The sequence below is a fragment of the Leptinotarsa decemlineata genome, unplaced genomic scaffold (genome assembly GCF_025532065.1).
Source record: "Leptinotarsa decemlineata unplaced genomic scaffold, Ldec_3_MD MMD2_tig00004307_RagTag_RagTag, whole genome shotgun sequence".
Classification (NCBI taxonomy): Eukaryota; Metazoa; Arthropoda; class Insecta; order Coleoptera; family Chrysomelidae; genus Leptinotarsa; species Leptinotarsa decemlineata.
In genome coordinates, this window is record NW_027412606.1 from 16,139,467 (window position 1) to 16,260,424 (window position 120,958).

Sequence of the window (120,958 nt, forward strand, 5' to 3'; positions counted from 1 at the left end):
TTTTGAAAACGGAAAAAGATTGTTTTCCGCAAAGTCGACCACTAAAAAAACTGAGTTATATACCTAAAAAATAGTAATGAATAGAATAATCTATTTATTATTGAAGTTGTATTTCCCACATAGATAAATATTTTTATATTAATTGTTAATTTTTTGATCTTGACTTGTGAATCGAAACTTGAACTTTACAGATTTTGTGGATAGTGTATGTTTATGTGATGTAAAATAGAGAAATTAAGAAAAACATTCTTTCGAAAAATATTTCTATAATGCCAATTAGTAGCAAGACTTTCAAAAAAAAGGAAAAAAAAATACGCAAAAACATACACTGTCCCTAAAACATATGGAGTTATAAATTATTTATATACACTACGCTGAATGTTAATCGCAATATAAAACTAGGACACCTCATCTTTATATATAATACGGCATGTCATAATAATATCCATTATAGAACACATTTCGCTAATTAAATTATATACATTGAAATTTTATTCGATTCTTAAATCCTCACAAATGAGTATGAAGTAAACTCAAAATTTGTTGCTTTTTACGTTCACCCTTTTCATGAGCCGTGGAAGTTCTCCTTGCAGAAGAATAACTAGAATAACTAGTAGATATTCGCATTTGCATTTTATTGAACATGCAGTAAGAATTTCAATAAAAAAACTCATGAAGTCGAGAAGAAAAATGACCTTAACAGTATTGGGAGTTTTCAACATACTAAGTACTAGGGGATCATTATCTTATTTCCAGAATTAGATAAGGGTTGAATTGTGAAAAATATATGCAATTTAAAAGTGCTTTTCAAATTTTCTATTACAAAAAGTGTTTAAATCATCGGAACTTGTTTGTAATCTGTTTCAAAATGACACTTTATTTTATTCAAGACAAAATAATACATTTCTGATTATTTCGGTAAAGAATTGGTTATTTTTTAGATCTTTATATTTATAGGGCTGTTGGTTGAAAAAAAGAGTAAGTTTGATTAACTTCGTTTTCATTCTTTCGATGGCTGAGTTTTTCAAAACAATATGTCCATTCCATGGCGGATTTACAATAGTTTTGATAATGCTTACCTAACAGTCATTATAAATTATTTCCAGAAATGATTCTTAAATGCGTACCTATAAATATCTCTTCATGGGATGAACAACCCCAATTTTTGAATCATTCTGTATAATTCCACATAAATATAAGCTCAGTTTCAACTTAATAACCTAACATGTCAAAAATATTTGATTAATTTAAAACACAAAACCAGTATCGATATTCGTTCCAACGAAAACTTGACCCCCCTGTAAATTAGAAACGGACGTGTTATCGAAAATTTTAATGAACACGTCAATTTTTATTTCTAGGGGGACTAATTCTGATATGGAAATCATACTCGAAACTTCACCCCCTGCGGTGAGCATCTACCCCCTATTTTTTCAATGACATAGGGGGTCGAGTGATACATCATTTGAGAGGTCTTTTGTCCTTCTATTATCCCTGTAATTTTTTTCGAAATTGGTTCATTCGTTACTGAGAAATTAAATGTTGAACGTTTGATTTAAGAAAAAACTGGAAATTCGATGTCGTTCATTTCGATAAGGAAATCAACAACAAATAATATCAATGGATACAAAATCAACGGATAAATTGTTCAAAATGACCTAGTTCCATACAATAATACAGTCTACTCTCGAAAGCGTTCCGTACATTATTCATATAACATTCCCGCAGGATGGTGCCCCCCCACATTTTGATGTTTGGGTGAGACAGTTTTTGGACGAACGTTTTCCAATGCGTTGGATCGGCAGAAGGGGTCCAGTGAAGTGACCAGCTAGATCACCTGATCTCACACCGATGGACTTTTTTTTGTGGGAACATCTCAATGCGAAAGAACTGTGACAGAGAATTGTTTGGGAATGCCGATTTCTGACTCCGGACATCTTCAATAATGTAAGGAACGCTTTTGAAAATAGACTGTATTATGAATGGAGGTCATTTTAAACACTTTATCTGTTGATTGTGTTGCCATTGATATTACTTCTGTTGATTTCCTCAATAAAATGAGCGACAGCGAATTTTCTGTTTTTTTCTTGAATAAAACGTTCAACATTCAATTTATCAATAACGAATGAACCAATTTCGAAAAAAATTATAGAAGTAATACAAATAATGTATCACTCGACTCCTCATGCCATTGAAAAAAATAGCGGGGGTAGTTGCTGACCGCAGGGGAGTGAAGTTTAGCGTATGATTTCCATATCAGAATTAGTCACCCTAGATATAAAAATTGACGTGTTCTTTGAAATGTTCCACTACACGTCCATTTATGACTTATAGGGGGGGTCGAATTTTCGTTGGAACTCCTTGTATATTACCTAAAAGAGGGTAGGTTCTGCAAACAGTTGTGCATTTGACAAGTTGAATGTTTCATCAGTAGGTTTTGGTCCCAGAAATTTCACCTTATATGATATTTCATTTCTGAACGATTTGAACTTTCAATATTCAGGGTAATTCAGTACAGATACCGATTTCCATTTCAATCAATTTAGAAAAATTATCTACCAAATAAATTTAATAATGGGGAACTGCATGACTTCCATACACAACCAATAATCGAAACATAAAAAGTGAATACTGTGATAAATAATTTATGTGGACAAAAAAGTACTTCAAAAGTGCTACGGTAATAAATTGTGCAATACGATGAATTTTTAGAAAACGGCCTGTTTATTCCTTGAATAAATTATTTTTGTCGATACGTGAAGTGAAAAAATCAAAGCACTAATGCTGAGATACTCTTAGAAGATATGTGTATACAGAGTGGCCACTTTTTTTAATGGGATTGTATTGGTAACTTTTAGACCATACGAGTTAGAAGGTCGTTCAAATGGAGAGAAAATTGCATTCATAGGAGCATTGTCAAGTAATTCAAACAAATTGGTAATATCACGGCCGGTTATTGAGATATAAAAAAGTAAATTCTGTCATTTTGATTTTTCTTTTTTTCCCACGTCATTTCAAGAATTATCAAGAACATTTTCAGGTATTTTTTATTCTGTAGAAGATTATCCTCAATTTGACGTAATCAGATTTCGAATCCAACGTTTCGTACTCTCTGGGTTACCCTCAAACTATTTTTTTTCAATACGGACCTGCATATTTCAAAAACATTTTTCGAAATAACTTCTCACGCTGGATCTAACGATATATCATATAATGTCATTCAAAGTTGGTTTTCCGGTGATTTTGACCCCTACCCAAATTTCTGATTCGGATCTGTATTAAATTTACCTGTCGATAAGAAAATCAACTCATTCATTTTGAACTGAATGGATTTTATCAGAAACAAAGGAAGAAACATGTGATAATTATTTACATATTTGAAAAGTGGAGAAAAACTCAATTCATAATAATCAAACGACACTATCATTTATTTGAAAAAAAATTAAATGATTATTCGAAAATAACTGAAAAGCATTAAAGTAAGTGTTCGCATCATATGTTCAAAGAAAAACGGTATTGATGTCTAACTTCATGAATTATGTGGAGATTTTTTGTGGCATGAAAATGTTTGTTCTTTCGATTGAACATGCCAGAATTTGTGAATGTCATTTCGTCTCCCCAAATAATACTGTGCGTAAAATTCTTGTTATTGCGCACCTTCCATTGAAACCAATAACATAATTGCAACCTTCTTTCAGAATCGTTACGATATAGTTTTTGCACAACTTAAACAAATGATAAATCCGACAATAGTGGTCCCTAGCGAGAATATTGACAACGCATTCAAGGAGACGAAATGAGCAAATGTATAAGAAGTTTGAGTTCCAGAACCGCAAAGTGCATTTTACAAAATGGTGAGCATTTCGAACACTTACTTCATTAATTTTCATTTAATTTCGAATAATTGAATATAACTGGCAGATACTTGATGAAAATCCATATTGAAAAACTAATTAATACAGTTTATTGTATGATTTTGACTATAAAGGGTTTTACGAAAACTACGACACGTGTTTCGCTATATAATAGCTTCCTCAAGCATAAACTTCCTCAATCAGTTTATGCTTGAGGAATATATTGTATAGCGAAACACGTGTCGCGGTTTTTGTAAAACCCTTTATAGTGAAAATCATGCAATAAACTGTATTAATAATTTTTTTTTTTACTTTTGAATAATCATTCAAATTTTTTTTCAAATAAATGAGTTTCGTTTAATTATTATGAATTAGGTTTTTCTTCTCTTGAAATACGTAAATAATTATTATTTGTTTCTTGCTTTGATTCTGATACGTTCCATTCAGTTTGAGATGAGTGAGGTATTGGAATGTAATGCATGTTGGCAATTAAACTAAAGGCAAATTTAATATAGATCCGAATGAAATTAATTCGGATAAAGATGAAAATCTTTTGGAAATCAACTTTAAATGACATTGTACGATATAACGTTGAATTTACTGTTATTAGCGTTATTTTGAAAAATATCATAAAATATGCAGGTCCGTATTGAAAAAAATGTGGTTGAGATTGTCACACAAAGTACGGAACGTTGGATTTGAAATCTGATTACGTCAAATTAAGGAAAATTTACTATCAAATAAAAAATATCTGTAACATTTTTTCATTATCTTTGAAATAACGTGAAAAAAAAAGAAAAATCAAAATGAAAGAATTTACTTTTCTTATGATATTTCAATAACCGGCCCTGATATTTTCGATTTGTTTCAACCACTTGACAGTGCTTCTATGAATGCAACTTTTTCTCCATTTGACAGACCTTCTAACTCTCATGGTTTGAATATTGCCAATACAATCCCACTTAACAAGTGGCCACTCTGTATGCAGTAATGATTCTAATCCAGTAATAGTTTATATCCTATGTGTAAATATTGAAGGTACATAATCAAATGACACAGTTTTCAAGTGAACACCAATTTACAAATGTATGTTTTTCAAACAATTCAACTATTTATGGTATTCATGAAGTATTTTTTAAAATAAAACTAATATTTCGTCTGCGTAGCAAGTGTAAAAGAGATTACATAAAATCACATCTCTATTGAGTTCCGTAATATCAGTTATTGTCAATTTGTATAGTATCAGTAATAGTTATGGTCCGAAATTAATGTACAGAAAAAAAATCCACAAAAAAGTTTCATTGGTAGGATAATGCAAATGAGCTATAAGGTACTAGAAAGGAAATTTTTGAATAAAATCGTATCATTTGAGTTATTGCAAAAAAAAAGAAAACAAAAAGTAAGCTATTATTGGACGTTTAGTGAGAATTGCAAGATATTGACACGTATTGAATTTCACGGTAACCATTTTTAAAACTACACGGCATTTGATAAAAATCTTAAGAATGCATTTTGCCATTAATTTATTTTATGAGTAATAAGGAAGTAACACTGTTGTGAGAGATAGATTTTCCTTTAAACAAAAAGTTTAACTCTAACGAAGTTGTACTTTTAATATAATTTGGATGTAATGTTTGAATGTCTTTCAGCAATTTCAAATCGAAATCAACATTTATTCGACAAATATTTCCTGAAAAAAAATTATTTTATTAAATGTTTTTATTGATTTCTCTAGGGATTTTCACCTTCTACAATCTGAAGAAATGAAAATTGTAATGGAGATCTTTACATGGCAAGACTGGGCAAACTTTTTGAGTCACCCCGATAAATTATTGCTAATTTCAAAGTAATTCTCAAAAATAATATTAACAATTTATTAGTAATATGGTCATATTTAATAATTTTGCCTATCAAAAAAGAGACTTAAGTAACTGTACATATATTTATATTAACGTGTCGGATGCTAAAATCTGTCTCCATCTTCAGAATTGTGAAAAATCGAATATAACTTAGTTTTGCCCTTCGATTTGCTTTATTTTCAAACTTTTTCAATAGATGTCAAAGTCATTCTTTACAATGTTGAAGACATCGATAGGTTTTAGTCTACGGAACGTTAAGATAAGTATCTGTGAAATCGCTTAGCTTTCTTTTGATAAGCAAAATTAAAATATGTCAGGTTACTGATAAATCATAAATTTTCTTTGTGAGAATTACTTTGAATTTACGTAGTAACTTAACGGGGTGAAATGAAACTTTGCCTTTTTACTCCTGAATAGAGTTCTTCATTACAATTTTTATTTTCTCACATGGAAAGCGAAAACTAATTTCCTCCACAAAAAGACATCTGTTCAATATTTCGAGGAACTCTTTCATTTGTATCAAATTGTTGACTACAATATTTGAAGTCGTTTCAGAGTTTTTTGAATAAAATATCTTTTCACGATTTTTATCAACATATTTATTGTTTGAACTATTGAAGTAACTGAATACTGAATAAATATAGGAAGTTCTTTATTCGTTTCTTATACAAAAAAGTTTTTTTAACAATTTTGGTGTTGAGAAAAACATTTTTGGAAAACTGATTTTAAGTTTTTTACTTTTTTCAACAAATTATGAGGGTTTTTTTTCCTTCTGATTCAAAATCATGGATCGTTGGGTATTTCTTTTCCGTCGAGAAATATAATGTCGGAATCTTGATAGACAAACCATTCATGCAATGTATAAACCTTGCCCCTAGCATTGAATATCAGTTATGAATCGTATTTGTCATTTCAAACATAATATTGTATATGTTCCGAGAGAAACACGGCCTCGGCCCACCGAACCTGTAACACTCTTCACGACGCGCTTTTTACCAACGAAGGGTGCATCTTCCGAAGATGAAATGCGCACCGAGAACTGCGGTATGTAGAAGCAGTATTTGTGTTCGATTCACTCGTATTACAGAGATTCTGTTCTACCTTTCAGGGAAGTATCTGCTGTCTTTATAAGGGTGTTCTGCCACCTCAGATTTGTCTATAAGTTTTATTCTTAAACTTTTTCTGTGATTGTAATTTTGTTGGGTTCAGCTTACATTTAAAAAAATTGGTATAATAGACCTTTTCATTTTGAGTAAAAGTAAGGTTTTTAAAATAGTTTCAAAAACTAACAAAAATACTTAAATGATGGATTTTAAGTAATTGAATCGAGCAAGAACAAGAAGAGGTTCAAATTTCAAAGATTTCTGCATCGTTTATAATTTTACTTTAATTTTTTAACATCGTATAGCTACATTGAAAAATCACTAGATCTTAAAAGACACCATCAGATATCATCAATGGAAGTGTTTTTTACTGTCACTTTTTGGAACCGTGAAAGTGAATTCAAGGTGAACAGATGTAGATTTTCTTCGGGATGAAAAAGCCTAATGAGCTCTAGTTTTACGTTAACTTTGCATTGTTTTGTATATGAAGTCAATGACGATCAATTTTAAACATATTATAATCTTATGGAAGACTTAACGAACGATTTCTGGACTATCTACTGGCGTTGGTGCTCGGAAATTACTAGAAATGTGCCTTCATTTATTTTTAGTGTCATAACTCATATCTTAGACAATCATTGTACTGCTGTATATCACAAAGTCGTATCTACGTGATATAATATCCATTCCATAAAAAATTATTATATAGGAAGACATTTTATACATTTCAATCCTTTGTCTTTAGATTTATAATTCAAATTGCATGGGTATGGAATTATTAAAGTTTTAAATGTGATGATTGCCTAACAAATATTGTATATATCTAAGTAGACAGACTTTAATGGTAAATTTAAATTTCATCAATAAACATGACATTAAATCATGTATAAGAATGTAAGCTTTCACGCCTGATGTAATGTTTTCAATGGTTTCCAGGTTTTGCCGAGGTCTTCTATGGATACAATTTTCAAACGTTTCAACTGCAACTGGAGACTACCGCAGTTGTAGTTGTAACCAAAGAAGACCTCGGCAAAACCCGGAAACCAACCATAATAAAATATTGATAGAGTAATCAGTTCAAATATAAAAATATAATAAACATTTATGAATGTGCTTATCAAAGACAAAATATTTTTCTTGATAATAATCTACAATTGATTTAGAAATGTTCGTTAACGAAAATTGGAAAGTTCAATCAAATTGGGTACAACTCTATTCAATCTCATAATAAAGAGATAATTTCAACAGATTTCAGTCATTTAGATAAGGTTATTAATTAGGAGGTCTCTTTGTGTTCCAAATTCATATTTACTTCAACAAGTGCAGAAAATTACTATTGAAAACTTTTTTGTTTCAGATTTTAAAAAACTCAAAAACAGTTGGAATTCAAAATACTCTGCTATTTTGTTTCTTATATAGTCATTGTCAGCTTGAACGCTGCCTCTTTTCGAAACTGAAATATATATTCAGCTAAGAAATTCCAGAATGAGTTTTCTAACAAACAAACACATCTACTTGACTTGATATCTTTATCTGTAAATTGACAACACTTTTAGAACTTCAATTTTGAACTGGCATCAAATATATTTATGTTACGACAATAAGTTGGTTAAAAATTCTACCATTTTATAATATCCATAGAGTGATCGTTAACTGTCATTAAAGTATAAAAGGCTATCCATGAATAACTGAAATAAAAGCATCGATAACGAAAAGCAACATGAAAAATTATAATGAATTTTACTAGTTTGAACTTCAACTGTATAATATGATTGAAAATCTCTGGAAGAACAAATAACATTAGATCGAATATATTAAATATCATTTATATATAATAATAATAATAATAATAATATAACTTGATTTGCTCAGTATGCAGAATTCACAATGAAATAAATAATAAAATAATAACTTGAGTGGCCAATAAAGAGAGAGAATCCCATTGAAGGAAGAACCTGCTTGTACTTGGATTATACAGTTGAATATAAAAAAAATTATATATAAATTCTGATATCAGTGTATTCAACCAATAAATATTTGAATTTCATAAAAACTTCTAAAGTTGCGCACGGGTAAAAATATTTTAGGTATACTTTAAGCATTTGATTTCTTGTTAATTATGACAATTGATAATGAATTGAAGTTTTCAATAAAATTATAAACATTGAAGTAGGCTACTATTAAAAATCACATTTCTAATGATAGGTAAAGCAAAATAATATTCTATTTATACAGGGCTATTCAAATTCGTTTCTGTACATGGGGATCTCGTAAACGATAAGAGATAGAGTGTCGGTTAAATTATGGCAAAGTGGCCTATTTTAGAGACCTATTCAATGATGTAAAGAAATCGAATATAGATCTTTTGGTTCTCAAGATATACAGGAAAAACAAAAAAAAATCAAAATTTTTTTGTTTGCCTATATCTTCTTTATTCGCAGACATATTGAAAATCTGTCTACATTTTGCTATTGGCACTTGATGTGGGCTCTCAGAATATATCCATGAATCTTTTATACAGGGTGTCATCTGATTTGGGCCACCCCCATCTTTAAATTTTTAAATACGGACCTGTATTTTTCCATCAGTTCGGACTTCCATTGTCTAATATAGTATAAATTGATTTGAAATCCCTGAAAACATTTTTAAAAAATTAAAAAGATTAACCGAATATACCAATTTTATTAAAAAAAAAAAAATGAAAATTACAAAAAATAACATACAACCAACTACCAAAAAAATTTTGAAAAATGAAAATAAAAGCTGAAAAAAATTAAAAAAATATCATTAACAAAAAATGAAAATTAAATGATTCCATACCAAGTTACGTCACGACGTTTCGATTGTTAGAATCCACAATCGTCTTCGGGTGATAACTGTTATCACCCGATTACCACCCAGTTATCACCCGAAGACGATTGTGGATACTAACAATCGAAACGTCGTGACATAACTTGGTTTGGAATCTTTTAATTTTTAATTTTAATTTTTCATTTTTTGTAAATAATATTTTTTAATTTTTTTCAGCTTTTATTTTCATTTTTTAAAATATTTTTGGTAGTTGCTATTATGTTATTTTTTGTAATTTTCAGTTTTTGTTTAATAAAATTGGTATATTCGGTTAATCTTTTTAATTTTTAAATATTTTTTTCAGGGATTTCAATCAATTTATATTATATTAGACAATGGAAGTCCGAACTGATGAAATACACCACGAAAAAATGTCAACCACCTTAAAATAAACCTGTATTTTTTGTTGTAGTTTTTGGATCGTAGACGTTCACTTCATACTGAGCAATTGAATTCAATTTTATATTTCGGGATTTTTCGGTAATATTCAATTATAATTGTGTGAATTGTTCCCTTTTAAATTACGGCCCTGGAAATTGGTTGACTGAGTTGAATAAAAACACAATAACAACTTTCACGTCTCCTTATGTACCGTAGAGTTTTTCGAGAGTTTTTTTTCATTTTTAGGTACCTATTTATATTTTTTCTATTGCTCTGAGCGTTTTCTACAATGAACTTCGAATAAGAAAACCTTTTATGATTATCTGAAACATATCTACAACAAAAATATATTTTATGTGTTTTGATGAGAAGAAAAAAAATGGTAGCAATAATAACATCCGAAACGAACACTATAACTGAAATGAAGTAAGTAATTTATATACACAAAAAAATTAATTGTGCAATAAATGTTCGAATTGGAGTCCTTCCATTTCGAGACAAATAATGGGACAATAAGATGGTCTGCAAGATCACCAGATCTTACTATTTTGGACTATTTTCTATGGGGGACATTGAAAAATAGGATTTACGCTGGCAGAGAGATAGAAAATGTGGAAGACTCGAGATTGAGGATTTTGAATGATTTCGCAACAATGCAGCTAATAAGTGTATTGAGGGCAATAAATAATATGAAAAACCGAGTTTAAAATGTCTCAAAATGGAAGGACTCCAATTCGAACATTTATTGCGCCAATAATTTTTTTGGGTACCTATATAAATTATTCCATTTCGATTTTCATTACAATTATAGTGTTCGTTTCGGATGTTATTATTGCTATCATTTCTTTTTCTGCTTATTAAAACACATATAATATATTTTTGATGTAGAATTTTTCAGATAATCATAATAGGTTTTCTTATTCGAAGTTCATTGTAGAAAGCGCTCAGAGCAATGGAAAAAATATGAATAGGTACCTAAAAATGAAAAAATACTCTCGATAAACTCTAAAATACATAGAGAGACGTGAAAGTTGCTATTATGTTTTTATTCAACTCAGCCAACCAACTTCCAGGGCCGTAATTTAAAAGGGAATAATTCACACAATATAATCGAATATTACCGAAACATCCCGAAAAATAAAATTGAATTTATTTTCTTAGTATGAAGTGAACGTCTACGATCCAAAAACTACAGGTCCGTATTTAAAAATTCAAAGATGGCGGTGGCCCAAGTCAGATGACACCCTGTATAAAATATTCATGGATATATTCTGAGAGCCCACATTAAGTGCCAATAGCAAAATGTGGACAGATTTTCAATATGTCTGTGAATAAAGAAGATATAGGCAAAAAATAATTTGGGATTATTTGGTTTTTCCTGTATATCTCCAGAACCAAAAGAGTTATATTCGATTTCTTTACATCATTGAATAACTCTCTAAAATACACAACTTTGCCACAATTTAACTGACACTCTATCTCTCATCGTTTACGAGATCCCCATGTACAGAAACGAATTTGAATAGCCTTTTATAATAAGTTCATTGTATTTTCAACAAGACAATGTGCAGTCTCTCTTTCCATATTGTAAATGAAATTTTCAAAATATTTCTTGAATAGTTGTTCAGAGTTAAAAATTCTTATATATGTTTTATAATTATCAGGAAGCTAATTAATTAATTTTGCACTCAAATAAATATGACTTTTCAGATCAAGAGATCTGGAGCAGAAAGTTGTTTCAATTTTTTGTGTTAGATACTTCTTGTATTATATGGGTTTGTGATAAGTTGTAGCTTACTTCTGTTTTTATATGAATATTGGTAAACTGTCTTACACATCAAAAATTTTGGATTCTTCAAAGAGATCATTAGATGGATAAGTGCTTGTTTCACCATAAATAATTTTAAATTTTTTTTGAAGTACTTCAACTTTGTTTAAATGACAAGAAGCAATACCGCCCCATCCTAGAATTGCATATTGCAAACGCGATTGTACCAGAGCGTAATAATCTATTTTCAGCTGGGATATGTTTAGAATAGTTTTCAAATATTTGAAATTATACAATTACGTTTTTCAGAGCATTGTCATGGTAATCCAATTTTAAGTGTGAATCTATGATGACACCAAGATATTTGATATGATCAGTTTTCTTTATTACTTTTATTTCACTTTCGTTTATTCGAACTTTAATTTCGTCATAGCTTGGAAGTTTATTTTTATAGCAGCAAAAGGGTATGAAGACAGTTTAATCGAAATTAATTGTAAGCAGTTTATGACACAATATATTAAATAACTTCCCAAGTTCGGTTTCGGTTGTACTTTTGAAATCAGTTCAGTAGTAGCAGTGTAACTGAAAAGTGTTCCTTCAGTTTGAATATTTAGTATGTCATTTATATACACTGAAAACATTATAGGACCTAATATAGTGCCTTGTGGAACCCCACACTTAACATACGCCTGGTTACTTTTTACCCCTTTCACTTTAGTAAAATGCGTTCTACCTTCAAGATAATTTCGAAATAGAATTGAGGTCTTGCCACGTATTCCTAAGTCTTCCAGTGTATCCAACAAATGTTCATGACTAACAGTATCGAAGGCTTTTGCAGAATCTAAGAATACAAAGTGCTGTTTTTCCTCCATCTACTGCTCAGTGCTCAGAGCAGTGAGCTGCTCTATAGCATCAGTAGAACTTTTATTCTGCCTAAAACTAAATTGTTTATTTGATATCAGTTTATATTTATAAAAATATTTTGTTAGCCGTTGTTTTAAACTTTTTTCCACAATTTTACTAAGATTAGTTATTAATGATATTGGTCTGTAATTCACCATTTTCGTCTTGTCTCCCTATTTAAAAAGTGGCGTTATAACCTTTCCGATATATGCTATTTATTAAATAAGCCAATGGCTTTGATATTTCTGTGGCAATTTTTTCGAGAGTTTCAGCTGTAATTGACTCAACACCAGGGTTTTTTGGGTTTCAAGGACATTACAATATCTATTAATTCTTTCTCACTAACTCCTTCCAGAACAAACAAGTTCAAAACTGTATTAAGTTTAGAAAAAGGGGTTGAGGGAGTTCACATGTTTTCTGAAAGACTGACCTACATTTGCAAAATATTGATTAATTTCAGTATATATTACATTTCGATCATTTGTTCGAATGCCATTTTCCAGTGATCATTTCTTCAATTTGTTGTTTACTTTTTGGAGTTTTATTTATTTGCCTTATTATCTTCCACAAATTTTTTGAATGAATATTCTCTGATATCTGTTTCTGAAAGTAGTCTTTTTTAGTTTTTGTTATTAGTTTGTTGGTAATATTTTGGAATATAAGCAATAAAAGGTGAAATGAAAATACAATGAAATGAATAAAATAAAGTAAACAAGATGAAAATGACCACAGAGTGAAAATAAAAAGAATAAAAACAATAATGAACAAAAAATTAAAAAGATTTTGAACGTTACTTCACGACGTTTCGAGTGACTGGGATTCTAACAATTGTGGATACAAACAATAAAAACGTCTTGAAGTAACTTGGTTTGAAGTCTTTTTGATTTTATACTTATATATTCTTTCCCCAAAAAAAAAAATCGATATTTTAACTATTCATTCTAATTTTATTTGTTCTTCCATTGATTTCGAATCATATTGGATTCATATTAGACAATGGAAGCTCGAATTAGTAAAATTTACCACAAAACATTGTCAACCACTTTCAAAAGTTATGTTTTTGGTAACGTCAAATAGGCAAAGATTATTCGAATAATTTAAAAAAAGTATCATCATATAATTATTGACACTACGAAAAATAATTACTTTTTTAAACAAATGTCACGAGATATTGAAATAATAATACAATAATCTCAAATAACTCATAGTTCTGCCTTTAACAGTTGTAAAATATACTTTTCAAACCTGAGAGTGATTCCTATGAAATATTTGTTGCATATATTTTACTGGCAATAAATTGTTTCAAAATAGTTTTAGTAAGCTGGAGCACAACAGAACATTTTTGATTTTTTCTCTTTTAATAGTTATACAAATCGTGTGAATGAATACTGAACATTCACAAATGGTTTTATTATTATTTTTATTGTAGGATATTATAATGTATACATTAAATTTTATGAATACATTAATTGTCAGCTCTGATGAACCACACAAATAAATTATTATTGAAAAATAACATGACATTTACGGAATGAGAAGACCTGTCTGTTTTTGATATTCAATATCTGATTTAAGATTTTTGGGCAACACAAGAAAACTAAATGGAAAGCATTGAATAGACGCCAGCGATAATGTTCAACAGTATCGGTTTTTACAAATTCAAATATTTGAAATTTCTACCATGAAATAGTTGAATTACATTCAGTTCTTCCGTCATTATTTTTCTTTTGATTCTTAATATTATTCAAACTCGAAAAATAGAAAGAAAAAACATAACAGCCAGACCAAAATTGAACCTTGGATACAATTTTCACCTTAAACTCAAAAAATAACTTTTTTCGACCGATAGTTTTCGGGAACAAATCTTACAAAATTTGGAAAAAAAACGAGGATACTTAGCCTATACTAGCACGATTTTACAGTAAAACCGTACAAAACATCCAACATTTCTGACAAGACACGGTTACTTCTTGTCATTAATTTTTTTCAGAAAGGATTCAAAATGACTGAAATTGAAAAGGGTAGGTATACCTTTAAGGAGAGATTAGTTTTTGAAAAAAAGCTTTTTGGCTTTCTACAATCAAGTTCAAAATAAACAAACCGTTATGTTTGGAGTACAAACTGAATACGAAAAAGTATATTCGTTATAATTCAATATTCATATGAAAGTAGTTGTTTCAAAGGTAATTTTCCTTTCCTGTAATTATGGTTATGTAAAAGTAGTTTTTGTAAAAGGGTTTTTTCTTTCACTTCATATCTGAAAGTAACTTTCATGGAGAGTTTAATTTGTATGTAATTGTTTTCTTCTTTCTCTTGGAAATTTCCCACGTTTTATGAAAAGTAAAGACAAAAATCTTTTATATCTTGAAATACTGCCTTTGGTCAATTCTTGAATAATTATTCATAGATGTTTTTCGATACCAATAATTATTTCACTGAAAAACTATTGATATTGAAATAAAAAAAAAGTACAGAGCAAAGTGTTTATTCCTCAGGATTCATATATATTTTTAAAATTCAATGACACTGAAATGGAATACTTTCTTCCAATCAAACATTTCATTTTCACCATTGAATATGAATTCGAACTTTTTGAAAAAAAAAATACATGCAATGAACCTACTGTTGATTAATGAAATATTTTAGAATTCTCGTTTGTACTCAAAGTCGGATAATTGATATGAAAACTTGGTGTAAATGATATCAAAAATATTTCACTTTTCTCACAATGAGGCTACCAGTATTATTTTTAATTTTCATGAGTAATTAATTATGAACTATTCAAATAACAAGAATATTAGATAGAGACAGATTGATTGTTGTCACCGTTTCAAGAGCTAAAACCTATATAACCGTTATTTGAACAAATATTTTTGAATAATTACACTTTTTTCAAATATTTTTTGATATTACATTTATTTTTGTATTATCTTTTGTTTTGAAAAAAATATTTACGCCATTACTAATAAAGAAAATATTTATCTGAGATTGAGTTATAAACTTCTGGTTGGTTAATTGTTAGGCGTGGGTTTTCTAATCTTTCGATAATTAAATTTCTGGGTTGGAGCAAGTAGAAAAACTTCTGGGATTCTTTTGCTCTATTGAAATCAGTCCCCTCTGGAATGAATGGGCAAGAAGGCCTTCGTGAACCTGCCATATATGCTATTTCTTGTTGCTTGTCTCTCTTCCACATAGAATGAATTATTTGCCATATATCCTGTTTCATGTATCCATTCACCTCAGAAGTTTTCTCCAGATATACAGGTTCTAATTCAAGGAAATCCGAATTAGACTCGTTCATATTATTCAGTATGCCTTAGCATCTGGTAAAGTGTGTCGATATCAGATGTTCCCTGGCGACGAAGTTAGTTTTCTGTTGCTCTCCACCTCCACGGCGAACTGAGAATTGGAGAGTGAATAAGAACAAAGAATGATAGAAGGGATCCTTGATCTAGCCATACCCTGCATGAAAAGATACAGAGACATACAGGGCAGCCATTGAAGTCTATATACAAAAAAATCAACAGAGCAAAGAAAACCCAGCATTGCTACCTACTTCAACAATAAAAATGAAGATTTATTGAAAACTACCAATTATTATTAACCAACTGAAAGTAATTAAAGGTCAACCTTAGAGATATAGATATAAGATTTGAGGGAATTGAAACCATTTTATATACTCTTCAAGATGCCAACCAGTCATGTCAGCAAAATATTGAGAAATTCAGTCAAAATAATCAAAAATCCTGCAAAGCAACAAATATGATGTAACTCGACTGTGAAAGCCTTACTCAATTTATTTATTGAATAAACAATATATTACAAATATTTGTCGAATATCTTTCAGAAAAAAGAAAAACAAAAATAGCCAAGGGAAATATACGTTTTTCTTTCAATATTATTTTCATATACTGATGAAAAACAATAGTTACAAATTTATTTTTGGGTCGATTGTCTTTTTATATTTTCTACGGATTGAAAAAACATAAATAACCATAAAAATATACATTTTTCTTGGTATATTATTTTTATGCAGTTACAAATTCATTTTTTGGTTCCTTGGAATATTATTCTATACAGTTTACCGCATCTCTAGTAGTTTCGAAGTATGTATAACCGCTTTGATTTTTGACCGATTGTTTTTGTTACTTTTCCCCAATATGAACAAGACTATAAACTAATTAGAAAATAATTAATAAAAATGTTTATGTAAAACACAAAGTGGATGTATATTAAAGAAATATCATAAATCTTGAATATTCATTATTTTATAACAAGCCCATGATAAAAACTATGTAACTATTCTAATTCTACAAAAAAAATGTTTCAGCAAATGGAATCAAAAATTCAAACGAATACAATATTCTACCTTTTTTACTTTGGAAACTTGTTTTTAACAATTATCTGACTGAAAGAAAATGAGAACAATTAGTTGATCACCAATAGGTTCATTTCATGAACACTTTTCAGTTCGTATTTTTCAAAATCCAAGTTGACATTCAGTAGTATAAAATGAAATGTTTATGGGGAATGGCTGGTTTTGAAGTCAAGTTCAAATTATGAAATGTAGCTTTGGAGTTGACTTTTTTTTTCATAAATTTTATGAGAGCCTTTTCCAAATTTTACTGTCATCAATAGTTTTTAGGTGATTTGGAAAATTGGCGATTTATATTCCAGTAATAAAAATTATTACGCTTTTCAACTTGTGAACTAGCCTATACCGTCACTTTCAGAATACACAAAATGCCTTTTTTCAGTTGTTTAAGATTTTTCAATTTTATAGTGATATCTAAAATAATGAAATCTAACAAATTTCTATAAATTTTGTCACTGCTTTGCAGTTTATAATTCCTGATATATAAAAATAACCAATAGTCGATTTTTTTAATCATGACTACTGTATTTGAAAAATTGTACTGCTATTATGTTTACTTCACTATTGTTAAATATTTGAGCCTCAAAATGAAGCCATTGACTTACTTTGTACAGGTCAACATGATGTACCTATAATCATCCACTCAAAAATATGATTTAGAATGTTCCTGAGTGAGAATGGATCACAAAATTCATTCGAGCATAACAACATACGCCTTAGCTATAAGTATTAGTATTTAAAAATAAAAATATACATACATACTACCTGGCATCAAAAAGGGTAAGCTACAAAAATTCCGACACATTTAAAATTTTCACAAATGAAAAAAGTTAAAATGTGATTATGCATGTATATTCCAAATAATCAGTTCAAATATTTTTGAACCAGGCAACATTTCATCAAACCTCTTTAAAATGTGTCAGATTAATGTTGACCACCTTATATCGAAATGGATTTTAGCATTAAGTTGTGCGTTTCGTTAGTTACTTTGTGCTTTAGAATATTTCAATAATAAAATTCATTTCATCCAAACACACGCATCAAAAAACTTGCCGAATCGAAGTTTTTGGGTGAATTAGTTGTGTCGACTTCATTACATTAGAATATTGTGAGGTTGTTAACCACTATCTCATACCTTTTCTTCCAAATCTGTATCATGTTGGGGAATAGAACTGATTGCTCTGGTACTCTAATAAAATGAGTGCTTCTGTTACTCAGGGAGATGATCTGGAAAATGTGTATTCTTTTCTGTGGCATAATTGGCGATATACTCAACCTACACCAGAATCAAATTTCTATTAAATTTCTCTTTGAAATTAAATGCCGATTAAAAACTAAATAAAAAAACTAAAAAAAACTATTCAAATACTTTTATTTTAAAATCTGTAACTCACAATGAATTATATACAACTAAAATAATAAATAACAAATTAAATAATATAAAAATGTTCAAAAAATAAAGGACTTATTACAATGTTCCAATGCGGTCAAATAAAAAAAGTAAAATAATTTATTTGACTATTTTTTTTTTATTGAATGAATCATCACCGGTTTTTCGTTTGTGCAATGGCAATGTTGATTTTAGCAATTATAGTTATAACAGGATAGCAAAGTTGTAAAATTATAATATCTTGAACAATGTTCTCACTAGATAACAAAAATCACTCTATTACCGAAATCTCAGACCACTACGGATTTTATTTATAATAATTTTAGTTGAATCATATATCCACTATTTGAAAATGACGGGTTTCTTTCAATTCAGTTGAATTTTAATCATTTGCTGACTTTTCCGCTAACTGAATTTTTAAATCAAAATCATAGCCATTTATGAGAATCAGAAGGATTAAATAAATACATAATTTGATTATTTAATTTGAATACTGCCAATTATTCAGAAAGTTATTATTCATAATATAATCAATAAATTGAAAGTAAACAACATCCCATAATAAGTGAGAAATAAAATCTATATAAAAGCATACATTCCAAAATTCAACTGAAATTGTAGTAAATGTTTTTACAAATGATTTCCAATTCATTATGTTCATAAGTAATAATTGAATATTTCAGAATAGCACAAATTGCATTGTTATAATTTTTTTTGATATTATTCAATTTAATGCAATTGAATACAATAAAAAAGAAAATCAGTTCAAATAACCAAAAAATTTACAATTTAAAATTGATCCCTGGAATTTTTGAGAATTGCTTGCAATTATTGAATAGTATAAATCATGTTTCTAAGTAATTTTTAAGTGTATTTCAATTACATAAGAATTTACTAAACCAACAAATATATTTTCCATTTGAAAATAAGCTATGTGGAAATATTGAAACTTTCAAACTGATCTTTTAAATGACTCTACCTCTTTCATAGATAACTTTCTACAATATACAGATTTCTGGATAAATTCATCAGTTACACTTCAAATCATTTACATGAGTCTCGGAAATAAAAATTAAGGAACAGGTATATTTTCCATTTTTTTTTTAATAACAAAATTTCATTCTATACTATACCCGAAGTTATTGAGAGATTGTGCACCACAATTGTTAATCAGAAATATTAATGAAGTCATCAAAATGTGTTTCGTATGTTTTAAATCCAAATTGAGATCATTTGGTCAGACTTAAAAATGCTAGGACCAAATTCAGTAACGAATAACTGGAAATATTATTGCCTATTGAAACTAAATATACCTAATACATTCAAATTTAATCAGATGGCCCGAAAAAAAGATGCTAGGGCAAAATTCAATAACGGAGAATATCACATACAGAATTTATAGAATAACAGTTTTTCATTCGTTGATCTCACTCCAAATTTTGAAAAATATGTAAAAACTTTCACTGATTCGAATATAATGATCATTTTGGAAAGAAACAATTTTCCAATGTCTACTCGTACAACAGGAATGGAATTAACCAATAGCTCAAGTAATTCATAATGGTTTTAAACAAAGCAATTTGATCATTTATTTCACCTACTGATTTTTTTGGGAAACTGTCAACAAAATTATAAAAACCTGAAAAGTTATAGGGGTACTGCAGCCTGTACCAGACACACCTTCAGAGCTTTCGCCGCATGCGAAATATCCACAATAGAGTCCACCATCTCCTGGACTGCTGTGACAGAAGGAAACTGCATAGCTGCCTGCTTAGTTTTGTTTACGCTGCTCGCCAAAGCATCAGATAATGCGTTGGCACAATTTATAGCCCCCTCCTTGATCTCCCTACAAGAAATATTTTTGTGAACCGTATCTCCAATGAGTACCAACTTGTGTGCGCTCAGTACTACAAACTTTCCGTGAGCCAGAAATATTTTAGGAGGTTGGTTGTGCTCTACAGTCTTGATAAATGCATCTATAGCATTTGTGAGGTTGGTATGATGTGTAACAACCTGTGCAGCATAAAATGTCAACAATTGCTTATCATCAGAGTCTAAACCAGGAGATTTATGATCATTATCAAAAGCAATTGAATCAGCAATCTTAACACAGTTGTCATAACCTTTGCGAAGGCTCTGTGGAAGGTCCTTGAGAATTTCCGCGTGGTTCTTAGCCATGTTCTCTTTTGAGTCTAAGCTTACGTAGTCATATTCCTCAACCCACTCGCTGTTGCCTTGCTGCTCCTTTTTGAACAGCAAAAGACCATTACCTTGAATGAAAGATGCTATTTGCCGGATGTCCTCCGTTAGGGCTCTGGAACAGGCGACCAGTTGTTCCAGCTCATCAGGCTTTCTAATTTTTTCTTCCTCTGCAGGTCTTGAAAGCAGCTCAAGTGACCAATTGTGCTTGGCTAATTTTTCTGAAGCTTCCTGTACCAAAATATCAGAACGCTTCAAGGCAGAAACTAGTGGTGCTAGCTTTCCGGCCAAGTTCTTATCCGAAGCCCGGGCGGCGTTTCCCAGGGTCCCTTCTCCAAACTCTGCTAAGTCGTGTAGCGAGACACGCAGCCTCGTCACTGACAGCTTGATTTCCATCAAACTAGGCTCCAAGCGCTCCTTGGTTCTCCACTGATGTCCGACAAAACCTAATAGTTTAGATATTGCGCTGGTTGTGTCAGTCTGTAGTCTCTCCAAGTTTTCAAGAGCCGAGTTCAGTTCGAGTGGGAGCTCTTTAGTCAGTTGCGAAGGGACATCATAGTGTTGAGGCGTTTGTAGAACTATCTGAGGGCCTCTGGCGTATGGTTTAGGAACATCATAGTCTGGCATATTGGCCAAGCTGCTTCGATTAGATGAACTCAAAGAGTCTGCCGTAAGGGAACTTGCTGAACTTGAAGGGGTTAGTTGGTTGTTGGGATTACCTGAAAATAAAGTCCTTCATTTATTGAAAATAAATAGTGAACACATTCATGAAAAACTTCAGAAAATGGTTCGATAATACTTGTAGCGTGAAGAATATTTATTGAATATGATAAAAACTGAGTTAAAGGTTCAGGCTTTTACTGCCTGAAAAGATCCAAGATCTATAAGTATAAAAATACTTTAATCAATAAAGTATTGAACTGAACTGCACACTGATCTGAGCCTTTCATTGAATTGTGAACGAAATGTTTAAAAGAGTCAGAGCTGAAATGGTATGACTTATCTGGATATAATCTTATACCAAACTAATTTGCAGAAATCATGTTATGAATATATTACTATTATTAAAATTTGGGATTGATCGTAAAAAACAATATTTGAAAAAAATTATTCAAAATTTTTTTTCCAATTTTCTTATTGAATTTAGTAATTGTTACCAATATTCTCCACTTCACTTATTTTTATAATAGGAGATAGATTTGAAACAACTTCAGTGGGCCTTTTCACATGCTCTGTTACAAAATAACATTTTCGAAAAGTCATTTGTAGCTGAAGACTTTCTTCAGTATTGGTTCCAGTACAGACATATCTCCACTTCTATTTTTCAATTTTTTCTATTTTTCAAATATCTAACCATTTTTGTACTTGCGGATGTGTTTTTTTTCCAACATTCATATATTGCAACAGATGTAGGTATGAAACACGGTGATTGAACGACGTTTGAGGTGCTGCTCTTTAGAAAATAATTCGAGGTCAAAGTATTTTAATATTTGACTTTCATGAGAGCACTGTATAAATCCAAAATGCATGTTACACTATTTCTAAGCATATTTCGGGGATATTCATAAACATTCTTAAACACTTCAACAGAATCATGGTATTTTTTGCATTTCTCCATGTATTCAAATAACACTTTTTTGTGAGATTTTCACAGTTTACAAAACAACGACGTGTTTCACTATATAATGGCATCTTCAGGCGTGTTTAGTCGGAATTAATTGATACATAATTTGCATTACGACTTGCACTAGCACTCAATAACTAAGAATTTGAAACATTCTTGAAAATTTTACACTTACTTATGGTTTGAGATCGGTTAGACTTGGTTCGAAGCTTATCAAGGAATGTTCCTATATGCATTTGTTAAAATTTGTCCTAAACTACTGTGAAAGCAGATGTGAAATCCAGAGAGAGCTTGTATGAAAATGATATATGCTTTACATTTCAATAATGATTTCTCTAAGCTTTAAGAATTTTTGTACAACTTTTACACAAGATAGCTTCTGAAAATAGATTTATGGCCATTTGGTTAGTGTAATTGATAGAACCGATTTGTCAATAATTTCAGTAACTATCGCAACACTTGCCAACTGCAAATGGATTTAATAATCAATGTAAACACCACTTTTACTTGGTATATACAACAATTTAATTATTATATTTATTTTAGAGTACACCATGATACTTTTGGTTAATTTTATATCAATAATGGGGGTCTTCATTACATTATATAATACAATTACTTATATAGGCCATATTGAACATGGTTGCTTCTCCATAAGCTTTACGAAATTATTATTTGAGAGGAGAATGAGAAAATTCATCTAAGTTAAAAAAGCATCTATTCGTTGGATTTTTTTAAAACACAAATATGCTGAAATGTTAACAGATCAACTTTTTTTTTATACGAATAAGTAGTTGAATTATCTTTACAGAAAAAATAAGTTGTTCTAAAATTTGTACCTTCATTTTTGAAGGGTCTTCATTTCTTTCTCAAAAATTTAAAATAATTCTATAACCAACATAAGTTACTCCTCTTGCAATTGACAAGTGTATCTACAGGGTACAGCGCTATGACTGTCAGTTAGCCGTATTTTGTAATATGCTTTATTGAATGAAAATAATGGAGTTTTTCCAACACATCCGATTATACCGGAAGTTGGTATCTCCCAACTTCCTAAATTAAAATGTAACACCCTGTATATTTTCACATTTTTTAAAACCTCACATAATTCTATTATGAGTTTATGTAATACACCCTAAACCAAAAATAAACCGTAATCGAGATATTCATTTGTTTACTTAAAAAACTAGGTATTCGGCAAAGTATTCGGTGATTTCCCAATAAAATTCAAAAGTTTGATAGAAAACATAAATAAGCTATTAATAATTTATCAAAATATTTCATTCCATCGTATCGTGGAAGTATCAGTTCCAAAATGTTATACAAGATGCCGATGACTAATTCTGAAGATATAAAAATGGGACAAAACTAGTTTTAGGATAATTTTGAAATTTCCTGATGGTTTTGATTCATTATCATGAAACATTCCCTATATCACTTTCTCTATTTCCTATTCACGACTTATTTCAGTTTTTCTTGAATAAATAAAGCATGTGCATGTCCACCATAAAACTTCAGAATACGAAATATTCATTTCGAACAGTTACTGAAAGTTCATTAGAGCTATCAATTTACCATTATGGTTTTTATTAAATACAGGATTTCAATAAATGAATAATGAATGAAAAAATGTTTCATAAAAAAGCAAAAATTCAAAAATATTGCATTGTCTTTTCACACAAAATATGAAAACAATTTCAAAATATGTTTGAAAAAATTTTCGATAACTTTCAGGCACTTATTGACTTCAAATTGTTATTTACAGCACCATTGATTTCATCGGTATCTAGGACGCTGGGTGCTTTTAAAACTTTTCTAACAATACTCTCCTCAATAGTTGCAGGATCTGCATATACAATATTTTCAATATGTCCCCATACATAATATGAAAACTTGATTTCCATATATGCTGTACCCATTATTGACGTTCCACCTAACATAAAATAATTGATCGAGTAATAGGCCTATGGTCACTCAATTATGAGGCGGTGCTCCATCTTGTTGGAAACAAATATTTTCGGTATCTTTAATTGATGAATTATTCACTGCAACTATCAACATTTTGTAGCATGTTTATAGTATCCTTCACCATAAAAAAAACGTTAAAAAAAACGTTAAAACCCCAACATCTAAATTATGACGATTGATAATCCATTTTTAGTAAACTTAGTTTCAACAACACACCATATAATTTTTTTGAGAAAATGTGGATCTCAAAAAACTGAATTTGACGATGCAAATCCGTGTATTTCAGATGAAGTACCACATGATATTTGAACGATTTCCATTTATGCTTTTTCAAAATGCGGTGAGCGGTTCTGGGTTTGACTGGTAGGTTTTTCTCAAAATTTTTCAAAGACGCATTCGGATGAACAGCAAAATATCCAAGAATACCTATTTCCAGATCTTCATTATCCATCTGAGGCTTTCTTTTGGTTATTTTTGGAAGAAATAGTTCATAATGCAACCAATTTTTCAACAGCCTTTTTACCACAGTTATTCGGTTTGGGTTTTTCCGGATACCGTTTGTATAACCTAAACAGGACATTTTGCTAATGAATTAATAAAATTCAATTATACAAATGACTACATCAATAAATCAATAACTACCTTCATTTGTTTCCATACCATTTCAATTTTATTTAATGATACAGTACTCATAAACGATAAATGGAAAATTTCATCCAATACCCTACATTCTGATGAAATTTGCCTTGCTGTAAATAACAATTTGATGAAGAGAGTTAATAAATGCCTAGAATTTAAGGAAATATCTTCGAACATTTTTTGAATTAGTTTTTATAATTTGTGTGGAAAAACAATGCAATATTTTTGAATTTCTGCTCTTTTATGAAACATTACGGATTATCATTTTTAAATTGAAAAATATAGGGGAGAATGTTCCACGATCAGACATGTTTCACAATCAGACAAAGCATGTAATTTTGAAATTCCAACCGCGAGTTCGATGTTTTTCGTTCGGATAGTAGGGTTACACACGCAGTTTTGGTAAACAAAGTTGTAACGCTATTCTTTTGGATTTGAGCATTTTTTTCAACAAAAAACTTGTTTTCTTAGGTAAGTTTTTTCTATCCTTGATTTTATATTATAAGCCTTAATTTTTCTTTTGGAACTAGTAGTACAAAAACAATCTGTTGATCAGATTTTGGGCTATTTTATTGACATTTTATGAGCGAGTTTACTTTTGTATGTTATGTATGGAGTTCACAGTTGAATTTAATTTTGTATTACTGTTTGAGTTCCACCTTCAGACAGCATCTGATTGTGGAACATAATTCGTGCCATTAAAAAAGTGACTTATGGAGCACCGTATGGGATTGGTTTCCGACTTTGGATGGATGACTCGTGAATTGTTTCCAAGCGTTGTGAGGCACTTCATTGAACATACGTCCAGCACAAAACAAAACCTTTCCCTCCTGATTTTTGACAATCACGAGAGTCATCTGTTGATAGAAGGAATGAATCTAGCAAAGGAAAATGACCTTACCACCGCAAACTTCCAACAAGATGCAACCGTTAGATGTCTCTGTGTTTTTTCGTTCAAATCATTCTACAATACTGCCTTACAAACATGGCTTTTAGAACACCCTGGGATACCCGTTTGAATTTTTGATATAGCTGATTGTGTTAATTATGTATTAGAAAAATCGATTTATCCTTTCGATAAATTCATATTTACAGATGACGACTTTGCGATTAGTAGCGTAACTGATGTGGATCAATGTGGAAAGATTATCTATAGATGCAGAGGATAGATAACGAGTATTTCTTTAATGAATGATACAGAAAACAAACAAAAAACAAAATCCCAAAGAGGGAGTGTAGATTGTGAAGGTTTCTATCCAAGGTTGGTCCTCAGTAAACTGCTCGAAGGAATTAGAAAAAGAACATCACTGAAAGTTATGACATTCAAGGAATGATGAAAGGAAAAGAAGTTCCAAACATGGTTTTCATGTTTCTCGTTGATATTCCACGTTCTCATCTTCTTCCATTCTCTTTCATTTTGAACAATTCTGAAACGTTTTTGAAATTGAAGCTTCAAAAAAGTAATGAACAATGAACATTTACAGTTAGTATATTACTGGAGATTTATCTTAACACCAAACTGTTATTTTAACACCTCGACACGTGTTTCGATCACCAAGTGATCATCTTCAAGAGGAATATTAAACTAAAAATACGTGGAATGTTATCCTAATTCATACCAAAGATACCTTAGGTGACAGGATCCATTTTTTCTTGAAAAAAAGCAATTACATTCTTGCCAGCGTTTCGAATTTATTTAAAATTTTGTTCAGGGCTCTGTAACGAAGAATTTTCATAAATATACCCTCCACAAAACGTATACGATTATTATCGTTGTTTCAATTTCACAAGAAATAATGAGTTCTTAATTAAATTACTCCCCGAAAAGTAGTTTTTTCGTATTAATAATATTACTATGTGGATGTGGAAATGTGGATCAAAACAATGAAGAAGCCCGACCACATATCAACCATCAACATCAAGCTGTATTGAAGAAAATATTATGTCAGTCTACTCACTTTCAGCATCAGTTAATTCACACACAACTTCCACACAAAATCAAAACACAGAAACTTTCGTAAGTCCGTAAGAATTCAAAGGATACCCAAAAGCTGAAGAACGAACAAATCAGAGAAAAAAGAGAAAAAAAGCTAAAAGTAATATCGCCACCGACACTCCAGAAAAGAATGCCCTGGAAATTTAACAGATAGAGAGAGAAAGAAAAAGCTTGAAGAAGAAAAATATCATGAAAAGAAAAGTAGGATTCGATGAAGACTCAACAGCCGAAGAAATTGGGAACGCGGCGATGCTTGTAACTGAAGATTCTGATGATGATATTGATTTTGTAGGAGAAGTCGATCCACCACCTCTTCTAGACAAGCTTAATAAAGAGCCAGAAGTTGTCGATTTTATTTTGATAGAATTTATAGACGAAAAGAAAAAAATGTATTACATAGCTGAAGTATTATGTAAAAGAGATAAGGAATGTTAGGTTAAATTTCTGAGAAAGTCCGTTAAATATGATATCAGCTTCATTTACCCCGAAATAGAAGATGTCTCTTTGGTATGCTTGGAAAACATTAAGATGGTGTTACCAAAACCAGCACACGTGGGAACAACAAAACGGCAACAATCATATTTGAAGTTTTGAGTTAATTTTTCAGCCTTAGAAGTTCATTAAAACAGTACTAAAACTTTTGTCTTATTGTGGAACATACCCTGTTTGGATGTGAAACATGTATATTCCACAATCAGACAACTGTCCTTTCATTTTTAAACAAACATTTTTTGAATTGTTTTTTTGGTTTATGATGTATGTTCTACCATAGAATCTTATGCACAACCCTAATTTGTATTAGTGACAATCATATTTTCGATTGTTCAATAAATAAGGTTAATATTTAGCAACACCTATTTTGTGTCTGATTGTGGAACACTCTCCCCTATTAGTTAAACCATTGAGTGAATTAATTAATGATTCATTTACAAGAGGTATTTTTCCCGATGAATTGAAACATGCATATTCAAAAATAATGATGCTGAAGACCCAGAAAATTACAGGCCAATAACATTATTGAGTATTTTCTCTAGCTGTTTAGCTGTAGAAGCTTTATTTTTGAACATAAAGAAGGCTTTGGACTCTATCGATCATAAAATTATAAAAAAAAAAGAATCAATGGAAATTAGAGGCAGGGTAAATGATCTTTTCAACTTCATATTTCACTAAAAGAACTGTTTGCACTGAAATAAATGAAGTGACTTCTCGCAGACATTTAATGAAGGCTCCTTAAGGCGTTCCTTAAGGCTCAGTTTTGGGTCCAATTCTGTACCTATTTTACATACAAAATACTTGCCAAATTAAATTAACAAGCCTGATGTAGTCCTTCTCGACCACCAGAGCAAAACGATATTTGTCATGGAGTTTTCAGCTCCTGGCGAGACCAATATCGTCCGAAAAGGGGAGGAAAAAAGGATTATATATCGAGATTTTCTCTTCGAACTCTACAGACTCTATCCGGATCATTCTGTCAAGATTGTTGTTCTTATTATTGGAGTCCTTGGTGGAATGATGCCCTCTCTACTCTCGAATCTTAAAATCATACCGGCTTGCCGCACTAAGACAAAAATCTTAGCCGCACAGATGCAGAAGGCTGTCATTCTTGGCTCACTGCGCTTGCTCAGGGCACATGATTCTCGGACCCAATGATCACTTACCCCACGGTGTGGGGAGTGGTCACTGGTTGATAATGCTGGCGCGCCCTCCCGAATGTATCGGGGCTTCGGGGGATAGGGCCTGACTAGCGCACACTACGGTGATAATAATAATAATCGTCTTTATTATTTCCACATTCAAAAGAATACAATAAATATTAGAAATCAAGGTTCATATATGGAAATAAAGGGCGAAGTTTATTTTCTGTTATGTAAACAAGACAGAAAATATTCTTCCACTTAACCCCAACAAACCTGTGTAATGACACAAGAAAAAAAAAGAACATATTTCGCTAAAAAGTTACAAAAAAAACCATTCCTATAAAATTTGAGATTCAAGAAGATGTTCTTTGTAAAATTGTCTGAATTTGTGAGCATTTTATGTTCTTATAATATTCAGAACCAAATTGTACATAGAATGAATTTGATGAATTTGACGTCTAAAATATTCCGTTCTAAAGGGAGGTACAGTCAGTAGGCCTTCATTTTGAATATTCGGATTATGCACATCTGTACGGTAAGTTATTTTCTTATGTAAGTAAGAGGGAACTTGTTTTCTAATCATTTCATAGTAGAGAACAACAGCATGATGTTTTCTATTATCCATATTCAATCACCCGATTTCTTTCAATTTATGAGAAACTCTTAGTCGCCTTCTAATACTCTAGATTAATCTCGGACATGAGTTTTGCAGTTTCTGTATCTTTTTCTTATAGAGTTGTTAAATTGTTTTTAAATTAGGGCCGTAGAGAGAGTCAGCATAATTTAAGGCTGATAAAACTAGCCTTTCACATAATCATTTTTTATCTTTAATGGGTAACAAATGTTGATTATTATTTATCATTTTCAGATTACAGTACACCTGTTATAATTGTCTATTTATATGTTTTTCAAATCTCAAGTCAGGGTCCATAATTACTCCTAGGTTTTTTGCTTCCTTAACTATTTCCAGCTTCTTATTATTTTCCATAATATTGATAGAGTCCTACACTTTTTTACGCTGAAGTCTACTTCCAAACAACATAACTTTTGATTTTTCAGGATTAATAAGTAGGCAATTGTCTTTGGCAGCTTTTGCGAAGACCCCAAGATCATTATTAATAAGATTGGCTGCATCATCCACCATTTGTGGAAGGAAACTATAGTAAAGTTGGGTATCATCAGCGTATAAATTAATATTGCAGGCTTTAATCCCAGTAAATTTTTCTTATCACATTCTTGCACCACATATAATCTAATGTTACGATTTCTAGCTACCCGATCTTGTTGACTTATTAACAGTTTTATAGTTTCATCTTGTTTTTTGAGTTCACTCGCAATACGTTGATTTTCTTTTTCAAATCTTTGAAATTTTTCCTTGAATTTTTCAGTGATTGTTTTCGTTAGAATTTCAGTTAGTGAACCAATAAACTCTTCAGAGCTACATAGTTTACTTACAGCAGACTTAATCATCGTTTGCAGTTCGTCCTCGCATTTACATTTACGAGATGGCATTTAAAAAAATGAATGTTTTCAACAGATTTCAATGACAATTTTGAGGATGATAGAGAATATGTAAATATAGTTTATGATCACTTACAGAGAGTTTCACACATTTCAGAGTACGTTTTCCTACGTTTTTTGCCTATTATTAGCAGCACTATGACAATAACGTCTGCTCAGTACGATACATACACAGGTATGATACACTACTTTCATTTGCAAATAAAAACCCAACTAGTTCAGTTAACCCAAATAAAACTGAATTTATTTATTACGTTTCATCAAAAAAATAAGCAAGATATAACATTAAATTATTTCTATAAGAATACATAAATAAAACAAACTATGCAAATAAAGTACCTTGGTGTTCATGTTGACAATACATTGAAATGGGACATACATATTGACAAACTTATTAAAAAAAATTCTGCCATTGTTGGAGCAGTACGCAGATGTCGAAAATTGAAACCAGTAATAGCAAAAAAAAAATTGGACTCACATATTCTTAGCCGGGTGTGCTATATGGTGTATTATAAAAATTTACCTTAGAATTATGCCAAGTATTTAAAAATGTGTAAATATACAGGGTGTTAAATTTGAATTAAGGTACCAACTTTCGGTATAACCAGAAGTGTTGGAAAAACGGCATAATTTTCATTTGATACAGCATATTGGAAAATCATTCAGGATATGGATTCTATTATTTCCTAAGGCAAGGGACAAGGTTTGTTGAAATGTTGACAACTTTCTTATATTACTTCAATAAATTTTCAATATAAATGATTAATCGTCGCCTTGATTAGCAAAGCTCCTAACTCCCTATTATACCCGAAGCCCAAGTAACCGCCTGTCCTAAAACGGTTTTCTACAATCTTTCAATTCAGTCACAATTTCCATTTTAGAAAATTGTGTAACTCCACAGACATAAAATGAGGTAGGCATGTCTTGTAACTCCGTCCTAAGTGGCCATTTCAAGCGTGTTTGTTGTACCTAACGGATCTGGGTCGATTTAAATGTGTTGATAGTTCAAAAATAGGTGTGCAACTGGTTGAAAAGGGCGTTTAACGGTAAGTATGTAATATTGATATTAGTTCAAGTGTCTGAAAAGATTTAAAATCTTTAATAAACCCACAAATAAGCCGTGAAGAGAGAATTGGAGTTAGGAGATATTCTCGTATCACTGTGGATGTCCAGAAAACTCAATTAATTGTAGAAAATCTGTTAACTCCTTGTGAATACTTTCGTTAGATATCATTTTTCAAAAATAAGGAACTAATCGTAACATATTCTTTCAGATGTCGCGGTCCAAAAAAATTCTAGATATGGTTTTGAGTACAACAAAGGAAAAACAAATGCAAACAGATGAAAATCAAAATATATCTGGACGTAATGAAGAAGAAAATGAAATCAGCATGAGTGGCCCTAAAATATAGTCTGTTGAGCAGTTTATTGAAAATACACCTATTATATTCCTATCCAATAATGAAGCTATTGACGGAAGTGATTTTCAACCCAATGAAATCACATTAGATAATAACATAGTTTTAGAGGATCTGACCAATTTTGCCGCATATCTTTCAAGCAGATACCATCAAAGATGTCGGGGAAACGGCTTCGACGTTACAAAAAATTAACATTGAAATCCAAGAAAGTAACGAAACAGATATAAAAAGTATTAGTTAAGATGAATATTCACCCAAACGACTTGTGTCATACTCTGACTCCGATTTGTCAAGTAATGATGGTAGAGTGAAAAGAAAAAAGAGATGTCAAGTCAATGAAACGGAATGGAAGGTGGAAATCAACAGACAGAAGCGTGAAAGAGAAGAAATGTATTATGGCAAACAGAAAGTTAATGATAAGTGGATATATGATATAAGGAAAGCAAAAAGAAAACACGGTTGCCGATGTAAATGTGTTTCAAAAAAAAGAGGATTGCTAAAATGTGATTCTATAACAGATGAGGAACGTAAGACTATGTATGAAAGGTTCTGGGCTCTAACATGGAAAGAAAAACGAGCTTTAGTTAATGGCCTCGTAAAATTGGTTCCTATTACTCGAAAGAGAGGTAGAAAACGGGAAGATGCATCCCGTCGTTCTAATTTGCTGCAGTATCACCTGTCCAACAAAGGTAACTCTGTGAGAGTTTGTAAGACCATGTTCTGTAACACTTTGGCTCTAGGCAAGTTTAGTGCTCTGCATTGGAAGAAAACAACTCTAAATAGGACAGTAAATACTAAAGACGAGAATAAGGCTAAATCTGTTAGGAAAAGTGGAGAAATTACACAGCTTGGTGAATTCTTCATGGCTTTGCCAAAATTGGAATCACACTACTGTAGAAAAACCACTAAAAAGCAGTATCTTGAGTCGAACTGGAGATCTAAAACAGAGTTATATCGCTTTTACAAAAATGAGTGGTGCTCTAGTAAAAATGTTCAACCACTATCCGTTGCATTATTCAATAATATTATGGATTGTCAAAACATAGCATTATATAAACCAAAGAAAGACAAATGTGACGTCTGTGCGGCATACGAAACTGAAAATCAATTGAAAAAGGAAGAAGCTAGGCGAGAAAAAGAATCTGATAAAAATCAAAAGAGTGTCCCAGTTTACACTATGGATTTACAAGCTGTTTTACAGAGTCCAAAATCGAATGTATCTCTTCTTTATTACAAAACTAAATTATCAATTCACAATATGTCAATTTATGAGTTAAACTCTAAGGATGCCCACTGTTTTTTGTGGAACGAAACAGAGGGTGGACTGAATGCGGAAGAATTTGCTACAATTGTTAGCAAATTTTTTACAGAAATAACGATACCAAATCTGGGAGGTGAAAGAACTATAATAATGTACAGTGATGGGTGCACCTACCAAAATAGAAATTGCACCATGGGTAACGCACTATTGAACTGTGCAATGGAAAACAAAATTACAATCATTCAGAAATTTCTGGAAACAGGACATACCCAGATGGAGGCGGATTCTGTTCATTCATCGATCGAAAGAAAAAACAGGAACATAAATGTGCCAGCTGACTATATCAAAATTTATCAGGATGCAAGGAGGAATCCAACGCCGTATACTGTACACTAGCTAAGTCACGAAGACTTCAAATCGTTTGATACTGTTGCATTTTTGTCTTCAATTCGACCTGGAAAAAAGAAGGGCGATGCCAAAGTAACAGATCTTAGAGCAATAAAATATGTGATGACTGGTGAAGGTTTCTACAAACTAAGATTTTCCGATGAGTGGAGTCTATTGCCTCAAAGAAGAAACAACACGTCATCAAAAGTTCATGATTCGTTACCTCGTCTGCACTTAGAAAGATTGAAAATAACCGATCGGAAATATAACGATCTTCAGGAACTAAAAAAAATATTGCCTCGGGACCATCATAACTTTTATGACAGTTTACCACACTGATGATAATAAAAATTATAACTGATTTTATAATTCTTTATTGTAAACTTTCTGAATATTTTCGAAATAAAGCTGTTATAACTGCTCAAATAATTTACTTCATGTGGTTAACAAATCTGGTAACTCCATATACCCTAGCCTTCATATCAAACAGAAAATTGCCTAACTCCTTAATAATTGTTTTATATCTAAAATATTCACTAGGGAGTCCAAACATCAATACTGCTTTCACACTTGACCACTACCACATGTATAAATGATATTAATCTCATTGTACTTTCCTCACATTTTTATTGATCACATTTTTTCATTCCCCTGAAAAGTTTCTCAAAATGGAGTTAGGAGCTTTGCTAATTGAGGCGACGTAATGTTTTCATTAACAAATATAAATCATAGATGGTTTCACTAACATGACGTTTAAAAGGTAATCCATCAACACCCATTCGTTTCATCAATGTTTATATTCTGTTCTCTGGTCAGTAGGATTACCAAAGGTAGTATAATCCCAAGTTCTTACTTTGAAGTATACTACCTTGAGTTTCTGATACTCTGCTTCATAACCATAATATTAGTAAAAATTAATTGTGTCAGTATAAAACTAGCATTGTGAATCACCTAATTCATTTCTTTTTAATTTCTATTATATTTATTATTGATCTGTTTCTATTACACATTAGCATATTTTGGACCTGTATTTTGATATTTCAACCATTTTCCCGTCTCATAGATTTCGTCTGTTAACCTCTAACATTGATTAACTTAACAACAAACTAACAATGATTAATAAGTACCTATTAGGGACCTAGGAATGTCGTAAGCCTCTCCGGAGTCTCGATTGATTGGTGAAGCACATGAGGGGGCCGGGGAGCATCGGGGACAATTTCGGAAACTTTCGTTTGATACTGGAATCGCCGGAGGAGGGGTGTCGTAGCAGTCGTTTACTTGTTCTCGGGGGCTCATTCCAGGACTAAGTCCAGAAACTGGGAATGGGGAACATTTGGAGGACGGCATGTCATACAAATACACATCATTGAACTTCTTGGGTGTTACAACCTAAAACAAAACTATTATTACAAAATACGTCAGCCTACAAGATTATGTATAAACTTATTTTGGTTTGAAGAGTCGCTTCATGATATGACCAAAATTTTTAATTCAATATTCAATTAGCTTGCTTTATAAAATTGCCCTTTTTTTTGAACGTTTTCTCTATATAAAGTGATGATACAAACACAAATATTTTTTCTATTCGTGCAGATTGAATAACCACAATAACCGGCGTTTGCAAATAACGAACAAAATGTATCGTTAAAATTGACATCCTGGATATTTCCCAGAAGGTTTATATCAATGGATTTTTTTTTCGTCGGGACCCTTTTTATATCTTCTATTAATTATCTGCGAGCGCTTTTGACAGCTGGTCGTACTGTCATCTTCTAGGCACTCCTCAAACTGAACTTGTCATCCTGTCGTCTGCCTCTTAATACGGTCCGAATGTCTCAACTCAGGTATTTCAGTTATTTTAGGTAAATTTGCCTGTATTTGTACTGCATCAGATACTATTAGATCTTCTCTAGGAATGTATATGGTTTTGTTTAATATATTGAATGTGAGGTCTTGTTGTGTTTTGATTTGTACTTGTTCCTCGATAAGTGATTTATGACTGTTAAATTTATGGATGTTCAAGTTTTTCCAAATGTCCATGCGGTTTCCATTGTTGACTTGTTTTACGAGTTTCATGTTCTCTGGTGGGGGGAAATTATGTTTGTTTTTTATGGCGTGTGTTGCGAGGTTTGATTCATATACTATTGGATTTATGTATGCCTTTTTGTGCTCATTGTACCTTTGGATCAGTTTTTTCTTGGTTTGGCCGATATAGAATTTGTTGCAGTCCGAGCATTGTATACTGTATATCCCTATGAACTATGAAAACCACGAAAAAGAAGAAGACAAAAACCAAACTTTTTATGAAAATACTTTTTTCCCGGGGAAAAAAGTAATTTCATAAAAAGTGGCATTTTGTTACCTGTCATCAGATATAAAATGTCAAACTTTTTTCCCGTTACAGAAAAAACAATATTGTTTTAAGAACTTTTTCGATATATTCAATCATTAGTTTCAACCTGTTTTCCTACACCAAATATGTGTCATGTCGATTAAAATTGTTTTTGAAATATTTTCTGCAAATCTGCAAAATTTCAATGAAGTATTTTGTCCACTTCTTTAATAGAACCAAAATAGATTTTATGAACGGTTTCAATATATTTAGTTTTTCAAAGCCCATTAAGATTTTGGTTTCTGAAATAATTCCTGAACTATCGTCATTACGGAAAACTGCAATGAAGTATTTTGTTAACCTTCTCAATAGGAATATTACTGGAGTTTTTTCCCAATACCAAATCGTTATTTTTAACACCTCGATACGTGTTTCGATCACCAAGTGATCATCTTCAGTTTTAATCTTCCTCTTTGAAGATGATGATGAGTTTTTTCCCAATACCAAATCGTTATTTTTAACACCTCGATACGTGTTTCGATCACCAAGTGATCATCTTCAGTTTTAATCTTCCTCTTTGAAGATGATCACTTGGTGATCGAAACACGTGTCGAGGTGTTAAAAATAACGATTTGGTGTTGGGAAAAAACTCCAGTAATATTCATTACTACACCAAAGGTTCTAAACAGTGCATCATAACTTCTCAATAGGAACAAAAAAAGGTTGCATGAGTTCCCTTGATATATCTAATTTTTAGTTGCAACTTGTCTTCCGTTGGCGAATGATCAATTTGTGACAATGATTTGTAAACTATTCATTTTACGAGATTATATTTTCCAAAAATCGTTACCCTATCGAAGTTATAGAAAATCGATACGACAACTCGTTCTCGAGTCTGAACAACTTCTTCAAAGCAAACATGTGTCTATCTCCTCAAATAAAAAAGTTGGGATCAGCTACAAAGACCGTTGTATACTACAACTAAAGATCGTAGTACGAGGTATGTTCAGAAAATAACGGGAATTTTCATTTATTTGGAAAAATTATTCATTTATTCGTCTACAATAATGTTGTCGCCTTTAAAATAGTCCCATTAGGTGTTATGCACTTGTGCCACCGCTTCTTCCAAAGGATATAAAATGACAGCTCTTCGAGGTTTTTTATTTTTGGAAATAGGAAAAAGTCACACGGATCCATGTCTCGTGAATATGGAGGCTGGGGCATCGTTATAGTATTGTTTTTGAGTGAAAATGTACGAACATGCAATGAAGTGTGAGCAGTTGCAGTATCGTGGTGCAAAAGCCATGAATTGTCTTTTTACAAATCCGGACGTTTTTTTCGAATTCTTCAAGCGAATGGCGTTGAACTTGTAGGTAGTACTTCTTATTGTCCGTTCGACCTCGTTGCAAGAATTCATGATGCACTGTGCCATTAAACTGGAAGAATACATTGAGCATAACCTTTATGTTTGTCCGCACTTGGCGAGCCTTATTCGGTCTTGGCGAATCAGAATGCCTCCACTGGGACAATTGAGCCTTACTTCAGTATTTTACATGGTTGTTGACTTACTTCTATTAGTGACTTCTGAGAAACTTCCATTCGCCGCTGTTTTTGTTAAAAATTCAACAATGTTGGAACAAATTTTGCTGCCACGCGTTTCCTACCTAGAACGTTCGAAAACAAAATACATGGCATGTGTCAATCGTTATGCCAACATCATAAGTGAATTCTTTGATTGTGGTTAAGCGATCGTTCATAACTATTCCTTTCACTGTTTTCACGTTTTCATCGGTTGTTGATGTGCTGGGGTGTCCGAATCGTTTTTCATTTTCAACATCTCCACGGTCATCTTGGAGATACATATCACTCGAGAACTCTCGTTTTACTCATAGCAGACTCACCATAAGTCTTTGTTAATATTTCACATACTTTGTTATACTTTTTTCATTTTTTGATAGAAATTTTATGATCCATTTGTTATAATAAACGAAAGTCCCCGAGCTCTTAAAAACACAAAGTAAACAATGAATAGAGTTGAACATTTTATCAAACTTCATTTTTGGTTACATATCTCTGTATTTTACGTTTTTAAGGTTAATGGCATGGGTACGACTGATGCAGTCCATATTCCTAAAGTAATTCAAATGTTTTTTACCTTCATTCTTCAGATAGTAAATTGGTTTTTGGTGGTGTATTACGAATTTGAAATAGTAGGTGGCGGTAAATACCAACCGCTTTTTTCTGAAATGTCACTAGTACCTAACCTAAAATTAGAAGAATGTCACCAGGAAAAGCATTCGTTTATAAATCAATTTTTTTATAAGAAAAATGTTCATTATTGAAGTGAAAAGTGTCAAAGAAGGAGGAATAAGGTGTAAAGGTGACCTAGTAAATAGAAGCTTGTTTTTAAATAGGCCCTTCAAATAACTTTGAAGGGCCGTAACTTTGTAAATAAGGGAGAGCGCCGCTTTTTCTTTCGGATTCGTAATCTACGCATCAAAATACGTAAGTACACTCAAACATTTTTTCAAAATCGCCGGGTGCCCTCAAAACGAAAATTTACCGCGAACTACACTGGACCTACCAAGTAATAAAAATCTAATAAGTTATTAGTATATACTACTCCTGTGGATAATTGCTAACTGTAACGCAATCAGAAACGATCCTGGTGTTTTTGAAAGAGTTCGGGAGTTGATGAGGAAAAGATTGGATTCTTGCATACGAGCGGGGGTAGTCATTTTCAACAGTTCTTGTAGATTAAGAAACATTACAAGTAATTTTTAGTAATTAATTGTTAATGTCGAAATTTTTTGCGCTCCGTATCTTCGAAACAAACCGCCATAGAATAGTCCTAAGAATAGTCCCTTAAATTTTTGTCGCACGTTTAATTAACACCCTGTATATTGTATGATTTTATAATCGCTTAAACGGTCGATGAAGTGACTATAAAAATGTTTCTGATGGTAAAAGTGCATTTACTAAAACAGTCTCTCATGAACCTGCCTCTTGGAAGTAAGCAGGTTCCAAGTTCGGTAACCTGTTTAAATAAATGTCTTCGAAAAAAGTCAACACAAATGTGTAATCCATTACATTTATTGCATTTCTAACGACCAAACAAGGAATACCAGTATGGCATGAGTCACTTCAACTTCCTTGAATTCGGCAGTTTGACGAGAAATACGCTAAAGGAAGTGGTTGTGAAGCAGATCCTAGCTAAATATAAGAAAACGGGTAACGAGAATTTCTCATGAGGCAAGTTTATTTTTAAACCTGTTGCGACATACGACTGACTACCAACTAAGAGTGGACCTTTATCAAATCGTCAATCAACAAGTCATTATTCATGGTGTATAAAGATCTCATCTGGTTGAAATATAAAATTTGTATGAGGAAAATTAGTAATTTGCAAAATATTTCGTATTCCATAGAAACCTTTTTTTCTTAACAATGACAGAAACACTTTTTATATAGTGACTAATTTTTATCTATCAATAAGTACTCTGGTCACGAATGATCCCGAATTTAGTCAGTTAATAATTGTTGCAACTTATTTTAAAAGTTCAACATCCTCATGTGACACCACATATGTGTTATAGGTGGTGATCATTTGAAAGTAAATAAATAAGTGCGATACATTTTTCATTTGTATGTGCATGAGTATGTACATCAAATTTTACTCATTGGAATAACAATATTTCATTCGTTGTTGTAATTATATCAGCCGAAATTTAAAAAAAAATCATTGCTGACCCTGTGGATTAATTTCGTTGTGTTTATTGATCTCCAGATCAATTGTATTACTGTTACATATTTAACGTTAATGAACAATAAATAAAATTATAAATTTTTCTCTTAATTTAAAGATTGTTACAAGCTGATTTGATACTATTACTATTATTAGTAACATCCAAGAATTTATCAGACGTCTTGGATAACCTGAAAGAGCTCAGTTTCAGCTTTTGCTGTAAATCTATATTTTTTTCATTTTAACTATCTATATTTTCATTGAGAATGAATAATAGTAAATAAGTAACTTTCAATATCCTTTCAAATTAAAAAAAATATCGGTGGAAAAAAGTGGAAAACTAAAATACAAAATCAAGCTGTTTGGCATTAACTCTACAAATGATTAACTCGTAAGGTAACGAAGCTTTCCACACTTTATGAACGCACTGTATGTATCTAGCAGTACATCTTTTCTGATTTTACGAAGTCGTATCAACTCTTATTCGTAACGTATTATGCAGACAACGTATCCTGTGTAATAAATACAGTGCGGACGTAAAGAACCCCCATTCTTAGCTTTTGATTGGGACGAGATATCAAAGTCAGACAAAATTTTCGTAAAAAGGTACGATTATTTTTATTAGTTCATGATGTTTTACATCACTTGTCATCGGGAAGGCGTCTTGGGTTACCCCGTTTGATAGATATTTTCATCTTCTGAGGGTTGTTGTTCGTAGTTATATAATTACGTGGAAAAGGTATTTATATAGGTTATTGCAAATATTTCAAAAACTATAGAGAATTTTTAACTATTGAATATTAATTTAAAAATGAATGAATACTATAAAAAATTGATTATCGTTGAAAAAATCTTAAAGTGAATTATTTAAAAAGCTGGGTATTTATTAATTAACAATATTTTAATTGACTTGCGTCTTCATTGAATATCACAAATATCACATTGAATATCGCAAAAAATTTTGCGCTCCGTGAAGATCTTTTATCAATATTCCTACTTATTAAGATAAAAGAATAAAGAAAAAAATAATATTTTGTTTATTATAATTTTTTTATAGTAAAAAAAATTAATAATCGACTTATTGTTGTACATTTTCTTATATTCATTACAATATTTCCATTATCACCATTGTTCACCATTTTCAACTTTTGAACTAGACTACTACCTGTTTTCATCTTTATTTTCATTTTGTATTTCTTTATTTTTATTTTTTGTTCAATTGTTTTATTTTTACTTGTATTTCATTTCACTATTATTTCATTTCAGGTTTTTTTTGCTTTATATAATTCTTATTTACAGCTATTTATTTTTAATTCTTCTTTTTTAGTTGTTTCAGGGATTTCAAATCATTTTATATATTAGACAATGGTAGTCCGAACTCGTGAAATTTTTTCTTGACATTATGATATTGATATTCATCACACATTCTCAAAACGAATATGAAATTTAGAAATAACTCAGGAATAGCAGATCCGATTCTCAAAAAAAAAAAATTTGGATGGAGAATTTGAATACCCATCAAACATAACCATTGGAAAAAAACTGGTTGTGCCTTTCGAAAGTTAAGAGCGGGGGACTATTTGAGTCCGCACTGTATTCGAGTATATCTGTATATCTATCAACTTTCATTACAAAAATTATACACTAATGTAGTCATAATTGAAAACTTTGGGATATTTTATCAAAATAGATGCACCAACCCTGTTCCATTAGACATTTACATGTGTTGACTGCAGGAGAAACGCCCTTGTCCTTGAGGTCTGTCGAGACGCAATAACACGAAAATGGGACCGTCCCAAGCGCAATCGATAGCAGCTGCTGGAAAATTCCCGGAACTTTGTGCAAGCATGAGCCCCACACGACATTCATACCACGAGAAACAAATATTTTGAATCATTCATATAAAGATATTCCAGATTCCAGTTTATGAGTTTGAGGTGACTGCAAAACGCGCGTTTCACCAACCAACTTCAGGATATGAAGTAAACAAATTCCTAACTCTAAAAATGATATCTAACAGAGTACACTTTTACTTTCACTTTTCGACACACATCAATGTGTGCAAGCTCCCGCTAATTTCAACAGAATGATTAATAAAATCATACTAAACTAATGCCTAACTCTAAAAATGGCCTCTATTTATATTTAAGAAAGTACTACACTTTTTCTTTCACTTTCCGACACACGTCAATGGTTTTGTGTAGAACTTTGCGGGAAATTGTATCGTGAAAGTTCCCGTTAATTTTAGCAGAATGATTCGTAAAAAGGTAAACAATGGGCAGTTTGGAAGGGGAACATTGTCACTCAAAAATTGAGTGTCATGGACCGATCTCAACAACTTGAGGCAGTTTTCGTTTATTCTATGTAAAAAGGTAAGAACCTGAAAATTCATAGCTTGCACAAATCTCAACTCTTGAGGGTTGTCGTTTATGGGGGGACGACACGTGTTAACGGAAAAACAGATTTTAACAGATTTTGGTAAATTTTCGTTATCTGGACACCCGGCGATTTTGAAAAAAATTTTGGCTGTACTTACGTATTTTGATGCGTAGATTACGAATCCGAAAGAAAAAAGCGGCGCTCTCCCTTATTTAAAAAGTTACGGCCCTTCAAAGTTCAGAAAAGGGCAACTTTTCAGCCTTCTTTTTCACTAAATAAACTATTTAAAAACACAAGCATTTATTCACTGGGTCACCTTTACACCTTATTCCTCCTTCTTTAACACTTTTCACTTCAATAATCAACATTTTTCTTATAAAAAACTTAATTTAAAAACGAATGTTTCTCCTGGTGACACTCTTATATTTGTAGGTTAGATACTAGTGACATTTTAGAAAAAAGCGGTTGGTATTTGTCGTAACCTACTATTTTAAATTCGTAGATTTGAATTTTCTGTTTGACGTGAGAGAAAAATACAAAATGAATTTGAAAGAAATTCATGATTTAGTGAAAGTAAGAAATAATTCAATTCTATATTTGGTTCAAGTAGGAGTGTTTGCAGCAACAGTACGTTGTACTAATTGCAATGAAGAGTGCAAATTAAATTATGAAACTTTATGGTATAGATGCAATAGAAAGCGGATTATGAAAATACCGAAGAAAAAAGCTCAATACATTTGTTGTGATTTTAAGAAAAGTGCCAGAATGGGAACCTTCTTCGAATGCAGATTAGAGTTAGAAAAAATAGTATTGTTCATAGCATATTTTTTGTTTATTCCACACCCTAGATTTAAATTTATTAAGAACGAACTGAAAATGAGCTCTGAAGCTATAATCGATTGGAGTAATTATTGCAGAGAAGTAAAACATTTGGTTTTTGTTGAAGTATTCTGTATTATTACATTCACTATCATTTTAGATTTGTTTGGAATGGTGCAATAAAAACACATTTAAATTAGGCGGAGCTGGAAAAATTGTGGAAATAGATGAGGCTAAGTTTGGTAAACGCAAATATAATAGAGGACGATTCGTAGAAGGACAGTGGTTGTTTGGGGGTATTGAAAGAAATACTAAAAAAAATTTTATTGTCCCAGTTCCTGATAGAACTGCGACAACATTAATTAAAATTATAAAAGATCATATAGAGCCATATATATATTTTTTAGGTGCCCATACACAATCTATTGAGAGAATGTGGAGAGATATACGAAATAACATCCCTAGATTTGGTTGTAAGAAAAAACATTTCAGCAGTTATTTAGGAGAATATATATTTAAACGGAATTTTACGGACCTTGATATTCGTTTTCGTACCTTCCTAGAAGCTACAGTGGAAATGTTCAAAAACAAATAATGAATATCGTTCTTCAAATGACTTTATCAATTTTCTTCGATATTTTGATTTTCCGTTTTTTATTGCATCTATATCGTAAAGTGTCATAATTCAATTTGCACTCTTCATTGCAATTAGTACAACGTATTGTTGCTGTAAACACTCCAACTTGAACTAAATGAAGAATTTAAATGACTGAAATAAATAATATATATTATGGTTATGTTTTATTCATCGATATATATGTGTATACAAATTTTATTTATGTTTTTCTTGGTTCCCCATTAAGATCTTCATAAATATGATGTAAATTACATTTACTGAAATAGTTTTTCCTTAGGCGAAACCATTTTCCTCATCTAACCAATAACTATACAGATTTTTTATTGTTTTACAATAATTATACATAAGTCGCATTCCTTTGATCCTCACTAAAAAATTATATAAGAGCATCGGTTCTCTGTTCCCGTTTAGAAAAAAAAAAAACGAGCAAATTTTCACTCTTTCATCATATTTGAATGTCTTTGTTGATAAAACCTCAATAATATAGTTTGTCCATTCTCTTTGATGTCCAACCACATCTTGCATCAACCATAAGGCATCACCTATAAAATTGATTGGAAAATTATAATTTCAAAATGTACCTACAACTCATACTCACTAGGATTATTTTGCGGAATATGAGCTTCTGTCAGTTTATTTCTTAAATCCATCTTACCTTAATAGACTACCAAAAATCAATTTACGATCTGAAGAATGAAGGCAAAAAACATTTGAATTACTTTAGGAATATTGACTACATCAGTCGTACCAACCATATCTTTAACCTTAAAAACGTAAAATACAGTGATATGTAACCAAAAAGCAGCTCCGTACATTTTTTAACATTTTTATAAGAAAAATGTTGATTATTGAAGTGAAAAGTGTTAAAGAAGGAGGAATAAGGTGTAAAGGTGACCCAGTGAATAAATGCTTGTGTTTTTAAATAGTTTATTTAGTGAAAAAGAAGGCTGAAAAGTTGCCCTTTTCTGAACTTTGAAGGGCCGTAACTTTTTAAATAAGGGAGAGCGCCGCTTTTTTCTTTCGGATTCGTAATCTACGCATCAAAATACGTAAGTACAGCCAAAAATTTTTTCAAAATCGCCGGGTGTCCAGATAACGAAAATTTACCCAAAAACGTTTGAAACTAATGGCGAATCCTAGCAGACTCCGCATTTCATATATCTGGTTACGTCATGCCCCGTTTCGCTGCACTGCTTTCTTTAGACTGTTTTATGAAGCATCGGATTTACCCAGATAATTTGTCAATATTCTTCAAATTACGTCTAATTCACATTTTTCCAATTGAAAAAATGACAATATATGCTGTATCATTACACATACATAGAGTGAGACTTTCGCTTCAGCTTCTATCTATTCCATTATTTTTGTCATTTTTTGAGATTAAGAAGTATATACCAAGAAAAAGAGAAATAGATTAAAATCGAGGAATGTAAAAAAGATTATCTATTGATTCATAATCAATTGTTATCACTACTTGGAAGATATCATTGTAAGAAGATTAGATATTATTTAATCAAATAATTAATTCGCCAAATACATTGTTACATTGAACTCATTTAAAATATTACATTTTTCGAGAAGGCAAATAATTATTAGTTTCAACAACTCGCACTAGTTTTTGAAAAAAAAACTTATTGGATGTATTTCTGCCTGGGGATCACGAATCTGAAGTCCCAACTTGTCGCTTTGGTCTACTTTCGAAAATACGGTCACCGGAAAGTCGAAAAATAGACTATTTCAGGAACTCATTTCTTCTAATGAAAACTCCTAAAATAACCTCTTTTCACGATCTCATGCGGACTATTAATCTCTTGATACTTCGATTTGTTTAAACAAACGTTTAATTTACTCAAAATTGTATCCTTTACCAGCAAACTATATCATAATTGTTTTTGAAAGTAAATGAAGTTTCAAAAACAGACTTTTGGTTCTGCTGGCTGAAATAAAAAAATTAAACGGAATGTTTTGAATTTTATGATTATTGAAAATATAAATACCACCCTTTTTTTAAAATTTCAAATGTGTGTTACCCAACTGATCCCATGTTTGCCGTTTGAATACTGTTTCATGTAGAAGAAGGTTGAATTAACTGAATTTATTTATTTGCGGAAATAAACAGAGATAGATTCACATTTGCTGAAATAAAACACAGCATATACATGTTTTAGATCGCAACCGTATCGTTATTGGCCGTTGCTCCATCAGGAGGATCGCAACCATAACATTTTATGGTCGTAATGTTACAACAAATTAACCATAACCAAAGAAAAGATTTTGTAACAAATATTCCGTGCAGTATAAAACTTATATGATGTTTGAACATGTATTTGATATTTAACGATTGAGTTCTCTGTCTATCCCATAGATGAAGTTTTCGTAAGGGAAAATGTGGTCGACATTACTAACTCAGACCTGTCCTTTGAGGACAGTTGCGTCCAGCAATGCATTTGTGGTTCAGTCTCGCACCACTGACGATACCTATGGCGGGTCGAAACAGCGCTATCTGGTGTTGAATCATAATTGTGTTGTGTTTGGACTCTGCTTTACAACTATTCGAAATTAACGAGTAAAGGTCCTCAGCTTGCGATCATAAAAATAATGCGTTCTGGAGTTTTCATTAACTGGAGTTTACTACCAAACTGTAATGTTGCTATTACAGTTTGGCTAGTAGCTGCCAGTTATGCGAAAGTTCTAAGTGCGAATATTAACAGTACCTACGAATAATAATATACTCGCTGTCAATGCCGATAAGAATTTTTTTCTAATAATAGCAGTCGATGCACACTAGCGCTGATAACATTTAGAGCTTCGATATTATTGCTCATCAAAAATTCATTGAAGCTGTATATGGATTCTCAGGTAATAAAAGTGTTGCAAGTTACCTCGAACCTAACGTCACTAATCCACCATAAATATTTGTAAATAAAGCGATAGTGAAACATTAAGAGTATAAATATCTGCAAACGCATTTTTATTCTCAACCTCGAATGCATTACGAACAACTCATGCACTGACCTCTTGGCAGATGCCCATGTTTGGGCAGTTAATATCGTACGAGAGCGCAACGAGTTCACTCATATTATCACTGTTAATTGGATCTCAGTCGAAGACACAAGTCTAAGTGTAATTGCATGTTTAAATTATTTAATTTTTCGAGTAAAAAATTATTTGACCTGAAACTATGTGCGATACACCAAGTTTTTAAAAATATTACTGTTGATTTGAAATCAGGCAGTGAATACTGATCAAGTATTAAATTTCTGATATTGAATTTCGTGACCACAAATTACTACATTATTATTACTGCTGCTGCTCGAAATCCTTTTTCAACAAATACATAACGTAGAACATTAGATCTCATTTTTTATAATTAGGATCACTCATTTTAAGAAGCAAATGAAACAATGTCAGATCAGTAATATCCGGACCAGAAACTCAATCAATATTATTATAGAAGTTCGCATATTTCTTGATAGATTATCTCATCTCAATATTCATAGAGAAAATTTATTATGAGCTTTTGTTTTAAATTTTATGATTAAGATACAGAGAAATTATTTATTTTAGCTACTAAATACATGTGAAATGTTATGTCGTCATTATATTTTTCGAGATGGAATTTAAAAAACTCAAATTACTGGATATAGTGGAAAGCTTCATTAGCATGTAGTTATTTATTACTGAAGGCAAACAGAGTAAATTAATGCAAATTTGATGAAATTAATTATGAAACTTCAGGTATAGCATATATTTTTTTCAAATTAGTTAACTTTTGTTCAATTTTTCAGAAAAAGCTTGTAAATATCATATGACTTCAAATTAACATCTTAATTCAAACAGATAGATTTTATTCATCTTCACGTAAACATTTTAAATATTTTTTTTTTCGAAATAAAAAGCAATTTTTCATAAAGCAATAATAATGTTTACGCCGCATTTGTAGTCGAAACTTCAGGTATAAAATCTTCAGACTCCGCCTTATATTCCTGAAAATATATAGTTATTGATAGAAATAAAGAATTTCGGAAAAAATCAGCACTTCACTCGATAAGAACATTTCTGAAGTATTGAACAATGATAGAAAAATATACTTAAATAAGATAAGCATTCACGGCATGCAGTACCATACACCAAGTTGATAGATAGGAAGGAATTACCTTGAAGTTTCTATAATTATTGCAAAAATTCTAGAACTTCTTCGTTATTTTCTTCACCTAATATAAGGAAAATGTCAATAGGCTACTTAGGTAGGTTTTATTGAGAATATTCTAGAATTTCCACGAATATTCTAGAACATTCTAGTTATTTAGTTCATATAATATGAATTCAATACTAGCCACTTATTTATAGTCAGCCCTCACGGGGTATTCTGCTTTCGACACCAAAAATAATACGTATGTATGCAAAAATTCATTTAAAAAAATCAGAAAATATTGTTAGTTTCTCATTATGACAAGTTAGATTTCTATACCCGACGTGAATACATCGCTCTCACGTAGCTACAATGTAATAAATGAAAGAAAAACACCAAAGTCTGGACATCTCCATTTTATATCTCTGGACAACAATCCCCGAAAGTGGTGATCCCGACGTGATCGTTTTAGAATAGTGAATTGTTCCAGGTTTGTGACAAGTAGTGAACTCCGGAAAATCAAGTGACTGTCGTGCCTCTAATTTCACAAGTGATATCAATAGTTTAGAAAAAATTCCTAATCAGCAAAGTAACGGTGACAAAACACCGACCAAGGTATCCGAAGATGTACTCGCTAAAGAACGGGTAACCCCCGAATTGCCCGTATTCCTACACGCCGATACCGAACTGTGGTTCTGTTTAGTAGAATAGTATTTCGCGTTCTCGGAAATGATGGACGAAGTCAGTGAGATCCGTTAGATACCTACGATAAAACCATATGAGAAGCTGAAAACTGAGCTAATCAAACGCTTGAGTTCATTATAGGAAGAAGAGGTGCGATGCCTTCTCGAGAGGGAAGACAGGAGAAAGAAAAGGATCCCAGTTACTTCATCACCTTCGTGGTCTGGTACTACGATAGATATGGCCCCAATTAAGGAAACACGACGGGCATTCATTAAAGGCGGCAAATGGCAACTGCCCTCCAACATCAGTCTGCATATTCGTCACCTACGCTGGTACCAACATATCTCTCCTCATCGACACATAATTTCACCTACATTTTCCCGCGCTTGCTACTTAGTGACGACCGCGGATTCAACGCGAGGACCGTGTCCAACTGTTCCTCTGTACTTGGTACTCACAACTTTCTGGTAAAACTACCTTCTCAAAGATATATCCTGTCAAAGCCTTCCACCAAATTCCAGTCGCAGATGAAGATATTTGCAAGACAGCGATTACTACGCCATTTGGACTGTTTTCATCCCTTTATGACATTTGGACTCTGTTTAGACGATATTTTAGTAGCATCTTCTGCTCTAGACAAGTATCTGAAAGTCCTATTCAAGAGGCTATAGGACTATGGCATCGTCATCAACCCCATAAAATGGGTCTTCAGCAGCTAACCAACTGTAAGTTCCTCGGATACCAGGTGAGCAGCCATGGTACGCAACCAAAAGAAGTGGAGGCTATCAGAAAATATCCGCGTCCTGAAACCATTCAACAGATTCGTCAGTTTTTGGACCGCACAAGTTCAGACTCATTCGCATTTCACGAGGCCGTCAAATATTTTACGCACATGGTGGAAGCCAAGACGTTCATCATATTTACAAATCATTAGACTAGCCTGCACGCTTTCCAGAAAAAAGGTAAACCATTCACTATCTGAAAATTCCGTAACCTGCTAGTTCTCCACCGACATGAAACACAGCGAGTGACTGCAATGTCATAGTAGACGCTCTTTCGCGCATTGAAATAGTAGAACTGAACTGAACGAATGGAAAAAGAGAAACATTCAAGTCTCAATTAGGCTACCGAAGCATACATCTTGTTACGTATCTATTTCTATAGTAAGACCAATTGTACCAGCCACGTTTTGTCGAGCAATTTTCAACACCATCAACAGAATGTTTCACCCAGGTATCAGAGCAACCGTGAAACTGGTAAAACAGCGATATGTATGTCCATTCATCAAGAAATAGTGTAGTACATGGACTCCCAGGTATACGGAATGCCAACTCGCCAAAGTGACTCGACACGTGACAACAGTCCCAGGAACATTCACACTGCCTTTGAAGAGATTTAAACATATCGACATATATATAGTAGTCATGTCCAATTCGGAAGGGTATGGACCGCTTTTCTCGCTGGCCAGAAGCTATTCTGATGAAAAATAAAGAAGCTGCGACAGTTGCTAGATCATTTCATTCCAAGTGGATTGCAGGGTTCGGTGTTCCATTACGGATAACTTCTGATCAAGGACGAAAATGTGAATCTTATCTCTTTAGAGAATTGAATCGCCTCACAGGTACAACTCAATATCGGACAACAGCTTACCATCAAATGCCACAAAAATTCAAGATGTACTAAGATCTTACCTACAGTAATGCTGGGGATTCACCTAGCATCGATGATTTAAAAAAAAACTGGTCTATGGTGAGCCATTACGCCACCCCGGAGAATGTTCAACACCTCTAGTACAACCATAGAAACCTCCAGCTTCATTCGATAGTTATGATGATACCTACGTCATATCAATGGTCCCAGACAACCACAACATAATCCATAAGAAGTCCCTTACAAAGTGACCACGAGAGCTGAAAAGTAATTTTTGGTCAATATCCGTTGCCAAAGCAAAACCGTTACCATTAACAGACTGAAGCGAGCATTCATAATTACAGATGACTTAGATGTCAATGAAGAACAAAAGGACATCATTTACAGGCCGCAACGTACAGTTCCAACACATCTCAACACAACGAAACAGTGCACTTGGTCATGTCGACGTGTTCGCTTTCCAAGACCGTTATTGAGCTGCTTTTAAATGATACCCGTTACCACTAGCAAGAGAGTACCGAAGCGACTTTCGCTACGTACGTTATTGTCTACAAATATACAAAGTATATTTTCTCAGCCGTTCGTTTTCAAGTAATTACAAATTCTCAAAATCTTCGTTATCTGAATGTATTTCAAGCTATAATGAATTATTAAATTTGTAATACATATATGTTATACATATAAGCTGACTCTATTAGGTAAACTCGATTCTTCAGACATCCTTGATAATCCCATGAATTCTATTGCATACGGTAAATTTCTTTCCTACATTCCAGCCTAGTAGGATATTGTTTATTTTCAAGGATAAACTTCGTGCTCAATCACTTTCCGGTGGTCTGGCAGATTTGTATCGATCCCAAAATCTTAACAATTTCCATACCCTACTTGTACATATCGCTCTCATGTAGTTACGATTAAAGAAAAATACTAATCCACAACCAAAGTGTGTGTGAATTCAGTAAAGTGGTGGCCTGGGACAGAGATGAGTCAACATTATTTAACAAGTGTGCTTTGCATTAAAAAAAAACAACAACCAATTGCGATGTTCGTATCAACGGATATTCACAATATTAATATGAAAAATATTTTTTTTCAGAAAAGTTCCATAACTTCCATAACTGGAAATTAGGAAACACCCTGTATGATTTGAACTCGACCAAATGAGTATAAAAATTAACTAAACATGTAAGGGGTCTATTTGGACGGAATGATTCAGCTATAACTTACCGATTATTGAAGGTTAACCGATTCATCATCACAAATCTCATATTTGACCTTACCGGCGCGTAGCACTGGGCTGCAGTTACACTTGCGAGCTACAGGAAAATGAATCTAGGTTCGGGTTCAGAGTGCAGCTCCAGTGCCGCGATGCACCTCCCCTACTAGGTGTAGCCAGACAAATCAATATGAGACTGGGACACTGGTTTCCAGAGCGACGAGTGGGTTAAGCCTGGGGGTTTACTGCGTCGTTGAATCGTTGGGATAATAAATATTCAGGGGGTCGATTGGAGATCAGAGGATAGTAAGTGAAAATATCATCGAGAAAATCGAGCTTTTTGTTCATGTTAATGAATAATCAATCAAATTATATTAATTAGTAATACCAATATTGAATAAAACATATTATCTAAGACTCTCTTAAGGACAATATTGTAAATCGGAAGTTTTTTCTTTATAAACTCAAGTCGTATAAAAATGTGCTTTGGCTAGTTTCAATCATACTGATTGAACTTTGGTTATCTATTTTTTTTTTGCAAGCTTCCAGATTTTCATATGCCAGCTCTCTGGCTGCTATGCTTGAGGATACAATTGGTTGATTTCTCGGTCCACATGCTACAGATGCTGTAGATGAAATAACCCAGCCACTTGTAATTTTGCATCATTTGCGCCTGTATTATTGTATTCTTCCAATAGATGGTGACTGAATCCCTTGGATGTCTCAGAATTTACTTGATTTTCACTTTCGGTTGGATTCTCCATAGTTCTTGAAGATATGTTGACTGGAAAAAATAAATCTGGTCTGGTTCGATTTGATAAACACAGCAAACTTTCCACAACTTTTCTGTACGGATAATTGATTTCACTTCTGTTAACACTTATCCATGTGTTAGTTATCGAAGTAGTCCATCACAATCATAAGGTACTTGTTACCGGACCCACACCCATAGGGTGTGGTCCCAAAATGTCGACTGCGATTCTCTCGGAAGGGCACCCACTGATGTACTACTTCAAGTTTCCTCTTTGCCTTGTCTTCGGACCCTTTCTCGAAAAGCACAGGTCACAGCGCTCACACCATTCTTCCACGTCTCGACGGCGGTTTGAATTTGTAGGTTCTTCCATCCGGGATTTCCCATTTCTGAGTGAATGAGTTACCTCGAATGGTCATGGAGTCCCATTGAAGCCAGTAATCCTTTTCCTGCTAGCCGTGCTTGGAAATCTCTTGTCATTCCGATCTCCCTCCTTTGGCAATCCATTCTTGAACAGTTTTCAAGACGAGATCATCCTTCTGCGCTACGATGATGTCTTGCCTCGTCTGTAAGGTAGTGTCACCTTCAGATGCTGTTAACGACCGTACCACACCATGGTCAGGTGATTACTCAAATTGTCTGACCGTATCCCTGGACAAGGGATCCTTACAGATTGCTACCCTCCGGGTCAGAGGGAACCCGAAGCGGCGGGAGGTTGGGGAGCTTATCTTCCTATCAGAGCTGTCCATAAAGGAGTCTCTGCCCGCTACCTTATCACGTCAACTCTAAGTTTATATTGATGAAATTTGGAGCGATGATTCATCACATTTAACCTTCCAGTTATAACAAAAGTATTCAAAAAAATTGCTGAGTAACTTGTATTTTTTACAATTTTCCCAAAAATAATAATGTCTTTATCAATTTCCACCAGTTACATCCTAAGTTAAAAATATAATGGAGCACTGAACTTTGGCAAGCAGCGCACGACAATATACGAGTTGAGTTGCCCTGACCCAATATGTTTTTACCCTTAGGTATTTGATTATAACACTTTCTCTTTATAATATTTTTCTAAAATGAATAGTTATTAAGATAAACAAATTAATAGGAAGAAAAAAAACTGGAAGTTTTCAATTGATTTTCACATTTTTTCAATAATAAGTTCCAGAACTTACTCCACTTTTTCTGCGACTTGGGATCCGTCTATATTGTCCATTTCTTTCAAGTCTCCAGAAAAAACACTGTAGTCCCATGGACTTATTGCGATTTCCCCCCACATTTTTCGTGACACCTATTCCCTGTACTAGTTTGTACAGATACCTTGTTGGCTCATTTTCTACTGAATATAATTTGGTATGTACAAAATTTGTTTGCCTTCTGTGAGCGTAAAACATGTATCTGCCCCTTTGTTGCAATACCTGCAGCTAAAGTCTCCGTTATACATTTATCACGCTACAGTGAAATCATCATTTATAGTTTTTCCTTAGAACCACAATTATAAAAAAATCTAAGCTCATATACCCAACCAAATAGAAATCGCCAGGTCTAATTGCTACTGCGACAGTGTTCAGGAAATCCCCATATAGCAGATATATAATAACATAGGAATGATATTTACTTCACTAATGTTCAATCTTCTCTGATTATATTATTCTAATTGCAACCCCGTGTTCTGTAAATATTTCTAACCTGGTTTGGGTGAACGTGCCAACTTCTTCGTTTCCCCTGCCTCTGTAGGAAGTTCATATCTCCATTGTCGGAAAAATGCTGTGGAGAAGAGCCTCGTCCGACATCCTCAAAGACACCCGGAATCAACCGCAGTCGATTAGCTGGACAAATACCCTAGAATGAAAAAAATTATTCGTCAGAAGACTTCGAATGTAGCATTAAAATTAAATTTCTTATATATTATGTAGATTTTTTATTATTATAATTTTCCCTAATCTGAAATTTCAAATTGTGAAAGACTATAATCATCAAGAAAATCATTGAAGAATACTGTCTAATATGTTTGAAACTTGTGTGGCTAGTCATCGACTGAATTGAACTGGAAATAAATTTTGGATGACCTAATTATATACAGCACTTTTTTACCATTATCTTAAGTGCGACGATAAACAACAATGTATTGCCGATCCGGTATAAAACGGATGCATTTTAGATGGAAAGAATATGCGCAACACAGCCTGAGAGAAATCGGTTAAAGTCAATATTTGACATTGTACTGACTGTGAATCAAAGAAACCTCCTTATAAGAGATTGTTAGATGTTACCAGGTTTATTAGCTTTGGTCTGCAGGTTTTTATATCTGACGTTTCGTCTGCTAACTAACTTGCTTATCACCACCATCAATCGACTAAGAGAGGAATCATCGAAACTCTACTAGACCGTGCTTTCGGAATCTGTAATACCAAGTTCTCAAAAAGGAACTAGACATCATCAAAAATGACCTTCAACGGAATGGTTACTCCAAAGTGATGGTGGAACTGGCTGTAGCTAGAAGACAGCAAGAGCTTCACAAGGAAGAGAAGCCGCCACAACCAGCACTTGTACTTCCCTACATCAGAGGATTGTCGAAAAGGATAAGTAGGATTGGGTCCAAATATAACATCAGAACCTGCTTCAGATCTGGGAACATTATCCGTAGCAGCCTCACGGCCACCAAACGCGGACTGAGATTCCAAGAATTGCATTTAACGGATACCCTGCGAGTGCGGAGAATCTTACATCGGTGAAACTAAGAGGCCATTGAAAGTTCGCATTGCCAAGCACAAGAAACATACACAGCGAGGAGAAACCAGCAAATTCGGAATAGCAGAGCATGTTTGGAGTTGTCAACATAACATCAAGTGGGCTCAAGCTGAAGTTATCCACAAGGAAGAACACTGGTTTGGGAGAAAATTCAAAGAAGCCACATATATGTTGTCCAACAACGCATTTACCCAAGCTAGCGTAGAGATACGTAACATATGGAAACCTCTAATTAAGCGGAACACGACCAACTCCCGCCGAATGGTCAGCTACCGCTAAAACCAATGAAGCGGAGAGAGGGAAGAAGGTATAGGTGAAAGCACTCGAATGACCTATAAATAGTCAGATCTCGGAAAAATAAGTCCAGTTATTACCCGAAGACGATTGTGGATACTAACAATCGAAACGTCGTGTAGTAACTTGGTTTGGAATCTTTTAATTTTCATTTCTTGTTGATATTTTTTTAATTTTCAGCTCGTGTATTAGTTAAATTTTTTTTTGGTTGTTGCTTGTATGTTATTTCATTGTAATTTCAGTTTTTTGCTCAATAAAATTGTTATTTTTTCAGCTAATGCTTTTAATTTTTTACATATTCTTTCAGGGATGTCAAATTAATTTATATCATATTAGACAATGGTAGTCCGAAGTAATGCACCACGAAACATTGTCAACCACCTTCAAACAAATAGCAAGGTAGATCACTTCGACCGTTGCCGCATCGCTTTTGATAATTTCTGCCGCAGTAGCAGACGAAACGTCAGGTATAATAACCTTCAGACCACGGCTTATAAACCCGAAAACATCTAAAAATCTATTGGAGAACGGCCGTTAAAGCCTACACACCTCCGTATCCATGCGAGAATTAGTGAGTCGAAAATATTGAAGAGAGCGCTATGATGATAAAACTTGATTCCAAATATTTACAACCATATCAAAGACCCTATAGCCAGCACACCAAATAATTGACTTCAATAGGCAAGTTTTTGAAATCTTGGGCTACATTATTTCACTTTTCGTCGAGATCTTCCATTACATGGAACACTGTCATCCTCAATGGTGACATCCTATGTTTAGACACTTGCCTTATTAGCTCTTCAGTGTTATTTACTATGCTATTCAGATGGTACTGAAGAGCTGATAAGGCAAATGTCTTACGGCGAAACATCAATGTTCCATGTAAGTGAAATTTTACCTCTTTCATTTACTATATTGTATAGGAATCTTGTGAATGATTTCTGATTCATTTTGGAATACAAACTGAATAGAAAAGTGTTTCTTTTGTATAATTCAGTGTTCATATAAAAGTATTTATCTTTCACGCAATTCAATGTTGAGATGAAAGTAGCTGTTTCGAGAAGGTTTTTTCTTCCAGTTTGTGTATCAAATTTACTTCTGTGCATGATCTACACATATTTGTTAAGAATTACTTTTTTAAATTGATTGCTTCTTTCTTTTCTTTGGAAGATTATCACATTTTTTTGTATCAAGATGGAGAAGTATAAAGCCAAAACCTTTCTTTCCCAAAAAAAAATAAATACAATGGCATTTATCTCATTATATATTAAAATTTGTTCTTTATCCCACAGCATCATTTTCTGGCGATATAATTCGGTAGTATCATGCGGAAAAACCGAAAAATGGAATATCGGTGACTGAAGTATTTACGTTGTACGGCAGTTCTAACATAGCACTGAACTATTTCCATCCAACAAACAAAGTAACCCAAACAAAGATAGATTCGAGATCAAAGCATGATCACCACGCACATTCACATGTCTTGGGGTAAAATCGGCCGGAAGAATTTATATTACAGTGTTCAGTTACGTTTTAACACATGTGGTGTGTACATACATGGTGTAAAAGCCAAATGGAATAAATTTATTATTTCGGTTACGAAAAACGGAAAAATGCTACCCCTACCTTCAACCCTCGTCGAATGACAGGTACACTCCCCATTTGTTTAAATGGGAAGTATAGGCTTGTGATATATCGTTTGAACGCTCTCTTCATTCTCTATTCAAAAATGTTATCGCTTTCAAGTTTATTGCAACAATTAGGATGAAATAAATTAAAATCATGTGGTTACCGAAACTTATTGCAACATAGTCAAAACTTATTTCATGTTGAGGTATTGATAAAAAGAAAGTAAGCAAAAACCATGTTTTTTTAGATGGTTTCCTTTAATAAAACTGTAAATAATTTCCATGGCAACGTTAGTTTTAAACGCCTTGTCAACTTGTTTTGTATGTTACAACATTAGTTGTCAGTATTTCAATTTAAGTTAAAGTTCGTTAACTTTAAGTCTGACAAATGGTTAGATTACCGGAAATGCATAATGCAGTTTTGCAAATGATTGGTTACTGAGATAAAACCCAAACACAACAGGAAGTAGCTCGTCTATTTCATGAGAAATTTCCTAATTGACTGTCCATATCTCAAGAAACAATAAGCAAAATAAAGTGGTTTCGCGAGCTTGGTCATGTGAGACAGGCATCCACTACATTCAATGTTAGCCATACATCAATAGTAAACATATATTAAAAGAAAGTAAAATGCATGCCTATAAAATGATACCCACTCTGGAGCTCATGGAAGACGATTTTGATAAAAAAACTTATTTTTGTGAGCATATGTACATATATATGTACAGTAATCGATATAATGAATACGGTATTTTGAAGTTTAAAATTTTTAAAATGCCAAGTACTGATTCGGCTGAAGAAACTGTTGATTTGTGTCCTTACACTTCACGTAAAAAAATCATATACCCTGTATACGACTCTGTACAAGCAGCCTTGTCTGGGAGATTACGTGCACTATGCAAGAGATTTCATCCATAATTATTATACACGAAACGCACGTTCACATGACTACTTGGATTCTTCTTAATTCTGTCCCCATAGGTGGGAGTAAAAAGCAACATTTTCAGTTGAATAATTTTTTTTTTCGAATGAGTTAGGGCATTTTTTCCCTTTTTTTGTCTATTTTTGATAATTTTCTGTTTCCCAGAAACTATTCGCATCTCAATATCGATTTTTAATCTTTCATGAGTAGAATGAAGCTCCGAGGTGATAGTGCTATCGACCCTGACACCTCATATCACTCTCTAACTCTCGCTATCGTTTGTTTGGGTAATCAACAAAGTTTGGTGTATGATTACGTTTGAAGACTTGAAAAAGATTTGATCTTGGGATGGATTTGTTTTTGAAGGATTTTAATTGTTAGTAGGTAAATTCAATATATTCATATCGAGCTTTCGGATTTTTTATCTCTTCAAATTTTTAGTTTACTATTATTCATTCTGAATGCAGATAAATATGTCAAAAAAACCTAGAGGGTTTTTAAATGTGTTCCATTTTGAGTTAAGTGTTTTAAGAAAATTGTAGAAACAATTACATTAGTAGTTAGGTGGTGTATTATTGTATAAAAAACAGTTAGGACGGTAAAGCTTCATATTAAGACATTTTTGCTGTAGCACATCCTTCGAAATGTTATTCGATTAAAATCATTATCATATTATACTTACTTATGTGAAAAACCTCTTCTTAACTCTATTGAAACGTTTTTCTCAGTACTTTTAGATTTTTTATTAACCCCATTCCTGATCTGAACCCTTATTTAAGATTTTGATATTCACTATGTCGATTCAGAATCACTATATAGAAGAGCTGGTGATTCGTATCTAACACAATTATTAACTTGCCTGTTATTCCTGAGTACCAAGGCATCTAGTATACAGTATATATCAATAAAAAATAATTTTTTCCACAAAAAAATACCTTCTTTCAATACAGTCAGACTATTCCGGTCTATAAGGATTACTGATTTGCTCATTTCATTGAGGTGTCAAAATGATATTCCTTGAACTTCTGCTTGAAAAACGGATATGTACGGATATACAGAGCACATTTAATGCAATTTTCGCATAGCACAGCACATTCCGTTCATATTTGGTTTTCAGTCATTTCATTAGAAGCATCCCAAACTTTTGATACTAGATATATGATGGAATCGGCCGATACTACTCCATTGTGAACAGGAACGAACAGACAGTTGACTAACTTTCTGAATTTCATCAATTCTCTCCACCCTTCTATCACATTCACAATGGAGACGGAACAGGACGACTCTATAAATTTTTTTGACTTGGCAATAACAAAAGTTAACAACAAACATGATTTTTCAATTTATCGTAAACCGGCACATACAGATACTATCATTCATAATTCGTCCACTCACGAATATCAGCATAAGGTAGCAGATTTCAACAGTATGATCCACAGATTGATAAATGTGCCCTTGTCAGAGGCGAATTTCAATAAAGAACTCAACATAATAAAGCAAATAGCCGTCAACAATGATTACGATAGCGGTCTAATACATTCTTTATTATCAAAAAAGTTATAGTCAAGCTTTGAAATAAGTTTACCCAATTCGAAGTGAAGAGGATAAAAGTTGTAGGACCTTAACCTACTTAGGCCAACCCACTACAAATATTTCAGATTTTCTGCACAGCAAGGGTGTAAATACAGCTTTCAAAACCAACAACAACAACTTAGGCATGCACATTAAGAAGTTCAATTTCAGAAAAATCAGGAGTGTGTAAATTATCGTATGTGTTATGTCCGATGTTTTATATAGGTCAAACTGGAAGCCCGTATAAAGGAACACAAATATAGATTCCAGAATGAAAAAATAAACTCCACATATGCCACTCTTTCAATCACAGAAGGACAGGAGTGCAACCATGAATACAAGCCCCTCTATTTCCACAAGAAAGGTTTGAAACTTAACCTGTTGGAGAGTATGGAAATAAACAAATTCAAAAACTCAATATCTTATGAACAATCAAACTGAATTGAATAATTCGCCATTATTGAATCTGTTCATTTCCAGATAAAAATAGTTAGGTACATTTACAGGTATACTTTCGAAAAATGTATTGATACAGTTAATGAATGCATACCTGACCTTTTCAAGTAGATTCATTCATGAGGCAGACAAGTAGGTAATAGGATAGAGTATAAAATGGTTGTAATTTATAAGTAACTTTCAGTTTATGCTTGAGGAAGCTGTTGTAAAGCGAAACACGTGTCGCGGTTTTTGTAAAACCCTTTATAGTGAAAGTGAAAGTATAGTGAAAGTATTAATTAGTTTTTTTAATGCATTTGATCTAGTTTGCTAAGCAATGAACACATATCAACGATTATCTCAAATGTAAAATTCCGTGATTACTTCACGTTCTGGTAATCAGAACTCGGCATCTTCTCACACAAAACTCTCAACCAAGTTATTTTCAGATTCCTCGTTAAAATTATTTGATCGAATCTTCTTAGGCTTTAGTTTATACCTTGGATAAAATCGAAAAAAAAAAACTTCTTATTGAAAACAAAGCCATGACCCATTTTTTAGATAGCATGAAACGAAATGCAGATGAACAAAATTTTGACAAGGTAAAGAATTTAAAAGATAAAAGGTGTTTTAGTGATTTTAGTGAAATAATGGATTTTGTTCAGATGGCACGCAATAGAACCATTTTCTTATTCGAACAAAGTTTTTTCGACCCTGCTGGATGCTCAAACCCCATTACTTTTGTTCTGAATTATATTAGGAGAAAGCATGGATTCTAAAAACATTAAACTGATGATATTTATGAAATCTCAGTGATTTTATCAACTGCACCACCTCAGTTTCTTGCTTTTCCTGACAAATAAAACTGGTTTTTGCGAGTAGGTATTTTGCGTTGCTAGTGCGAAGACTTATACCATGGTACAGCCACAGTTTTTGTGATTTGAAGACGATAATATGAAACAAGTTCAATTAGTTCTTGCGATATCTGAAAAGGTTGAGTATTCAAAGATTAAAACTCCTAGTTGCTATCATTGACCTAAATAAACTATTTTGATCATTTTGATCTACGTAACATTTCATTTTCAATTGTTCTGTAACATCAATGGTTTTGTCATATGAGACCTCGTCAATCTGTTGCTTGCACAAGTTTCGACTTTTGCGGGTTGTCGTTCGTAGAGGCAACATCTGGTTTATGGAATAATAGATGTGAATAGTTTTAGTTTGTTCGAATAAGAAGTTTAGATTGTAATACTTCATCGAATACTTTTTTCCCCACGCCAGAACTACATTTCTATGAGCGACACACAGAAGAGTGTTACAGTTCTGGTGAGTGAAAAATTTACTGTACATCATAGTATTCAAACATCTTAGCTAATATTACTGCGATTCATCTTTGTCTCTGGTTATAGTAATGACCATTGAAATCTATCAAATTTTCTTTCGTTAAAAAGCGTCCAAGTCTAAATCGCTGGGTGCTTTCAATATAATATTATCTTATTTTAGAAAACTATATTTTTGGTTTTCCCGATGAACAATTTTGAAGATTTTAGAGAAATTCATACGAATTTCTCTATAATCGAGTTGGTTTTTCATTTTTTTAAATGGCTCGCGAATCCGTAAAACTCTTAATATGCGTTCACTACCATGGACAAACGATATTGTGGTTGGATTGTGACAATTCATACAATAGTATTCAATGGTGAGAGTCAAGAATATTTACCCCGGTTTGTAGGCTTTCTCGTCGTAGGATTCAGAAAAAAAAAATGATTAACAGAAACACATTTTTGATTTAATACCAAGGGGTCACTACGAGTTGGTTTCGAATTGTTATCTAAGTAAAAACCAAAAGTTTTAATGTTCACGTAGAGATGCTGAGTTGGTGAAAAAGTGTTCCAGTTCTGGTGTTTGGAAAAGTGTTTTCATTGGTTTATTTTACGCCCAAGGTTCAAATTTTACTCATCTAGAGTTTACTAATTTGTCGCGTGTCATGCACTTTATCTATGTACCATTCAAACATTTATTGAATGGAATGGAAACAATAATTAGTGTTAGTCCAATTATTATTTATTTATAGGAAAAAATTAAGTAAAAAGTTCAATTTACCTTTTATTTTTCTATCTGGCTGATGCATACAGAAAATATTTACCTTTAACTATTTACTTTTGAACAGTTTCTAAAATGTAAATCAATCATTCATCACACTTTTAATTTTTTCTACCTCTGATCTTTGTTGATATCGACATTCTGCAATTATTAATGATATATGAAGTGCAAGTAACACTGAGTTATACTTGATATATTTTTTCAACTTCCTTTTCGACTTTAAATGTTTGCCATTTCAAATTTTTATATTTTTGCAAAGAGGAATAAAATTTGTTAAATCATAACATCTTAAATGTACGTTTACACCCCATGTTCCGCTTTTTATTTGACAATGGTGTATGAATGGCCAAATTTAATAATTTTCAATCCTTTTAATTGAAGTATAAGTAAATGACAAAATAAAATGTTTATGTATGAATCAGCGAAATATAGATTAAGTTCGGCCAGTAGCTGTATTTCCACTGTCGGTGATGAAAATGATGACAAAAAATTGTATAATAACTACAAGCACTTGAGAACAAACGTAACTCAACAGTTACCACAATATGTTACATGACACTTTTTGAACTGCACCGGGGCTTACAATTCTACTTTCACTATTAATTTTGACAAATGAGATTTTTCAACCAATAATTAAGCTAGAATGTCTCACAAAAAACGTTTGAGAAAACTTGTCCAACATGAAAATCGCAAGCTTTGAAAGGACACCTATAAATATATAATATCATTTCTGGATTTGATGTTTTTTATTCTCGGTTATTAACCGAGGTTAATCAACAATGTGGATGAAGGCGGTTTATTTTAATTGAATAGAAAGTCGACTGGCGCCACCCAAGAAGATTTCATTCACGACATAGTTTCAAGCCGTAATCTGAGCAACAGATTAAAAAACTAAGGCTCTACAGACGCCACTAGTTTTAATACAAACATTTCTCGGAAATGACAGATTCATCAACATTAGTGAGTAGCTCTTTATTATTTCAATTCGTATTACCATGTAAATAACAACTCTGTCGCGACGGTTATGATAAGCTAATGTGCCTTATTTAGCATTCTAAGAAATGAAATAAAATAACTCTCATCGAACTATGCATTTCTAAATTGACAAATGATTTTTTTCGAATTCGTATGGTAATTGAAAAGAAATAATGCAGTGAACTCTTCGATTTGTGGCGGTATTTGTCAGAGATGAAACGGATAGCAGTTTAGTCGGATACCAGATATTTGGCCAAATTTACAGCCGGATAGTCGGATATTCGGCCACCAAATGTCGAATATTCGGCCGCCGAATGTCGGATATTCGGCCGCCGATTATACGACGGAACGTTGCCATTTGGTGTGTCGCATGAAGCACGCCCGTCGCGCGAACGATAGGGTGGTCCAATTCGGATATTTTTGTTGATGAGTGTTGAAAATTGTTTCATTCATTGACTTACATTGAAGTGCTTCTATCTGTCAGCAACTTGCAGCAGCGTATACAGCGAAATACTTTTTACTAAAGCTGGCCTTATTTACGAAGCCAAGCAAAACCGTTTGATCTCAATGCGGAGAAATTAGTATTCATTTACTATAATTTGCCCTTAGTGCATTATGAGTAATAATTCATTTTCTAAATTGTAGAATTGTTGTGTGATGACTGATTGTATTTTTCAAGTGATACAAACAAAATACAGGAATAATTAACTAAAAATTATTTTTTTTCAAATCCGGTATTTGGCCGGATATAGGCGCTAGTTATCCGGTATTCCACCGGATAGGCCGGATACCGGATAGTTACCGTATATCTATTTATCAATAAATATTTACAGAAATGATTGAGATTAATAAAAAATATAATGTTTTTATTGACAGGTATGAAAAAAAGGTATAAACCAAATGCAATACTGCATCTTAACCTATCAAATGGCATGGTTCAAACGTTGTCCTAGAACAATGACTACAAGTATGTACTATTACAATCATACCTAGATACGCAAAAAAATATACATACTTCCGTTCATGACCACCATGTTCGCAAGTAAACTATTCTAAGAACATCACATGCTGTCATAAAATTATAATAGCAAGGTTTTAGAGACTAGTATGACAAATAGGAATAAGACAAGTTGGCAAAACTACATTTTCGTTAATATTATTTTTCCAAAGATGGTCATTTTTGCCAATCACTTTTTGAACAAAGTATTGACGTCAAACAAACCATACTTATTCATTTGGCAGTAGATTAACAAAAGGAACTGAATTGGTGAAAGTGATACACCTGAATTATTTGACAAAATTTCAATACAGTAGATTTTCAAAGTACAAGTCACATTTCAGCTAGTTCAAGTGTTTCTCTAAAACGTTTGAGGCGTTATATTTATAAAGTTTTCCCCCTAACACTTCAAGAGTGGCTGAGGCTGTTGAATCTCCAAATAAAGTGAGATACGGAGAGCAAGCGGCCGTACTCGACCAACAACTTGATTATGAGAATGCTCTATTGCGAAATTGATAACTTTATTAGTATTATGAGTGGGTGATCCATCTTGTTGGAAGTAAACTCGACATAAAACTGGTGAAGGTGATCCTCAATTTCATTCTGACATGAATTCAAATTTTTAGACCAAAATTTGAATTTTTACATCTAGATTAATCATAGATATGGTTGTTCATAATCATAAAAGTTGTTTTAGCAAAAGTTTGCATCTAATTTATGTAAAACTGTCCCTAAGTGGACTATCGTGATTTTTTTTAATTCAGCAAATAATCGTAAAAAGAAATAATCACATAAACCATTACCACCGGCAAAAAGTTTAAAATTACTTTCAATATTCTATTATTCATTATCGTCTGAAGAAAACTCGTCGCATGATGAGCAACTATCGCTATTATTCAAGGTAATATTCAATGGTTCAATTGCAATGTCCTTCGAGATCGTGTGTCTAATGCATTTTATACATGACTCGGGTGTGACATTTTCTATGGCAGTAGCTAACAGGTCTTTTACCTCATTCATTTCAAGAGTCAAGTTTTCCTCGCCACTTGTTTTTTTATTTGAGCCCATATTACCTCGATCGAGTTTAGCTCACAATGGTAAGATGAAAGGCGGTGTGAATTATGTTCCTCTCACGAGGACAACATATTTCTTCAACTGAGGTATATGTTTCCTTGCAATATTGAGTAACTGAACTATTAACATATTATCGTCGAATGGCAATTTTTTTAGACAGCTAGTTAATGATATCAGCTTTCCGCCAGGCAGTTGTTTGCTGTTGTAGGAGGCATTGTCCATGACAACAACAGTTTGGTTCAAAGTTTGGTAAAATCTTTTAAAACCAACTTTCGAATTTCTAAACGTCCATTTCCTCGTGGTGTTCCTTATCAATTATTCGATTCCTCAAGTCAAATCTGGAGGATTCATATCAAGACTGCGAACTAGCCAATTTTGAGGTCCTGCACGTCCAATTCAGTGATTAGGGTAGGTGATGTCGAGAGCAAGAACACTAAAATGAGCTGGAGCCCCATCGTGCACAAACCACATGTATTACAAGTAGCGGCACTTCTAACAAAATGGGTAAATGATCTCGCAACAAGTCAGTGTAGGATTCACCTGTTAATCTTGCTGGTAGAAAGAACCGGCCAATTAGGTAGTCTACTCAAACGTTCAGCGAACATTGTTGCTGAAAATGACTTTCTCTAATGATGTGGGGGTTTTCGTCGGCCCAAAAATGCTCATTGTTAAAGTTCATAAGAACATCTCGTGAAAAATTTGCTTTGTCTATAACTAAAATATGCTGTAAAAATTATTATTATTATTGTGTGCCATCAACCTCCTCAAAACATTAATCTTGGGTGGAAACCCCGAGGCAGTAGAGCCTGGACCCGCTGTATGTGATATGGATATAGGAGGTTTCTTTTCAGAACTGTCCATACGGTTTTTGAGCTGACTTCCAGCTGCAGTGCAATCTTCCTAGTACTATTTGAAGGTTCGTCTTCTATCGCATGAATTATAGCTTCTTCTAGTTCAGGCGTTGTTACAAATTCTGATGGTCTTCCACCACCAGCATTTTTATTAAAACTCACAGTTTCACATAAAATTGCATGTGGAGTTCTAAATGTTTTAGCACATGGAATTACTCTGTTAAGATTTCTGTCCTGGTAGATTCTCTGTGCTTCTTCCGCATTTCTATTTGCTAATCCATAAATAAAGTTCATGTCAGCCATTTTAGCGTTAGTAAAATTATTCATTATGGAATCACTGCTAATTGACAACAATAACTTTCACTGATATGACAACAGTATCACTATCAGCTGGTATCCAAAGCAGGTGTTCATGATTTGAAAAGTGGCTTCTTTTTTTTCTCGAAAACGAAGCTAAATAAGCGCCTTATTACTTCAAATAACTATAGCAAATTTCAACCAAATCGGTGTAAGGATATTTATATTTCATAAATACCGTTTTTTTTTCAACTTCAACGACCTGTATCTCAGAATCGAAGCAACTCCGGACATATGTTCATGATAACTTTTTTTCTTAAAACGACCCAACGAATTACCCCCTGACGTTTCGTACCGTAGTTAGGAAACACCCTGTATATGACAATACGTATATGAATACTTCTGGATAGATGTTTGTAAAAATTGAATATAAAATTCAATATCAGAAAAACATATTTGCACATCGATTCGAAGAATATTTTTATCAACATGATTCAGATATTTATAACTCTTGTTAATTTCTGTATTCGATTGAGTAAAAGGTCACCATGCTTCAGGACTGCTTTAAAAACTTCGTTCTTGGTATCTTTTCCCTTATTAACAATCGTCTGGTTAACTTTATCAATCCTATAATTCAATCTCCCAGCCGCAATTAGCTTACTAACTTCGTTTTCGATAAAATCTTTAGACACGCCAAACTGATCAGCCATATACGTGAGCTTCACCGATATATAAGTAGAAAGTAATTGGTCGTACGCCTTCACCTTCATTTCCCTCACGTAGTACTTGTAGTGAGGATTGAGTAGCATGTCTTTTTTCATGATGAGCTCGCAATCGCCCAGTCGCTGGAAAAAAAGTTTGTACTCGCCATAGTATAGCGAGGATAAGTATTCCCTGAGCACGTCAGTGGAATGCAGAGCCTGTTGGACATCGGGGTTTTCTATCAGATCTTTCTTTACTTCGGCGCGACTCAAGGCCAGTACACCTGATAAAACTGTGTACTTTATGAAATAATCGAAGGATATCAGCTCTGTGCAAACAAAGGTGGAGACGGCGCCAACCAACAACTTCGAGGCCGTTAAAAAGTCTCTAGTGTACAGTGAATATATCGCTTTCAGCATTTTGTAACAATTTCGACTATGCCAGTTGGCACCCTGGTCAATGAGAGATTCAGCCCTTTGGAGATTCCGTCGAATCAAATCGTTGTCCATGAAGAACAGCCCTATTCTGATGCAGTGAAACACGTTGTCCAGTTTGTAGCCCAGAGCGACGGTCCTATCGAAGGCTTGGCTCAAAATTTTGATAGCGTTTTCTTTATCTCCGATTCTACTGAGGTAATTCGCTTTGTTCAAGTACGCCTCCTTGAAATACACAAAATGAAAATATTAACCGACATTTCTGTATGTTGGGTATTATTCGAGAATTTGTTTCTAACACACAATAATAGTATGTCATGGTAATATACAGATCCAAATAAAATTAGATTCCTCGCAAAGTGGGGTATCTATATCATAAATGTGTTATCCAAGTTTTTGTAGTTTTCGAATTATCAAGTTATTAATGGTTTTTCAAATCGATTCCTTTCTTTGGAACATAATAAATCTTATGAATTATTTTCCCGCTTACAAAATTATCAGCTTCTCATCATCAATGCAAGTTGGAAAACTTTTGATCAACAGTGAAAAATTTATGTTCAAGCAGGGCAGAGCTGAATTTTCAATTTTATTAAATCAAAAATAGAAGAAATCTTATAGTTTCATAGTTTCTCATAGTTGATAATATTAAGTATTGCCTATTTTATCAATCCTAAGGATGAACATATCTTAAACGAACTAAACAAACTGAAAATGAATCTATTAAAAACACTTGTCTCTCACCAGAACAAAAACTATGTAATCAGCCCTACGCAATCGCTGGTAGCGAACATGTAAAAGATTAGTATCAGTTACATAGGAAATAACATTAGGTGTAGTCGAAGTAAACGATATTGTGAACATTTGAAGTTGGCGGTACTCTCAAAGGCCAAAAAAACAATATATATGAACCGGCTGCGAAATAGTCCACGTATACTGCAGAATTGGCGGTTCGTATTGGATAATTTTTACTAACAGAGTTTTATGATTGGTTAAAGAGCCATACAATTAAATATGAAGTCATGTTACTGTGACGAATATAAATCAGGAAATGCGGGGATGGTTATCTCATTTCAGGAACTGCTCGCGATTTGAGTGTTGAAATGCAATATTAGTGCAGTTATAATTACTCAAAAATTTACTAACAATACTACTAATAATACTAATAGTAATAACGAGTGTGATAACAACGTAGACTTTTTCCAGTGTAGTGATTCCAATAACGATGGTGAACAATGCGAAAAAGATATACCAGTAAATAACATTCGGATGCATTTGAATACTGAAACACTGAGGGTATGTTTCAATGTATATAAGAATCTACATCTCAAGTTTGGTTTCGAGGGAAACAAACTATTACAAGCAACAACGTAAGGTACAACGTATGTTGTTAAGGAAAGCAGAAGAATAGTGGAATTGCGTAACAAATACTTAGAACAAATAACTAAATATAGACAAGAACAACGGCAAATTTTCTATTTGGACGAAACTTGGTGTGACACTCACGACACAGTTACGAAAGGGTAGACTGATGGTTCGAGAATGTGTACGCCTAACATGCCTGCAAACAAATGATCGCGACTAATCATTGTGCATTGCGGAGGAAGTAAAGGATGGATTCCGAATTCTTTGAAATTATTTGGAAAAAAACTTGAGGACTGCAATGTTGACTATTATAAGAACATGGAAGCTAATATTTTCAAGGAATGGTTTGAAAACACATTGATCCCAAATTTGAATGAGAATAGTGTAATAGTTCTTGACAACGCTTCCTATCATTCGCGACATCTCATCAAAGTACCGAATAAAAATTTGAGAAAAGATGAAATACAAAGTTCTTTAATGGATAACAATTTGTAATTTGAAGCTTACTATACCAACAACCAACTACTTGAAGTTTTACAGACAAAAACATTTGAAAAAGTGTATGCCCTTGAGAATATTGCTGAAAAGTATGGACACACCATACTGAGACTTCCCCCTATTTTTGTGTTTTCAATCCCATTGAGATGATTTGGGGAAAATTGAAACAATGCATCAGGCGTAAAAATAATTTTTCAAAATTTGATAAGAAAGTAATAGAGCTAATTGAAGAAGAAGTCTCCAATATAAGTCACAAGGATTTGAAGCTTTATAACTCCTATTTGATTATATGCGAGCGCTTTCGACAGCTGGTCGTGCTGTCGTCATCTAGGCTTTACTCAAACTTGAGTAGAGATGATATTCCTCAAATAAAATCAATGAATATCAAAACTTAAAATTTGGCACCATTTTATTATTACAATTATTAAAATTATATTACTTTCAGGATTGTAAAAAATGAATTAAAAGTAAATAAAGATTTTTTTTATTGACGGAAAATTAACTCCGAATCAAAGTTGTAAATAAAGGCCGATCGAGAAAATTTTTCCGGCGGGAGTAAAGTCATACCAATATTCAGAAATGGTTTGCATTTTTTAATAGATAGATTTGGAACCTCTGGCGTGAAATAAATCTATCAAAAACACTTTTTTGTCACACCAAAACAAGATACTGTTTCTCGGCACGTGTTTTTTAACCAAGTTTGGAAATGATGTGCGAGAAAAGTTTTTTAAAGATTCAAGAGCATTTCTCGTGCATAAACAAACTCTTTATAATAACCCCAAACGAAAATATCAACGGATGTTATGAATAAATTGATATTATTCATTTGTATATGTAGGTCGGTAGCCGGGTAGTTCGACGTGTGTGTTTCACTCTCTCAATCAACTCACTCAATCAATCACTCTCTCAATCTCTCTCAATCACTTTCTCAATCAACCGATATGTGTTCAAGCGGCAGGCTGAACAATCGATTTTCACTTGCTATCGTGCAACCCGTGTTAGGGATCACACGTTAAAAGGTACGACCTCGTTAGTCCTTAGCTCGCACAAATTTCGACTTCTGAGGTTTGTCATTCGTAGGGGTGTGACAGCTGGTTAACAGAAGAACATATTTTAAACATATTCTTTTAATATGATCATGAAAGTAACCCGAGTTTGGTGGTCTGAAATGTATAAAACTGGAGGGTGTTTTTTGTTTTTTTTATACGTTCAAGGTATTTCTACTGGGAATTAGACTTAGGAATGACAAAACAGGTAATACTATTTCTCAAAATTAAATAACCTAAATCATCTGGAAAATTTCTAACTCGCTAATTTTGTAAATCATTTGCAGTTCTATAATTATGGAATCTCGAGTTTGTGCATGGTTTTCAAAATTACTTGGCAACTATGGAATATTTTTTATTATTTATTCAGAGTGAATATTCAACTCTTAAATACTCGAATCGTGAATTACTTATAGTTATACAGTGCGTAAACGTAAACATTCTCCCGTCTTAACTTTTGACCGGGGCAAGATATCTAAGTCGAACTAAATTCGTATGAAAACGAGTCATTTCAGTACTTTTTTATACAAACTCCAACCACAGAGAGGGTACTATCAACTTTTTTTTCAAATAGGAAGGAGAGATTTGAGTGAGACCTTTCGCTCGAAAGGTATTTCAATTCTCTATATAACGACCTTTACTGTTTTGAATTTGGATAGCCGATTGCAGAGTAATTGGTCTATGAATTGGATACTACGAAAAATGATAATTCGTAACTTTGTAACCGAGAAGATTGAAACAAAGTGAGTTATCACAGGTTATACAAACTTTGTAATGTGAGAAAGAAATTTCTCACGGAAATGAATAGTATTTGACTAAAAAGCGCATTTCTGTTTTTGATTCGATTTAGGTTTTTTGCGATCAACTATGTAGATGAATCAACATCGCGTTACTCTAGTTACAGAAAAAATTGTGTTAGCTTGACAGCTGTCACTATTGATACTGAGCATTCGCTTCATTTCGCTTAAATTTTCAAAAATGGTTCGCGCCAATTTTTGCACAACAAAACAGAAGCAATCCTTATTCACGCCGAGGCCAGCAGTAATGTTTATGAGACAATGTAAGATTTCCTGATAATCCGATCTTCCGAAAATGTATCAGAGAATTGATTGACAAATTTGAAACAACTGGCAGTGTAGCTAGAGTTCAGAAGGGCTAGAAGAAAATCTATCTCGGACGAGAAATTGCTGCGAATACAGTTTTGTGAGTTAATATCCGAATGTTTGATTGAGAATCTATACTGTATAAAAAGTATTTGTTTTAGTCACGAATACACTTTAACTTGAACGGGAAGGTCACACTCAACCTCTTGAGAAAATAAATGTCTGGGTAGGAGTATTGGGAAATCATATTGTCGATCCCATATACAGAGTGGGGCACCTCATACGACACGGTCCCTGTAAACCAAACCATTAATTTTTTCGGGATTTTCTCCATTTCATTAAGGCTGCAAAGGAAAATTATTTTGGAGCCACCCTGTAGGCTCAAAAAAGTGACATATCGAAGTTGTGTTTTTTAAATGGAACACCCTGTATTTCGTTACACTTTTGAATAGGCCAGGAAAAAATGATAAGATTTCATAAAAGGTCCTTGTCACTTTTTTATAATTTCAGACAAATATAACTTTGTTATTTTAAAGAGAACAAACACCCTGTATTTTTTTAACAATATAATATATATAAAATAGTTTTTCACATATAATTGGCAAATAGTTCTATTTCAATGCATTCTTGAAATCAAGATAACTTTGAAACGACATTTATTCAACTTGTTGAAAGAATTCTCATTGACAGCTCTTGTGTTTTACGTTATCCAAAACATTCACTGAATTATTACCGTTGAAAATGAAAACTTATCCCATCGAGAAAAATACAGGGATAAGCAAACGGATCATTTCTAGGGCAACAAATAAAATACAAATTTCACCCGTACCGTATTCAGATGCACCAGGAATTATATGACATGACCTTCCATTGACGAATCGAGTTTTGTCTATGGGTTCTGGACACGTTTAGTGAGGATTAACATACTTTTCATAACAATAAATATGTGCTTTCCGGTTAAATGGATTGGTTGGGGAGGACCACAAAATAGGCCAGCGAGATCACCAGATTTTACTTGCCTACTCCAACCATACTGGAAAATATTAATAAGGGCTGCTTTTCGAAAAGTGACGCCTCAAATGTTATTGAATGTTTTGTATTCAACGAGGTGGTCGTCATTTCGATCACCTACTTTGAATTAAATATATTTGTGTTTCCTAAATTCTTGTTTCAGTTGAATAATAAAAAACAATGTATAGTCTGTTTAATGAACTACTGTTAGCGTAGTATTTCTCAAAGTGGGCGATAACGCCCCCTTGTGAGCCCTTGAGGCCTATAGAGAGACAGTAAAGGGCACAGTAGATTGGGGGCGTTGACGCGGTTTAGGGGGGCGATGGCTAATTTGAAAATGTTTTTTGCTTTTGACACAAACTTTACCGCTCCTTTACGTTTAAGGTTCGTTTCCTCGTTTATCGCCATCTAGGGGACTAGACAGTAACTATTTCCTGTCCGACAGTTGTCAAACTGTACAATAGATGACGATAAGCTTCAATGCGAAGCGAGAAGTTTCTAGTCTCCATTCTCGAAAGAACTAGGCCCGCCTGCTGCCTCATATAAAAGCGCGCGCGCCATCCAGCCAGTAATGTATTGTCCTCCGTTAGAAGATGAACGATATCTTCATCCAAACACTCCAGCCAGATAGGGGTTCACCGTGAAGGGCGATAACGATGTCTGAGGACTTTCATAATGCCACCAAATAATCAGTATTGACCACCCGCTCGTCCTTCTGACGAGCATCAGTCCTAAGGATAAGAGAGCTGGGCGCCAACCTGCTTGAAACGAAGATGACTTTCCACAGCCAGTAATGTCATTGACGAAAACAAATGAATTCAGTTAGCGACTAGCTAGGTAAAGTGGTGTATGTGCGATGGTGAATACTGTGAGTGGTGTCATTAGCAAGTTTTTAATACTCGATTCTTTACTTCGCCATTTTTGAAGACAAAATTATGTCGGAAGCAAAAAAGAACAAACCGGAAGTATAGCGCGAAATATATAAAATATGGATATATTGAAAAATATGGAAAAGAAACATTCAGCTCAGCTAATTATGTCAAAACTTTTTTCAGCGACTTCTAAGCAAGACGACGACGGACTCCGAGCTTCCCACAATATCTCCTTGCTAATTGCTCAAACAGGTAAACCTCACACTATTGGAGATTATTCAATTTTACCGGCAATAAAAGTAATAACTACTGTGCTCCAAATCAGCGGCAGATATTATCCGAAAAATTCCTTTGAGCAATAGTTCCGTGCAAAGACGAATTGATGAGGTGGCCGAAAACATTGAAGAGTCATTGTACAATCATCTGAAGACTTCTAAATTCTCAATTCAGTTAGATATTGTAATACGTGGGGTTTATTAAAAATGAGAAAATATATCAAGAACTACAATATGATAGAAATTTAGAGAAAGATATAAAAAGAGAAACCATATATAATACACTGGAAAAATGTTGCGATGAGAAAGAAATTCCACTGAAGAATATTATATCAGCTGCTACGGATGGCGCTCCGGTTACGACAAGACCTCACAAAGTCTTCATAGCGGACTTAAAAAATAAAATTCCAGATGTGCTCGCCGTACATTGCGTCATTCATAGGCAACATTTGGTTGCGAAAAATTTGAGAGAGCGCCTCTCTCAATCACTGCAATATATCATCAAATAATAATAATAATAATAATAATAATAATAATAATAATAAATTGTCTTTATTTATACTGGCGGAGTTTAGCTTACGCTACTCTTCCACTCAACCAGTAGTCAATAAAATCCGGAACAGTTCTTTAAATGACATATTATTTAATCAGCTTTGTGTTGCGTTGGTTATCAAGAGGTAACTGTCTGACTCGATTTTACAATCTATTTGACTCTGTAATAGAGTTCTTGGAAAACAAAGACAAAGAATTGCACAACAACCTCATCACTTCAAAGAATGATATTGCGTACTTGACAAACCTGTATAAATTATTAAATGATGTCAATCTCCAACTTCAAGGGGACGACTTGAATTTAATTAAAACAAAAATGTCATTGCTGCTTTTGTAGCCAAAGTGCTCTTATACAAGAATGAAATCGGCAGACGCTAGTTTTGCAATTTCCCTAATTTGTATTCTTCAACAACGACGACTTGCTTGTTTACTGCCAATATTTGGAGAACCTCCACAGTGATTTCGCAAAACGAATCCAGGTAACTTTAAAATATGAAATACCGAACTGGGTGTTGGATCCTTTTTAATATGTCAACACAGCAGGGTCGCCTCAGCTGGTAGAGGAACTCATAGAACTGATAACGAACGAGAAAATAAAAATAAAATTCAAAAATGGATACCAAGAATTTTGGCTACAAAAGCCAAACCCGCAATTTTACCCTGGATTGTGGTCCATCGTTTAACGATGGATTTTTGATAGCATTCCCATCATGTGTGAACGTGAATTTAGTGATGTGGCAACGTTGCTAACTAAAAAAGAGAAATCGGTTGCAGATTACCGAAAGCGGTGACTTACGGCTGTTTTTGAGTAAATTGGAACATGATACTAACAAAATTGTTAAAAATCATCAAATTCATCCTTCACATTAGTTTTAAAATTCAAATTGAAATGTTTGTTTTAATAGCATGAATAATATAACAAAATGGTGTTTTACATTACCCTCATCAGAAAGTCTTATTTTCACATGATACACATAATTTAATTATTAAAATAATGACTGCTATTGTGATTTTTGAGATGTAGTGAAGTAAAAAAATTGGGGGGCGCTAGAAAATAATTAAGTCTCGAAGCGGGCGGTAGACAAAATAAGTTTGAGAACCTCTGTGTTAGAGTATGAATGTAAATGATTACTCTGAAGAAAGGTTCGTTGGGTAACAGGATCAATTTTTTCTTAAAAAAAAAAACAAATGTTTTTCCGACGTTTCGAATTTAATTACATTCCTCTTCAGGGCTCTAAAAGTAGTTGGTGTTGTCTCGGAAATTTGGTTGTTTCAATGTTTTTATTTTTTTAATATGTATCTAATATGTCTGATGGTTTTTAAAATAGTCATATTATCAACAAGGAAAACCTACTGTACTTTTCGAGCCCTAAAGAAAAATTTAATTAAATTCGAAACTTCGGCAAAAATCAGCAAAATGGTTAGACCACAAAAAACCACGATTGTATAAAAATTTTCAAATGAAGAACTTATAATCAGTGTCTGATAATATAGTGAGTTATTCATGTGCAGTGTCTGGTGCACGTTTATCTGAAGAAGATCGTATGAGAATTGTAACTATGCAGAAGCAAGGGTGGACCCAATGGCACATAACAAGAGAACTAGGTTTAATCCAGAGCACGGTTTCTAGGGTATTCTCGAGGTTCACAGAACAAAATGTGTTCACATGTTCACAAAATGCATCGAAGCGGTCGGAGAAGACTGACAACACAACGTCAGGATCGATACCTGTTGCAGTATGCACACAGGAACTCCTTTGAAACAGCAAAAGGCTATGGAAGACATTTCCAAAGAACGTATGGCATCAATTTGTCAAGCCGCACTATTCATAGCTGTGAAATCTTTAATGGCGCTGGTTCATTCAATTATAAGAATAATAAGAATTAAAGGACCAGGGAGATCACTCCCAATCAATGCAAAATGACGACGAACAGTTGGGTCCACTCACCTGTTGTTCTGTCGACGGATAGGATGTCCACAAGGCTTCGAATGTGTGTTCTTCTGCTGCACAACACTCTAGAGTTTCGATTTTACACATATAGCAATCATATAGCTAATCACAAAATGCGGGAAAAATACTTTTAAAGCGGAGTACCAATTTGCGGAGCGAAAAATGGCCGTATTCCTGCTACTTCTCTCCGCGCATGTCTGAGTTTTCCCCAACTGCATTTGCGCGGTGAAAGAATCCCGTGTGGTTACAGGGAAAAAAAAATAATACCCAAAAAATAAAAGTGAAAATTTCCTCACTCAACCTTTGCATTTAGGAAGGTAATGAAACAAAAATAATACTAAACTCAAAAAAATAATATGATAAGGTGAACCGTAAACATTCCGGCCACCCAAAAAGGGGTATTTGACCCTTTTTTAATGCGAAATTTCAACTTCTGGTAGAGGGCATAACTTTACCAGAGGTCTTTTGAATTCACTACCATCTGCAGTGCGGATCGTAGCAACGCGACAAATATCATCTGCACCTGGGTGCAGAGCTGTAATTCTGGCAAGATTCCATTTCGAAGGAGAAACATTATCTTGCTTTATTATTACTAAAGTACCAAGTTTGGGAGGAGGCGAGGTGGGAGCAAACCATTTCGCCTTTTGTTGCAAGGTATGTAAATACTCTGTATGCCATCGTGACCAAAAATCCTGATGGAGTCGTTGTAAAAGTTGCCATCGACTAAGCTGATTCAACTTCAAGTGAGACAAATCTGGATCAGGTAACGCAGAAATAGGTTCCAGGGTTAAAAAGTGACCCGGTGTTAACACGGAAAAATCATTGGCATCTGAACTGATGGGTGTTAGAGGGCGGCTGTTTAGCAAACCCTCAATCTGAACGAGTACTGTGTAAAATTCTTCGTAATTTAAAATCTGTTCACCAATTACTCGCTTCAAATGCGTTTTTACTGACTTGATTCCAGCTTCTACCAATCCCGAAAAATGTGGAGCAGAAGGAGGTTGAAAATGCCATTCTATTGCGAGAGAATTTGCTGCATTTCTCAACATGTTTTGAATTATTTTGTTACCACCAACGAAAGCTGTACCGTTGTCAGAATAACATTTTATTACAGGACCTCTTCGTGAAATCAAACGCCGGAAGGCACACAAAAACGTCTCACTAGACAAATCTCCCGAAAGTTCTAAGTGTAATGCTTTAGTAGCAAAACAACAAAACACGACCACGTACGATTTGAACTTTTTTAAAGAGCGAATCTTCATTGCTTTCGTTGTGAAAGGACCACAGTGATCGATTGCAACAACTGAAAAACTGCGAAGTTGAGAAATGCGTAAGCGGGGTAGAGAACCCATTGGAGGCTGATATGGTTTTGGGTTCAAACGCCAGCATTTTAGGCATTTTGAAATGATGCTGTATATAGCGCGTTTTGGCGACAAGATCCAAAAATGTTGAATTAATAAAAATTGTAAGGTCTGCGCACCGGGGTGTAAATAGACTTTATGAAAGTATTCTATAATCAAAGTGGTAAGCCGACAACCTTTTGGTAAAAGTACGGGGTGTTTTTGATCATAGTTTAGGTCTGAGTGTTCGAGACGACCTCCGACTCGTATAATATTATGGGAATCAATAAATACTCCTAATTTTTTATAGGCCTTTGGAATCGATCTTTTATTTTTCATATTATTTATCAGATCCGAAAAGTATTTTTGTTGAGTATATCTTACTAAAAATAAAGTAGATTGTTGTAATTCACAACTTGTAAGTACACACGTTCTGCGAAAATCGCGATTTGATTTTTTAGAGTTGAAAAGAAAACGTAAATAGTAAGCAATAATTCTTTGTACTTTCGAAAATGAAGAGAAGCGGGTCAGTATTTTTTCGAAAGGGTCGAATTCTGGTTCGGAAGTAACAAGAAAGGTATTTCTTTCTTCAGAAAACACTTCAGGGGGTGCACTATCAAATTTGAATCTAGATTTTGGCCATTGGTTACAGGGTAATGCAAGCCATGGCGGACCTTTCAACCATAAATTATTTTCTAAGAACTCTGAAGGTAATTGTCCCCTTGAAGCACTGTCACTAGGATTATTTTGCGAGTCAATATGATGCCATGATTCTGGTGATAATAATTCTTGAATGCGCGCAACACGATTTCCGACAAATGTTTTCCATTTATATGCAGGTCCTTTAATCCAATGCAGATCAATTGAAGAGTCAGTCCACGCATACAATCTAGAAAACACTATTTTATTGTGAAAAATTTTCAAAACGTAGCAAACTAATTCACTTAGAAGAACACAAGCAGTTAATTCAAGTTTTGGAATTGACAAATTTTTCAAAGGACTAAGGCGAGACTTAGCAATAACAAAATATATATCACATTTTTCATTTTCAGTTATTCGAAAATAAATTACCGTGGCATACGCCTTCATTGAGGCATCTCCGAATGCATGCAATTGCACTTCCGAGTTCTGTTTGATTCCAATCAAGCGAGGAATTCGAACCTTCTCGAGTAGTAAAAGCTCATCTTTTAACTGTGACCACCTTTCGCGAATTTCGAGTGGTGGTTCATCATCCCATTGAAGACCTAATGTATGTAAAATTTGCATAAAGGATTTCGCGAATAAAGTGACAGGACTAAGAAATCCTAACGGATCATACAGACGTGCAATTTGACTTAAAATATTCCGTTTGGTGCATTTGCATTCTGTGGTATCGACTGTGAAACAAAATATGTCATCTTGTGGAAACCACTGAAGACCCAAGATTTTTAAGATATGCGATTCTGTGTCGAAGTTAACTAAACTTGTTTGAAGTTGCGATTCTGGAATATCTAAAAGTAATTTCTTAGTATTACTCGACCATTTTCCTAGTTCAAAGCCGCCCTTTTTCAGTATTGCAATCAGTTGATCGCGAGCTATCTTTGCTTCCTGAAATGAATTGAAACTCGAACAACAATCATCAACGTAAGTCGAATGTTCTAAAATTCGAGCTCCCAAGGGGTAGTTGTCGCGTTCATCTTGTGCTAACTGAAGGATGGTTCGATTCGCAAGAAATGGAGAGCAAGACAACCCAAAAATCACTCTCTCAAACATGTACTCGCGGATAGGTTCGCATTTGGAATTTCTCCATAAAATTCTCTGAAAAGTTTGATGCTTTTCAGCTACTTTAAGCATAGTGAACATAGAGTGAATATCACAAGTGAATGTTATATTACCAAGACGAAAATTTAATAGAATTTGACCAATATCCTTTTGAAGCTTTTGACCAATCAAAAGCGTATCATTTAACGACGGTTGGTTGCCTCTAATTTTGAAACTGCCGTCTAGTACTATGCGGACCTTTCCTGGTTTCACTACCGCGTGATGTGGTATTATAAAACCATTTTGGAGAAGTAGGTTGTCAGGGACAGGTTTGAGAAAACCTTCTTTTAAATAATCAACAATTATTTTTGAATATTCGCGATGTAATTCCTTATTTGCGTACAACCTATTTTCAAGGGACAAAAAACGTTTTGTAGCAAGAGCGCGACATTCTGTGATGTCAAAAAGCGGTTCATTAATATTTTTGAATGGAAGCTCTAGAATATATCTACCAGTAGCGTCACGTGAGTGTGTTTCTCGAAATATCTTCTCGCAGAGTTCATTTTCTGGAGACATTATTTTTTCTCTAGGAATCTCCTCAATTTCCCAGAAGTGCGAAAGAGTCTTATTCAAGTTGAACAAATCTGTTTGTGCCGTAGAACAAAATAAAGTTGTAGCGGTAGTAAATGAAGAGTTCAACTCCGTATATTTTCCGATTAATACGTAACCGAAAATTGTATTTATTGCGATCGGTTCATTCCTTTCGCCCGAAATATGATTGTTAAGTAAAATAAGAGCAAAAATTTCGGCACCTAATAATAAATCTATTGGACCGGGTTCATAAAATTTAGGATCAGCAAGAAACAGATTTTTTATATGGTCACAGTGCGTATGTTTCAGAGTGCTAGGTGGCATATCTGTGCATATTTTTGGTAAAATGTAAGCATCAATATTCAATATTGGGTTGGAGGTACCAATCGGTTTGATAGAGCAAGAAACTCCACCTTTTGTAGTATATTCCTCCATTTGATTCAAACCTTGAATTTTCAAGGACGATTCGAATCGCGCCAAATGTAGTTTTTTAAAACACTTTTCTGATATGTAATTTGTCTCGGAACCACTGTCAATAAGTGCTCGAACTTTGTGAAAATTACCAAATGAATCCTGAATTTCAAGAAGAGCGGTTGAAAGCAATACACCAGAACGAGATGAAGCGATTCCACAGAAATTTGTAGGCGGCTGCGGGTTTTGCATTTGTAAAGAAATATTTTGTTTTGCTTGCGCTTGCGGTGATGAAAAATTAACATCTGAAGTGGGGTGTGCTCGGGGTAAGGAGCCACTGTTGAATTGCGTATTGAGGGGACTCGTTTGCGGAGGAAGACTGTCTATTTGCGGGACATGAGCGGATTGAGGCGTTGCTCCGATTAATGGAGCACTAGTGGCGAAAAGACTGTCAGTGGCGTGCAAGTTTTGCGGATAATATTGGGAATTATTCGTTGCAGAATTGAACTGCGGATTGTAAATGAAATTGTTGGGATTTTGCGGACTAGTAACACTAGTGGGTTGATTATTACGTGAGGTATTTATGCATATCATTGTGTGATGTCTTGAAAAGCAGGATCGACAGTTAGATTGCGAACGGCACATCTCAGAGGTATGACGATCTGAGAGGCAGTTTAAACACCATTTGTTAGCGTGGGCAAGGCTTAGACGTTCTGGTGGTGATTTATTTTGGAACTGAGGACATTTATAAATGAAGTGATCAGTTGATTTACAGAATGTACATGAATAAGTGGTGCTTTTCTTTGCATTTACAAAAAACGTGTTTGCCTGACGCGGTTTCAACTGAAATGAATTAGAACCTTTGGTTTTGTTTTCAGGCTTGCAATGTAATTGACTATTAGACGTTTTTTGTGATTTTAAAGAAGAAGAAAATTCTACAGTCTCTAATGCGTGACAGTGATTTACAATGAATGATTTCAAATCATCGTATTGTGGAAAGGTTCCTTTGCTTGGATTACCGTATTGAATTTCAAATTTAGTTAACAGATCATCATTTAAATGCTTGGAAAGCATATAGAATAGCAAAAAATCACTCTGTTTTATAGGTAATTTCATTTTTTCCAAAGCAGAAATATTTTCAGTGAAAATATCTACAAGAGAACGTAAAGCTTTCGAGTTATTAGAATTAGTAACGATAGGTGCGTTATCTAGCGACTGTAAATGGGCGAATGCGATTAAGCGTGGTCGATCGTAACGTTCGATTAGAGCGTCAAGAGCAGCCTTATAGTTCAGTGCGGATGCGGAATTGCTTTGGACAACAGCCTTTGCAGGACCCTCCAAGGCGTCCATCAGATGCGAGTATTTTTCGACGTCAGAGCGGTCGTCGTCTCCGTCAACGACTAAAGAAAAAATTTCATAAAAATGGCGGAATTGTTTAAGATCTCCTGAAAATTTTGGTATTTTGAGTGGATTCAGCTTAGCAGAAGGCTTACTCGGTTGTGGTGTGGAAAGAACAGGTTTTTGGTCAGTTTGGAATACAGTATGGTACGAAGCATACACTTCTGAAGCGTCGTTTTCAAATTCTTTGCGAAGGTTTTCTTCGGCATCGGTATCTTCGTTTTCCATAATGCAAGCCAAGCTTATTGTACTCGAATGGTGAATATAAAACTGTTTTTTCACCTCATCAAAGGCCGAATATGCCATTTGAAACTGTAGTTTTGCTTGCTCACTTGTTGAAGCATTCATGGCGAATTTTTTGAGTTCACGCATTTGATAGTAATAAATTTGGCGAATCGCCTTATATTGTTTCAGTTTGTTAGCGTTTGAAGACATATTTTATTTTATTACTTAAGATAGCGAAAAAATATCTGTACGCCACTGGTGATAGCAAATGAAAAAGCAAAACTCTGCGTATCGTATGACCTTGAAAATAATTAGGAAACTGATAAGAACAAAATAAATGGCACTGAATACCTGCCTATTGGGTGACCTTGAAAGGCAGATAAATTAATGAATTTATTTTCAAGAACATATAATTATTAGATGTGAGGAAATCTACACAATTTTTTGGGATCCGGCCGAAGTGGCCATGTGAAATCTTTAATGGCGCTGGTTCATTCAATTATAAGAATAATAAGAATTAAAGGACCAGGGAGATCACTCCCAATCAATGCAAAATGACGACGAACAGTTGGGTCCACTCACCTGTTGTTCTGTCGACGGATAGGATGTCCACAAGGCTTCGAATGTGTGTTCTTCTGCTGCACAACACTCTAGAGTTTCGATTTTACACATACCTATAGCAATCATATAGCTAATCACAAAATGCGGGAAAAATACTTTTAAAGCGGAGTACCAATTTGCGGAGCGAAAAATGGCCGTATTCCTGCTACTTCTCTCCGCGCATGTCTGAGTTTTCCCCAACTGCATTTGCGCGGTGAAAGAATCCCGTGTGGTTACAGGGAAAAAAAAAATAATACCCAAAAAATAAAAGTGAAAATTTCCTCACTCAACCTTTGCATTTAGGAAGGTAATGAAACAAAAATAATACTAAACTCAAAAAAATAATATGATAAGGTGAACCGTCTTCGTAATGGTGGTTTATTATGTAGGCGCGTTTTGTGTGCACCGAGAATAAAAGCCACACACAGACGAAGACATTTGAACTGGACCAGAACCCATTCACAATAGAGCCAATATCGTTGACGAAATACCATATTTTCCGATGAGAGCCGTTTTGAGCTCATGAATGATAACTACCGCATTTGTGTTTGGAGACCAACAGGACGTTAGCAACGACTGAATTTGGCACTGAGAATGATCCAAATCAACGTGGAAACATTATGGTGTAGGCTGGTATCATCTTTGGAACACGAATACCACTGATAATTGTACCTAAGACAATAACGGGTCAATTTTACCTTCAAAATGTCATTTTGGATCCGGTTCGAGTGTTCCGATGCGCCATAGGTAATGATTTTGTATTTATGGATGATAATGCCCGACCGCATCGAATACTGGCTGTGCAAAACGCTCTGGAGGAAGGAGGAATTGCAATGATGGATTTGGCGAACTCACCAGACATGAATCTAGAGCATGTTTGGAGTTACATTTCGAGGAGATTGAATACCAGAAATGATCTACCTAACAGCTAAGAACAGAAAGAGTGGAACAATGTTTCTCATCATGTTATTAACAACCTTATCGAAAGCATGGGTAGTAGAATGGAAGCGTGCATAAGAGTTAGGGGTGGTAATATATCCTATTGAAGAAAGTAGAACTATTATGTACACTTTTGATTCATTTGGAACTCTGTCATTTTTATGGATTCTCATAATTATTTCATTTTTGTCTTCTTAAATGAATTATTGAGAAATACCTTATCGTTCGTTTTTTACATTTATCGACTTTTATTCGTCACTTATAGATAATTTGAAAAAGAAACAAATTTCAGAAATATGTACTAATACTCTTATTACGCACGTTAGTGTATAAAAAACAAGTGTCAATGAGAATTTTGTGAGCAAATCAAATAAATGCAAATTAATGAAAGTACTAAAAGTTTAGATCAAATCGTGAGGTGTAGTTTTTGAAAATAAATGGAGTTTCAAAGCTATTTTGATATTCTGATTCATAGAATGTATTGAAATAAGAACTACTATTTGAAAAGGCCAATATCTGAAAAACTATTTAGGTTAGATATAGGGAACCTCATAATGAAATGAAACATAAATGATATTTATATTGTTCAGACCCAAAAAATAGAGGGTATTCTATTTGAAATAAAGTTATCTTTGTCAGAAATTATAAAAAAGTGACATATTATACATTCTGTATAATATGGAGAAACGTGTTTTATCGAAATCAATAGCCCAAAACCTCTTTAATGGTTGATCAGAATTCGAAGGGATGATTTCTCTACATTTCGATGTTATTTACTTTCCACCTAGTATTTTCATAAAAAAATCAATAACTCGAGAACGGTTACGAGGTACACACAAATGGAGAAATTTCCGAAAAAAATAATGGTTTGATTTACAGGGTTTGATTTAATGGTTTCATTTATATGGTTTGATTTACAGAGTAGGGTTCCCCACCCTGTATTTAGGTGAAGATCTGACCGGAAATTTATTTTTGGAAAATTCTTCAAAACTTCATTGTTTTTCAATAAGATCGTGCGCCCACGTTATTTCAGGCCTGAAAGAGATTGGTTGGATCAGACATACCCAGTCATATGGATTGGTAGACGCGGTTTGTTGGAATAACCTGCTGGTGCACCGAATTTGACTCCTCCCGATTTTTTCTTTGGTATTAGAAATCGAAAATTCATGTTACGCAACCTGCAACAACACGGGAACTTAATGAAAGAATTGCCGAAACGTGTGCTTACATTATTTAAAAAATATTCCAAAATGTTAGAAATGAGTTAGAAAATATATTGCTTTACAGTCAGGGTATTCAAGGAGACATTTGGAACGTTTTCTCGAATTAAATTTTTTTAGTGTAAGATAAATGATAACGAGGTTAAAATAAGATTCTATCATTTTATACCCCTGAAACCTTGAAATCAACACTTGTCTACTAATTTATTTATCTCACCAATAAAGATTTACTTAAAAAAATATGATATAGGGTGATATAGTTACGAAATTCCTAGCCCAAATTTCAAATATCAATAACTTCGCAACTGGTTATCGTAATTCAAAAAGTGACAGTCATTGTTTAGACACTTGAAATATTTTTCATTCGAAGGCCCCCCTTTCCATTTGAGGAAAAAAGTTGATATCGCCCTCTCAACGACAAGTGATGTCACACTATCGGCTTTTCTATCAGAAAGTACTGAAAATGTTTCCTTTTTATTGAAAATTTTGTTCGACTTCGATATCTTGTCAAGTTCGAAAGATAAGAGGAGGAAAAGTTAAGAGGAGGAAAAGTTAACGAGGGGAAAAGTTTCGAAAGACATACCAAAAGTTAGAGGCGATACTGCCAAAAACTATCAAAAAACATTGATATAATTCAAACTATTACAAAATCGAATAAATTGTATAGATACCTCTCTATATGCGAGGAATCTTATTTCCTTCTTTGGCGTTATGGGTTTGACCAGTCAGTACAACATATATATTCAAACACTGGACTATAATTGAACGAGGCATTTGACTTTCTTTTTAATTTATTTATGATTCTAAATTTTTAAGTTAAGTTTTTTAAGGTCGCAGGGCAAAAATATATATGAAAGAGCTTACTGCATGTGATAGATACATTCAATATTACTCTGAGAAACAACTAAAAACATGGGATAGAAAAGAAAGAGACAAATTAATATGGTTTCTAGTTTTCGGATGTCGTACACTTTCAAAACTGCCTTGAAAAGATATTTTTTGAAATGTTTAATAGGCCAGTTAATGATGTTTTCATAGGAAAAATTTATTTTATGAATACAAGTTACTAAGTTACACTAGCAGTTTACTCTCAAAAAAAGATATAATGAATAAATCAATAAAAGTTATTGCCAATACAAAATCAGTAAGTATACTGATAATGGAAAAGTTCTGATATTCTTCGAAACGCGGCCAAAAATTGTTGAAATGAACATTATAGTTCATCTATTACATAAGTTTTTATCTTTATAAAAAATGTATTCTGCAATAAATTTCTTTTTTCCCTAAAGTCACAAATTTAGTAGTACCTTTTTCTGGAAAATATTTTAAACGACTTGACTTGAACCCATTTTTGGCAAATTCAGCCTCTTTCTAAATACGTTTTTATAAAATAGCTTTTTCTGATAGCTAAAGCAGACATATTTTTCTATCTATTGAATAATTTTGAAAAGCTTATTTTATATATTTCACGCTGAATACCTTTACTTCGATCAAACTTGCACTAGTCAGTGCTTTATCAATGGTTTCATCAAATTCCTCTATTGCTTTAACGTTTCTAGATTTCATTTCTTCCAATACCGTCTCATCAATTATCCAATTCAAGTCTCGACAAACAATTTCATAATATGGGGCCATGTCTCCAGCGAAAATTAAATTCTGAAGCTCTGATATCATAGTTTCGTCTTTGTAATACTCGGGCAAACTCAAAGCAAATTTCAACTGGGCGATTTCAATGTTCGGATTCCCTGTCTGATCACTGATTGATTTTTCCGGATCCATTGTGTATAATAATAATTAATAAATAATATTGATGGTTATTTCAATCGACCTGAAAACATTTTGATGTTGACAGCGAATGTCAAGAACATAAATGTGGATATTCAACGAAAGTCATTTTTTGTGGAGGAAAAAATCAGTTTTTTATCGACCTTTTTTTGGGTAATTGTTACCTTCCAGAATCTGAAAAAATATAAAAATTTTAATGGAGAACTTTATACAAGTGTAGAAGGGCAAACTTCTTTGACATCTGTCGAAGAAGTAAAGAAATAAGCTCTCAAAAAAAGAAATAACTGCGTATATATTCGAATTTTTATCCATTTCTGAAGACGGAGGCAGATTTTGGCCTCCGAAACGTAAAAGATAAGTATAATTTCTTAATAATTTTTTTGATAGGCAAAATTGTGAAATACGACAAGTTACTGATAAATAGAAGATTTTTCTTTGTGAAAAATACTTTGATTTTTACACAGTAACTTATCGGGGTAAACTAAAAAGTTTGCTCTTCTACACTTGTATAAAGTTCTCCATTATAATTTTTATATTTTTTCAGATTGTGGAAGGTAACAATTACCCAAAAAAAGGTCGATAAAAAAATGAATGTGGATATATACGAGTACTTATCAAATTTTTTCAAACACTGTGAGCAACAAAGAGATACGGAATTACGTGGTCTTGCAGTTTCTCTGTGATGTAATTGAACAACTCTACTAGTTTTGAAAATATACAATCTTTTTGTTGAATAACAGTAAGCTTCACCAATATTATAAGTGACTGAAAATTTGCCTGGAGTCATTCGGAAATACTGCAAAAATTTCTTATCGTCTTCTTTCCGATCGTTGAAAAGATGATGAAACTCTCTCAGATTTGCCCTCTATTGATTAATGGGGTGGACCCACAACATTCTTTTTTGTGACTATTTTCTTCAATAATGCGGCCAGTATAATGATGACTTCTTCGTCAGAACTGCTAGTGATAGACATGTTTCCGTTACCTCTCGACGTCAAGTGAAATTGCCTTGAAATCGAACAAACAGCACCTTCAGTATGCTGGTTGTAACTGGACACGTGGGCGATGCTACTACCGGACAAGTGAGCGACAAGCTTTTTCCCAACACCAAACCGTTATTTTTAACACCTCGACATGATCTTCCAATGTTCTTCCTTTCATAGAATACTTAGTTGTTGCCCGCGGCTTCGCCCGTGTAGAATTTGATAGTTGTAGTACTAATTAGTACTATGTTGCTGTATCGCTGCTGTTCCAATGTTTTGACAAAATCAGAATCAACGAACTTAGGCGTGCGCAGCGTTATAGAACAATGCTTTCAAAAAATTGTTCTACAGCGCCATCTAGTGGTGAGCTATAGAAAAATTGATAGCCTAAAAACCTTCTCTATGAAAAATTACTTATACATATCAAGTTTCATCACGATCGGTTGAGCGATGTAGAAGTTTATCAGTTACCAACCAACCAACCAACCAAAAAACCAACCAACCAACCAAAAAACCAACCAACCAAAAAACCAACCAACCAAAAAACCAAGCAACCAACCAGCCAGCCAACCAACCAACCAACCAACAAACATCCATTTTTATATATTAGATTTAGTGATTAGATACAATTAAATTTCATGAAATTTTGCGGTTGAACTAGTGTATGCCCAAAAACATTTAATACATCTAAAAAGTGAATTTGTTAAAACAGATTTCATTATTGCCAAGAAGTGAATGGTGAACATTTCGAACATTTATTGGAATAAAATGGAGTGTGATTCGACATTATGAGACTGATCATTTGTTTGAAAATTCTTACTTGATATTTGTCAGTAACGACTGTGTTGTAAGTCTAATAATATACGTTTTTTATCAAGTATTGGCCAATTCCATCACATAACTGTTGAGATAAATATTGTCAGTTATTTCAATATGTTTTAATCTAACACTACAATACATTGCACGTTGAAAGGTTAATCCTTAGCTCGTTTTGACGTTTGAGGGTTGTCGTTATAAGGGGGCAACAGCTGGTGAACGGAAAAACAATTTGAACACATTTTTGAATTCAACTTTCATAATATAGATTTTGTTACTTAGAATACAGGAACAATGTAGTGGAGTTGTGATATATTTTTACTGAATGCAAAAAATACTGAAGCAAAATTTTTTCATTTCTAGCTTTTCTAAAACCGATGTTCTCCTTGTAATAATTATTTTCTCGCTGTGATATAATATACAAAATTCAAAATACACCCTTTGTGAGAATTTGTATTTTTCTTTAAAGTAAGACTGGTTATATTGAACTATTCGAATTACAGCTACCTACTGATCTCATTGAGGTTCAACTCGATACTAGAACAAGATTTTTTAAGAATTCCTTCGTTTTTTCAAATGCTTATAATCTAAATCGATTCCAACTACTATTAGAGCGTTTTACGGATTGTCCGGAAGTGCTTGTGCAATAAAATAATTCTCTTCACTTTCGTATAGTTTCAAGCAATGGCTTGTAAATTTGTTTGTAAGTTTATAAGCTACAATTGGTCACGATTCATAAGAGCGTGGTTGTCATCCGCAATACGGATGATTTAATATTTCATAACGAAATCGAAATGACCACTACATTCAGTAGTAGAAAATTGAAAATGGAATACCTATTGTCTCCAAATAACGGCACGATGAAATTGAAAAAAAAATGTTCAAAAAATTTCTAGAAAGTGGAGAAACGAAAAACGAGGGATGACTATAAACTTATTACCAGCCAATTTCTTGAAAATATTTTGGAATCTTGTAGTATTTTGAAACATGGCAAAATAGTAACTGTTAAGTTGTATAATATATATACACATTAAGTTATTGTATCGACGAAACCACGGGAAAACTTTTTTGAATTTTGAAGCGTAGTTAATCTCCATCACTCTGACGGAGTGAAAACTTTATTTTTGCCAATAATTTGTTGTTTTCTTTCCTATATACATAATCACGTGTTTCAACAGCCGAATTGACCTAAGTTACTTCAAGTAATCACAAGTTTCATTTGTCTTATCTGCCTTAATGACAATGATTTCTAAAGTGGTTTAGTATAGGTATGGTAACTTTGGAAATTATTCCTTTTCTGTTCTCAACAAAAAACAATTCGATATATGCAAATTCTAAATGTTTCGTATGGAAAGAGGTATTTCTGTAAATGGTAAAACGTTTTAAGGATCAACATCTAAGAAGTGAATTGAGTAAGGATGAAATTTGCAACGTTTTAATGACACTTGACATATTAAAAAGTAGAAATATTGTTTTTTTTTATCTACACCTTATATTTTCATCACCTAGGTTGAATCAATCAGTTTCGACTAGTTACTTATTAGAAGGGTTGTTACTAGTAAGTTTTTACGGATTTATATGGCTTCCTCATACAACTTGACATGATATGCAGATGGCAAAATTTCAGGTGGCCCTTAAGAAGTCAACAAAAAAATCGTGATGTTTTCAATCGCGAAGAACATAAGAAGAATACCGACGAAAACCGAATATCTCAAATGTACCGCCTTACCAAAATGCACATACTACGTCTTATTGTCATTTTAAATGGTTTATCAACGCTCGAACTAGCGAAACACTTGGTTTTGCTGTATAAATTACACATTGGAATGTCAAAGACAAGGAAGATTTTTTAGAAAAATAAAGGATTTGACATTGGCACCCGACCTGGGCCAATCAAATTTCGACGGGCAAGCATCTTTTACGTTTTTCCTCGCAAACATTTTCTTTTTGTGTTTACTAAGCATTCTTGAACAAACATAATAATATTGTTAAGGATACCTACTTACATCAGAAAGCCCTGATTGCAAGTTTCCATTTACTATCAATTTTTTATTTGATCGAGAATTTCAGTGGCAATACTTTTTTTAATGTGTAATTTGTACCCATCAGTTGAAGACTAAAATTAGTGCAATGCAATTTACTAACTATTTTTCCATTTTTATAGCAAAAAATAGGGGCCTCAACTCCTTCGTACTCCCATGGCCTCCAGATATTCAAGTGCGGCTCTACACCCGATACTTGGTCAGTTTCGATATAATTTTCCTGTTCATAAACATATCAGTCGAAGAGACAATGAAATATTTGAAAGATAATTTTCAGGCAACTTTTCAAAATCTGTCGTTCAAAATAGCTCGCACAACTTTCGATTGCCTGTCCTGACATTATTATATCAGGTTCGGAGACATTTATCTTTTTTGGAGAAACCCGATGCCTGGGTTTTTGTGGCATTGAATTGAACCTGGTTAGTTTCACCCCAATTCGAAATCACTTCTAGATCCTCATTAAGATATACAACCTCTTACTGTCGGTGAAGATGTGCATCTACAGCCGATGTCCTGGAATCCATATGGAATGACGAGAAAAGTGTGGTGTCGCCAGCAAAGAAATATATTGGATTCTTGTTTTTTTTCGTTGATATACAATAACAAGAGGGTTGGAGACAATATGGATCCCTGGGGAACACCGGCGTTGATGGTAATTGGAAATCTGACTCTTGGGGGTTGTCGTTCGTAGGTTAACGGAAAAATATTTTTTTAACAGAATTGTTGTCAAGATATTTATTAGACAAAGGTTACTGTGTCCAAGAAAATGTAAACACAATGTACTAATTGAAAAATTATGACTTTTTCAAAACAAATAATCGCCGTAGATCTGTCATCCACATTTGTGTACACGATTTATTTCAATTCTGTTGACATTATAATAAAGTGAATGTTACAATGGAGTGTACCAACGATGAAGTAATGCGATTTGTCAAAATTACTAACAGACTTCTGCTGTGAAGCATAATTTTTCTTTCTACTATTTAGAAGACTGTAAAAGCAGAAGAAAAATATCCAGCGGCGGCTACATATAATTTTTGATCTTTATTCGCAAGGAGTTTCCGTATTTTATTATCGACCGCAAATATTTAGCTTTGAAGACAGACATACACGAATATTCACCAACGAAATATTTGGCTGAATAACGAATATTCGTTTACGCTAATATGCAGTCGGCATCACATTGGGTTTGTTCTGGTTCTAGCATCCGAAACTGTTTGGAAACTGCGCAAGACATGATGCATACAAGCAAAAAATCTCAAACAGTTCGAAATAGTCTGGGACACTTGGTTGAACCAGAAGGCATTTTGAGGAGACCACTGTGCCACCTATCGTATATATATGAAGAGATGAAGACGGGAAAATACTGTTTATCATGTCCATTTTGTTATGTAGAATAGACGTTTGATCAATCCGAACTTATCCTCAATAAACCAGAACGCTCATATCAACTGCGCATGATCCTGACGTCTTACAACCTGAATTTCGTAGAACCAGAACAAACCTGAATTTCGTAAAACCAGAACAAACCTGAAGCCGAGTATCCACTTGAGCATTTACCCCAAACGGGCATACGACTCGAGAAGAAACGGACACACGGATGTGCTTCGTATGAGCCACTCTGTGAACCTCGTGTGGCCCAAACAAGGGAATCCAGTCTGTTTTGTGTAGATGAGATGTGCTCATATTGGTTGGTTCAACCACAGACATAAAGCGCGAACTCACTGAGTAGGAACAGAACACATGTTCACTTTGAAGCAAGATCATAACAGAATCTCGGATTCGAATATTTTTGAACGGAGTTTTTTATAAGAACAAGCCACCCATTTTGTGCTGTAAAGATGCAAAACTATTGTTTGTAAATTGTAATTTGTCTTTGAAAAACATTTGTAAACGTTTTTTGATATTTTCTGGGATTCAACATTCAACAATTTGAAAAATACAGTGCTTTTCTTCAATCTCCCCCCTGGCGACTGGGCGCCATCTGGAAAAAAAATTAAATGGAAAGGGGGTTCTTGCGACACATCTTTTTGATGCTCCTGACAAATGCTTCACCAACCTAGAATATAATGTTAACAACTTCACCTACTACAAAATGGCGGAACTTTTAATAATTGCCTGAATAAATTGACATTCAACTACAAAATATGAGGTAATAAGCTTGAGGTCAGTTCAAAAGTTTGCTCGAAATGGTTGCCTTGAACTTCTTGACACATGAACAACCTATCCGATATTTCACGTCGAACATTTTCGAACACAGTAACGTCAATATCTCTACAAATATTTACTATTCTTTGCCGTATATCCAATATTGAAGCAGGTTCAGTTTCGTACACCTTTTGCTTCTGATAGCCTCATAAAAAAAGTCCATAGGTGTCAAATCTGGCGAGCGGGCTGGCCATTCTGTAGGATCTCGACGGCCATTCCAACGACCGGGAAAAGTAGCATCCAAATAGTTTCTTACTTGTCTGGAGTAATGTGGTGGTGCTCCATCTTGTTGGAATACAATATCCATATCGAATTCATTAGGATTCGCTTCGACGATTTCAATGATGAGAGGGTCAACAGTAGTTTCCAGCATATGATTTCGCAGAATTCTGTTCTTCGATCAGGGTCATCTTCAGTTGATTGTAAAATTTTAATTTTGTATGGATGATACCTATTCCTCTTCAAAAGTCTCCACACAGTAGAAGGTGACACCTCACAAACATTCGCGACGGAATAAGTGGACTGTTCAGGATTTACCACGATCCCACCAATGATTTGCACTTGCTGTTCTTCCGGAATGGACGAATGACCTGGGGGCTTTTTGTTATGTAGGTACACTACCTGTAGTTGTGACTTTGGATACAAGTTCCCTCAATACAGATAAGACAGACAATTCGGAAAACGTTCATTGAAAATCCTTTCGGTCTCGTGAAAGTTACGCCTCGCACCGCAATTAATAATTACTTCAATTTTTGCTTTCAATGGACGAGAATTGACCATTTTAGAGATTGTTGACGTGATACCTTTCTACTAGTAAAACTAGGAATATTCTAACTGAACAATGATGTTCATTGTCGTACTGACATGTTTAGTCGTTTTTATAAAAAAAAATAACTTAACAAACCTTATCGGGTTGTTGGAATAGCCATATGACAGATAAAAAGGAATATTTCTAGAAATATCAATATTAATGTTTTTCACTTCAGGAAATTATTAAATGTTCCGCCATTTTGTAGTTGGTGAATATATTGACTTCATATTCTAGGGCTGTGAAGTATTCGTCAGGAGCTTCAAGAGGGGTCACAAGATCCCTCTTTCTATTTAATTTTTTTCCCAGATTGCGCCCAGTCGCCATCTTGAAAGATTCATTTGTCAATTTCACTTCAAAATAAAGTATTCAGGCATTACTAATTTCATTATCCCAAATTTAAATTTTTCTAGTTGACCCGTTCAAAAAATTAAAGGGGGGGACATTAAAGACATGCACTGTATATTATATTAGATCGCATTACTTACCTGCTTTCCTCGCAAAGAACACAGCCACCACCCTTCAATATTCGCGGTATTTTGTTCAAGTACAATAAGAGTATCTCCTCTTCGAAACTGCAACTCATCAGGTGTGTCAGGAATATTGTCATATAAAGCTCTAGCCAAACAGTGCTGAAAGATGAATAAAATAAGCAAATATTGAAGGAAAAATACTTAGGTGATAAGAAATATTCTATTGGAGGGATATTACTGTTCATAGAAAACTGGCCTACAGTTTCTGAGGTCATTCATTATTATACAATGCTTTTCAAAAGTAACAGATGAATTATATGAACTGAATGTACAACAGTTGCAGTATATTATTTCTTCACATCAAATTTGTTTTGACTACTTATCCGTTTTTCCAACAGGAACGGAGGACAGATTGGCTCAAAAATAAATTTTGACAATACATTATGCAGAATGAGGGGACTCGACATAATATATTGTCATAATTTATTTTTTGACCATTTCAAAGAATAAGGTGTAAGACATCCGAATGTGAATGGACAAAATCTATTGAAGATATTGTTGATGATGAGACCGCCAATATAATTTTGTCTTACATTCAGCAGGTACTGGATCAGCTTACATACATTAGGTTAAAAATATTTGTTTTAAATAAGCTTGAAACAATAACGAACGAAAAATACTAGTATATTATTGTGAAAAAAGCGAAGGGCGCTTGATATACAAAAAATATGGCACAAAGCGCCCAGGCTTTTTTCACAATAATACTATTATTTTTCGTTCGTTATTGTTTTAAGCTTATTTAAAAAATATATTTTTATCTTTTTAGTTCGATGTTCTTTAAAAGCGTGTTTTTTAGTTTTTCAAACTATATTTATTTTTCATTTTTTAGTTTCGTATGCTATAAAAGCGTGTTTTATCTAAACTTTGGGATCAATCAGTAGTAGGTATATTTATGATGCACTGTTTGGAACCTTTGGTGTAGTAATGAATATTATTGGAGTTTTTTCCCAACACGTTTTTCGAAACACGTGTCGAGGTGTTAAAAATAACGATTTGGTGTTGGGAAAAAACTCCAGTAATATTCAGTAAGTATATTGTTTAGAAAAATGACCATTGATATTTTCCGATTCTGGAGAGGGAACCTTAAAATCAGCTACCAAGCACAAGGAAGGCAAAGGAGGGTTACAAATAAGGCAGCAGGCGCGCGTATTGATAAAAAAAATACTTTTTTCGAGTTTTAAGTGAGTTTTAAAGTGAGTTCAAATTATATCAAGGAGGTTACGTACAGCGCCATCTGCCCGCGAATAGATCAAGAAAAAATGTCGATATATCAAGGAGGTTACGTAGAGCGCCATCTGCCTGCGAATAGATCAAGCAATAATGTCGGTATATCAAGGAGGTTACGTACAGCGCCATCTGCCCGCGAATAGATCAAGCAATAATGTCGATATATCAAGGAGTTACGTACAGCGCCATCTGCCCGCGAATAGATCAAGCAATAATTTCGATATATCAAGGAGTTTACGTACAGCGCTATCTGCCCGCGAATGGATCAAGCAGTAATGTTAATAATTCTGTCAAATACAGATCCCGAGCTTGAGAGTTACAAACAAACAAACATACATATATGCATACAGGTGAAGCCAATATAAAGCATGAAAAAAAAGAATCTCTCGAAGTAACAGTCACATAGATGAATTCCTTATAAAATTAGTACACACATAGTTCTTTTGCTGCTCAAATTCTAAGGGTAATGGACACCAAGTGGCGGGGAAAAAGGTATTACACTTGAAGTTACGATGGAAAGATATCCCCCTTGAATTGAAAATAGACCTGTTTTTGCATTTTTTCTCAACAAACGTTTCTTGAAGATGTTTCGTTTTCCGTGCCGCATACTGTATACATATACAGAGCATGCTTTTTTCAAGTACTAATCAGGTCTCTTTGATAACTTCATATTGATTTTTTTGTGAAGGAAAAAAGGTGCGGGTCGTTAATATCTTTATTCACTTTCTGGTGTTGATTTTCAGTGGACCTTAAAATATTCAAGTATGAATAAGAAAGAACGCATTATATTTTTTTTACTGATATTGGTTTCGGGTTGAGATGTTATTGTGAGGATCCAGGATTAATTATTTCAAATCATAATTTGTTCAAATCTAAATGATTATTTTTTGGAAACGGCCAAAAGAATATGTCGGAAAATAAATAATCACTAATGTGAAATTAGAGAATATTGATTATTTTAATTAAAGTTGCAATGTTTCAAAACCAAAAAGTAAACAATTTAATATGTTCATATGTTACTTTGACGAAGAAAACATAATTTCTTTATTCTTGTAAGCTCAATATTTTCACTAAAGAAAATAAAAAAGTTTATATTGTATTGAATGTGTCACCTCTATTTCAGAATGAATGAATTTTTTTGAAATCGGAATAACAATTTTTTATAATAAATTTCATAGTTTAATGATTAAAAAACGAAGGTAAATCATTACTTACTACATTTATTAAAAAAAACATCTTCACTTGTTTCAATACAAGAAAACACTAGCTTTTCTCTAGTAAACATAGTATCTCTCTTAAAGAACATTTATTTCAATGGAAGTAAATAAATATATTCCTTATATCACTGGTTTTTCCAACAAAACTGATCATTTTCTGAAATGATGTACCCATACAATTTCCAAGTTTCAAAAAATGGTTTTTCTGCAGACGAAATATCAGTTACTCCAATGAACCAAATTTTAAACTGTTTTTTCGGATTTGACTTGGGTTAAAAGAAATTGAAAATAACCCAGTTTGAGGAAGGATTTTCAAAGTGAATACAGGTTTTGAAAACGAAAAAGGATTGTTTTCCGAAACGTTAATCGCTTAAGAAAGCTGAGTATCAATATTTAATTTTTTTAATTTGTAGCTTAAATTTTTCCATATTGTGGGAAGTTATGAATATATGAATCCAAAAAAAAAACAGTATAAAATATTGAGTCCTCCACAAAAAAAAGTCGTTTGAAGAATAAAATACTATTACTCTTTCTAAGTAATGGTAAGTGCTTATTTGTAGAATTGTGAATTCGTATTGATAATTCACTACCTCCATTCAAATGTTACCAGCTTTCGAACAGATAAATTTTTCAAGTTGAAAAAAATGCAGTTTCGAAATGAACTTTTCCAGTTGTTGTTTTGAGCGTAAAAATATTTCTTGTTATTAATCATATTCTTTCAGATGAAGCAACGATACATGTTTTACATCATAACTATTGCTTGAAAATGTCAGAAATTGAAGAGTTGGTTTCATACAAGGAAAAATGTTCTTTTGCCACTTCTTAGTGTTCAACAATTATCTTGAAAATGGAAACACAAAAGATTCAAGGATTCATTTGCAAATTAACATTACTAAAATATTTGTAAAAATATTTTGCAAATCATAATTTGAATGAAAGCAAAATAATTACTTGATTTTTCTCCATTCGCAGACATGTCTCCACTGCTTTTTCAAGTGACAAACTACTATCCTGAAGTATCACTTCCTTTACTTTCACATCTCTAGCACCAAGAACTATCATACATTTCACTAAATCACTTAACAAATTTCCTAAACTACATTTCTCTGCTTGTAATATCAAGTCAGACACAAACTGCTCAAAAGTTTCCTCCACATTCTGTTTGTATGAAAAAAATATGCATCTCTCCTGTAATAAGTCATTTCGAGTTTGAATTACTTCATTGTCCTCGTTTATGGAATATAATGATTGGACATCATCTATTGATCCTAGTTTGTTGAAGTTGTTTGAGTCGTTGAAATAATTCTCAGACCTCGACTTCAAACTCAGCAGTTTGTTCTGAACGGATTTATTATCAACACACCTTCCATGACCCATCTTTCCATTAATTTCCGAATATTTTTCAATAGGATTATTCTGATTTCGTCAATCCTAACAAGCCATTAGTTTTCTCCAGATGGATTCAATTTTATTTGTCACATTTGTAGATTCGTTACGAAAACAATTATTTTCATCACTGAAATGATCCGTTATTTTATTCTTCTCTATTTAGTACACAATAAAATATCGAAGCAGCCACAAGTGAATAACAAACAGAACTAATCTCTGAAGCGTATAGAGAAACTAATTATGAACGATAATATGGTGAAGATAGCAAATCATGTCATTAATTTCAATCGATAACATTATCTACAAGAAGCAATTGACGATAGTGAAGTGACGATAATAATGAGAATTTGAACTTTGTATTGAAAATTGCACAAAATAATTCATTAAGAACCGTAAACGGTTGGTTCTTGATGAATTCACTTAAAGGTGAATAAATTAAATGTTTCCAATTTCTTTCTGAATATTATAAAGGACTTGATCTTTAAGGTTTAGGAAATACATGTGAAGTTAGTTATCTCAAAACAAACAGAGTAAACAAAAACTTCTGGCAGGCAACTATATTTCAAGTAACTCTGTGGAAATGGATCGTACCTGGTTGCCATTGCTAAACCGAGTGGCTGAAGAAGGAACTATGAATATCACAGGTCTGCGATGCAAAAATTGTAGGATATTTAACTAGTGATTTTAACAGTATGGTGTGTAAATTACGGAAAAAATAATAAAAAAAATCTATCACCTATAGATAAGTCACAAATTTCACCCGAAATTTTCTTTTTAAATGGGTTTTAGGTTCGGTATGGGTTCGATTTTTCTGTATTATATAGCCTATATTAGTGGTAAATTGAGTCTGACTTATGGAGCTTTTATGATGAACAAGGTACTACACAATGTGAGTGTATATCTAAGATAAAATACTGTTTAAATCTATTTATTTCAATAACAAAACGAATCTAAACTTCCACCACTCCATATCAAATTGGGGCTAATGAAACAGTTTGTGAAAGCATTAGAAAAAGAAGATTGTTTCAAGTATCTTTCTGAAAAGTTTCCTGGTCTATCCGATGCTAAACTAAAAGAAGGAGTCTTCGTTGGGCCTGACATAAGAAAACTCTTGAAAGATGAAAGCTTTGTCACTAAAATGGAAATGAAAGAAAAAAATGCCTGGAGTTCATTTAAACTTGTTATTTCTTGGAAACAAAAAAGACCCAAATTACAAAACTTTGGTTGCTGAATTGATACAAAACTATAAAATGTTGGGTTGCAACATGAGTGTCAAAGTCCATTTCCTTTACTCACATCTGGACTACTTTCCTGAAAATCTAGGGGCTGCAAGTGAGGAACAAGGAGAACGGTTCCATCAAGACATAAAAGAAATGTCCAAGGTAGGTGGAATGTTAACATGATGGTAGACTACTATTGGCTGTTAAAAAGGGAAAATTCACAAAAACACAGCCGAAAAAGTACCAAAATAAGCTTTGACAGAAAAAGAAAACGTTTTTACAAAGACTTCTAATCACTTTGCAAACAATTGTGTATTACTATTATGCTTAGTTTAGCTATGTAGCATTCGTTTTTTTGCTTTTACTTCATGTTAAAATAATAAAAATAAATCCACAATTCCTCGTTTTTTTGTACTTTTCCAATTATTTCATCCTTATTTTGTAGGCAAATTTTACGTGATAGATAAAAACAAATGTCATTTTTGAAATCAAAACAATTTTTCAAAAAGTTTTTTTTTACAGACCTGTGAAATGAATTCTTCAGTAGCATACTGTATGTGTATCATTTAGATTTAGACTATTTGACTATCGAATATTATATTAAAAAATTTCATTATTTTGTCCTTTGTCAAATAGAATAGACATATTTCTGCAAGGCATTTACAACGTACAAACATTTTACGATTTTAAGGATGGAAGAGGACTTTCTTCCGAAACGTCTACCTATTATGTACTTACAGATTCTGTGACAAAGTTACTATGTGATCCATTATCTAATAAGACCCGAGCAGAATGGAATATACCAAAATTGTCTTTTACATGAACAATTGCTGTTGCAAATAAGACATGAAATGGTACTGCCTGAGTAGTATATTTCCGTTTCTAAATTTTGAGTTTTATAGCAACGTTCAGTATGCAATAATTTATTGTGTGTTCTTCACATTCATAGAAAAAAAAAGATCATTTTTACAGAAGTAACATTTATGTTTATTTACAGAAATATGTGAAATCATATAGGATTTATTATACTTCTTTGAACTACTCCTATTTTTAGATAATCATTTATTATCTCACATTCAGTGGGTATTATGTATTCTGTTTTTTTCATCAAATTAAGCTCAACTATTAGAAAGTGTTCCATATCTGTTTTATTAGAAGATTCCCAATATTTCTTGAGAATTTTGGATGAATCCAAATATACATTTCTCAATTTAATGTTTTTCTTGTTCATTAGAGTTTGATCAAAAATAGCTTTGCTGTGATTTGAAATAAATTATATTAATTATATTTTCATGATACTAGCACAATGAATTCCAAGCTTTTATGTAGTTGGTATCAGATGTGTGAATATTCTCAATAATTATTTGGCTTCATCTTCCAGAGACGATATCAAAAAGTGAAATTTCTCAGTATTACTTATATTCGACTTAAGGCGAACCATGTCAGATAGACTTCACGAAATTTCAACCAGTTATCATACATCCAACAAAAATTGGTAATTTAATTGTTGAAAATCTTATACTTGAAGTATTGTCATTGAATTATAGATGGGTTGATATATCGTGTTGTTTTGGTATAGAATTGTCAACATCACCAATACTGACATCAATCAGTTTGAGCATCTTTCCTATCATTAACAACAGTCATCTCCAGTAATACATTGATAATGTCATGTTGACCATCATGTCAGTCCTCAATTTACTTACAGTTTCATCATCGTCATTCTCGAATTGTTCTCGTTCTTCCAATTCTACCAATAAAGAATCAGAATCATTCTATCTGCAAATAATATTTCTATTTTTGGGAAATGAAGGTTATGGCTTTGTAGTTCTCCATCTTTATAAAAAAGAATGTGGGAATCTTCCAAAGAAAAGAAGAAAGCAATCGATTTCAAAAAATTAACTCTATACAAAGATGTGTAGATTATGCAAAGAAGTAACTTTCAGAAACAAACTGGAAGAAAAAGCCCCCTCAAAACAGCTACTTTCATATTAACATTGAATTACACGAAAAAAAAAAAACTTTCGAAACCACTACTTTTATAGAAAGACTGAATTATACAAAAAAATACTTTCCTCTATTCGGTTTGTATTCCAAACATTCATTGTGGAATCAGATATCATTCACAAGATTGCTTCACATAAAGCAAAGGTAAATTTCACTTATATGGAACACTGTCACCATCACTAGTGGGCATACTTTGTTTCGGAATAAGAAACTTGTGGAAATCAACTTATGAGTATCGCTTGTAGGATACTTGCTTGTGTTCTATTTATAACAGTTTCTGTTATATCCTTGCTCGATGGACCACAAAGATGGATTGTATTTTAATTTGACTTTTGAATATAAGTGAATTGGTGAATATAGTAGTTTTCGTTCTTTTGATACACTGACATAACATTGCAACATTATAAATTCAATTCACAGTTGTTATTGTCAAAACAATAATTCTACCTATATATCACAAACAACTTCGTTTTTATAAATTAAGAATATTCGAAAATAACCAAACTGGGTAAAAATTAAAAGTAGCGTTAACAGGCGGTGACTTTTAGGGACAAACTTTTCAATTTGCCCTTTATTGAACTTAATAACAGATTCTCTGTTGATGTATATTTATTTACTTTCCAGATTTTGGAAGGTTAGAAAATAATGTACTTCGAAGAATATTTATAGTTTTATACTGGAAAAGAAAAAAATGTCGTCGGTATGTATTGGATTAAAATAAAATAACATGGTATTATCTAATCATCTAAAGGAACAATTCGTTCAGGCCAGTCTCAACACCCTACACAGTAGGTTAATGGACTGACACCTATCAGAAAACAACTACTCCCCTGGCTAATACCACGAAGGGCGTTGGATTATATCCGACAGGTGTCAGTGCAGGATTCTTCACAGAAGTTATTCCTGCATATGCTGTTGGCAATACAACTGCCGCAATAGATTTTCAATTATTGGAACACACTTGCAGACCGGTTTCGGGCTGTTTGGCCACTCGTCAGTGCAAGGTAGTGTATATCATCAACATAAAGTCGATGATTTCCGATAATTGAAAATCGAATTCCGTCAGAGTATCATTCCTCTAACTAAGCTGAAGACTACAACAAACAACAGGTTTGTCGTCGCTCCATCTGCCTGCTCCATCTGCTCCATCCATCTCTGACGGAATTCGATTTTCAATTATCGGAAATCATCGACTTTATGTTGATGATATACACTACCTTGCACTGACGAGTGGCCAAACAGCCCGAAACCGGTCTGCAAGTGTGTTCCAATAATTGAAAATCTATTGCGGCAGTTGTATTGCCAACAGCATATGCAGGAATAACTTCTGTGAAGAATCCTGCACTGACACCTGTCGGATATAATCCAACGCCCTTCGTGGTATTAGCCAGGGGAGTAGTTGTTTTCTGATAGGTGTCAGTCCATTAACCTACTGTGTAGGGTGTTGAGACTGGCCTGAACGAATTGTTCCTTTAGATGATTTGATTTTTAGCCAGTCTTCAAGTATGCCCACTGACTATACGTGAAAAATGGTATTATCTGTTACCTATATGAATTATAAAAAAAGGCCTATTTTTCCGGACATTTCAATTTACTATCAAATATATTACGCTGATAAGTTGTAGCAATCGAATAATTTCTTTTCGCGAAAAAAATGAATCCATTCTTATGTCAAGTGAAAGTTATTATTTCTGTTAATTCATTAGAGTTGAGAAAATCAAAATTGATTTTCTAATCGTAGGTATTGAATTCATGTGAAATTTCTTGTTATACTCGAACATTTCAGATGCATACATCCAAATATTTCGTCAACGACTATAACTGAAAGTTACCTTTTGTGTAATGAAATTGGTCGATAATTGATGAAAACCCATAACTTATAGGTTATTTTTATAATCCTCTAAGGAAAATTATATGAATACCCTTGTTTGAAAATATATTTTAAAATTCATACATAACTACTTTAAACAGTTGTTGAACCCTAGATGCGACCAATATCGTTTCAATGTTAGTATCACGATACCAGATGTCCCTAAGAAGCATTACACTTTTCACACCGAATGATTAACATGTGGCATTGCCACCAGATATTCCCGACTCTCAATCGTTTCGCCATGAGTTGAATATGCAGTGTAGCGACAATGTGTTCACATATCATTCGTAATTATATTGTAGGTATATGTCAACACTTCATTAGGTTTCTTGTTTCTGAAAGCAAACATTTTTCTCTTTATTACTTACTATAAGATGGATGACCTAGCTCGAGGTCGCGTCGGGTTGATTTGTGATTTGAGTTTGTTTCTTTGAATGAATCCAGAAGAGACAATTGACAATTGTTGTAGACGAGATTTTGGGGGGGAATTGATAAGGTTATCATGTTGAAATCATACAATATTTTTTACTGCTACAGTCTCTTGAGCTCATTAAGATTTCATCTATCTTTTTCTTGACACTCACTTCAACAATCTTGTGTCGATCATAACATCCTACTGAAAAAATTATATTTTTATGGAATAAGAGGAGTTGCATTTTCACTTTTTGAATCCTACCTGAAAAATCGATTTCAGGCAGTTGGTTTCAATAATAGTACATCGGATTTTAAGGAAATGAATCATGGTGTACCCCAAGGATTTGTCCTGGGGCCACTTTTATGTATTATTTATGTTAATGAGCTAAGCAACTTCATAACTCCTTTCAAATGTGTTCTTTTTGCCGATGATACGTCATTTACATGTTCAAGTCCAGATAACCATGTTTTATTAGATCGATATAAAGAAATTGAAAAAAAAGTTGGAACATGGTTTAGAGCCCACAATCTGAAACTAGTGATGCCTCTTGTCGAGACAAGACAAGAAAATGATTTCTCTCGTCTTGTCTTGACTAAGTCGAGAGAAAATGGTCTCTCGTCTTGACAAGAGACATGTTTTTCAGGCACTCTCTTGTCTTGTCTCGACTTCTCTTGGCGAGAGAACGTCCTTGGTATTCAGAATTTTCAGTAAACGGAAACTTAGTGGTTATTTGGGTACTTGAAACGGATTCGTCCGTTTAACAGAGATGTCAGTTGTATACTAATTGTGAATAACTTCGAATTATTCTGGTATAAGTATATCAGGCATTATTTAATCGAAAACTTTCTGACAAAACAGTTTCGGATACTTGATTATTCTTCGAAAACAGCAGGTATTCTGCTCATGAACATATTTCATTTCGTAATCATCTTCAGTTATTCGAAAATTATTATGTATCCATATAAGGTGTTTGTTGTTTTGGCATCAATGTTTCTAGTGTCTATTTCAGTCGTCCGAATAGCTTGACAGTCAGATTTCACTGGTTGTAGAGGTTCGAAGTTGATGAACATTTATCGTCGAACGGTGAATATTAACACGCATTACATTATTTCTTGCACGTTAGGCGCTATGGAAATCTCTGAAACTCAAAGAAGAAATACACAAGTTCCTAGTGGATCTAGGATCCTCACTCATAGCCAAATTCAAACAACAGATAATTTATCAAAGATGAATTCAAAATACAATCACTACTTCACATTTACTATCGAGAATAAAAATAAAGTTGCTCGTTGCGAACTGTGCGTGAAAAATAAATTGAATGTAGAAATTAAAATGAAAAACTCTAATACTAGCGGTCTCAAGTGGCACATGAAGAAATGCCACAAAAATGAATTCACATAAAATTTCACCAATCCAGTCCGTCAACCTACAATTGTGAACATGTTCCAGGTGGAAAACAAACAAAAGGGGGTAGGTGATATTATTTTTTATTCAGTCTGAAGCTTGAAAATGATTCAAAATATGTTGAAACCAAAACACAAATTATTGCATGCAGTTCTTATGAATATCGTTTTACATTCTACCAGAGAATATCTATGCAATTTTACATGTCAGTTCACGCTTTCACTTTCTCATAGGGTTTTCTCGCGTAATAAATTTGCTGAAATTTTTACCAGTGCGAATAAATAATTGAATTAAATTCGAGAAGAATTTCAGTTTTGATATACGGTATACTCGTAGCATAGTTATAACGTAAAATTTAGATACACTATTAGCTGGTTGTTGTTCATTGTAAAAAATAAAATGCCCTTTTCGGGTTGAGGTATCAACTTTGTTATAATTATTATCAGTTTCAAAAGTATTTTGATTCGGCCACTTGCAGAAAACTGTTTCAAAATGTTCCAAAGAAGCTCATTTTTGAAACTATATTTCATTTTCGATTTTTGAATTGTTTTAACCACAAGTGAATATAATTTCAACAAATGATTCACGCCTTTTGAATATACATCATGGCTGAAAAAAGTAGATAATTTTCTTGAATTCTGAGTAGACAAATCTGAAATGCTTTTATTTTGTTATAGGAGTGTAACACAAACCCTATGGATGAAAAAATTGTTGAGTGGCTAGCCATAAAGTATTTACCATTCAATTTTTTCGATGACCAGCCAACACAGACGTTTTTTGAAAGTTTGAACCCAGCAGTAGTCATGCCTAAACGCACCTCGATGAGAGAGAAGGTACTCCTAACATTTGAGAAATGTAAGCAGAATGTTATGAATATTCTGGTAGAAAATTCATCAAAAACATCTTTCACGATTGACGGTTGGACCTCCATAAACAATAATTCTTATTATGGCATCACAGCCCATTTTATCGATCAGTTATGGCAAATGCATTCACTCGTCATTGATTTCATTCCATCCAAAGGACAACATTCTGGTAAACATATCGCCTCATTATTTTACGATTGTATGAAACAATACAATATACTAACCAAAATCAAGGTATAACAGTAGATAACGTTTCAGCAAATACCACTTTTTTGTTGGAATTAGGAAATTTACTAACTGAAAATAAACTATTTGAAAGTTTTTGTTTCTACTATCAAGATGGAGTAGTAGAAAGCCAAAAACTTTCTTTCCCAAAAAATAAGCTTTCTATTTCACAAAAAATTCTTTATATTTTAGTCTCTACGATGCACTGCCTCATCAAATCAAAACGATGAGTGTAAATAAGTTTAAACGGACCATCAAATCTTATTTGCTAAAAAACAGTTTTTACTCAATCAATGAGTACTTGGAAGATATTCAAGGTGTGACCTTTAGCCTCGGAGAACATACTTACCGTTTATGTCCTGTCCTGTTTGTTTAACTGTTTCTTATATTTTATTTATATTTTTGTATGTTTATGTGATGTGATATTTAGTAATTACTTTTGAAAGTGTATTAGTGTATTACTAAATAGTTTACTTGATATTTTTTGAGACCAAATGACTTGCTATGAATATGCATATGTATATGATATAGTCAAGTAAACTGTCTATCTATCTATCTATATAACTATCTATCTATCTATCTACTTACTAGTTTATTCAGTCCCTGGTTATTCTGGACATAATTTGAATAGTTCATATTTGCCTCATGTGATATAGTGCCTCACATTTGTATTAAACTAGTAGAACTTTCAACTTTTCTGAATTTGATACAGTAGATATTGAGCGTAACGCATGTTACGCTTTTTGGCAATTACAAGATCAATTGAGCATTGTTTAGTTGGCACTACGCTGGTATAGCGACTGGTGTGTGTGTGGATTTTTAATGCAAATTTGTCGACCAATATGGCTTACTTGATTTCATTTACGTGGGCTGCCTTTTTGAAAAACGCTAGATACCAGTAATATCACTATTCATATGACAGAACAGTGTTAGGGATTCTACAGGGTGATTCAAATTCGACCCCCACCATTGGGATCTTCTAAACTACAGGAGATACGTCGAAGCTGAATTTGGGACAAATTTGCGTATTTTGGTGCTTAACAAAATACCATGGACGTAAATACTGTGTTGAAACTTGGAAAATTCTTTTTTCAGATACATGTTTTCATGTTAAGATTTTCTAACCGACGTTTCGTCTTCAGGAAATCATCATCAACTTTATTTTCTATTATGAGCGCCATATTGTTTTTATATACAGAAAAATAGAGCTTCTCATTCTGATTTCATTGATGTATAATTTGTTATGATTTGCTCTTCTGAAACCACAGGTACTAAAAAAAAACAACTTCATCTGAGATGGTCATGATTTCATCAAAAAAATTTGTTTGATGAACACTAGTTGTCAGAACTTATCAAACATCATAAGTCTGCACAAATACTTCAGTCGAAATGTCGTCATTCTAAAATGAAGAAAAACGAGATATGTAGAAACTTTATTATAAATTTGATAGGAATAGTACAAAAGCACAACAAATTTATTTTGAATTATTTCCGAAAAGACAACAGCCGGATAGAACATTATTCGGTATTTTGGACAAACCCTTGGCTGAGTACGATGCGAGTAGATACGAGATAAAGATAAGTTCTTCGACATTCGATCCACAGAGGCGCTTCTTACACAAATGTTTGTATTTGGAAACAATTCTTATTCCATCTAATATAGGTACAAAATTGGGTCAATCTTATTTCTCAATTTTGATTTTGACAAAATGAAAGCGAATTGGTAAAAACACCGGGGTTTCTATGCATCTTTAACTTTCATGCAAATGCATGAAGGTGTTCTGATTTCTTGAATTATTTTTGTGAATTTAAAAGAACCTAGAATTGTCAACGGTGTTAATCATAAACTCCATGTTTGTCACTTTGTGTGCGTTTTAAACAAGAATTACTTTAATATGAATATTGGAATAGAAATTACGGTCTCAAAATAAAACGGTGAATTAATTGATTGGTGGGCAAACGTGATCAAACGATGATGAATCAAATGGAAGATTTCAGAAGTGTGAAAATTTTGCAAAATTTTCATTTTCAAATATTTTTCGGTTCATGAACAAACGATTATGTTTTATAGGGAAACATGGAGTAATGATGGAATATCGAATGCGTCATGTCGAGCAACCAATTACAGAACGCTCTCAAATTTTTGCAAGGTTATTTTAAAATTAAAAGGTAAATTAGTGGGTGGAGATGAAAATTATAAATGGAAAAAATAGCAAATTTTCCATTTTCAAATATTTTTTCTTGTTCGTGGAAAAATGTATCCGTTCTATCGAAATATTTAGCCGACTTTACATTTTCTGAAAGAGATAATAATCCTATACATTGAACTTGCGAATAATTTTTGAGAAAATTAAATTTGACCTACTCCAAAATGTCTACGCAACTTCTTATTCCGAGAAAGTGATAAACACTACTGGGAACATCTCACATTAATATGATTCGCAAGCCTTTCAAGAAAAAGAAGTCACCAACTCCAAATTTTCAGACAGAAATAATACTACTATGTACCAGTTAATATATTTTTACTTTATTATTATTGAGTGATCCACGTGACATCATGGGTTTACCTTTACCGGAATAAATTTTGTTGTAAATAGGATTTTCATCTAACAAACAATACTTTTTTCGCGCAGCAGAACTAGTTTTCTCGATTCGTTACCTAAATTAACGACGTTAAGGGATAACTAAAAGTAATTATAATAATTAGATTTAGTTATCTGATGAAGCTATAGGTAATTGAACGTACGTCGTAACAATATGTTCTAGATTATCTGTTCATTGAAAAATATAGTTCATGGAAATAAGGAGCTGAAAATACATTAAAAAAATAATTTTTTGATCAGATTCCGCTTCATTCATACCAGCTGAAGTTGTTCTCATTATTGTTATGGACTACATCTGTGAACATGAAGTTGAATAAACATTCTGGAGTTGAACTGATTTTCTTTAATTCAACTTCGGTTCTATATTTTAGACGAGGTAGAGTTTACATTAATGGAGGATGTTCTCAGCATTGTTATTATCTCTTTCTGAAAATATGAAGTAGACTGAGTTGACTAAGTGACAGTTTCAATATGAATGCCTCACGTTGTGAGTCATTCACTTTCAAGGAGTATGTTCTCAGAAGTGATATATCTTTCTGAAGATACACTCGTAAAGTTGACTAAATATTTGGGAGTTCATAAAATTTAATTTTTTTGTAAATATGTATAATTCTGCAATTCCAGTCGGCTTTTATTTCAAGTCATTGATAATAATGAAGGATGTATATCTTTGTGAAGATATGAGGATGACTAAAGACAAAAGTTTTTGTATGCATCATTTTTAGCAAGTTCTTTGAAAAGTATGACATGAACATCATCATGCATTATACCAATACCAATTCCTTGCAGGGAAACACATCATCTTTTGTGAAGAATTCAAGACATTTTGTCGAACAACTAGGGGCAATCGAAGTCACAGAAGGATCAACTGATCAGTTTCGAAAAACCAGCAAATCAGGAATAGCAGAGCATGTTTTGACTCATCAACATAACATCAAGTAGTCTCAAGCTGAATTCATCCACAAGGAGGAACACTGGTTTAGGAGAAAATTCAAAGAAGTTGCATATGTGTTGTCCAACAATGCATTTAGTCAAGCCAGCGTAGAGATACGCATCATATGGAAACCTATAATCAAGCGGAACACGACCAACTTCCGCCAAACGGTCAGCTCCCGCTAAAACCGTTGAAGCGGAGAGAGGGAAGAGGGGATAGGTGAAAGCACTCGAATGACCTATAAATAGTCAGATCTCGGAGGAATCAGTACAGGCCAGCCGCAAGAGTAAGGGAGCTAGGCTTCAACCTTTCTGAACCAAAGATGATCGATTGTAATAAGTCCAGTCATCACCCGAAGACGATTGTGGGTACTAACAATCGAAATGTCGTGAAGTAACTTGACTTTGGATCTTTTCATTTTTTATTTTCATTTCTTGTTAATAGTTCAATTTCTAATTGTTGCTCGTATTTTATTTCATTGTAATTTCAGTTTTTCTATTGAATATAATTTTTAGGTAACCTTTTTAATTTTTATAGATATTTTCAGGAATTTCAAATCAATTCATATCATATTAGACAATGGAGATCCGAACCAATGAAATACACCCACACATCTTTCTAACGGCAAAACTAGATCTCCCTACTACCAAAAACAATTTAATGTAAACCTGTGATCTGGTTCGAAGAATATAAGTTTACTTGAATAAAGTTGCAATTGATGCTTTCCTGAAAAAATTTACGGCAAATTCTGCAAGAATTTGAATCTCGCAAATAAAATTTTTTGAAAATAAGAAGACCGCAAAATTTCATCGACCATTTTTTTTCAAAGGACTGAATAGTATCAATTTCATTGCTACTATTCACAATTAACAGTTAATACATCTAGCAGCGTCAACTGAGTCGGATGACTCGGGTGCCGGCTCTGCGATCTCTTGTCACAGCGTGATAGATTAAAATGAGATCGTATCATTGTTCATATACTCAAACATTGTGTCTTCAATAATTGTGCTTAAAAAATGAAAATACATCGATAATATTATGAGATCTTGTGGTATTACTTTCCATAAATTTACCATTTCTTGACGAAAACTTTGTTGTTATTTAGCAATATCCTAAGATCAACCTGCATGATAAAACCACGAGTCCTTCGTGGATCGAGTGGATTATTGTTAGTTGGTCGTTTAGTATTGCTCAAAAATGGACATTCATCTGAGAAAATTTTTAGATCGAGTGGTATTCCCACATATCATTTCCTGAAATATTCTCAAATTCAATCAGTTTTACTAGTGACACATATCATGACTATCACTTTTTTAAATTTGGATAAATAAATAAAATGGAAGTTTTTCATTTCACAATGAGATAAGCAGCTTAGACACTTCAACTTCTTCACTGACACAGAAAAAAGAACAGCATAGTATCTTCGCATTTTTTGTAGTAAAAGAGATCGTTACTACGTGGTAGGAGATCATGAAAAATGATAATTAAAACTTCCTACAGTGGTTGTATAGAGATGTATAAGGGTGTAGATTGTTAATTATTTCAGTTTATTATGTTCGTTTGAAAACATCTTTGTAGGACGAAACTGCAGTAACGATGGATACAAATACAAGTTGTATAAAAACATAAGTGTTCATTCTCATTTTTCATCAAAAAATATAACCTCCTATTAAAATTTTTGAAATAAATGAAGTAAAAACGGCAATGAAAAAACAAGCAAAAATTTGAATTTTCATTCAAAAACTGAGCAAACTTCGTTGTTCATTTCTCCCTACTTTGATAATATTTCCAATATTTCTATAGATTACGTCATAGTGCCGCCACATTGAATTCAGCGCCATTTTGAAAAGAAATGGCCACATTTGTTATATCGTTGAATAGTTAATTTTATATCCAATCAAATGGCCAAAAAACAGGGTTCCGTTCGAAATTCTTGACTTAGGTTCATTTCCGGTTCACCCTGTATAGATTTTCAAGTGTTTCATCAAGACCTCAAAATTTTATCGAGAAATTTCCATTTTTTAAAGAAAACTTTGTTATTTAGCAATACCATGAGAGCAACAAGTGTGATAAAACCACGAGTCCATAAGACGAGTGGCTCACACCTACTCACACCCGACCAAATAAACCCAGCTCTTAACGAAGCTGATTAGTTTGTATGGTGAGTGGTCTTTTAGGTCAGATGGTACGAGTACGGCTCTGCCGAACTCTGAAAACCTGATTCGGTCCCCAGCGGGGCAGGCACAACGTATGTTCTCTGCTGTTTAATCATTTTCCAAACACAGGCGACACACACTGTCTTCCGACACTCCGAGTCTCTGCATCCCTACTATAGTCCAACAACTGTTTGGTAGCAAGCCTTCGAAGGGTGAATAAATGCCTTGGAGAGAACCAATCCTGTAAGATTCTGCCAGAAGTCCATAAATCTTCTTGCCATCCAGGCAAAGCCTGGCCAGGAATCCAGACCAGAGACAATCTGAGTCGTTTTTGGCAATTTGTTACCAATTTAGACGTTGCTCGGTAGGAGCCAAGAGCTTCCAATGCCGCTTGATTGTCCGAAAATATTTTTATTGACTTATGTATGAGGTTGGATTCTTCCAATCTCTCCGCACACAATTCAAGAGCGTAAATTTCCGCTTGAAATACAGTCGCATAGGTTCCTAGGCAGGTTGATATCTCTGTCCTGGGTCTGCGACTAAAAACACCTGCACCAGAACCTGAAGGTGTTTTTGATCCATCTGTGAACTAACAACTATCTGCTCTCAATATTTCCTTCTCCCGGAGGATCCAGTCCTCCCTCTTTGGAAACAATACTTTATAAGGCAGTTCGTAGTTGACAGTTGGAGGCATAAAGTCAGAGGTCATTTTCAGAATGCTGTGACTTCCAGTGTCAACCAACAGTCTGTTGCACTCTGCATTAAATTGATTTGTGCAATTGGCAATGTGCACAAGTCTATATGCAGTCCGTCTAGCCTCTCTACACGTTGCGTATTCTTTTCAATTTTATTGAAATTCAGAATAACGTTTCCATTCGAATTGAAAATGTCTTATCATGTCTATCATGATTTTGAGACCTAAGTAGGCACTGCCATGATCAAAATTAAAATATAAACCTATGAATTTCTGTAGAAGTATTTGTGCAAACTTTTTAAGTTTGTCACAATTATAATTGAATATTTGATTTCATCGGTTATATTTAATCAGTAAAGTGATACTGTACTAGGCCCTGAGAGGGTCAAGTAACATTTAGGAATACTGACACCTTGATGTCAAATTCATGGCTACTATCAGTTTCATTTCTGTTGGGACGAAACGTTTTATCGCTGTAAAACTATGTTTTGGTGACCTAGCCTTCAATTTTTCCATCGTATTATCAGTTTGAAGAAAGTAATAGTTAGAAATGTCAGCTTCGATGAACTATAATTCTCTGTCGAATTTCAAATTTCTTACCTCATAAACAATTGAATTATTTCGTTTACAATGATTTCGTTTGTCACCCAGTACAGGGGTAACGCAGCACAGCGCGATTTTTTATAACCCTTGAAAACCCATAGAACAGCGTACGTTTGCATACAAAGAGATGTATGACCCCAGCGATCCGAACTACATGAAAACAAAATTCAAAAACAGGATTTGGAATGAACTTGTTGACTTCTTTGTTATCATAAATTGTCCACATTTTTGTTAGGTGATTTCACTTTATTATTAACGAGCAAACAATAAAGCAAAAGTTCCTTTTCCGAACTCAATAGAAACAATCATTTTTGAGCTCGGTCGGACACAGCGGTAAGATTGTCGCTTTGAAACTGCGTTAAATTTGCGGATCATCCACGCTACGCGTTTGAAACGTTCGTCTCGTATAGGTCAGCTCAAACGCGCTCAATTCGCGCCTAGCTTAACAGCTCACACCTTTGCCCACTACAAAAACAGTAGAGACTACATTTCTTTGTTCATAGGCTGGTCACTTTCCTCTCAAAACAAAGCAAGCTATATCGAGAAAAAAGTTAACAGGGAGATAGCTGAAAGTAACGCGTATCCTTCAAACATGGTGAATAAATCAATTAGAAAAAGAAAATTTAGAGGATGTCTTCGTTAAATCCTTGACTTTTCAGAAAAACGAAGACTCAAAATGTATAGTTCTTCCATATGAACTAAAATACATCAACGGATTGGTTGGCTTTCATAACTGCTCGTGTTGAGCAACCCGAAAGACAAACGACGAAAACGTAAAATTTTGGGATTTACAAAATACGCTTTAATTACCATAAAAATATGTTGGTCAAACTAGCTCGTTACAAGAAACATGTTTCACATATGTGGTTTCAAAAATTAGAGAAGTCAGAAGTACAGTCTTGCTCAACATGCCATATAGAACGGCCACAGTTGAAATTGTTGCGACCGGTACAGGACAACAAATTTTTAGATGCCTTTGAAATCGAAATCGATAAACGTGAAATGAAATCTATGAACGGTGGATGAAGGTCTCATTCCAAAAGCTCATTGTTCGAACTCTTACAGGTAGAAAACAATGATTAGGTATCAACCAGATATCCTATAACAATAGGAACAATAACACAATTCTAACAAATGATTCAATTACCCTCATTATGAGAGGTAATGATGAGTCGTCCAGATGCATATAAGCACATTAACTAACGTAACTTCAAGAAGAAGTTTTAATCATATCCTGATGATGCAAACTTGGTTAGTGAAACGAGCTTCGAAAGTCACCATTTTTGTTCTTATGGGGGAAAAGTATTTCCAGAAAAATTTACTTTAGAAGTCTTCCATAATTAAAAAAATGTAAACCAAAACAAAATCTCTTTCTTGGTTTGAAATGAATTAATGAAAAAATAATAAGTATAAAGTTAATTCTTTTGAAATTGGTTGCTTCCTTCCTTTCTTTGGAAGATTTCCACATATTTTTTTGTATCAAGATGGAGTAGCAGAAATTTCAAATGCAGAATGCCGTACTATTTAAACCATTAATATAGTGTCATCCCCAAAGTATGCACCATATGGGAAACTTATTTATTAAGAGTTCTTCGACAAAATGTTACTCTTGATGAAAGTTTGTGCATCCCCTAAAACTGAACATGCACCAACGAAATGCAGTAAAACACACGTAATTTACGAATAGCCTACAAATATTGATATTTTAAAAAATCTCGGGAAATGTTATTTTGAAAAGTTATCCAGCATTAAAAAATACATGTAGATTTGAAGTCATGGCCATCTAAGTGAAGTTTTATTTTTGTACCATTTTTTTTAAATGGGGACTACAAAAAAAATTAAATTTTCTAAAACGATAAATAGACAGCATCCTCTATACGACGGTTTATTTTAAAAGCCTGCAATATTACAAATCACACAACTATGGTGTCAACCACAGTTGAACACCCAAAATTACTCAAAAATTATATTACTGTATCGTAACAAGAACTTAACATTCAATAATATCAAATCACAAAACATAAAAATAAAATAGGTATTTTGGAACAAACTCATTGAATTTCTGGATATTGTTTTGGAGAATTATTTTGGACAAAAAAATCTCCAGAAAATCAATGAGTTTGTTCTAAAATACCTATTTCCTTTTAATGTTTTGTGATTTGATACCATTGAATAAAAAATTCTTGTTACAATACTGCACAATTTGGAGTAATTTTCAATGTTAACAAAAATAACTGCACCAAAAACTTTGAAAATTATTTTATTATTAAAAAAATTGACCGTGGTTAACACCATAGTTGTGTGATTTGTATTTGTATATTTATCGTATTATCATTTTTCATAGTCCCCATTTAAAAAATGGGTGAAAAAATAAAACTTCACTTAGATGGTCATGACTTCAAATCTAGATGTATTTTTTAATGCTGGACAACTTTTCTAAATAACATTTCACGAGATTTTTCGAAATAAGAGTACTTTACTCTTACTACTTGTATTACGTGTGTTTAACTGCATTTCGTTAGTGCATGTTCAATTTTAGGGGATGCACAAACTTTTATCAGGAATAACTTTTTGTTGAAAAACCTTTAATAAATAAGTTTCCTATATGGTGCATACTTTGGGGATGACACTGTATATGAAGTCAACCACCAATTTTTTTCAATAAAAGGGTTAATATCATATTTTTTTAACTCCTTGATATCAGATCTCTGGACGGATTGCTCAGTTGCATAATTTGGCATTGATATTTCCATAATAATCTGTTAAAAAAGCGAAAATTAAAGTGTCATCAATTTTTTAGTCATTTAGGTATATGTCTGGATGTGGATAAGTTACTAAACATTCTTATGTTTGCGATACATCAACCCCTTTGAGTAATTTATCTTAGCCGTTTCATTTCCATTATGTTTTGGATAAATATTTAGTTTTAGGGTGGGAAATGATTTGCACTAAAACTAGACCTATTAATAAGAGTTGAATGAGAAACGTATAGGTTATATGAAGATCTATAACTTTTTTTATGAACAATTTTTGCTTATAATAAATAGGCATGAATCTTTTCGAGAAAAATCAGAAAAACCGGTGTTTTTAGCTTTGAATTTCCTACCTACAGACTCTCATAAAAATCCTTTTAATCACGATACTTGTTGGAACTTTTATTTTTGTGTTCTGAACATGAGGTACTTTTGTTGAATCAAAATATTAACAGTGGTCTGTAACACCGCTATCAAAAATTTTGGCAATAAATGGAAATAACTGAAAAAAACTCAAAACAATCACTTTTGAAGTGATTTATTTTTCAATTTCTTTGTCTTTCTAACAGGCTTCTGTACTGGTTTAATAATTTGCTTTTCAATGTTTAATTTTCATAAGCATTTTATTGTTGTAATTTTCGAAATTCATCGAATGTCTCATTACTAAGTTCAGCCTCTCAGAAAAAAACCCTGGGTTCGCCCTTTATGTGCGCCGTACCTATCATTAGCAGTATGCAAAAGAAGCTTTGAAAATATAGGCAGAAACGGGAGAAAAATTTTCAGAAGTACCTACTTAGGTACTTTATAAAATTTATAAAAATGAGTTAATTTCTAAGAATTGATAACGGTATGCTTATAGGTTTACTAAATAACTTTTATGTAATATGGAATAGCTGTTTAAATGATGATAAGAACAGGATACCCTCATAAATGATCTCAAATATAGTGAAAAAACAACTCTTTTATTCCCAAGGTTATACCTACATACCCCCCGGTTCATCATCCCAAATGAAAGATAGTTCTAACTAACCTCTTTCTTTCAAATCAAGCGAACAAATATTACTCTTACTATAATGAATCACGATCCTAAAATGATAATTCCTTAATACAACAGTCAACAAATAATTCAATATGTCATACATCACCAGTATGTTTAATCATCTTTACAAAATGGTATTGATTTACACACATATATCAAGTCATCAACTCACCTGAGAGGGAACATCCATTGGTTGAGGCATAACAAATTTTTAGAAAGATACATAAACTAAACTTTTCATAAATAAATAACCAAATTAAAGATAAACGACCAAAACATGCCGCATCCCACTCACTACCACACCACGAACTACAACTCAACTAACTAATCCTTAGTTTGTTTTCAACGTTGCCGGCTCTCCGTTTCGTCAATAAAAGTTGACTATCACATTATCTGAAGGTGAATTCGTTTGTATATACTTTTACCATTGTATATAGGTTAGTCTATATACAAAGCTATTACTCTCCGAGAAGCATGTTGTCCAAACAAGTGGAAAATAACGTAATTATTATGAAATCGACTACAAGTTCAGTAAAAAACATCAATTTCTCACATTTCTTACTGTTCTATGTTAATTTTGAGGTACCAACTAGAAGTACCTATGTAAAAATGAATGTCGAGGGCAAAAGTAATACGTATCGATATTAAACATTCGATTGATTTCCAATAGTCAAATAGTACAATAACACGGCCTAAAATTCACTGAACTTTTTAGCGCTAGACTTTTGTAATTTTCGAACAAGTTTTTGTTTGGCAACGTCCCGCGAACATGATTCATTCTCTCGGTTAGTTTCGGACTTCAGAGAAGAATCTGTACAGTTTTCCAATGGAGGATTCCAAGCAGGAACGTTTTACTCATGCACAATAATGAATCGGAACGAATCATAGGTATGGCAAGGCCGGCACGTTCTTTACTGTTTGGGAGATAGGTAATGATGTGGTAGTGGTCCAATTTCAAATTTGTTTTCCTTTAATCTTGTAAAGAGACTCTATCATAACACACTTCCTGGCGAATGGAGTAAATTAAATTGTTATCTCAAAAAGACAGTTGAATACGGACTATATTTTGAGGGATGGAGAATTCGACCTGTAGATAACTAAGAATTTCGATTTTTTTTATCTACTAAATTATATGAAAAAGTAAAGAAAGACTCCGATAAAATACAATAATATAAATTCTCAATCGATAACTTAACATTTGACTGACTGATGTGAAGTACCGGAAATACTCGAATGGTAAGTGGCGTACCGAAATTGTAATTATATGTTTTTTGGGTTTCTGATATAATAATAATAATAATAATAATAATAATTGGAGCATTTCTTAAGGGCAGCTGCCCGAGCAGCTGATGAACTCGATATAGTTTTCGACACTGAACGAGGTGACCACAACTCTGTCTATGGAACCTGTTCAGCAAAAAGCTCAGATAAAAGCCGCAGAGATCACCTTACTTCTGCGGAAACACAAGGATAAGCCAATGCATGGGGTCTTCTTCAATAACATTGGAGACCTTGGATTATCAAAGCGCTTGACCTTCGCTTTTCTCAGGTCGAGTGGGCAGAGGTCGGAAACTGAGGGGTTCATCATGGCTGGCCAGGATGGTGTCTTCAACACCTTAGTCTACCGCAGTCGCGTGATGGGTATAGAGGTTCCTGACACAAGGTGCAGGGCCTGCCGCGAGGTGCGCCGAGACCCTAATGCACTTGCTATCAGCATGTCCAGCATATGCGGTCTCGGCCTATATCCATCGACATAACGCGGCCCTAATCGTGCTATATTACCATCTACGACACTCTTACGGTATTGACGAGACACCGGTGTTGCTCTACGCTCCGGGGGATATTGAATCCGTTGTGGGGAACGAGAAGAGCAGAATTCATTGGAACTATTCGTTTCCCACCCTCAGGCTCATACAAGCTAATAAGCCTGACGTGGTCCTTCTCGACCACCAGAGCAAAACGATATTTGTCGTGGAGTTTTCAGCTCCTGGCGAGACGAATATCGTCAGAAAAGAGGAGGAAAAACGGATAAAATATCGAGATTTTCTCTTCGAACTACGCAGACTCTATCCAGATCACTTTGTCAAGATGGTTGTTATGATCATTGATGTCCTCTCTACTCTCGAATCTTAAAATCATACCGGCTTGCCGCAGTAAGGCAGAAATCTTAGCCGCACAGATGCAGAAGGCTGTCATTCTTGGCTCAATGCGCTTGCTCAGGGCACATGATTCTCGGAGTCAATGATCACTCACCTCACGGTGTGGGGAGTGGTCATTGGTTGATGCCTTGCGGTACCCGACAAAATAGTGAGATGCATTGAACAACTGATACCACTTCGGCGAACTCGCTTTACCATAACATCTAGTCAAGCAAGAGTCCAAAAAGGGTGGGTCACTTTCAGAAGGGGTGTATATCAGGGTGATTCCCTCAGTCCCCTTCTCTTCTGTATCTCACTATTGCTATTATCTGTTGCGCTCAGAAACACTCGAGGGTATAACTGTGGCACCCCCGGAAATCGGAGGCACAAGGTTACCCATTTGTTTTATATGGATGATCCTAAACTTTATGCCTCTGGAGAGAAAGATCTGCATCAGTCCTTGAGGGTGGTGGAAGAGTACACGCATGCTATGCGTGTACTTATCGTGAAATTTGGGATAGACAAATGTGCAATGTTCCATCTCAAAAGAGGACGAAGCGGGGACTACGGAGAGGATGTACAGCTCGTAGATGGAAGCATCTTACACTATCTGGATGCCGGAGAGACATATACTTACCTCGGGGTGGAACAAAGCCACTCACAAGAGGTAACAGCAGTGAAAAACTCTCTCCGCGGCAAGTATCAGCACAAACTTCGACAGATATGGTCATCAGAACTATCGGGGAAGAACAAAGTTGCTGCAACAAATATGCTTGCCGTTTGGAGTAGTGAAGTGGACTCGGGAGGAGTTGTATCAACTCGACGTAAAGACCCGAAAAATGATGCATTTCTATAGGAGTTTGCATCCCAAATCGTCCGTTCCACGGTTGTACTTCCCCCGACAACAGGGAGGCCGTGGACTTTTGAGTTTGGAGTGTCCACATGACAGAATGGTGCTGGATACAGCCTGTAAAGTCGTCAGGATTTCGGATCCTCTTCTCTGCATGGTCCGGGACCATGAGAGAGCAGGAATTGGAGGATTTCTCTTCAGGGCAGCTGCCCGAGCAGCTGATGAACTCGGTATAGTTTTCGACACTGAACGAGGTGACCACAACTCTGTCACCGAGTTGGAACCCGTTCAGATAAAAGCTCAGATAAAAGCCGCAGAGATCACTTTACTTCTGCGGAAACACAAGGATGAGCCAATGCATCGGGTCTTCTTCAATAACATTGGAGACCTTGGCTTATCAAAGCGCCTGACCTTCGCTTTTCTCAGGTCGAGTGGGCTGGAGTCGGAAACTGAGGGGTTCATCATGGTTTGCCAGGATGATGTCTTCAACACCTTAGTCTACCGCAGTCGCGTGATGGGTATAGAGGTTCCTGACACAAGGTGCAGGGCCTGCCGCGAGGCGCCCGAGACCCTAATGCACTTGCTATCAGTATGTCCAGCATATGCGGTCTCGACCTATATCCATCAACATAACGCGGCCCTAAGAATGCTATATTACCTCTTACGGTATTGACGAGACATCGGTGTTGCCCTACGCTCCGGGGGATATTGAATCCGTTGTGGGGAACGAGAAGAGCCGAATTTATTGGAACTATTCGTTCCCCACCCTCAGGCTCATACAAGCTAATAAGCCTGATTTGGTCCTTCTCGACCAGCAGACCAAAACGATATTTGTCGTGGAGTTTTCAGCTCCTGGCGAGACGAATATCTTCAGAAAAGAGAAGGAAAAACGGATAAAATATCGAGATTTTCTCTTCGAACTCCGCAGACTCTAATCCAGATCACTCTGTCAAGATGGTTGTTCTGATTATTGGAGTACTTAGTGGAATGATGTCCTCTCTACTCTCGAATCTCAAAATCATACCGGCTTGCCGCACTAAGGCAGAAATCTTAGCCGCACATATGCAGAAGGCTGTCATTCTTGGCTCACTGCGCTTGCTCAGGGCACATGATTCTCGGACCCAATGATCACTTACCCCACGGTGTGGGGAGTGGTCATTGGTTGATAATGCTGGCGCGCCCTCCCGAATGTATCGGGGCTTCGGGGGATAGGGCCTGACCAGCGCACACTACGGTGAAAAAGAAATAATAATTTTAATAATCGACTTTATTATTTTCAAAAAATATGTAAAAAAAACAAGATTGAGGAAATACACCAACAGAAAAATTTTGAAAATAAAGGGCGAAGTTCAGTTCAATTCCTGAATAAATAAAACAACTGAACTGTTCTACCACTTAATCCTAAAAAATACCTCTCTATTGAATTTTCTTAAAAAAATACAAAAACACTACGGCAAGTAAGTTTACAGAATTAGGAGCAAAACGATGAGAAGTTCTGAAATCATATCACTGACGTGTATTGAATAAATGGCTAAATAGATTATAATTGAATTTTTGGAACCCAGCTGTACGTAATTCGAGGGGAAGGTCATTCATCACATGGCATATTTGATAACTGAAACACTTGCGGAAAAATTCAGTTTTAAAAGAAGGTGGAGTGTTCCCCTGAACCTGATATTGACGTTATGAACATCCGTTCGAAAAGAAATTTTTCTATGAAGATAAGCAGGCTTTCTGGTAAGAATAATTTCATGGAATAGGTTGGCGGCATGCAAGATTCTTCTGTTATTCATATTCAACCAATAGGCATCTTTAAGATTATGAGAAATTCTCTGAGAACGTCTTATTCCATGAATAAGTCTCAAGCATGAGTTTTGTACTTTTTGAATTTTACGTTTATACTGCTCACTCAAATATGGTGCATAGAAAGTATTAGCATAGTTAAAATGTGATAAAACTAGTGCTTCACATAATACTAATTTCAATTTTAGTGGAAGATACTGCCTAACTCCATATATCAATTTTTAAGAAGAATATGCACGTCGTATTAAGTTATTCAAGTTATTTTCGAATCTGAGAGTGTGGTCAAGGATGACCACACTCAAGGATTTTTCGCTTTTTCCATCAACTCGATATTCACGCCATTGATTGATATGTTCAGGTAATGTAAAATATCAGATCGTTTGGACTTTGGTCCAAATAATAGAACATTTGATTTTTGAGAGTTTAGAAGTAAAAAGTGTTCGGTTGCAGCCCTATAAAAATTATCCAAGTCTTTATCAACTATCATGCAAGAATCATTTATATCTAGAGGGGGGAAACTATAATAAATTTGGGTGTCATCCACATAAAAGTGCACCTTGCAGTGATTCAAATTTTGAGATGAGTCAAGAGCCCAAGTATAGAGCCTTGTGGCACTCCGCGTTGAAGTGATAGGGGAGATGAAAAAGTTCCATCAAACGTAACTCTTTGACTTCCATTAAGATAATTGACAAGCAAAGTGATAGCTGAAGGTGACAG

General features: G+C 33.7%; 1 protein-coding gene across 3 annotated transcripts; it reads right to left on the reverse strand.

The window, feature by feature from the left end:
• Positions 1-18,448: 18,448 nt before the first annotated feature.
• On the reverse strand, positions 18,449-115,779 carry p130CAS (Serine_rich_CAS and FAT-like_CAS_C domain-containing protein p130CAS). 3 transcript variants are annotated; one of them, XM_074179080.1, is made up of 5 exons: positions 115,623-115,779; positions 92,781-92,924; positions 53,171-53,323; positions 34,264-34,525; positions 18,449-21,401 (listed from the first exon to the last, which is right to left on the reverse strand). In XM_074179080.1, exons 1-5 carry the CDS (start codon positions 115,650-115,652, stop codon positions 20,131-20,133), a joined length of 1,860 nt encoding a protein of 619 aa, XP_074035181.1. In that variant the 5' UTR covers positions 115,653-115,779; the 3' UTR covers positions 18,449-20,130. The 3 variants fall into 3 exon arrangements, with proteins under 3 accessions (XP_074035181.1, XP_074035179.1, XP_074035180.1); XM_074179078.1 differs by lacking the exon at positions 115,623-115,779 and adding an exon at positions 96,221-96,872; XM_074179079.1 differs by lacking the exons at positions 92,781-92,924; positions 115,623-115,779 and adding an exon at positions 85,130-85,513.
• Positions 115,780-120,958: the final 5,179 nt, after the last annotated feature.

Bases quoted from the DNA above. Each gene is read 5' to 3' on its own strand.
- p130CAS (XM_074179078.1), bottom strand. From the start codon at position 96,646: ATGGGTCATGGAAGGTGTGTTGATAATAAATCCGTTCAGAACAAACTG. The intron at 53,324-92,780 runs GTAAGTAATGCG...TTTTCATTCTAG, and splicing joins GTTCTTTGCGAGGAAAGCAG to GGTATTTGTCCAGCTAATCG. The intron at 34,526-53,170 runs GTTAGAAATATT...GTTTTGTTTTAG, and splicing joins GGCACGTTCACCCAAACCAG to GTTGTAACACCCAAGAAGTT.